This window comes from Dipteris shenzhenensis, chromosome 30, assembly GCF_047967505.1.
Source record: "Dipteris shenzhenensis isolate YYH24624 ecotype China chromosome 30, Dip_SZ_1.0, whole genome shotgun sequence".
Lineage (NCBI taxonomy): Eukaryota > Viridiplantae > Streptophyta > Polypodiopsida > Gleicheniales > Dipteridaceae > Dipteris > Dipteris shenzhenensis.
In genome coordinates this window covers 27,138,574-27,282,752 of record NC_141625.1, presented here as the reverse complement: position 1 = coordinate 27,282,752, position 144,179 = coordinate 27,138,574, and the positions used below count along the sequence as shown (strand labels likewise).

At 42.6% G+C, this 144,179-nt stretch overlaps 2 protein-coding genes across 4 annotated transcripts; one reads left to right on the top strand and one right to left on the bottom strand.

Moving 5' to 3' along the window:
• Positions 1–7,959: 7,959 nt before the first annotated feature.
• Positions 7,960–18,490, bottom strand: LOC147881911 (2-oxoglutarate-dependent dioxygenase frbJ-like). Its single transcript, XM_087401943.1, has 5 exons — positions 17,923–18,490; positions 17,714–17,829; positions 17,185–17,422; positions 9,091–9,210; positions 7,960–8,863 (listed from the first exon to the last, which is right to left on the bottom strand). The coding sequence occupies exons 1-5, from the start codon at positions 18,151–18,153 to the stop codon at positions 8,462–8,464; spliced, it is 1,107 nt and encodes a 368-aa protein (XP_087258069.1). The 5' UTR covers positions 18,154–18,490; the 3' UTR covers positions 7,960–8,461.
• A 35,796-nt stretch (positions 18,491–54,286) lies between these two features.
• Positions 54,287–129,577, top strand: LOC147881910 (uncharacterized). Of its 3 annotated transcripts, none has more exons than XM_087402101.1 (10): positions 54,287–54,922; positions 56,888–57,314; positions 66,481–66,655; positions 80,264–80,374; positions 121,512–122,022; positions 126,186–126,482; positions 128,207–128,297; positions 128,381–128,577; positions 128,684–128,759; positions 128,904–129,577. In XM_087402101.1, exons 1-10 carry the CDS (start codon positions 54,788–54,790, stop codon positions 129,095–129,097), a joined length of 2,214 nt encoding a protein of 737 aa, XP_087258227.1. In that variant the 5' UTR covers positions 54,287–54,787; the 3' UTR covers positions 129,098–129,577. The 3 variants fall into 3 exon arrangements, with proteins under 3 accessions (XP_087258227.1, XP_087258226.1, XP_087258228.1); XM_087402100.1 differs by having other exon boundaries at positions 126,186–126,500; XM_087402102.1 differs by having other exon boundaries at positions 126,186–126,500; positions 128,909–129,048.
• Positions 129,578–144,179: the final 14,602 nt, after the last annotated feature.

The window sequence follows — 144,179 nt, the reverse complement described above, 5'->3', positions numbered from 1 at the left end:
AACTGCAACTTATAAAGCAAGTGTATGAGTGTAAATTTGATTGGAGCGAACATGTGCTTAAGGAAAGAGTGTACAAGTAAGGCAAATTGTCTTGCAATTATTAAATAGGGAAAAAGTTATAATGGATGAAAATAAAAGGAAAAAAAGGGGGTGTGATGAAGTAGATATGAAAGAGTATGGAAAAAGTATGGAAAGAAGATTGACTACAAAAAAAGATGGGATAGATAAGAACCAAACTAAGTCTTCCAAGTAATATTAAAGAGGATAAATAAGGAATCCAATTGATGGTGAAGGAATATAAGATGCAAATTATAGTCCCAATATCATAGAAGGTTTTTTTTTTTTGGGGGGACGGAAGAAAAAGCTAACTTTGAGAATTAACATTTTCGGGAAAGTAATTAGAAAAGGTTTAAAAAATTTTCAAACAAAAGAGTGTGAGTAATGTAAAGGTATTAGGAAGGGGAGAGGTGTAACAATGGAAAGTATTAAAAAAAGACATCAAATAAAGGAAAAAGAAATAATGAGAGGGGGGTAATTATAATAAAACCTTTGAATCCAAGTATTTGAAGGCAAGAACCAATCTTTTGTTGGGCCTATAGGAAAAAGGGCAACAAGTCTATGAGATTCTCTCTTTCCCTCTACATTTGCCCTTATCTATTTTGTATTGTGTTCATGATGCCATCCACAATTTTACCACTAGGATCCCCTTGTGTCCCTCTTGGTTGAATGCCTCCTCTCAATTTCCCCAATGTTTTTGAAAACATAGTTGACAGTGAATTTCATATAATATAATCTAAATGAACGTACTCCTCTAAATAACACCCAATCCATAAGATTATAAATTGATTTTTTTTTTTTCAATGGAAACCACAACAAGGTGAAGATAACAACTAAAAGCACACAAAAAATCACATTAACTTAAAATGCAAGTTATTAGAACCAAAAAATACTCTTTTAGTTCACAAGAGCAACAAAATTTCCATATCTATATGAAAACTGGCAAATTTCATATAAAAACAACTCATACGTATGCATAGCAATAGTAAACAAAGTGTATTCAATAGTAAACAAAATAATACATTTTGAATAAATTTTCATGAAGACTTTATCTTTTTCATACACAACATGCTAGCATCTAATAAATAAAACTAAAAGAGTTAGATCTTCGTGGAAGGCTAAATAGAAAAAGGCCTCAAGCACTCAAAATATAGCACTAAAATAAACAATCAATCTTGAAAGAGATGTTGGAATGGGGACTATAGGGGGAAAAAACCATGATAGAAGCAAGCGTCCAAATAGAAAAAAGACTCAAGCATCCAAAATATAACATAAAAACAAATAATATTTGTTCATATCCATGAGATTGATAAGCTACTTTTACTAAAATTCTAACATCTAGTAAATGAATTGTAGCCCAAGATGGGGCCGAAATGGACCACTACTATGCTAGCATCTAGCATACCACATGGCTCTTATAAATCAAGCATGGCCTTTATACTAGATACTAGTTTCTAGCATATGGGTTGCAGATACTATGCTAGTATCTAACATATGGGTTCTTTAATAAAAAATGGATACTAGAATCCAAAATATGATTCAAATTGCCTATATATGCATGCAAAAGGGCATGCGGGAAAAAGAAAGAAGCTTACCAATTGCTCTTTTTCTTACATTAGTGGTGGCTCGTGCCATCTGGCTCTCCAGATTGGGCTTTTAGCTTGATATTACTTGAGTGATCCATGCACATAATTTGTGGTATATATGAACTTAGTACATGTTGTGTGGGAATGCCTTTGATTTTAAAAGAAATCTTGGATGATTTTTCATTGTTTTTTCTTTAGGACTGTGAATCCTTAGCTTTTGTACTACTCTCATTTACCATCTATAAACATACCACTTTGTGGGTGTTAGCACTTGGTATACATGTCGTACAATAAGTGTTCGAGATCCACCCTAGTTTGTCTTGTAAAATCCTATGAGGAAAAGGTTAGTTCATAACTCAAATTCTTGAGATATTTTAATCTTCTTTTTATGATTTCCTAGCTTGCCTTGGCATTTGCATGAATTGTTTAAGTCCAACTGAGAAACACATACCAAGTCTTGATAGCATCAATCAATACAGAAAGTCTTAATAAGAGACGTGTATTAGATCTTGATGCCATTCTCTTTTTCTTTTTTTTTTTCCCACTACATGTATAATGGGTTAGATTCTCAAAAAGCATCATGTTGTGTCTCTTTTAGAGTAGGTATACTCATATATTTGGGCATGCCAACTTCTTTTACATTGCTTTCAAAGTGTGCTTCCACATGTGTACATGTGTGCGTGCATGTGCACGTGCACGTGCACGTGTGCGTGTGTGTTGGGGGGGTGAAAACACACACATGCGTGCATGCATGCATGTTTGTGCAGACAATTATATCATTTTCGCATATGAGAATCAATTAGCTCAAACAAAAAACCTAGCTTTACTTCTTTTAGAGTAGAATCAAAAATCAAAACAACTTACTTAAAATCTTTAGGCATAGATTAGAACCAGACTCAATTGCTTCAGGTGCAAGCCATTTTGGAGCTATAATTAGTGATGTAGGATTTCTCTTTGATTAAATCCATGATAGAAGTGAAAATTAGAGTCACTATAAGAAATGACTCACAACAATAGACAAGGAAACTGTTGGAATAGGGCTGGTCACCTCCCCATCCATGAGCCCCCAAATGAGGAGTGCATCAGGAGGGTGAACCATAGAATAAAAGGATTGAAGATGAAGCTGCCACATGGGCAATAAATAGGCTGCCATGTGGGTACCACAAAGAAATAGGTACTTGGTAGATGGTGCAACTCTTGGAGGACAGATCTCGGTGGATGGTGATGCCATGAGGCTGTCCACGGTGGAGAGAACCCAATTGTGCATGGAAAACAACAAGAAAAGGCTACAAAGAGGCAATGATGATATCAACCTTCATATGGACATCTACGCATGCTGTACGAAGTAGTTTGGAAGGGCTCTAGGCCCTAAAGAAGACTTTAATAGGTGCAAAATTGAAGCAACATGGAGGCACCTAGATTGCACAAGGTTGTGAGAGCCAAATAGGTTTGAAGGGGGTCGGGTGTGGGCAGGCCTCCCTAGGGCCAATGGGAGCCTACCACGTGGCCAGGAAAGGCTAGGCAACCCTCAAAGAATTTGCCCCACCAGAGGGATTTTGCAGAGCAAGAAGTTAGTGGGGGGGGAAATAATTGGGTCAACCCAATTTCCCCTACCAGGTAGGCCAGTGTGGGGGGCATTCAACCCTATATAAAGAAGGCATTTGGGCCTCACTTGGCATACACCAGAGTAGCAACAAAGCCAACAAATTGGAGCAATAGGAGTAGGCTTCCTACAACTAGGAGGAGCAAGAGGGGCTAACGACTGCAGAAAAAGAGCTTGGAAGGGCTGCATATCTAGGCTAACATTCAAGGTAGTAATGTGCGGGGATCGACACACAGTGACAAAGTCTACAGAAGGTCTGAGAGGACCATGCGGGCTCAAGGATCTAGAGTTGCCAATGTGATATTAGTATGACTTTAGGTAAGATCAGAGGACGATGGTTTGGTGGGACTAAGCCTCTCTTTTGTATTGTGTCCATTTGAGGACAAAAATATATCTCTTGTGGTACTATATCTCTCTTGCTTCATAGTCTATTTACTGGCTTGCACACACACACATGGTTGTGAAGTATGCATAAGGAAATAATTTTTTGGACTCTATAGGATGCTCTTAATTCTTCCACTCCTACAAGATACCCTCTATATAGATTCATTTCTAACATGGTATTAGATACTTGATTGAAAGTTCATAGGAAATGGAGTTTGAAGTCAAGGACCTTGCTGAAGGATGACCTTGATTCATTGCTCGAGGGAATCTACTTCGACATCTAAAGAATTCTACCCATGTGGGAGGCTCAGGTTTAGACAGGTGTACGACACTCTTACCCTATCCCTTTCCAGTTCATTGTCATGGCCAACAGATACCAGATCCCTAATTTTGGTGACATGGGCGTGTGGGAGATTGCAACGAGGAGAGGGTTGATGCCTCAATCCACTATGAGGACTCCAGTCATAGCAATTGCAGCAGCGGTGACTACACTGACAAACCTTGAATTAGTGAGAGCATGGCATATCCGTGATGCAGAGACCTTGGCTATCATTGTGGGCATCCCAACAGATGTAGTGCTTCCACCTAGCATGGATGAGAGAGATTTAGTACATAATCACGTCACCAAGATGAAGGTGGTACAGGATCAACACAACAGGCGACAGTTGTCAAAAAACAAGATCGACTAGGATGGCTAGGCTATTGCTGGAATGCTCCTGTATGGCATGAGCATGGATGAGAGAGATTTAGTACATAATCACATCACCATGATGAAGGTGGTGCAAGATCAGCTGGTGACTCTGATGATTGGAGGGCAGAGGGCGGCACCCTTGACGTTCGAGGAGCTAGTTCCATTGCTTTTGCCCCAAAAGGATCAGGAGAACAAATATGATGGAAATTATGATGAAGCTCTAGTAGCTCAAGACAAGAGCAAAGGCGAGGATAAGGGTAAGCCTGGGAAAGGCAAGCCCAAGAAGGACAAAATTGATGATCGAGCGGACTCTTCAAATGAAGACAACAAGAAGAAGAGAAGAAAGATAAGAAATGCTTCTATTGTGATGAGCTAGGACATTTTGCTAAAAATTGTAAAAAGAAGAAGGCTAATCAAAAGAAGAAGGCAGCCAGCTCAGAGTATAAGGAGTCCAAAGGGTGTTATGGTCAGGATGTCCGACATTGAGAAAGAGGATTCAAAAACTTTTGTGAAAGTGGGACAGTGATGAGTGCCTAGAACTATCTAGGTACTTGGCTAGTGTTGTTGACACATAATTCTTCGATAGGACCTAAGGACTCAGAGTCAAATGGATGTTGTGACTTAGAGGGTAACACCGCAAGACTACACATAGATACTTATGGTCCAAGTAATTTGAAGCTATGCTTGGGTTTTGATTTACTAAGTATGTTATTTGGTTACAAACTTTGCCAGATGAAGGACAGGTTGAAATAGACCATGAAACACACTATTCGAAAAAATTGGACTTGTGCAAAGTCCAATTTTAAAAATGTATTAAAAAAAGTCCAAAAAATATGAATACCTTCTTAATGTTGTTTTTAAAGTTAGAACATCAATAGATGGCCTATTCTCTTAGAAAGGTGGTGTACATATACACCTTCTTGGTGTAAAAATACACCTTCTTAAGAGAGAGAGAGAGAGAGAGAGATGTGTGTGTGTGTGTGTGTGAGAGAGAGAGAGAGAGTATTGATCCTTTCCCCCGTCCGCAACCTATTGCGTACACAATAGGTTGGGGGCACGATTGCGGGAGGCATCTCCCTCTCCCCCCCCAAACCTATTGTGTATGCAATAGGTTGGGGGGGAAGGGGGGAAGTTAGCAATTCGCCCTCTCCCTCCCCCCAACCTATTGCGTACACAATAGGTTGGGGGATGGCAATACCCCCTCCCCCCCTCCCCTCCCCCTCCCCCTCCCCCTCCTCCATCCCTCCTCCCCTACCTCTCCCCTTCCTCTCTCCCTCCACAACCTCCCTCTCCACCTCCTAACCTCTACCTCCCACAATCGGCAACACCAAGAGAGAGAGAGAGAGAGAGAGAGAGAGAGAGAGAGAGAGAGAGAAAGAGAGAGAGAAGAGGGATGGAGAGCAATGACAAGGAGAGAGAGAGAGAGAGAGAGAGAGAGAGAGAGAGAGATCATTGGAAATCAAAAACAAATTTCAAAAAACTTATTAGTTGGATGTTGTTGCGTATGCAATAGGCTGGAAAGCAATTCACCTATTCTAACATTTTGAAAACATTTCCAATTTGTGAACTGGGTTGAGATGAGGAGAGAACCAAGACTATTGAAGAATGAAGGAGGGACAGAAGGTTATGCTACTTATACTTATCCAAACTAAAAGGCTACCCTAAAACCTAATTTTTTCTCGCCTCCCATAAAAACCCTACTCCCTCCGAATTTTCAAATCTTCCTCCTCCTCCTCCTCTCCTTTCCCTCATATCCCTCCACCTTCTCCATCTCCCTTTTGCCTGAAACCTCTCCCATTCACATTTGTTTTTACTCTCTCTCTCTCTCTCTCTCTCTCTCTCTCTCTCTCTCTCTCTCTCTCTCATGTGTGTGTATGTCGTTCCTCTCCCTCAGAGTCTCTCTCTCTCTCTCTCTCTCTCTCTCTCTCTCTCGTGCACGCGCGCACGTTGGTGTTGACGATTGCAGGGAGGTGGAGGGTCCAAGGTGGTGGAGGGAGAGGAGGGTAAGGGGAAGAGGTAAAGGTTAGGAGGTGGAGGTGGAGGCGGAGGCGATGGAGGAGGGGAGGCAGTGGAGGGGGGGATGCAGTGGAGGGGGGGATGCGGTGGAGGGGGGTAGCAGAGGAAGGGAAGGAGGTGAAGGGGAAGGCGATGGAGAGTAGAGGCGGCTAATGGAGGGGGGGGGGAGGGGAGGAGGTAGAGGTTAGGACGTTGAAGGAGAGGTCTCCCCCCCTCCCCCAACCTATTGCATACGCAATAGGTTGGGGGGGGGGATTGTCACCCCACCCACCCACCCACCCACCTACCCACACCCCTAACCTATTGCAACAAGATGAGAGAGAGAGAGAGAGAGAGAGAGAGAGAGAAAATACCTCTCATCCCCCCCCCCCCACCTGTTGCACGTGCAATAGGTTTGGGGGGGGGGAAGGGGGAGGCACAATGCAAAATAAGGAATGGAACCCATGACCTATTTGTTGCCAAAATCCTTCTTTACCGCTAGGCCATTAAATATTAATAGCAATAAAAGGGGGAAACATTAAATTTAACGCAACACAACATGTGGCAAGGGGAGGGGAGGGGAGTGGGGGTCGGGCGTGGGTTAAGAAGAGGGGGGCGAGGGGGAAAGTGGGTAAGCCAAGGGAGCACCCCCTTAGTCGCCTCCTCGAACCATGCTTTCCCATAGCCTCCACCTACCCTGGCCTCCCCTTGGCCTCGCTTGCGCCGGTCTTTGCCCTACTCTGGCCTCCTCCACCCGATGTGGCTTCGCTCACCCGCCCTGGCCTCCTCCCACCTCCCATCCTCACGTGCCTTCATGTCTACCCACCCCAACCTCGGTCTCTTCTGTCCCATCCCAAAAACCATAGAACAAAAGGATTGACAATGGGGCTACCACATGGATACCAAACAAGTTGCCTTGTGGACAGCACAAAGAAACAAGTACCTAGCAAATGGTGCAACTCCTGGAAGGCAGATTTGGCAAGGTTATGCCACAAGGCTATCCACACGTGGAGAGGACCTAATTGCGTAGGAAAAACAACAAGAAAAGGCTACGAAGAGGTAGTGATGATGTCAGCCCTAGTACTGACATCTACAACAGGCTGTACGAAACAATTTGGAAGGGCTCCAAGACTTAGAGGAGACCTGAACAGGCATGGAACGACAGCATCATGGAGAGACGTAGATTACACAAGGCTTTAGGGGCCAAACAACAAGCAAGCTTGCCTAGGGCCAGTGGTAGCCAACCACGTGGCCAAGCAAGCCAGGCAGCCCTTAAAAAATGTTCCCCCTGCACACATGAACAATAGTGTGTCTGCACACACATGTGCACATGCATATGCACAAAAACATGTACATACATGTGTTTGCATGGACATGAGCACATGTATGTGGGTGTATGTTTACATGCCCCACATACATGTGCTGTGTATGTTTACATGCCTTCAGGCATATGCTTTCTTCAGAATGTCCCTCAAGCAATCTTTATATGATAGTTATGCTGCGAGGGACTTGGATGCTACTAGCCTTGAAGTGTTTTCTCACTGTTTTTGAGTTCTTCCATTAGGCTCTCTTTTGGAGTCTAATGTCATGTACATTGATTTCATGTCAATTTTATAGCTACTGGTTTCACAAAAAAAGTATGTTTACATGCCAACTTCACATCAAGCTGTTGTGAAATGTAGATGCTTCAGGCGCTTGGGAAACTCAGTATGACTGCTGTATGTGCTGTCAAGATGCCTTATGCACTGGTAGTAGCTTTATACTCCCAAAATGGATTTCCACTTCCATTGCCCTCTTTGGTCTTCTGTGAACTGTAATGTAAGTTTCCTCTTTTCCCTTCTGTGAACTGCGATGTAAGTTTCCCTTTCTCTTGAACATTTATGAAAACACTAAAGTAAAGATTGAGACGGCTTTAGTGATGTTGAAAGGAGCTACAGGTGATTTGGAAATGAATTAGAACTGCCTTCCAGAAGCATTATTTGCATTCTATTCCTAACTAGATCAGCAACAGTTCATAGCCCACTTTTGCCTTCCATGGAATATACACAATGGTTATGTGATGTCAAAAGGAGCCTGTAGCATGAGAATAATAAGAAATTGTCAGGTCTCTTTATCAATCCAAACACCTCAATTATGCCACTTTAATCAAATGATATCTGGATGATGTCTCTGGACCACTTCCGGGTGACTTCTGGAAAAGCTCTTAAATGCATTTTGCCCATACAATTGGAGAATCTTATTTTTTCCTCCATGAGTAGAATTTCCTCCAATTACACCGGTTTCAATCAGGTTTTGCCAACCCGTTTTTGAAGCTTTATCATTTGTTGCTGCTGTGATCAGTTTCAGGGGTCTGACCTCTGCATCCAATTTTGGATTGAAAAAGAATGGTATGGAAAAACGAGGGCTCTTTGAAGGAAGATTAATGACCCGATGTACGGTCGCCACATAGTAGCCATCTGTAGCTATTTGGAGCATTTCCCCTAAATTGACAACCAAAGTACCATTACGAGGAGGTACATCTCTCCAACTACCATCCAAAGTCTTTGCCTGTACAAGATAGAAAAGTTTGCACAATATATGTTATTCAATATTCCACCCATGCCTCGCTTCTTCCCCAAGCATGCAGCCACAATACATTGATAAGTGCATGTGCATGTGCATGTGGGTTGATGTGTGGCATTTCTCCCCACCTGATCCCCGGGGCGGGGGGGGGGGGGGGGATGATCTCATGAATACTAAAGTAGAAGGTGGAAACTTCAAAAATATATGCATACCTGGAGACCCCCAATATCATCTTGCAAGAGGAGTGTAAGCATGCCACTATCTGTATGTGGACCCACTCCAAATCCACCATCACTTCTTTTCCCTTCTGGTATCATGGGATATCTCAACACCTGCGATACACATAAATGTTTTTTGAGGTTTTTCTCTACAACGTACAGATACTACCCACAACATCTTTGGGTTCTTGAATAGCATAGACTTCAAGTAATGTCTGTTCTCTATGGCTTGGGCCTAACATGAGACAAGGACAACATACGGAGAAAAAGTAATCATGCAGGGCAGTACTTCACACCAGAAAGTTAAACAGTCTGCACTACTTGTTGCAATCATAGATCTAGATGAATCCAAGAACGTGCCCAAACTCATCCTCTAAAAATGCAACACATAGTGCAGTTCTAATCTCATGTAGTCACTCATAAGGTTGAATCCCATAAACTCCATCACGCATAGCTACTATGACCACCCCATTGACGACATCAGCGCCCGACAGTGGGTGTAGACCATAGTATAAACACATGCTCTGACACATACAAATCCACACACCCACACATACTGGAGCATCCATTTATACAAAGGTCTTCGAACTGAGTTTCTCTTGGCACTTCGGAGGTGAAGGGCAGAGTCAGCCGTGACAAAGGCTAGCACTAAAGGAGAAGGCTAATCAAAAATCTCTTCATTCAAGCTACAACCGCTTGTGAAGACTAAATGATTTCATTTTAGTCTCTCCCAAACGAGCATCCAAGCTGAAAAATACTTAGACCATCTAGCTGAAAGGGCAACGCACCACTTTAGATAGAAAACTTTATCGCAATATCAGCAGGCCGCAACATGGACAATAACTTCACCAGGTGAAATTTGTATGATAGTCACTCGTAAGGTTGAAACCATAAACTCCATCACGCATAGCAGGGACTAGCTACTATTACATCCCCACTAACATCACCAACGCCCAACAATGGGTGTAGACTAGTATAAACATATGCTCTCACACATACAAATCCACACACCCACATATACTTGAGCATACATTTATACAAAGGTCTTCGTATTGAGTTTCTGTCGGCACTCCGGAGGTGAAGGGCAGAGTCAGCCGTGACAAAGGCTAGCACTAAAGGAGTAGGCTAATCAAAAAGTAGTCCATCATGTTTATCTTCTATGAAAGAAAAGGTCCTATACATTGCCACTGCATAGAATCAATCATGATAGTGCACATTGACCTTCTGTCATTCAGCTCAATTCAACTTCAGGTGAACTCAAACACTCAGCTCAAAAGTCAACTTTCATTTCAGCAAGACCAAATAAGTCAATGTTGATGAGAGAGAGGAGGTTACCTCTACCTACCACTTGCTGTTATATATCTCATGCACTTAATTGTGCCCCATTGTTAGCACGGACCCTATCTCATGCAATCCATTGTGCTCCATTGTTAGCACGGATCCTATCTCATGCACTTCATTGTGCTCTATTGTTAGCACGGACCCTATCTTATGCACTTCAGTGTGCTCTATTGTTAGCACGAACCCTCTCTTCACCATAGTTCACACTTTTTTGTAAAAAGCAGTATCCCATTAAGTAGAATGTACATTCGTAGCTGTCCCAAAGTGGGACAGCCACTACTCAAAAACTAAAAACAGCAATAGAACACTTCTAACTGAGCCACAGGAAGGTCTCCAAGAGAATACGCATCCTAGAGAGACCGATGCAAGGAGGAACGGAACAAATGATAACATCCACCAAAGAGTGCTTGTACAATCAAATGTTACGAGCATGATATAAGGACCAAAGAGTCCAATAGCAGCACCAGGTAAAGAACTAAGCATAGTCAGGTATAGAGGCATATCTGCCAAACAACCAGAACCGCCTGCCAAAAGAGATCCTGGGAAAACAAGCATGAAGACCAGTCCTCGGCCTAGGAAGAAAATCACAAGCAGCAGGACAGGTTAGGAATAAGTGCAGCACAATCTCCCTCAGATGTAAACAAGTGGGCATGCAGAAGAAGCTATACGTCTAGCAGCCATCAAAGATCCCACCGGTAATGCCCCTACCAAACAGCGCCGCAAGATACCCGCTGTGTGAGAGGGCTACCCCAAATATGGTGAAGACAAACCTTCCACCAATTGAGAGACTTACTGAGAAGCCAAAAGTGATTCCCATACTAATCTGCAGAAGTAATAGATGATAGGCTTTCTTGGCAGAAAGATCAGCAAATGAAAAGTGGAAGTGCTCGATCGAACTTCCGGTCAAATGGAGGAAGAGAAGTACACAGGCAGGGCACATGCTGAAAAGGGTGCAGCACAGTAGAGAATGCGCCAAACAAGCATGTGATGCAAACCCAAACAATATAGTTTCCTGGCCTAAGGAAAAGAAGAGTGCATCCCCAATCATCCACCACAGCATCCACTATAGAAACACCCAAGCGATGCAAAAAGTACACCTTTCAAGCTGAAGATGGGCTAAAGGGGGAGCGAACACACCGCTCCAATAACGGCTCTACAGACAGAGAGTGTTGCCAGGATCTAGAAGCCAACCTAACCAATTCAAATAAGCCAGAAGCTGCTGCCAATTACAAATCAGGAGAGCAGATAAGATACAGCCAGGAATACAACCATGGAAATGGCTAAAAATAACATCAAAGTTAGCCAGAATCCAATGGCCGAAAGCATCCATATGAAGAGAACCAACTGCATGCATCCATATGAAGAGAACCAACTGCATGCCCAAAGAGAAACGGTCCCATGCCAGTCTACATTGATGGAAGCATGCAAAACAATTCTACGAATGGCCTTGACCATAACTTGAAAGACATGGTGCTTCAGATAAGGATTATTGACCAATAAAAGCCTTTTGCAAGGCGGCAGTATATCATGCACTGGCAGACCAACATGCAAGCTGATGAAATAGGCGCAAAGTGCAATCCAAACGCATCTCACAAGTAAAATCATCAAACTGCGTCGCATGGAGAAAGTATGCCACCTCAACCCATACAAGGCATCTGTGACTAATAAGACTGAAACAGTCCTTGATAGGCATCCATGGATGGACATGCACCAACTGACTACCAATAAAGAGAGGTGATTGCAACAGTTGTTGCTTATATTGGGCATCCATGAAATGACCTCATAGAATCGTCTACCTGCCTTATGACAGCCCTCAACAAACACTCCTTAAGCAAGGATTTCAACCATTGTGCCACATCTCCTCCATCAGGCATACGTCCGGGAAAAGAATAATACCACTGCTCTTTGACCCAAACTCATGACGAGTGCATAAAAACCTGACCCAAGACGAAAACATGAAACACTAGGACACATTAATCACTCCAAGCATGACTAATTTCTGAAAAACCTTCCTGCAAAGTATCAGCAAATGGATGCAGCTCGGGATTTGGCACATGGCTCAGAATTCTCTGCAACCAAAACTTGCCGGCGCTTGAGGTCGCTCCTCTGGTAATGAACAAATTCCATTTGGAGTGAATAAAAGACGCAACTAAGAGGTAAAAAGAGCGGTATGAGGAGAGCAAAGGGGTGGGTTGGCAAAAAAGGTATTTGTTTGAACAAGAGAGCCATTATGGTAACCGGTTCATGTGGATAGCCATTCAGCAACCAGCTCATAATGGACAACAGAGACAAACTAGGTAGGTTTTAGTGTGGGCTCAAGTCGAAGAGGAAGTGGTGTGTCTAGGAGTTTCTAACCAGACATGTATGACCATGCGTCCACACTCACATAGAACTTTAAGCTCATGCACAAGGACAAGGCCCAAGAGCAGGTTCCTTTCAAAAGTCGCACCCAAAAGGTAGGACTCAGGAGGCGGCAATAGGAATAATGCCCAGAAAAAGAGTTTTGGCAAGAACAACAGCCAGAACAAAGGGGATGGCAATCGAACGATGCCACCCAAGAAGAAGAATGGATTTGGTGGCTACCACAATGTTGCGACCATCAAAAAGAGGGCAATTACTTCTATTGCCATCTCACAAGGCGTACGAAGTGAGAGTGCCCACACATAAAGGACTCTGCACCCACAGCTACAATTCCAATGAAAATCGTCATAGAGAAACTCTCAGACGGTGTAGGAGCAAGCATTGTGGACTTGTTCAAGGCCTATGGTGCCATCGGAGGAAGCACGTAGTGGTGCTCTTCCACAACGGTAGCACTGAAGACATCCTCTCAACTCAGTCACCAAACGGGCTCGATTGCAGCTCACCCTGACGACACCCATGGAGCTAGGCATTGCTTTGACTGGCCAAGTACCTACCTTTGACAAAGGAGCGGTGGACATCTAAATAAAGATCAGCTGTTTCAACGATCATAGGACTTTCCACATCACTCCGTCACAAGCAATGTATATCATCTTGGATACAGACAATCCCGGGTGACAAATAATTGCCAGCACTAGGTGACAATCTATTAGGACAACTAGGCCCTAGTTCTCGAGATTCTATGCATCAGCACCAAAGAGCTGAAATGGCTCAGAGGGGTGCCAACTCAGCTCTCCACCATTCAGCTAGAGTGGAAGTTGCACAAGGGAGGGCAGTGGTACTTTGTGTATGTCAACACCAAAGCCGACCCATACTCGCAAACTCAGACAAGCAGGCCATCTTGAAGGAGTACGAGCACTTGTATTAACGCGCAATCTCCCTCTAGCGCTTCCACCTAAAATGTCCGAGGGAGAGCAAATGAACCCAAGCCATCAACTAGTACAATTTGAGAACCTAAAGGATTTCCTTGTCACAAACGTAGTTTTTGTATCTTTGTCCATACTCCATGAAGGTGCATCCTTAGGTTAGAAGTCGAGTGTCATTTGGTTATGTAGATATTCAAAGTGCTTCTAGAATTAATAAAGTATTTCGGCACCCACTGAGGGCCTCCTCCCCCAATCAGGGGAGAATTTGCTTTATACTTGGAGAGCTGAGAAACACAAATAACACTCTTTGAGAGAGTGCGGAAACACACTTCTGAAAAGCTCACTATGCACATGTATAGCAGACCCAAAGGCCTGAGAGGCAACGCCGACCAACACCGAGACCTTGATGCTGTCCACACTGATGATGTAGGACACTTCTGCAAGGCAAGGGAGAGGCTTGTGCTGTCCACCGGAATGCAGGATTACTGCATGAGTGAGAGAGTCAAATCTAGGAGTGATAGATCCTAAAAGAGAGCTAAGAGATGACTGAGCTAAGAAGTGAGCTGTGCAAATTGTAAAAGATAGCTGTAAAGAACTGCTGAAACAGACCCCAAACCTTACTCCGTTTGCTGTCCAAACTCCCCATTTGATGCGCTGCATGAACACCTTCCAGGAGGGTTGAACTGAGGCCAAGAGCTGAGGCTGGTCAGAGGCCCACTACTGGAGAGTGTCAGGCTGTTCAGAGGGGGGGCTGGAGTGGAGCTGTAGGAAAAGAGGTCTGGCCGCTGGAAGGGGCCCTTTTAAAGGGCTGGCTGGGCCAACCAGCCTGCTGCAAATAGTCGGCTGTTTTGCAGCCTGGTTGGCTCAGTTCAGCCTATAAAACCCCCCCCTCGCGCATTTGCCCGGGGACTTTTTGGGCAGCCTTTGCAGGCTGACTTCCTGCTTGCTCTGGGTCATCTCGATCAGCGTTTGGGGCCCCTTTAGGACTCCTAGCCTAGGCTATGACCTAGACCTAACTAAACCCTAAGATGGAAACACTATCCTACTGTTCTCCAGTGGGTACCAGTGAGCAAGAATGACTTTCTGGCTTGACCTAAGGCTTGGAGACTGACTTACGTAGCTTGTGCCTGACTGTCCCTGAACAAGGCTCACAGAGGGGTCACAGCATACGACAAAACTCCTACTAGGGAACTATTACGCACTTGTTGATGTAGCCAATGTGTCACATTGCACCCTAGTGCGGGGTGCATGTGACAATTCGTGTGGTGACCTTCCAAATCATCCGTTGCCACCGTATGCCTCTAGATCTTCACATTTCAAAGCGGATAGTTTCTCCGGCCCTTCAACAAAGTTGGGCATATGCATCGGGGAGGCCATAGCAAGAGACGGGTGAAGTCTGAAATTGAAAGGAACTGACCAAGAGTACAGCAATCTGAAAACAGAACATCCTCCCATTAAGCAAAGGGGCTTCTTCAATAGTTGATGCAGATCACGAAAGTAGAGCTTTTGGGCTCTGATCCCACGTCAAAGAATAGGGCAGCAAGCTGATGCTAAGCACAATAAGGATGGTAAAGGATCCATTATTCTCTCCAATCACAAGGGTCAATGCAATGAACTCAGAACTAGAGATACAAAGCAAATGAGATAGTTAACCATTCTCTGGAAATCCCTGAGAAATAGAAAGATCACTCTTTTCTTTTGGCTTTCTATTCATGGAGGGATTGCAGTGAACCTGTGGAGATCACGATTTGAGGCTGATCCCACTTGTCCTCGATGCCATTCTGCAGAGGAGTCAGTGCGACATTGCCTTTGGGACTGCAGTCAGGCGAGGACTGTTTGGAAAGGGGTTGCTCGGATACTCAGCATCTTTCACACTTCCCCTTTCTTCATGACTTGGGGCTCAGTCGCATGGTTCTCTCTTACCGGGCCCCAGGTGTTTTATGAGGGTGAGCCTTCTTCTTGGGCACTCTCGGTCCACCGGCAGGTGATAGAGCCCTGCTCTCTACAGGATGTACCACTTACTCCCTTCAGAGCTTCTCATTTTCCAGTGGACACCTCTTGGGAGATTTTGGCTAGCATTTCCTCTTGGCACATTTGGAGAGCCAGATGTACTGAGGCCTTGGATGGCACCCAAATACACCCATTACAAGTGTTCACGGGTATTTGGTCTGACATGGTTCACACTTTGATAGCCATATGGGCTAGCATGCAGGGCCCTTCACGGGCAGCCTCTTCTAGAAGGACTATATTTCTTCAAGTTTGGAGAGGTTCTCCCTTTTTCTCGAAGGTTTCTACCGGATTGAGATGGCACTATCAGCCTCAATCCTTTCTTTTTGGCTCTTGAGCTTTTCGTGCATTGCATGATGTATCCCGTGTGAAGCTTGCTAACGGTTTTTCTTTAATACTTAATAGAAGTCTCTTTTTGCAAAAAAAAAGAGATAGTTAACCATTACAACTTCAAAAAAGAATGCAAAACCACAGCTCACATATGCAGCCAGGTGCTGCCCACTATCCTCAGCCAAGGGCTGGAAAACCACCAGGCAAGGTGCCTCTACAACTCCTCTCATCCTGTATGACTCAGAGAACTTCAGTGGGAAGTCAGAAGAGAGAGGTACGGGCTCTCCATTTATACTGAACTGGCCAACCAGGCTCCAGATAACCTACCATCACCATGGAGGGGCCAACCCAAAACAGACCAACCCCACCTACAACTGCCAACTACAGGTCGCCTAGATGCAGATCCATAGTTGCCACATTCAGCTGGTGTTTGATTGGCTATATAAATGTCGGCCTTTGCCACTCCATTCCTGCCACATGAGGGCTGGAAAAAGCCCTCGAAGGGCCCCAAGAAAGCAGTCCTGCATCGACTGCAGCCCAAGCTTGAGATATCACATCAGTCCCATGTGCACTGCATGCACAGCTCATGGTAGCGTATACACCAAATCCCGAAAATCACAATTACCACCGCCCATGATGGGCTTGTGACCCCTGATGTTGTCCTCTATAGGGGGCTCGCAGGTAGGGCATTGACCCCTTTTTCTAACAATGAATCTAGAAGTATGCCCAAACTCATCGTGTAAGGCTTCCACCTTATGATAACCACGCCCAATGCTATCAACTCCAACTTGTATTAGCTGAGCTAGCTATTAGGGCATCCCTGCCAACTTCATTTAAATACCTGCTCTTAAAGATGCATGCACGCACACACAAACATTATGTCCGCCTGTATTTCTTCTTTCCCCCCCTCAAAACACAATAAATAAAAAGAAAGCACTACACCTTTCCTCATACATAAATAAAGGTCAGCTTTCTTCCTAGATCTTCAATGCGGTCCTGGTTTTCCATGAGTCGAATACAATGCAATGCATAGTGTGGACGCTTCCACTTTCTTCTTAGCTTCAAGCACAACCAATGCGCAAACTTTTTGTTAATGCTCTAGACCTGGCCGCCCTTAAATGCTCACCTTCATTTGACAGTGAGGCGAGGACTCAAAAAGTAGTTCAAAGCAGTCTCGTTCGAGGTCCAAGGAGAGGGCAATAGCCTGTAACAAACTTGAAGACAGAGAGCCCATTCTCCTCATGTATTCTTCTGCTATGGGTCGAAACTCCGGGAGAATATCAGCCGACGGCCATTGGTTTGGTCCCCGTAATCGGCGATAAAGTGGATACACAAGTCTACTTGAATCCCCTCCTGTACAAGATCTGAGCAATTGAGAATTATTATCAAAGCTGACGTATGGTTTGGTTTATGAGCTTATGACCTGAAACATCAATAAACTTGCCAATGGATTAGGCATCAATCTGCATATTTGAGGATAATGTGCAATCTCCCTAGTCAGATAATACTTCGAACTTTGAAGTTGTGGGCTAATAGATTTTCAGATCAGCTTTTCAATTTAGGAACGTTTCGATGATATCACAAAACAAAGACCCCTTTTTCTATCAACGTATCTTTTGAAAGCTTTCAAGTGAGACAACAAATGAAACAATTACTCTTCTTCTGGCCCCAATTCTATCTGTTCTCTGAAATCGATAAAGCCATCAGTGTTCTCACATCCCAGCTTCATATAACCTCGAAACTGAGGAGAGTTTCTGTAGTCAATCTTCATCTGCAAGCAGAGAGAAGCCATCATTTCACCTAATCGTCGGATCTCCGGGCGGGGTCGCTTAAAACGGTGCGTATTAAAGTGCCAAACACATACCTTGACATCGATAGGAAGCTCAAAGAATCGACGCCCAACCTCGAACAGCGAGTCACAAAGGGGTCGGGGGATCCCATGATTCCTTATGTAGAACAAGCCAACAGAGCGGCATTGTTGGCGCAAGCTCCCTAGGAATGCGGCAACGGAAGTGGGGTGGCCTGAGGAGAAATCACCAAAATCCAACTCTGCAATATTGGGAGAGGGGGTTGCAGAAGGCCTTAGAACGTCCATGCGGCTGGCGCTCTTCGACCCTCGTCAGGCCAATTTCCTTACTCTCCTTTAGCATGAACTCTGAGAGTGGTGCTCTCTCAATGCCTCATGGCTCGCTCAGCAGAAAGCTCTGGCAGTTGAAGGTCTGCCCAGCGTCGTGAAAATGGACGACTCCAGCCCAGAATTATTCCAGCGCTTGATCGGCATCGTGAAGATGGACGATTCCAGCCGTGCATTCCAGAAATTGATCAGCAGAAAGCTTTGGGAGGCGTTAATGGACGGTTCTAGCCCAGAAAGCTTTGACAGTCGAACGCCGGCCGAGCTTCATCAAGATGCCACGGTTGGGTCAGTAGTTAACATTGTGAGAGGCCTTCAAGGAAGTATCTCTCGCCAACAGCAGAGACACACTAGGCAAGGGCCTTCCCGGGAGGCAGCTCGCCGGATTCCCAGCTCGCCGGATTCCGGCGATTTGTCAGCGTCGGCGGCCACCGCAAGCCAAAACCCGGCTCGATTTCGATTGGGAAGAGCTCGCGTGGCCTTTCTCGGGCATCAAGCGAGGTGGGGAGGATAAGAGCATGACACGTGTTGAGATATTATCTCAAAGGCAGATTCTAAGTTCTAAGGGCTCCCGACCGAATGACCCTGATTAAATTGGGCCAACCCACAACCTTGGCCTTGACTAATGCAACAAGTTGAATACATTCAAAAGGCCCGGAAGCTGAGAGGAGAAGAAGAAGAAGAAGAGAGAGAGAGAGAGAGAAAGGGGTAGACAGAGAGGGATTAAAAAATGGGGAGAGAGAAAGGGGGAGAAAAAAATGGGGACCAGAATAGCAAAAAATCCACATCATTTTCCCTTTCTTAAAGAGAAACACCTTTACTAAAGCCTTCCCTCCTCAATGTAGGCCAAAAAGGCCATTTGCTCCCATGCTTCCCCCAGCGCAAGTACCCATTCAACAAGAGAAAACGGCGTTTATTGACCCTTCTAAGGGGCTATAGGGACAATAGGGCCTTCCATGTTTTTTCTCCCCCTCCAAAGGGTCTTAGAAAAGGGGTGGATTTTTGGGAGGTGGGCGGAGACTACAATTAGTGGTTAGGTTAAGGGGATGGTTATCGATATTAGGCAATTTAGGGTTAGTGATTCTTGTACAAAAAAGTAGAGAGTGTTATGGCAGTGGCAGCGTGAAGGGGTCTTCCTTGCTACTACACCTATCGTCTTTGTGATTTGTGTAGATATGGAGGCGATTCTAGCATGGACACGCTTCGAAAGGGTTCAAGTTTCGTGGACATGGAGGTACTTTGAATGGCTTCTGAAGACTTCTTCCTTGTCACGCTTCTTCTGTGGCGATTTTTGTGGGCATGGAGGCGTCTCCAAACGAGTGTTCTCTGTTTGGGTGACTTCTTCTTTGTGAGGGTGTTGCTAACGGGGGCATGCAAGTGCTTCCAAAGGCTTCATGATAGTCTATGAGTTTGTGAGATGTTATATGCAGCGTTGTGGTTGTGATTTGATCAATTTGGTGCCTATCTTCCATATCGTTCGACTGCTTGCATGCAATATGCTTATTCGTTGCATGTTGTGGTCCACGGGTATAGCAAAGTGGGGTTTCTAAATTTGTGTCCTATTGGATGTGATATGTTTGTTCTTGGCTTCATCTACACAGCAACTCTGAAAGCGCATGTGCATCGCTTGTGTGCTAATGTGGTGCTATTTTGAGAGGCATATGTACAACAGTCTCGTGGTTTCGACAATAGGATCTGCTTATTCGAACGTATGTGCTCTCTTGCTTTGCCGTTTCCTATATAAGCATAGAGATTGTTGTCTCTCGCATCAAAAATCAGCTTCCACTCTTGTAGGATGAACGCATGGGACATAGACATGGTGGAGATGGGAGGTGCTTGCCTTATCCTACTTAGTGTGCTCGTATTCTTTGCAACCTATGTTGTTCTCCATTTATTATTGACTACATGTTTGCTATAGGTGTACGTACTTCATCCCTGTCTGTTGTGTTGCAGTGGAGATTCCCTTGCTGATGTGGTAGCTCGTATAGTTGGCGACATGGCAAATCTATTTGACAGGATTGCTTGTGTGGTTGTCTAAGTGGATGACAGTTGGCCATCCAAATGCCCTTTTCCCAAAAGGCATTTTGCTAGGAGGGCAGCCTATCTCACAAATGTTTTGAAAAAAGATGTGTTCTTATGATCAAAATAGGCTTAACTCAACTTTGAGGATCTAAAGATGCTTTGTGTGATTAAGAGAGGCCTAAGCCAATGTTGAGGATTGCCATAACAAACTTCGAAGCCTTTGGGAGCTGTCTTGAGCAAGAAAATGCAACGGGGACAACCTTTGAAAACCAAAAATTTGAAGATGGAAGGAGTACATAGATTTGATAACTGAAAGGCTTCATATTATCTACTTTTATTGGAAAGGTCCTTGGAGGGATGTTGTTAAAGACTTCATCACAAGGCTTTAAAATACATAGCATTTGTGTGATGGATGACAAACTTACTAAGTAAGCTATTGTATACACCCGAGCCCATGCTCGAGTGTTGTGTGGAGTGTCATGTTCTTTTGCCTACCTCCTACACAAGCTTATAAGAGTACACAATTGTGGAGTTACATGCTAAGTTACCTCATCTCTATTGGCGACCTACATATGTCGTACTCTTACTTTCTGTTTTGTTCGAAAGTATACTAATTTTTCATGTTGATATCGATGGCCCTGTGAGCATGCTATATACAATCAATTGTGCAGCTCATGTGTCAGGGTATTAGTTGTCCACATGAGAACTTGTGTTGGTTCGATTTAACCCAATGCAAACTCTGTGTTATTGGACCTGTGAATATACATCTACATGCTGCTATATATAGTCAATTATGCAACTCATGTGTCAGGGTTTGGCTATCCACATGACACAAGTTGTGTTGGTCCATAAGTATGATAATTTACTCATGCAACAACTATATTTTATTCACAAATTGAGTGCTCTATATCCCCCGGCCCATGCTAAGATGCCATGTCGCTTTGTAAGCATATTAATTTGATTGTTGATAGTCCCACAAGCATATCGAAGTACAAGGAAGAGTGCAAGGATCTCATCACAACAAAGGTCAAAGGAACTACCTTCCTTTGGCTATGATTGCAGTTACAGTGATCAAGCTAGGAAGTTCGATGCAGCAAATGGATGACTTGATCGTTGGTGATGATAAAGACACAAACAATTTGATAATGCTAGCATTTCATTATCAATCATCTTCTTCTCATTGAATTGCTTAAAATGGATTATGACAACTCTTTTGGGATTAGATTATGAATTTGTTACTTGTGTTGGTGCTACAACTAACATTTTGGAGCAATTGCCACTCCGACTACGTAAAAATTGTGGAAAGATTTAAGACGGTTGGCTTCCAATCAATTCGTATTGAGAAACATAGGGACAAAAAAGAATAGCTAGCTCATTGCATTCATGATGCTTCACTTAATTTTGCATACAACATGCTTTTTAAGTAGTTAACACTCACTTCATTCTACTTATAGATAAGAGGTGTCCATATTGTCATGGGAATTAACTTAACAATATACGATCCTGTATGTTCTTTTTGCAAGGAGGCTAAGATATCAAGGTAAAATACTTGTAGCTCGTTGCTTGACGTGATAGAATCACCATCTTAGATAATTTTCCTAAAGTTAAAGGCCTTACCACAACTTTGGATGGTGCAAGTATAGAGATATTCCTAAATAACATATGGGTGGACAAATTCTTAAATTTACGTCACCCATTCATAGAAATTCTTGAAGATGACACACAATTCCTCAAATCAGTAGTGTTCAACCAGAAGATCAAAGGGAGGATTTTGATTAACATGCATGGGCTAATTGCAGGCCTCATTCCTTTGAGAAATGACACTACTTAAGTAGTTCCTTGGGGAAATGTCAATAGTATATTGAGATAGTTGGTAGTGGTTCATCACTTTTCCCTTGGTTTTTCCAATGCACACATAGTTTCCCATTGTACAGTGAAAGGTCATCACTTATGTTGCTCTGGTCTCCATTGTACATTGCAAGGTGGCCAGCTTTGTTCCTTTCCAGCATAATAGCAACCTGTTCTTATATAGTTCAAGTTTGATGTTCACTAAGTGAAGGAGACCTGTTATGTAGTGTCCCCTTTTGTAAATATGTTTTCTTTACATTAAAAAATATAAAAACCTGTACATAGAAAATGCTTAAATATCTTATGTCTTTCATAAGTGATTACTCATAAATATAGATGTGATTCATTTCCCTATGAATTTAAAATTCGTAACCCTCTGACTCTTAAATTTTTTCTAGCATTACAAATTCATTAAATATACTTAAGCACATTTTGCTAAGATTAGGTTTATTTGTTGTTACATGGTACATCTTCATTACGCATTCTAAGCCCATTAACCAATGTTGCTTTATTAATTTCATATTGAAAAGCGAAACTAGTAGGCATATTAGAAAGCCACTTACAAAGGTTATTCCTTTTAAAAGCAATCACTCCGTATGTATACTACAATTTCTTACCTACAACTCCTAAATTCATAGTGCAAAGTGTTATTATAATTCTTAAATAATAGGCACGAGTTTGAAATTGTCAAATTCTTTAAGCAGGTAGCATTGTGCCATGAAAATAAATTCTTTGCTCTCATTGAGCAACGTGTAAATTCAGAATTATATTATTAAATCTAATTCATTTGGGAATGACAAGAAGATGCGTCTAACATTCAAAGGGTTTGAACAGTCAAAACGTTTCTTTTCTACCAAGTCTTGCATTTCATCGTTTGAACTGTAAAAACATCTCCTGTCTTCCATGTCTTGCATTTCATCTCGCTCTAGCTAGTCTCCATCCATCTCCATCTGGCTTTGTCTTCCATAAATCTTTGATTCACACTTGTAGAGAAATTGTAGGTGTAAAGAAAATTCCCTTCCAAACAATTATCAGTGGATGCTGAAAAACCCGGATACATCTTCTTCTCGAAAACACTATAATCCTTCGTTGACAGACATGGCATGAGAGGATGTTGCTTTGCACTGGATGGAGGTGTTGTAATTTGAAGCGTCATAATATTCATTCCTATTTCAGATTCGATGGAGGCATCATAATCTTCATTCCTATTCCAAGTTCGACGGAGGCGTCATAATCTATCGCATCGTAATGTTCATTTGTATTCCAGGTGCAAATTCTCTCTATCTTTCTTCTGTGCTTTTGCATTCATATGAATTCTTAGACAACATTTTGATTGTAAAGGCTGGCATTAGATATGCGTAGACCATCACCGACACCACCATAATGCATACAGCCGCGGTAAGGATATGCTCAAACCAAGAGTCGCAGTCAATCTCTTTTTGCGGTGTTTGGGTATGGTGCTGTAGGTGGTGCTGCTTCTTGGGGTGACAAGATTCTTCTCAAGTCTCTGCCTTCAAGATTTCTTTTGTTCACATCAAACGTCCAAACTAATCGGCATAAAAGTACACGAGTCTTTATAGGTTCCAATGGCAAAAGCACTCTTCACAACAACCCATTCTCATCACGGAGATAGAACTTTTGTCTCCAAGTGAAAGCACTCTTCACAACAGCCCATTCTCATCACGTAGAAAGAACTTTCATCTCCAAGAAAATAGCAGGCATGAATTGGTACACCCATCCAAAAGGCTTGAAAGTGTGCACTAGATCATGGAGGGAAGTCCTCGATCATCTGGATGGACCCAAAACACAGTGGGATGTCACGTATATGCTTTTCTCTTTAGGTGCTGTGGCGATGCAAAGGCTCTGGGGGATGGTAAGCGTGTACACGAACATATCATCAAGAATGGATTTGGCTAGAATATATTTTTGGAAAATTGGCTTGTGCAAATGTATGAAGATTGTGGAACCTTGGAGCACGTATGTGGCATGTTTGCCAAAAATGCACCAGCAGGATCTTTTTCTTGGAATCTGATGATGAGAGCCAATTCCCACCATGGGCAGGCAAAAGAGACCTTTCAACTCTTTGAACAAATGCAAGAGGAAGGGCTGATGGCTGACAAGTCCACTTTTTAAAGCGTTCTTTCTATATTTGCAACATGTCCATCATGAAGTCAGGCAAGCAGATGCTTGTTCACATCACAAGCAGAGCGGATTTGATACTACCCTTGTCAGTATGTATAGTAAATGTGGAAGCCTAAAAGAAGCAAGGAGGCTCTTTGAGAAAATGCCCACAGGGAAACGGTCTCATGGAATGCAAAGATTGTTGCCTATGTGCGGCATGGGCAGAGCAAGAATGCATTCCAACTATTTGAGCAAATGCAGCTAAAGGATTAACAGTAGACAAGGTACATTCCCCAGCATAATTTCTGTATGTGCCAGTCAGATGGCCCTTGCTGAAGACAAAATAATACATGGACACATAGTGGAAGCTGGATTTGAGTTGGATGTTGTTGTAGGGACAGCCCTCGTCAACATGTATAGCAAGTGCAGCAGCCTATTGGATACTTGGAATGTGTTCAAAAGAATATCTGAGCCAAACAATGTGACAGCTATGCCATTCAGGCAGCCCTGGTTATAGGAAAGCAAATCCATGCTTACATTGAAAGCTGCAGCTTCTACTTAGATGTTGTAGTTGGAAATGCTCTTGTCACATTGTATGGCAAGTGTGGGAGCCTAGAGTGTGCCAGAAGGACGTTTGATAAGATGCCTGAACGGGATGTTGTTTCATGGACTGCCATGATTGCAGTCTATGCACATCATGGGCATGGAAAATATGGCCTTCGATTTTTTCAAGAAATGCAACAGGATAAAGTAATGCCAAATGCAGTAACGTATGTCACTATTCTCACTGCTTGTTGCAGCCATGCAGGTCTAGTGGATGAGGCTTGCATTCACTTCACTTCCATGATTCGTGATCATGGCATTGCACCGAATGTGGATCATTGTAACTGTATGATAGATATACTTGGGAGGGCAGCAAGGCTAGAAGAGGCGGAGGACTTGATGAATAGCATCCAAATGTGAGGCATTGCGATCGTTGTAACTGTATGATAGATATATTGGGAGGGCAGGAAGGTTAGAAGTGGCGAAGGACTTGATGAATAGCATCCAACTTACTGCGGTGTCTTGGATTACCTTACTTTGTGCTTGTAGATATGAAATTGATGTCGAACGAGGGGAATGTGTTGCAATGCATGTGTTCAATATGGATCCAGAAACTATTGCACCATATGTAATACTATCAAACATGTACTTTGTTGTTGCTGGCAGGGAGGATAATGCATTACAGATAATGAAAAGAATGAGGGACAAGGGTTTAAAGAAGCAGTCAGGCTATAGCTTAATTGATGTGAATGGCAAGGTACTCAATTTTCTTTTGCTGATGATAAGGCACATCATCAAAAGGAATTCATTTATGCTGAGTTGCAAAGGTTGAATAAGTTGATGGAGGACCCTACCATGAATTCCATGCTTCATGTGGTCATAGTGTGTTGCTTTTGGGCTGATCAGCAATCCTACTGTGACTTTCTAGTAATCACGAAGCTCCTCATTTACTCCCATTCTTGTTCCATTATAATCGCTTCCATTGGGATTGCTGGTCACTTTGATATGTGTCGATGTTTTTGTCTGTTTTGGATCGCAATGTCTCCTTATCTTTTTGTATATAGAAACTGGACTAATGCTTCCTTTCATAGCTTGCCCTCTCCATGCAATACACTAGTGTGATGGCCAAAAATGCTGAACATGTTGTCCTAGTAGCGTGAGTCATACGAGCATCATTAATGAAAGCTTTTTGCAAGAAGTAATTCCACAATCTACAGTAACCTAGCTCGACCTGTGCTCCCAAATTTTGTCCTAAACCCTGCATCTAGGTGGGGCAGACACCTCATCCGAACAGAGAGGAGTAGAAGTCCATTGCAATGTGACTAAATAGCATTACATCTGTCTGAAGGACTTTGTGAGGATCCTTAAGATGCTTGACACCATCCCTACCATGTCTCTGTCCCGTAATGGAGAGATGGAGAAGAATTTTTTGTTGCATCTTCCTCCAATCTAGCTCCAAAAAGCCTCCCAACCCGTACTCTGCTCTTTGGTTGGTCACTTCTATTGTGCAAACTGTGAACCTCTCATATATCCATGGATCTCCAAGGTGCTTCTCCTCCTCCATCTGAAGAGCAAACAATTTGCATCTCACCCTACCTTCTCTTAAAGCAGGACTGCCTCTCTCCTCTCTATTGGTATCCAATGGTAGAGATAGTTGCTAAGCTAAAGTGCAGTAGTGAGGCCTTTGGAGATGTTTCTAGGAGGTCTTGACGGCTTCGTTTCTCTCCCGTCAAAGTCCCAGCAGTGAAGTCTGGCAGCTCTAGATATCCACAATGCTCTGTAAGGAATGGAGGTGCTTTTATGTAGGCAAGGTAGGTTACACAAGATCATGTAGATGCAACAATAAAGGGGGTCATGCAGATGCAATACTACTGGGTATCACGAATGTTCAACACTGCAGGGGATCATGCTGATGCAACAAATGGTCTTTCAGATCTTGGCCCCTCTTCTAGGGTCCTTTCTAGCTCTTTTTTGGCCCTTCCAACAATCCATTTGTGACCCTTTCTTGTACTTTTTGTTGTCCTCTAGTTGCCTTCTCATGCCCCTTTTAGTCTGAATGTAATGCCTTTTTTGGTGCCCATCCTATATGCATTCTAACCATTGCACCATACACTGCTCTGTTCTTGTATTTGAACAAAAGCTACCTAATTTGAGTCACCTAATGCCTCTACAAGACACTCCCGATAAGCATTCTGTACATAGACCCATTCACTAATGGACAGGAATGCTATTTAATTATATAATATAATAATTGGTTATCTCATTTCTAAAACTTTAAAGTCAAGATTACATTTTTTAAATTCCAATATTTGTAAAATGTTTTCGACTTTAGCAGATTGATATTTATTAAATTCTCTCTGCTGCTGGAATGTGCATTTAATTGTTTCCCACAATTGTACTCTACCACTCCTCTTCTCATTTTCTTATGTTGGTTGAAAGAATGCTCACTAGTGTGATCTCGCAGCCCACTTTAGTTGCCTCATTAGTGAATAGAGATATGGTATAATGCTGTCAGTTGAGCTTTGTGTGTATGATTGATCTTCTTGGCCAAAAAGGACTAATCAAGAGTCTAGTATTTTGCAAAATAGGACATTATTATTGCTTACAATGGATCAGTTGCATCTATTGTTGGCAATTAATATGAGTCAGATATTATTCTGGGAAATACCCTTGTGAACATGTATTTGTAAGTGTGGGAAATGCCCTTATCCAACAAGTGTTTGCAACACTTGGGATTTACATATTTTTGTGGCAAGCACCCTTGTTTACATGTATGGCAAGTGTGGGAGCCTGGATGGTTCTGTCTTGCCCAACTTTAGCTTGACTAATTGAACAGAACCATTCACCCTCATGAATGATAGATAGCCCCGCACATTCCATATGATAAGCCCGCGGACATCCATCGCACAGAACAAGATTTCCATCATCACCACAGTCAGCACAAAAATCTTCATTGTCTCTAGATTTATCATTGGATGCTTCCTCATATATCTAAGCTACAAGGGCTAGTCCCACTTCATGTAGAGACTGCCTATTTGATTGATATGTACTATTGTACAGATTTCGACGAGAACCTCGGCTAGCATGTGCTTCAAAAGATGAACACTTGACCACTTCATGGCAGCACCCATAGTAGATGCTATGACCCTTTCTTCTACCAATCAAGAATTACTATCCTTTAATATAATATGCAACCTACGTACCATTTACTAGGCCTCCAGGTAGGAATAGCATCTTGAGCACGTTCATGTCTCTTGTTTGAGATGGATGTGGAATCTGGACACTTTTAAGCAAATGAGGATTAGATCCGCGTGGATTAAGGCTACCACTTTTAAGCAAATGAGAAATAGATATGTGCGGATTAAGGCTACCAACAACAAAAGATTCTGCAATTATAGAGTGCCCTTTGCTTGAATGGGCTACAACGCTCCTAATTCCACTACTTTTGTCACTCTCATCTTCAGTGCTGCTTATGGCCTTGTGAAGAGCCTCCCTAGACTTTTCATCCCTAGCTAGCTAGCTATCTCTTAAAATATAGTGCAAAGATTTACCATTGTCTAGAAATATATTATCGCTTATATGCCTTGTATTGCCATTAGCATGCTTCTCAAAGTCATACACATTGACAATAATTCGGCCCTTGCAAGTCCTATAGTTACATAAGATTCCACCGTTTTGTGATACTCCAATAAGCATGACCCCTCTTGTCCTATCTTGATAACATACTCCACATCCTTCAAGCAACCTTGATGATAGTAGTGCCTTTGTTGTACCTGGCACATGTTTGAGAACAACTTCTTGGTGCATTTTTATTTTCAATTTAATTCCACCATGCAGTGGTGACTCCTTGGGTTAAGTCCAAAGTTCTCTAGATGTACCCATAGATGTCTTTCAACGTGCACTTACCATTGGACGCAGGCAAAGATTCTCATAAGGCAATGGAGGGCCACTACAAGATGCACTTCCATCAGACATTGGGAGTTGGCAGCCCAAAGAGAGCAGATGTATCCACATCAGTATTAGTTCAAGATCATCAGTGTGGGGCCTTTTAGACGTAAGCACTTTGGATGATAAGATTCCACTCTTTGACCATGAAGCATTTCAAAAGAAACCTCGTCTTGGCCATGGTACATGTCATTTGATTGCTGCCAATGCTATATCTTGAGTCCCATCTCTTGACTTAGATTCAAGATGGGATTGATTCGTTTCTTCTAGTCATATAGGTCTGATTGGAGACGATAATTTGCCTTAGCCTTGGGTAGTTGTCGTGATGATGTAGGTCTACTTAAAGCTCTTTGTAATGGTAAAACTACTTCTATCTTATGTTTGGTTGTGCCATTGCATTAATCTATGCTATCATTGTTGTTAAGTTGTAATTGCACTTTTCTTTTCCAATTAAATTTAATATTTTGAAAACAAAACATGTGGTTATTAAAATAATGCAAAGTGTTATTTAGTTATATCATACAATAATTAGTTATCTCATTTCTAAAATTCAAATTCAAGATTACCTTTCTTGAATTCCAATCTTTGTAAAATGTCTTCAACTTTATCATAGTGCTATTTATAAAATGTAAAATGTTATCTAATTATATAATACAATAATTGACTAAAATACAATAATTGTCTATCTCATTTCTAAAATTTAAATTGAAGATCACATTTTTAAATTTCTTCTCTTTGTAAAATGTCTTCAAATTTATTTTACAGCTCTATCCAATTGGTAATTTGCAAGTCGTTCATTGGACTATGATCTAGGACAACCAAAATAAAACAAGTGCTTCTATGCTAGCATTTATCTAATTTCACAAACAAAACATCAATTAGTAGAAAAGAAAATGCAACTTCTTATATGTTAGCATTCAAATAACAAAATTTCTCATGGTAATTGATTAATAAATTTCTTGAACAATAGAACATTTCTTAATTCATTATGAAGATGCTATTTTGTATATTAAATAATAAAATATATTTTAACATTATGACCTAAATGAAAAGTGCTATGTATGCCAAATTCAATTCCTACATGCTATATGCTAAATGCAATGCTAAATGCAAACTGATATGAACCCAAGGAAGGCCGCATTCCTAGGTCTTATAATTTTTGGAGAGGAAGCGTGCCAACTCTCCCCCCATACTATACATGTGGTTATGTGCTAAATGCAAAGTGCTATGTGCAAAATTCAAATTACTAAGTGCTAAATTGAAACTGCCTTGTACTAAGTGCAATTACCTAAGAAAGGGCACGTTTCTTGGTCTTATAATTTTAGGAGAGGAAGCATGCCAACTATCCCCCCACATATATGTGTGGTTATGAGCTAAATGCAAAGTATTATGTGCGAAATGCAAAGTACTATGTGCAGAATGCAAAGAGCTAATAACTATGTGCTATATTCAAATTGCTATCAACCTAAGGTAAAGGCGTTATAAATTCTATGTGTGAAATACAAAGTGTTTAACTACATATTGCTACGTGTTATATGGGAAATGCAAATTCAAATGAATAAGAAGATGAATTATACCGAAGTGCCCAACAAGTGCAAAGTGCTATGTGCTAAACTCAAATTGCTATGTGCTATATGCAAATTGCTATGTGCTAGATATAAATTAATATGAACCCAAGGAAGGGCACATTTCTTGGTCTTATAATTTTTGGAGAGGAAGTCACTATCATCGGTAAAAAATTGAGCAATAAAGGATGAGCCATTTGGAAGAGGCAATCCCTTTAGTAATCCACAATTGATGTGGAAGTCAATATTCCTCAGGAGTGATTCTATTACAATGGCAAAAATCGAAAGGGTGAGTGGATAGTCTTACTTGACTGACCTTTGTAGAGAGAACATTCCATGTGATAAAGTCCAGTGCCAAACCATCCATAGCCCAAATTAGGAATGCCCAATCCACATGGTATATGCCTTTTCTAGATCCAAAATGAGTAGGATGAATGTTTGTCCTCAAGTCATAGCCAGTGCCTTTCTTTAATGCTAGTAGATGCTTGTAGCCTACCTATTCCAATCAGAGGCCATCCTGCATCAAGAGTATGTCCCTCTCTAGATCATGTTCGTGTTCGAGGCCCATTTGTCAATAATCACTCCTAGGCACTTTTGAATTAATTAATTTGATCGAGTTATGAGCGTGCTCACAGTAACCCAAGCGTAAACATCCAAATTAATCAAAATAAACCATAACCTAATGTTCAAAAACAAACGATTTCAACAATTGACTTAACAATAAACCATCACGACTAAATTAATTGAAAAATACTTAGAATCTAGAGAGACTACAACCATGTTGCCGAAAATAGTTTTTGAGCTCATTGCAAGCATAAAATATTTACATCTACATTGCAAAACAGGATTCCCAACTAAGAGATTTTCAAAATGGGATTCCTAGCAGACACAAGATTTGCAAAACAGGATTTACATAGGGAAGTCCCAGCTACTGCATTTTTGCTCCAAACACATTTCATGTAATATGGATTCCATTCCTAGCTCTAGCTATTAGAGGAAGAAAGTCAGGTAAATGAGGGGACGTGCTACTCGAAGATTGGCTTGCATCAGGAGTGGGTGCCAATACCTTTCCAAGCCGATGCATTCGCACAGATGGGACACTCTCATATCCATTAGCACTGAGCAGACTTTCATTTGTTGCCAGTAGCAAATTCTCATCTGGGACATCGATAGGAACACTAGAAGGATGAGTTGCATATGTAGTCCACATACGATTAAAGTATTTGGCACATCCAAAACACCGTTAATCTATTGGTCTGCTCATGGGCATGTCTATCGTGACTCGCAGGAGAAGAAAATGGAACTAACATCACTTGGCATGAGAGGTTGATGAAATCATACTCTTCCAAAGGCTTTGAGCCCGCGTAAATGATCAATTTCGAGAATGCCGTTAATGAGTGTTCAAATTTGGATTTGAAGATTCTGTGTCTCCCTCACCTTTTTTTTCATGTTCAGTCAAAGTAATTCCTCCATCATGAACAAGTGGCTCATTCATATTCAACTCTTCTTTCCACAAATCCATCAGGATTTGGAGAGTGGCACTAGTGCCATTCTCTAATAAGGTTTTTTAAAAATTCGCCATAACCTTATGAGGGGATGATGTTATTGTTATCTATTGAAACTAACATGGTACTATTGTAATTCTCCGCCACTTCATATGAGGCTATGGAGAATAAGAGTAAGGTCATTTGTCCCATTTGTATTTTTTATATCTATTTCATCAACTGCATTTGTATTCATGTCCACTTCCTACATGTTTTAGAAGTTTTGTAATGCATTTTTTGTTGTATTTTAAGTGCTTCATTGAGAACCCTCATGACCTAGAAAATGGCACTAGTGCCATGGAGAAATCCACTCTTTCTGTGGTGATAGGGGATAATACTTTGTGTAGTTGTCTATCTTACAAGTGACATTTCATTGTGGGAATCTTCTTTTTGGGGAATGCAAGTAGATTGAGATTGTGGAATCTTTTTTGTTTTAAAAAAAAACTTGCCATTTATATATTGTGTGTGGTCAACCCTCAAAAGACTTTTAGTACAAAATTTGGCCCAACATGGACCACATTCCGGGCCTGTGCTACACGCTACCTAGCCCCAGCAACAAGTCATCCTAATTTCTAGAAGGCATCAAGTGATAATCAGTTCTATCCCTCACTGCGAGGCTCAAGTCCCTAAGGTTTATTGCCACAAGCGATCTGATCATCTGAACCCTCAAGGCTTAACATCACTTTCCATTGAAATACCTGCTTATTTCTAAATTCCCAGACTGCAAGTAGTACAGCTACCCTTACATCAGGCCAACAAGTCGCCAGGGTAGATGCTAGCTTGGAAGAATCCCCTAGCAGAGAGAGCCTCCACTTGCCGCAAGCTAGACATGAGATCATAACTTTGTACTGCCTTCTCAAGTCCATGCCACACCTCAATTGCCACTAGACAATTCCAAAATACACAGCGCATCACTTCTATTGACTTGTCACAAAGAGGGCATTGTGAGCTAAGAGGGAGCCTTTTTGACAGCTTACCTCTGAGAGGCAATGATTGGTGAATAATTTCCCATAGAAAGAAACTGACCTTCCCTTCTCTGCATCCTTTCCACACTTCCTTGATCCTAGCCTTCCACCATGCTTGCCCACGCCTCAAGGACCATTTCTTATTCAGATTTGGGGCTAGGGATTGCCTAAGCTAAGGCACGTATGTTGTTTTAGAGGAGATTCTGTTTAGCTAGGTGTGACCTAGTTTCTATTGTCAATTGGGGTCCAAGTCACTCTGCATATAGTTCGTAGGCCAACTATCTAGTATGCGCAATAGGACAACCCTTATGAGATATGTTCCTCCAGTGTTGTGTTTGAATTTGATCTGGATTTCCTTTGCTATGTACCAATCCGCCACGATCAAGTTCCAAAGGCCAGCCCATTGTCTGATTCCTTTCTTATTGGCATTGTGAGCCCATCTTAGAGGTCGTGCTTGGCAAAGGGGGTGCCTAACCTTCCTGGAGCTATACTCTATCAAATGCCTTTTGAGCCCTTTTCCACCACACCATGAGAGATGGCCGATGCTCTGTTTCTAGGCTCTCATTAGCCTTGCGATGAGGTCTAAGCCAACAATCTTTAAGGGAAATGAAGAGAAAAGTTCATCATACCATGTAAAATATAGGCACAAGCCTGTGCCTCGACTCTTACCTTTGATGATGAACTCTTTCGTGATTTCAATCCATGATGCCTCCTCAGTAAACAAATTGGGGAGCCACTTCATGATCAGTGTTGTATTTTTTATGCCCACATCCAAAATGCCCATACCTCCTTGTAGTTTTGGGAGGTCGAGGGGCTCCCACGGGATAGTCTACATTTTGCACTTGCCGATTTCTTATGCCCATAGGAATAACCTTAGCAGCTGCTCAACTTCGAGCCAACATCTTTTGCCAAACCCCTAAATGGCTGTGATATTTGTCATAGCTGCTACAAGAATGTGTTGGATTACCGTACTAGTTAGGTTCGATGCCAAGATGTCTCAGAACTCATGGTAGACCTCCGCCATCAACCCGTCAAAGCTTGGGGTCTTATCATGTTTAAGAGCATTGAGGGGGGCTTCCCTCAATCTTCGATGGTGTTCAAACAATCTGGCTAGGTGGACTCTTTGATAGTCAGAGACTCTGTACTCAATCCCCTTGTGACCTTGAGCATGCTCTCACTCCGAACTTGGCCGTGAATAGCTGGGTCCCCATGATTGGACTGAACTCCTACTTGAAAACTTTGGTGATTACTAGAACTCTGTAACCATGTTGCCATTGGATTCGTTGACTCGATCGATTGTCTCTCATCCCCACACCTCTCTCTCAAGGCCCTACTTGGGGCTGATGTCATGGGACCAGTCTTTGGGGATCGACCATGAAGTGCCAATCTCCTTGCACAATCCAATGGCACCCCGTCATTCTACATCCAATTCTTTCCAGCATTCGGTTCTCTCCTATGACTCATTAGGAGCATAAACGCTTATGACATTGCATTCAAAGCTACAAAAACTAAGAAGGCAACTCCTATAGGCCACCCTACTCTGACCCTCAATTTTTCCTTAGCTGAAAGGTGATTTTAGACCAGCATAAGCGACCCTCCTTTATCTCTAGCTGTTCAATGAGCAACTACGTTGAATCCTAGCTCATTAGATACTAACCACCAACTATCAAACGAACCAGATTTTAGCCCCTAGAGTAAGACAGCATGTGGCTTCACTATGCAAACCAGAGACAAATTTTCTTTTTGCTTTGTTCTATCACATGAACAACCACAAATGTCCAAGACAACATCAAGATTTCCTCCCCTCCCTTGAGACCACTACTTGACCTACTACTACGCCGCAATGGATTTATATGCATCCTTTAAAAATTAAACCTATTTTTCATTTCTGAATTGACCCCCTCACCACCCCTTTGATGTGCTTACTAAGGCTGTAGGTCGAGGGCTTACCTGCTCTACTGGCCTGAGCCTCCGTGGGCATTGCCTCTACTTTTCTTTCATCATGAGACCTCTTCTTGTGATTGGCGTCTAGCATTAGCTCTTCTTGAAGGGGGGTGGCATCTTGTAAAGAATCTTGCAACATGTCTTACACCTTGTCACCTTTCTTCTCAACGCAACTAATGCACATAGCAGTTGGGTGGAGTTCGCACGGAATGCGAGATGATCTCCTCCACATGCATGGGGGTGTCTTCAACCTAACTGGATTAAATGAAAGCCTTACCTTTCTTCCCTACCATTTGCCATCTCTCGGGTTGTCCCCCTAGGAATCCAAGAGCATGTGATACATCTTTTTGGATTCACAGATCGGGGCTTGCATGTCTTTGAGCCGAATGAGACTTGAGTCTCCCCTCGATGTACCTTCCTTGGGCTTTTGTTGCTCCTCTCATAAACCTCCCTTCACTAGCATAGTGTTGGACGGTTTCTTCAGGTAGTTCTAAGAATAATGCCCCAACTTCTTGCAAACAAAACATGCATCTAGAAATGGTGGACTTGCTATGCAATGGGGTCCATTCAGGAAGGCGATCTCAATGAACTCGGTGACCTCCACGCTTTGATCCAAAAGGATCCATATTCTTCTCTTACCAAGGGGGGTCTTTGATGTTACAAGCACCAGTAGCACCTTTCCTAGTGTGGCTGCCACCCTTTCCAACTACTCCACTAGCCATGTAGGAAGTCTTGGGAATTCGATCCAGACTAGTTAGACAGTCATGGAATAAAAATCCATCGACGGAGAAGGCCGGGCTCTCCATGGTAGCACCATAACCAACACTCTAGAGAACATGGACACCCTGCCCTACCCACGAGCTCATTGCGGATAGCTATAGAACCACATTGGACCAAGAAGAAGCCTTTACCCAAGAACCTAGCAGTATAACCTCTGGAAGGGAGGTCGCACTCAAAAACCATGAATTGTGCCAACTCTTCTTAGGACTGAACTCTACGAGTGAAGAAGAGATAAACTCCACCCTTCGCCAACCTTGAGAGTTTTGGTTTAACATATTCCATCTACAGTTCACAGATGACCTTACTATCTTTTGCTCACCAGCTCCTTGGCTCTTCTTTCAAGCTCTGCTTGCAGGATTCTATTCTCTTTGTCCACCAATTGTGAGATTTGCTCCGTTGTTTATCACTAGGATGTCAGCATATGACGGCACGCTTGGGGTCTCTTTCTCATCATCAGATAGCCCCACAATATTATTTTCCTCCTCTTTCAAGCCATCCCTTGACTCCCCACTCTCTGAACTCATAACCACACATGCACTTTAGGCTCCCTCTAGAGCTACCATCATGACTATGCCGCATGGAGGGCATGTTGTGGATGCACTAGGTGTTCCCTCAGTGTATGCACATTAGAGAGATCATGGAATCTTATGGGGAGGGTTCTTATGGTGAAAGGAACAACACTATTTGGGGGGAATTCTCATGAGGTAATTGAGGGTATTCAAATTTCCTAAGGGCTAACATGACCTCTTATGTGATCTTATGTGCAGCACATCCATATGCTCAAGTGTGCCTCATACACATCGCTCTAGCTCCACCAAGCTTGTACAAAATCCAACCTCCACTAAAGGCCTAAAGAACCTGTTAAAACAAAGGTCCAAAAAGCAGAGGTTCTGTGTGGTTGGGCAATCTGAAGCACCGTTGCTAGATGTAGTACAGGGAAACAAATCCGAAGGCAACATCCCATTGAGGTCATTGTGAGAGAGTTCCAAGTGTTGAAATGTTTGGAATTGTCCGATGCCAAAGGGGAGGCACTCCAAAGCACGCTGTTGGATGTAGTACAGGGAAAAAAATCTAAAGGCAACATCCCATCGAGGTCATTGTGAGAGAGGTTCAAGTGTTGCAAAGTTTGGCATTGTCTGATGCCAAAGGGGTGGCTACCAAAGAGATCTAGCCAAAGCAAGCTACCATAGTTGGGGAACATGTCGCTGATGAGGCTTCCAAAGTAATTATTATGTGAGAGGTGCATCCACCATCAGAGCCTGCCGACATTCAAGGTATTGGAGGGTAAGGATGCTGACAAGAGATTGTGTGAAAAGTTGAGGTACGATAGTGCCTTCGAGTCTGCTCATGATGCTGTTGAAGGAGAGATCTATGCAAACAATATTTGAACCAGCTGGATCGCCATTGCCAATTTGCAAGCTACCATAGAAGGCATTTACAGAGAAGTGCATTTCTTGCAATTTGTTGAGAGGAGACAAGGTAGGATTGGGTACCCGAGCGATGAGCCCATAGTTGGTGAGATTGAAGATAATGATGTGGTCATTGGCACAGGTGATGCCAAACCAGATGCAATTGCAACTCCAGTTCCAAGTTCCAACCTTCGAGCCCAACTTCGTGAGTAGCTGATGGAGTTGTTGGGTTGACATAGTTGCTTCAACCTTTGTGCGAAACTATGTCGTGGGATTGGATGCCACCAGAAGGAAAGCTTCCATGCCATAGATTATCGCACTGCATTTGAATTCCCAACATGAGGGGCTCAATAATGTACCACACCACAAAAGCCACCACCTTGACGTAGTCTTGGTGAAGGTTTTGCGAGTCTGCACTGTAAGAGAGTGACCAAACGACGATGAACTAATGCCCAACAAACACATTTTCTATACATCACCTGACAACATTGTAGGGACCCTGCAATGTTTGATTTACTACACCCTAGGGTGCAAAGTGATGATGTGGCAGTCATGAACATAGAGATGATGTGGCAAGCATGTGCATAGAGATGATATGGCAGTGCTGGGAGGCTGTTGATGTGACATTGACATGGCAGTGTAGATTGCATAGCTGATGTTGCATAAAATTGCATCTTCTAGGAATTGTCTAGCTGATAGAATTATTACTCCTGGAAGAACCCTAAACCCATCTACGTACGAGTAACAGAACTAATGCACGCATGCATGCACACACGCACACGTGCACACACATGCATCCCATGAAGAACTTAAAAGGAAACCTTTAACAACTTACCCAAAAAAACTATTTAGCTTTTGAAAACAAGCCTCTTAACATGATCCCCAGACCTAACATACTAATCCTAAAAACAATAATAAATAGTTGAAATAAAATTAGCACATAAGAAGCAATAACAAAAAGTGTAGGAAAAAGAGATATGGAAGCCTTCTATTTTCAAACAATAAAAGAAAAAGAGTGAACTAAGATCCTCGAAATACAAGAAAAAAAAGGATCAACATATTTAAAAAACAGACGACAACATTGGTCAAGACTTAAGGGGCCGAGCAAATGAAAAAGACAAGGCACTAACCAATGAACAACTTCACGTAGGCTAACTAACAAATTAATAGCCATACAAATGAGATATAGTAATGAAAATAGCATACTAGAAACAACTACTAAATGAAAAATCTAAGGTGATAACTTACTTGGGAAAAAAGGCAATCAAAAGCATAATTCTCCATTATGGTGAACAAGAAATGTTCACCATATAGCTAGAAGGCACAATCAAAGAAAAAAAATCATGCATCCAACATAGACCACTTAAACCCATGACTAAAATAATTCTCACCTAGAAAATAAAGATGTGAGCTTCTCATGGATTGAAGGAAGAAGTAGATGTCGACCTGATTCTAATTTATTTTTCATTTTATATTTTTTGTTTGTGCAATGCAATGGAGAGAGAGAGAGAGAGACACTTAATTTATATTTCCTTTAGATAAGGATGTGAGAACATGTTTTTTCAAATGCATAGTACTCTTATTTTTAATTCTTTATTGAAGAAAAAGAGTGGTCCTACTCATCATCAACATTGATTACTTTGAGGTAGGCAAAGCAAAGGAATTGTGGCTTTTGCCATATAAAATCAATATTAACTATTATGAGGAAGGCAAAACAAAGGAACTTGCATAGTATTTTTATATTTTATTTAATATTTTTGGTTCGTGCAATGCAATAAATCTCTTTTAATATAGAAGGAGAGAGAGAGAGAGAGAGAGAGAGGCAAATCATGTTTCATAAGAATAGATTGCAATCTATTCTTATGAAACAACGATTTGCCCCAAAGATCGTCCGTTGTGTCTCTATAAACCTTACTTATATAAGCCTAGCTCGCCTTGAACTTAATTAAGAGCATTAATGCACATTATCCTCCCATGGTGGATTCTTTTGCAAGGTTTGACCACACACGCACTAATGCTTGTATCTACATGATATGGACTAGCTAGACTATTGTTGCTAGATCCTTGCCATTGTAGAGTAGATCATGTGAACATAAATCTTTAACATTTAGATTTATTTATGTAGAAGGCATGGAACTCAGTTTGCTTTGAAGGTTTCAACATTAGTATTTACTTTAGATAAAACCTATATGCGGTATGAGTTCACAATTTATCATGTTGTCTAGATGAGTTTTTACCAATGACATATAGTCATAAAAAATGCCCGACAAGGTCCAATCATGAGTGTCAGTTAAAATCATGTCATAAAAAGTTTGTGTGGTATAAGAAAGTCAAGTATGGGCCACAAACCTTGTTTTAATGCATACAATGCTCACCCATTCTTTTCAAAGATATAATTCTCTACTAGATGTAGCTATATTTAAAAATTCAAATAAGAACAAGGCCCCTCATCTAAAGCCTTAAAATGAAGACCAACCTCTGAACATTTGGGTGGGACATGCGATAAGGAGAGTCCCTTAAATTGCTTACTTTATATCACGTGCGTACATCGACCCTTTGTCCTATGCTTAGTCGATTCACATCCAAGACATGGAGTTATTCACATGAAGGCAAAAGGAGTAGAGGAACGGACTGAGTCATTTGGAATCAACTAAATCACTATATAAAGATGAACAAATCGTCTGAGATAACCATCAAGTCCTAGGTATTCACGAGCAAGAAAGATCAATGACTACTTTGCCTCCTGAGCATTGCTTGATGTAGAGCATACAATGGGCATTGAGCACATAGCATCTGCAATGCTACAATACAGAGGAATACTCACGAGTAGCCCGAGTGCCATACAACCTCATGTGTTTATATTCAAACACGAAGTAGCTACTATGTTCGGTCTTACGAATTACTCTCCATCATAAAGGTATCGCATGAATACCAAAGGTGTAGTATCTTTTCAATTGATACGAGAATATTTGATGCATCAACTACTCTTCCTCCTCAATGTTGTGTGATGCTACGCATACATTGGGCATCTATAGGCTCGAGCAGTTGGCTTCTATAGTGCTCCAATGGGAAGTAGTATTCACAAGGGTAAGAAAGCTATATCAAGTGGCAATACGTACCTAGCTCTCTCCCATCTACCTTGAAAGAAAGAACGACGATCGTGAAGGAAGAGCTCCCAATTGCCACATATACGTGAAATTACTTTCACATAATTCTAAGGTTGGGGTGGATCGCAAGCATAATTACCATCTTCAAAGAAACAGAACAACACTCTAGTAATCATATGCAACAAAGCCGATTTGGTAAGTAGATTTTTATGCATGGATACTAGCTTGCAATCACTGTTGGCATGCATATGTGTAACATACTAACAATGCCTACTCTTAAGCATCTTTATGGCTATGATTATCCTGAGACTCCTCAGTTTGATTCTAGGCTATGTGCTAGATTAACAGATGCCAAACAGTGTTGTTTACACTCAGTTACTGGACTAATAGACCACGAAATCTAGTGGTAAGGCAGATCTCCTCTAAGTGAGATCATAATGGACAACGATGATCATAAACGTGACTTCATGAAGATATCGTTCCATTTGTTGATGTGGTATTCCATTACTTAACATAAGTAATCGCATGTGTAGACAATCCACATATACTATGGTGGGCAGCATACTCTTCCATTCCAGCACTTTGTGTGCCCAAAAAAGTGGCATCCTGAAATCGGCCATTGACTCTCAACTCTCGGCCCAGATATCTCTTTTGAGGATTAGTAAAGTAAGCATGTAGTGTGGTTGATCATTTGAACCAGTCTACCATAATCATTTACATTGAGAAAAGGTATGAAATAACATATGGCGAGCTATAGGAATACATCCCTCTACAATCATTTACCTTGAGAAAAGGTATGAAATAACATATCACGTATGGGCTAGGCTTTTTAGGCCTTATGATTTAAGAATATCTCATGGAAATTCTAAACTTATTTAGTGCCACCCATCATGCTTCTATCAGTTAGTATGTGTGTGAAAAAGAAGTGGTAATGACTTGGCCTTCACCCAAAATATGTATGAGTTGAAGGTTATGGTTCTCTTTATTTGACCCCCTACTTAGGGTAATTTTTAAAAGTATGTTTCAGAAAGGGTGATAATCTTACACCATGGAACATCTAGATACTTGTGACTCAAACATTGAGGTGTCACACAATGCACCGCCATCCAAGATCGACACTATTTGCTATTATAGATAACTTGTGATATTGTGACATAGATAACAAGTGGAGCTGTGCGTTGAATCCTGTAGTCCCACAATTGAGGGTTCTTGTTCTAACTTGCCATTATTGTGGATGGATGCAGGTGAGTGGAGCTCCTTCAGTAGCATTCGGTATTTCTGTAGCAAAAGTTGTTCAATTTATGTAAAATATTAAGTTATCCCTTCTTATATATATATATATATATATATATATATATATATTTGTGTGTGTGTGTGTGTGTGTTTAAAAAATAAAACCTTTTAACAACACAGCACACGATGCTCAAATAAGGATAGATAAGAAATTTCTCATTTTATGGGTGTACATAAAATATGTATACAATTGGTATAAAAGTGTTGAATCCGTCAAGTAGTCCAGGCTCTGAGGTCAAGATCAACTTACGTGCCACCATCCAAACCAACTAGTTGTTAGAACAATGAAGTTGAATTTGGGTAGACAGGTAATGCCTGTATCTCATGGCTTGTTATCATTTTACCAAAGAACATGAACAAACCTTTTAGAATTCTATGATAAAAAGGAGCCCTAAAGGAATTTAAGAACATAGCGGGGGTTTATATTCTAAAGAATTCTAATAAAGTGAAAGAAATCCAAAAGGGAGGTAATCCACGCTCGAGTGAAGAAAATCATGAATATATTAGTTGAAGAAGGGGGGTAAATGTCGTCCCTAAGTGGTAATTGAGGGTCAAACAAATTAATTGGATTAGAGAAGGGGGGTAATCCACTCCCATGAAAGCTAATTAATTGGATTAGAGAAGGGGGATAATTGGATTAATTGGATTAGAGAAGGGGGGTAATCCACTCCCATGAAAGCTAATTGAGGATAATTTTTAAAAATTTAAGATAATTGAGGGCCAAACAAATTAATTGGATTAATTGGATTAGAGAAGGGGGGTAATCCACTCCCATGAAACTTAATTAAGGAAATTTTTAAAAATTAAAGTAGAGAGATAAAAAATTGAAAGCTTTAATTACAGAGGTAATGGAGGGTAATCCACATGGAGTACTCTGCATTAAAAATGGGGGGTAATCCTCACCCATGGCAATTAACCAGCACACATAAAACCTATGTTTAAAGAGTCTAGGCAATAAGAGTGCTAATAAGTGAAAGAAAAAATAGGTGTATTTAAAGCAAATTGAGAAGAACCCATGGTTCCTACTCTACAATTCAATGTATTTCAAAAACAGAATTGAATGAAGCAATTGAAAAAAACATAAGCAATTTTTTGTAGGAATAAATTATTAAGAAATAAAGCAATTAAGCAATGGATAAACTTTAAACAAATAGAGGTGGACCAATTTTACAAAATAATTAGAAGGGTTGAAGGATAAAGAAAAAAATAAGGAAGGGACCATAAGGGTAATTAAGGGACCCTTATGATTTTTCAATAAAGAATACAAATGTTAGCTAAGGGGGGAAATCATACCCTTAGATAATAAATCATAAGGGCCATCAAAAACTCATTAAAAAGAAATATACGTTTAGGAACACAAATTAAAATAGGATGAAAAAAGAAATCATTAGAAGTTGATTAGAAGATACTTATACCATACCATGCATAGAGCAAATGTATTAAAGAAAAGCCCAAGTATGGAAGAATAGTAAATTAGAATGAGTGATCGACTTAAAAATGCAATTGAATCAAGAAAAGAAAATAAGTAAATAAGAGTATAAATAAAGAAATATAGATGTTAATATATACATATATATATATGGATAAAGAGACAAACCCATGTAAGTTTAAGGCAAATTAAAGTATATATATTTATTTATATTAAAAAAGGGGGGTTTACATTAAGTAGTCAACTTGTTCCTAGTGCCATCATAAGAGTTTTTATCTTTATATATATATATATATATATATATATAAACATACATACATACATACACATAGATAGATAGATAGAAAGATAGAAAGACACACACACACACACACAGATGTGTAGATATACATATAACTATGCTCAAAGGAGTAAAATAAAGAATACAGTATTTTTTGTTCTATAAACTAGCTTTGGTTGTCAATAGGAAGAATAGAAGCTGCCCACGAGTACATAAGCATAGAGTAGAAATACACCGAAGTGAGGACGAGGACAACAAGAGCTTGAGAGGCTGAGAAACCAAAGTGAGTTAGTCGACTGGCGACTAATTCAAGAACCGGTAGAAGTCGAAGGTATATAACACTGCAGAAGAGAAGAGGTTCACAAAGGAAATGGTAGACAGTGTAGCACGTAAAAAAGAGAGACCCGTACACATGCCAGGACAAGCAACTGGAAAAATCAAGAGGGGAGGCGCCAACATCAAGGAACCTGATATCGATTAACCAAATGCATAAAGTAAAGTATTAAAGTTCAGGCAAGGTTTTGAAGCGTAAGAAAGAGTAGCTGGAGCTAGAGGAGCAAAGCGAGAAGATCCACACGACAAGCAAAAAATGAAGTGGGATGGCAATTAACTCTGTATTTACAACACAATGAAGATGAGGGAGTCTAGTACATAGTAATCGCAAACCAAGAGAGGGTCATCGAAAGGATCCACGAAGGAGGCAACATTCGATCGAACAACGTGAGCAAATGAATAAGAGAAAATGATGAGAAGTGCAAGAGATAATAACAAAGGGAGGATCCCACCTGATGCAAGGAAGATTAATGAATGTAAGGTGGACATAGAGGAAAGTCCTTAAGGGTAGGGGAAAGCTCCACGCAAGTTGAATAGCGGAGAGAGCCAGTTGTGAGGAAGAGGGTGGCCACAAGGATGGCTTGCAAGATGAAGGTGACGAGGTGATGTAAAGGAAGGTGAGGGAGAGTGGAAGGACCGAGTCCTGAAGAGAAACATCAAGCCAAAGGCCAGAGCGTTGAGACGAGCTTGCAATCATGAGGCAAAGGCAAGATAATGCAAACAGAAAGCGAGGGAGAAGAAGGTGGCAGTGCATAACAATGCATAACGTCCACAAGGTGGTGGTACATAATGGTTAGGGGGTAAGAGAATGGACCATGAAATGCATTGTGAGGTGGTGTAAGAAAATGGACGATAGGGCAAGCAAGAGTGGGCAACACCATAACTTGAGGGTAGAGCAAAAAGAATCGCTCATATGTGAAAGTGTAGCTACAACAAAGTTGCCATGCACACCGTGAGCACCGTGGCGGATTAAAGGGAATTGCATCATAGGAAAAATGAGGGTCAAGACAAAGCCAAATAGGATAGGAAACAAGGGAGAAACTTTCATGCTAAAGGAGCAAATGATCCCGACTTGAGAGGAAGATGCCAATGAGGAGGTTTGCAATTGGTTGGTGACAATGTAGTGATGGAAAGGAGGCAAAAAGGGGGTGGTTAAGAAAGATGACAAACACAAGAGAAGGCCATTATGAAAGATCCGAGAGAGGTTTGGACATGAGGATAGCTAGAGCTACGTAGGTGAAGGAGGAGTAAGGAGTTGACAATAAAGAGGAAGGCGCTACAAACAATTAGGTGCACTGGGTTGGGTAGGGGACATTAAAAAGGGGGAGCGGATGAGGGGAAGGAAAGGGGGATTTTGTGTCAGTGGGTGAGTTAGATAACAAGGATTGAGTTTGTCTGTGTGTGAGTGAGTGTGAGTGTGCGACATAAAATAAGGAAGGTACAACAACAAGAAAAGTGTTAGTAAGTAGTTAAGAAAATATCACATCACTGCATGGTTGCTCGTGGACAATGCTTCTATCATGCTATTAGGGGGTCTAGTAATATAGGTTAGGTTTAAGTATAGGGTGTGTTTAAGTATTTGAGCCACTATTTGTGCTTATAACCTATTAGTGTGTTTGTGTGCTTATAAAATTATGATGGTCGGTGATTCAAGTATGGGCATGTGGGCATGTGTGTGTGTTTTAGCATGTTCAAAAGAAAGTGTGTGTGTGTGTGTGTGTGGGGTACACAAAGAAAAATTATTAATACAAAAGGTTGTGTGTAAAAAAACAAAAAGTATTACTAAAAGTAAACCATGTAGAAGGCATCCTTTTACAAAATTAATGATTCTTAGGTTTTCCTAATAAAAACATCCCCCTACCAACATCATGAAATTTCCAGTTACTTAGAAAAAAACGTTTGAATTAATAAGTGTATCCACACATAGGAGGGTTAGAATAAAACGCAAACAAACCAAGAGTACAAATAGGGGGTAAGGGATTAAGGAAACTTTAAATGCGGGGTTAGGGGAATTAAGGGGGGAAATTATTTAAGGAAACTTTAAATGCGGGGTTAGGGGAATTAAGGGGGGAAATTATTAGAAAAATTCAAAGGACGGTTTAGGGGAATTACAAGGGGGGTTTGGAAAAAAAGGGGAAGATAAGAGAGGCAAATGGGGGTACATAAGTGAGGGTAAGGGAAAATTGTGTGTGTATGTATGTGTGTGGGTGGGTGTGTGCATGTGTGTGTTTGTGTTGGCCAAAACCAAATCAATATCTCATAGATTTGTGTCAGTGCGTGCACGCACACACATATGTATAAAGAGAGAGAGATGTATGTAATGCTACGAAAAAATATTTTTCCCAACAAGCTCCGATTGGCTTCCTATCATTGTCAACCCATCCGCCACCCCGGTGGGCAAACAGATCTCACAAGGAGCTATGGATCCAAATGGCCACCACCGGGAGCCCAAACCATGAGTCGCACCCGTATCTCTTCATCATGCAGGAACCGAAAAGGTGGAGAAACGAGCAACCCAAATGTCGAGCATCTAAGCTCCGTGGAAACAGGCCCTTAATGTGCGTGGGGAGTTGTCATGAGTTCCGTGAGCTACTTAGATGGTCAAACATGGCAAGAGGCAGAATAAGCGTTTTTCTCTTCTAGCGAACCTCGAGCTGCCGCCATAGCCAAACCTGATTGAGTCGCCATCCCATCCCATCGCCATCGCCATCCGATCTCCTACCGATTAACCTCTCGCTTGCCCTCTTTGCCATTCTCCTGCTTCCCAATCTTCCTGTTTGATTCTCGCCGTAGCTTTGTGCCTTCATCATCGGCTACTCCGCAATCTTCCGTCCTGTACAGTATTCGATATCACTTGCTAACCCATGCACCCGGGTTCTTTAACTCAACTTCCTTCATCTCCGCAGATTACCCTCGCTTCTTGCCGAAATTGACCATCTAGTTACCAAAATTGACCAATCTTCAAGATCTAGAAACATATGTTTTGGCACTCCAGCGCCACGGTCTCACAGAAGACAACATCATCTATACAATCTGTGGAAATCTGTACCCTCTCACATCAACATCAATCCTAGATTCGGTATCTCACTAGAAGATGACTTCCCAAACTTGGAAGAAGCACGGAACACAAAGCTATCAGCCATGGATTGGTCACAACAAAAAACCTTGGCATGCAAGAAATGCCCACAGGGAGGCCCTATCTGGGTCATTATTTAGCACTGTTTTGGCTATATCTTGATCAATATTGATATGAATGCAATATCCCGTCCCTCATACAGTTCTATAGTTTTTGTAGTTTTCAAGATCTCACTTGATACTGAGCTCAAAAATCACACACGGCAACATCATTTTTTTGGACCTATACAAACAAATTGGAATATAACTCAAAAGTGAAGCTTGTCACAAATATTGTCATATGTGAAGACAAAATACCAAAAACTCCAATATAAGCTTAGCAGATACCGTGATTAATAAAGCATCATGATCTTGATCAGGGACAAGAAATCTATATCAAATGCATGGAAAGCATTGGAAAATATATTCAATGCTAAGACCACGTCTTCATGAGTAATCATGCTTAAGATTCTACTCAAAACTATAAATAAATTTCAATCAGATACATGTTTAGGTTACCTTAATAGGTTAAAAGGCATTGCTTATTAGTTAACATCAATTGATAAGAAGTTAAGAGATTGAGATCGGTGCAAATTACGGTCCATGCAAAAATATTAATAGTTTGTGACAATTAATTTTCTAAAGTTTTCAATTCAAGGTTGAGTCAATTTTAAGTTTTTGGAGTTCAGGGTTGAAAAAAAGTGTTTTAAAAATTAGGGTGATGGGTCTCATCTTCATTTCATTGTTTTAAGAGCTCTTCACTCCCATGCCCTCGCCACCTACCCTTGATTCCACACCCCCCCCCCTTGCACTTACACTATCACCCTCTCCCTTTCCATCCCCAATGGGCAGGCACAAGCAAAAGCCTAATAATCTTGGCCACCAGTTGAGTGAAAGTGACAAGGAAACCTTTCGTGATCCTGCCCCCAAACCCAGAAAGGCGTAATGAGAGGACAAGGATAATGACTAATTTGTGATAGCCATGATCAGATTGGATGTAACTCCCAATCTTTTTTTTTAAATAAAGAAAATGCCAATTGTATTAGGGGATGGGTTCAACCCAAACAGGAAAGCCCAAGAAACAAAAGGTTTACTTAGCCAACGCTGCAAGCATCTAACAAAAGACCTTGTGTTAACACAGGTTGGCTTCAACCCCTAGAAAGGCATGGCTGACGATTGGATCTTTGCATGCTAAGATCCAACTTGTACCGTGGAGGTTTGCTTTGATGCCAGTCGGCCCTTGTCATCCCCATGGTTTTGGTGTTGGAAGGCTACCCTATTCTTGGTTTCCCATACAACTACCGAGATCACTGTCCTGATATGCAACCAGCTAGCTGCCAACGTGGAGGGTTGGCCAAACATGCCTACTGGGATCCACTGGGCACCCAGTTTAAACCTAGCCATTAACCCGGACAAGCGAGCCGCCCTCCCAACCTGAAGCCAAACTCCCCACACGACTATATAGTTTCACTTTCCAAAGCAAGAATCGAGCCGCCTTCTTAGTAGCGCACCCCTTCCAGATGTTCTTCAAAGACCACCACCATGCGGGTCTTCTCCTAATTGCCCACTTTTTGTTGAGTGGTCCATGCATCAACTGTGCATTTGCGATATACTAATAGACTTTCTTTGCTATGATCTTGCGAGTTAGTGTTTTCCCTCGGGATCTTGTCCAGGACCGCTTGGAGAAGATCGGCTTCCCTCGTTGTCAAGGCAACTCATCTTTTCACATTCACATGTTGGAGAGTTTTCTAGTCTACCGAGTTGGATTCCATAACTTGGCCTAGACCTTGATCCCCTTTCTGAAGAGGCCATGTGCTCGACCGATGTTTCTTGCGAAGCGTGGCCCATCCCCTATGATGGAAATATTCCACCAAATGTTTTCCTGGAGGCTTGCATCTCCCCTTAGCCCTTGGCGGCCTTTCCATAAAGCCTGACCAGTGCATACCTTCCATGCTTGCACCAAACCTACGACTAGATTAGAGCCTACTATCTATAGAGGGGATTTCAAAAACAGGTTGTCATACCATGACATCAAGGGCCCTTCAAAATGAAGTGTTTCCCCATGGAGCATGTCCCTCAAAGAGTTTTGGGATTCATTTGCTCACCAAGGCAACGTTGTGTAGACTCACATCTAGAAGGCCCAGACCTCCCTAGCTCTTAGTGGCTTCAAGTGGCTTCCAAGGGATGTAGTGCATCAATCTCTTACCTTCCTCCTCCACCCAGAGGAATCATCTGAAAAGACATTCGATTTCTTGCCAAGGGCTTTTGTTGATCCTCCAAATGGAGGCATCGTACGTGAGAATATGTTGGATCAACAAATACCTCATGTTTCAATCAACCAGACCCTATTCCATTGAATCTTTCAAATGAAACATTCCATAAATTGCACCTCTAGGAGAAGGACTCTATGAACTTACTTGTACAACATGAATCAAATTTTTCCAATCAAACTTTTCATAACTTTCTCCTCTAGGTAGCAAATGATCTCTAAAGGGGCAACAAAATGAACTGCCCTAATTAAAAAAGCATGCATCTCTTTGCTGCAGCTCCACGTGGGAGTCATTCACGGTTGTACTCTAGAGTCTTAGAAATCCATATCACACCTATGCAAGCCAAATGAATCAAGTTAAAGAATTACAATTACCAAACCAAAAGACTTTTGCAACTCATTAGTTAGAATAATTACGTGTAGGAGAACAAATAACGTGTAAAACTTGATATATGTAATAAGCATTCCATCCTACACGTATCCCAAGAAGCACATAGAGATCCTCTGAGGTCATTGGCTCCCGCAACTCGCAAAGGAGGGATACGATAGTATCCTTGATGCATGTATCCCCCAAAGACATAAGCTTGGACTTGGACTTTCAACAAAAAACTCGAATGGGGAAAAATCTATAAGAAAATATAATATCAATCTTATACACTAATGCGTAGCTAAGATCAGTCTCACTTATTGCGAAAAAAATAAAGCCACAAAAAGGATAGTTTATTCACCCAAGATAAGATGCAAACTCTAGCAAGTCAACTAGTAACAGTGGTATCATTGGAGCTAACCAACACCTGGGACCTGTATATTTCTAAATGTCAACATATATATATTATTAAATAGATCAGGTTAGCATTTAACTATCAAACAAACATGTACATGTGATATTAGTCGCTGAGTTGGTGGTGAATGCGAATGATTCGTCCATCCTACCATATTGCAATAAAGATACACGGTGTCAAAGTATATACAGAGGAGAAAACTTCTGGAATTGCCAAACCATAATATTTAGAGAATATACTATGCACTTTATAATACGACAAAGACAATATGAAAGGAATTTGGTCACCAAAGAAAGTCTCAAGAGGTTTGAAAGACGAATAGCATACTTTAGCTTATTGTTGTTGCCAATTGCAAAACTTCATCGTATACAACATTGGTGGTAGAAACCATTTCTCCACCATCAGCATTGGCCTCACAGGCATCACCTTGAAGGAATACCTTAATCATATCAATCGGGTCCAATTACACAGTCCTTGTCAAGGATTTAGATTCCGTAACAAAATGATTGCAGCATTCATCTTCAGAACCGTAACAAAATGATTGCAGCATTCATCTTCAGAACCAATCGATAAGGTGGGTATCCACCTCCAAGATTAAGGCTATTGAGATACTCTATTGCATAATAAAAAGGATCTTCACCAGAGTTAATCATTGAATCTGCACTTAGATACTCTTTTTCATCCCCCCACATTGCCCTCATCAGTGCAATAATATTGATTGCATTGACCTCAAGGTTTCGAGGTGGTAGAATAGCGCGATCTCGGAAATATGGTGCATAATCCACAACTCTTGCAAGTCCTTGATACACCCATCGAATCAGGCCTTCCATGGATTTTGTATCCAAAAGCATTTTTTATAGAATTATGACATCACCTTCTTTTGTGCATTTATTTATCCCATTTCCAATGTCCAAAACCCACTGTATGAATTCATGCTCAGTTGAGCTATCACCATTTTAGAGAACTCGCATATTTTGTGTTAGCATTAATACCTTAATGTATCTCCATATTTTTGAGTGGCATAACGTAGCTTTAACAATCTCCTCTCGTCTAGCCTTTGGAACCACTGGCAATACCTGTCTAGAATCTCCTCCTAACAATGCCACCTTTCCACCAAAGAGCTTATCGTTTGACATGATATCTTGCAATGTTCAATCTAATGCTTCAAATGTAAATCGATGTGTCATTGGTGCCTCATCCCACATTATCAACTTAGCCAACTTCAAAACATCTGCAAGTTGACTGTTGACCCTTACATTGCAAGTGCTAGTGGCATGCAAATCCAAAGGTAGCTTGAATCATGAATGTGATGTGCGTCCATTGGTTAGGAATAATGCTGCTATCCTTGAAGATGTGCAGGCCAACGTGATGTGTCCCTCATAATGCGATCGAGATAGCAAACAATGATAGGAAGGTCTTTCGGAATCCTCCTAGACCATCAAGAAAGAAAACCTCACCAACATCTACATATATCCTTGCCAAAATTTGATAAAATATAGCCCATCGACAATGATTAAGGGCACTTTCCATCTGTTGGCCAAATTGTGTCTCTTTCTCAACATCAAACATTCTTTTTTCTTCCAATAAACCATTTGTAGCTGCCAAAGATGATCTATCGTGTATAAGCAATCCATCAAGCTCTGCTAACCTTGGTCCATGTTGTTGAAGAATGTGATCCAAGTGTACCAGTGCCTTATTTCTTTCCACTGCATGTTAGTCACTTAAATTCCCTAAACTTGCTTCCAATGCATGGAAGAAATTATTTGAAATATCAAAGGAGAATCTTTCCCACAAAAGGCTAGGAGCCATTGGCTCACAAAAAACCAAAAGTGTGACAAAGAGGTGTCTCAATTGTACACTATTTTGATAAAACATAGCCTCTTGCATACACACAAACCATTCGTCATCACTTTCCAACAAACCTCTGGCCATGCATGCTACCTTGAAAGTCATAAAAACTTGCCCATCAAAAGTGCGTAGCTCGTTAAAAGACTTGCAACCCTTGCAAATGTTAAGCAACATACACATGAAGTAGAGCTCTCGATTAGACGGAGAAATATTATGCATTCAGTCGGTGGTATTGCCTTGCTTTCTTCTAGTCTACCTTTTACCGCCTTTGTTCCAAAATAACTCGCCTGGAAAGTCACCATATAATAAATTATTTGAGTCATTGTGTGATTGATTATAAGTGAACCATTCTGTGAGAGTAGTCTTTCTGTTCTGGTCCCTATTCAACACATTCTGCAAATCATCATCATCCCAAAATATGACGTTATTTATCATCGACATATGAACCTGCAACCTTTGGACATCCGGTTTTTCATCGTGCATAGCATACTCATAAATCCGCTAGCACGCTTCTGATGTTGACACATACCGTGCCTCTAAGTAGCTACTAATCTCATCGATGCCACCATCCACCATCGATTGGGTTGTACATTTGTCCTTGTCATTCCGCATAATTTATCTGCATCCTAATGGTTGCTCTATCATGACCTTTGTATACGCATTTATACAAATACTTGACTACAGTACTTCTCAAACTCTCAATGTTCCATGAATGGATGGCATTCTTCCATGTCTTGGATGAGGACAACTCCCTTATAGTATTAATATTGTTTGATACTTGTGAATGGTTGGAACTCTCATAGACATACTTAAAAGAAACAAACTTGTAGAAGGGCTTGTGTTCGCTTGTTTTCTTTGCATAATGGTTGTAATTTCCATAGGTAGGCATGCTCTTTCATATATATGATGGAAAGGTGCCCAACTTGTAAAAGAGTTGAATTTCTATTCAATAAGCAAGTGCAATTACACAAAGAACTGCAGTTAGACACATTTTACAAGGGAAGGTAGAGAAACGGCAGTAGTGAGCTTGCCTTCTTCATCAAAGGCATCAAAATATAATTTAAAGTGTCACTATAGTGCTTCTATAGTGCTCTCACCTCAAGCTACTTGTTAATCACTTTGAGATTGTGATGCACAATGTTTAACGTAATCTAATGAAAGCTACTTGAAATTGTTACTATTCTAACTTAAAATCATTCGATAATTAAAATAAATGACCCATGACCCATTTGTGAGAGTTTAAGATGTTTCCTTGCATATATATCTACCATTATATATTCTAATTTATACTTGGTTAGCTTATCTTATAAGACAAATCAACTTATCATATGTCTAATGAGTAAGGTGCATTCTTAAACATGGGTTAAATCTAAACTAAAGCTCTTGATTCAGCGGGGTAATTTTTTTGCCTAACATACAATACCAACATCAACAAACTTTTATACATTTGTATATATTAGAAAGGAGTTGTGTCAATTGATTGGGTGGCTTTAACTTTAAGTTACGGGTTTAGCTTGCAAACTTGCGTTCGAAAAAATAATTTACATAGTTGTTTGCATTAAAAGAGGTGGCAAGATGGTATTTTCGCTTAACACGATGAAACTTGTATGCAAGAGGATTAAGCACAATGACACATAAGCATCAAAGGTATGCATGCATAAGAGCGCACACTTTTGCCTTTTGGAGGCCTTGGACAATGATTGGGGAATGTTTAGTGCGGGGAATCAAAAGTGGGACTTTGGGGGGAGTTGCTACTAGTTTATATGAAATAAGGTTGAACGTGTTTTGTACTTGCGAATGGAAGATCAACTAATGGAAGGGAAGGTAGGGGCCACTCAAAAGGAATTAAGGTAGTGGGGCGGCGGTATTTTGTGAAATGAGCTAAAAGGTTTGGAAGAAATAAGACATAAAGAAGGGTGGAAAACAAAAGGGGAAGAGCTTAATTTAAGAATTAGAGGCTAAGAAATTCGTTACGTTGTTTTATTCCATTATGAGTGATTGATCCATAAAGTGAGGCCCTTTATTCTCAAGCCCTTATAGAGGAATATTCCAAGTGATAAGTGGAAAGCTTGAAATTAATTTTCAAAGGCTTTTAGTCCTAGAGATCCTTGTGTTCTACATTGCCATCACTAGATATACTTGTTATATGTATGTGATGATGATTGTTTTTTCCATCGTTGAAGTCCTTTTTTTGGGATGTTGACTAGATTGAATTGTGAATGTGATTTGGGAATCTTATGGGGACTCTGTCTCGTCCCAAGAATCTCATCAGTAGGTCGAGCCACCGTTGATGGTGAAGCTCGAGCCTCCATTTGTAGTTTACAATCACTCTCCCCCCCCCCCCCCCTTGACGTTAATCACAGGCCTTGGTCCTAAACGGTCAACTTGTTATCATATTAACTAAGCTACATTAAGCCACTGCTAGTCTCCACAGATGATGGTTCATAACTGGAACAGTGTGCTGAGGTACATCACTTATTCCCTCCCCCTGTCATTTACAATCGCTCCCTCCGCCTTGATGTTAATCACAGGCCTCCCTCCTAGCCTGCCACTCGTTATCATATTAATCAAGCTACATTAAGCAATCAACAACAGCACCTGCCCTGGACACACTATGTTGCAACCTCGCCACCTCATCCACTCCAAGACGTGACGTGCTCAGCCATGTTAGCAAATTGTTTACCAACGCTGCATCTGAACCACTCCCAAGAGTAGGATTCGTGATCCAACGTTAGAATAAGTTATATGTTGAGCCCTCGGGTCGAAGAGGCTTATGGAGGTGTTGCAGCGCATAAAATCACCCAAAAAGAAAATCGTGATAATAAAAAGTGAAAAGAAAAAGAGGGGAAAAAAAGTTTATTTTAAATTAAAAAAAATGTGCGGTAGTTCAAAAATAGCGTTTTTTTTTTTTTTGGTTTTTTATTCATCATCGTCTTCATCGTCTCTTCGACTTCTTCATAATCTGCATCATCTGCTTCGATTTTGGAGCTTCAATCGCCATAGCCAAGCTCCAGCAACCGCCATAGCCAACAACAACCTCTGCACCTTTCTTGCCTTCCATCTCCATCGCCATCTCCATCTTCTTCCCTTCCCACCTCCTTCCTCTGCTCCCATCATTTTCGCTTCCACCGATTGATTGCTCCCCCTCCCATTCCATCCTTCCTGCTTTTCCTTCTCGCAGTACCTCTGCCTTTACCATCCCACTTCCCCACGGCTACCTTCCTTCCTGCCCCCAGCTCGTACATTATTCGATATGCTGCTCTCCGCATATCCAGCCTCCAGCGGCGTTGCGCACACGGCTCAGTTTTGCAGTGGCTAACTTATCTCCGCAGCGATTCTTCCCCGTCCCCTGCCCCCACGCAGTAACTTTTATATCTGCTTTTCTTTGCGCGCCGCTCTTCTTCGAAGTTTTTGGCATCTTTATCACGCCGCTGTAAGTGCCTTGCTTCTTGCCGCTATGGCACCTGCTTCGCAACATATTCCGATGGAGGACGCTCTCAACGCCTTGCTTGAATGCCTGGTCGATCCATGGCTTACCAAACTCACTCCCGTGGCTAGCTCAGACGTCGGTGAAGGCAATATTGCGAAGCAGGTCCGTTGAAGTTCTAAACCATTAAAAAGGATTCGGAAGAGATTTCGTCGTAAATTCTCGGAGGATGCCATACTTACTGCCTACGGGCTCCTTGTTAACACGTCGCCGAGCCACATTACAAATTTAATAGAGAAATCTCTCTCCCCGCACCACAGCTCTAGTCAACATTTTTGTTTCGCAATCTTACATGGCTGTTTTTTTTGAATCGCAAACCTCTTTTTCGATCCTTAACGAGTATTTGAGCTTTCACGATGCGACTCATCTGTTCCTGGCCTATGATGGGAAACCTTAAATTGGCTGGCGTAAATCGATTCTAAGGCTCTCGTGCGTACGCACTACATGTGATGAATTTCTAATCGAATGCGACTATTTTCAGCCGGATATTTAATTTGTAGAATAGACTGCCGAGCTTCCTACATATGAGAATGCAAATGGTCCGAAATTGGAAGGAATAGACGTGATGCTTTTCAACGGATATATTGAACCTCGGTTTGCAGGTTGCCTTATAGTGAACCTCGGTTTGCAGGTTGCCTTATATACGAGTCCCTTAAATAGTCTAACCCTCATGGGTCTTAGAACTCACCGTTGTCGGTTTCTGCATAAATGCAATGATTCTAAAGTATACATGTCATTATACATGTTACGGCTCAACATTGATGAAAGAACGTAGCGATTCCCAAACAGGCTCTCGCTAATGCTAGCTATTTAGCGTTTTATGAGTGTGTAGCTAGCGTGGAAGACATAGGAGGTTAGTTTGTGCGCAAGGTCCGCATACCAAAGTGAAACATAGTCTCATTGAATCTTGTATTGATTCATTTTAACGATTAAATCGAAAGTTGTGCAAGCTTTCTTAAGTATTGTCCTCTTTAAGTTTTTTGCCTATTGATACGAGTAAAGCGAACATGTCCCATTTAGTGTGGTTGAATAACATTCGAATGAATGCCTTTGACAACTTTGCTCTTCAGCGCTAGCCTTAGACATGAGCGGCCTAGAACGGAAGTGTGGATCCTGAGTTTTGAGCAATTCAATGGGGCAAAGCTGGCTGCGTTTGCCCTTTCCTTTGAAGTTTGGTAGCAATTCAGTGTGGATCATACCTATGTAATGAAGGATGCCTAAAGCATGTAGTCTACGCTGCGTAGGTGCTATGCATGGAGCTTCTTCACAGCTGGTACCACAGGCGTTCCCCTTATGAGGGGAGACTGCAGTCTGCAACGTGAGGACATTTTATCCTATGGCAGAAGCATCCGAGGACCGGGACATATCTCACCTAGGAAGTAGGTCCCTCTAGCATGGGGAAAAGATATCATATTTTGATATATAGTAGGTATTACCTTAAACTAGAAGTCAAAAAGTGAGAGGATCCTATGGTAGAAGCATCCGAAAACCGGGACATATCTCACCTAGGTCCCTCAAGCATGGGGAAAAATATCATATTTTGATAGATAAAAGGTATTACCTTAAACTAGACGTCAAAAAGTGAGAGGAGAGCATAATTTTTGAATATTTCTGAGGTATAAAGTGATCCGAGTAATGGGAGGGAAAATTGAAATGGTGTGTAGACGTATCACTTCTTATTTGATCCTTTCCTGTTTCAGAACCATCTCGAGCACTTCTTTTGCTTTTGCTTTTGCTTCGTTTTTTTGCGTGGGATGCTGTATGGTTTAATAATGGCTGGCTCTCGGGAAAGTAAATGGTAGTAAATGGTACATTATGAGCTGTGGAATTCTAATTTGTGATTCACACATTCTGGTATTTATTTCAAGTTGTCTTACCTGTTGATCAGATCATTACGTCCGAGATCTCTAGAAACAGGAGTTCCCATCATACATTTCTTGCATATGTTAATGCTGAGTGCTTTTTCCATTATATAGCAGATGATAGAAGTGACCCATGAACTTTTCCAGTGTTGTTTTTATATTTGTGTTCATTATTTAAATCGTATGTTAGACGTGTGTTTTTTGACAGATGGAGGCTGTCACAATGCTATACAATCAATATTTATGTCAAGAGTTGCCTAATCTTGGATCTCTTGATTGGCATACTTTCTGCAAAAAAGCCGTTGTCTTAAGAATAAGATTGGTGAAGTTTATGAGGTTGACAAAGGAGTTGACGCTCACAGAAACAAAAGTCAAGAATGCATGTGAGACAATCGAGACTCTCAGGAATTCAACGAATGATTTGGAGAGGGTGTCAGTGACAAAAGTCTGTATTTGTTTACTAAATGTCAGGCTGGACAAGTGCGTTCTTGTTTTTGGCAGTGGCACTTTGGGAGTCTGGTCATTTATTGAAAAGAGCAAGGACTTAGATCTCCTAGCAAAGCCTACTGCTGAAGGACGTCATTTTAGCAGTTCAGAAGAAGAGCTTGCATTCCTGGCGGTTGAAGAACAGACAGGCAGGTCTTTTAGTCTCTTGCTTCTGTTTTATAACTTTTCATGTTAACTCAAGCAATTCACACCTATGGTTTATATGTTTTATTTTTAAAATCAGTCAGTTGCAAAGGATTACCTTCTCAAGCTTTCTTGATGTTAAGAGGTATCCTAGCACACATGGAAGTCATTCCCTTGTTATCAAATAGCTTTTTTCATGTATAAAGAGGAGGAAAGGTTCCCAATTTTAATGATATAGTTTTCAACAAGTAGCGTGTAAATGTTGCGGATTTATGAGACTTAGTCTCACAAAGGTTGTTCTCAAAAAGTTCAAATGGTTCTCAACTCCCCTTGATTGCTCTAATAATGTTGCTGATTATAAGACTTAGTCTCACAAAGGTTGTTTTAAAAAAGTTCACATGGTTCTCGATGGAATTGAAGCTACCTAGTTTGTAAAGCAATGGTTTCACCAGTGAGCCAAAGGAAATCGAACATTAAATTGAAGCTGTCACACTTGGTCTCTCTTCCCATACACATTCAGTACCGTAAGGGTCTGCATCTTGAAATATTTGTATGATGATGAGTGCAAAGCGCTTCGGCAACGCTGACACTCTAAATTTAATCAAGAACACTGACCAGAAACAGGTAGGGAAATAATAGTATTGATGTCTGGAGTGGCGGAAGAAATGAAAGTTTCTTCTCCATCGTCAGCAATTACTCTAAAGAATTTTGGATGCAGCTGTTAGAAAGAAGATCATCATGTCCTATCAAGGACTCTAGTCTTTGGAAAGGGTATGTGGACTCTTTCTATGATGTTCCTACAGGCCCCTCGACACACATTTATCATTCTAGATCATTACATATTTGGAGAGAGTTAATCAAGAATCCAGGTATAGCTGCTTATGCTTGGGCATTGATGACGACATAAGTGTTGCTTTGCTTGCTAAGTATGTCTTCCTTTTGTTTTCCATAAAAATTTTTGTTTACCTCTTTTTTCTTCTCTTTCATTTTCTCTTTGATTTTCTGTGTAGATTTCTGGTCTTTAGAACAACAAAAAATCTAAACTTGTATGATTGGACTTATTCTAGTCTTACAAAGGTATAATCAAGAATCCAGGTGGACAGATGTAGGACGAGAGAGATTTCCATGAAGGCCCTCTCATTCTTTATGTACCTTGTAGCAAGGGATACACACTTGGTGCCCCCCTGTGCCCGACATGGCAGGAGAGTCTTCAGATCATACGGGACAATCCATGGCTATCCCTCACTTGCAACCGAGATGGCCTTCTATCGGGAGCATTTCCACCACTGGAGCAAGGATGGATTTATCAATCACCAGGCCTTACAGCTCCATCTTCCCATGTAGTATGGATCTACGTGGGCCAGCTCAAGACCTTTCTCCATAGATTTCAGATTAAGGTAAGATGCAATATTGCAGCCACAAAGATGTGAGGCTTAGCTTTCTTTGTGTCACATATGAGGTGGAGACAGAGGAGCATGTCCTTATGTGATGCCCTCAAATAGGAGACCCAGGGGGAGGTACATTGTCTCTCCACCCATAGGTAAATGGATATGAGCAGTGTCATTGACCATAAACTGACAGGAATAGACTTTAGAGTGTCGTACACCTGCCTGAACCTAAGCCTCCCACTTGGGTACAATCCTTCAAACACCTGCCTAAACCTGAGCCTCCCGCCTGCGTACAATCCTTCAGACGTCAAAGTTAATTCCTCCGAGCAATGAATCGAGGTCGTCCTTGAGCAACGTCCTTGCCTTCACACTCCACTCCCGTGAACTTTCTAATACCATTTCAGAAATGAAAATACCACCAGAGCGTATCCGGCAACCAAATACTACTAGATGAGCCCAGGAATTACACGCGGAAGTGTTTCACTACGGAATCAAACTTCTTAACTTGTGTGTATTCACAACCATAGATGCGTGTGCAAGCCAGTAAATAGACAATGCATCTCAGACAAATATAGAAGCAACAATGATATATTTCCGTCCATCCGCAAACTGGACACATGCTCTTCTAAGCTTATGTAGACTCTCTATACAGTGATCCTTCCACCTTACTGCCTAGGTGGTCAGCCTAAGTGGGCAGCCTCTCTTGAGCTAAGTCTGATTGGGCAGCCTCTCTTGAGCTAAGTCTGCAGCTTCTTCTAGGTCTCCTTCACCTCCTGAATATAGTCGTTTTGCTGCTCCTAGATTGGCTGCTCCAAGCTATACTAAATGGAGGCCCAAATGACCCCTTCTATAGGGGCTGAGACCCCTTCAAAAAAATCGACCAGCCAAGGGCTTGCAGGCTGACTCAATTCTCCCCTACCAGCCGACTAGAGGGGAAGGCCTATAAAGCCCTTTTGGGCCCTTGTTTGCAGGTTGTTGCTGGCCGGGCCACGCCAATGGCTTGTCTCATGAGTCTACAATTGAGACTCGTATCCTCTGTACAAAGAGTATGTGCATCTCTGGTCCAAGTAACCATGGCCAATAGATATCAGATCCCTAATTTTGGTGAGCTGGGCAAGCTCGATGGGACTAATTACCCATTATGAAAAATGAAGATTCAAAGCCGAGGGAGTCGTGGGAGATTGCGACGGGGATGAGCTGTTGCCTCAAGCCACCATGACAACACCAGCGGACCCTCTTTTAGTAGCAACATGGCAAATTTGGGATGCGGAAGCCTTGGCTATTGTTGCGGGTATGACGGCGGATGAGGTGGTGCCTCATGCTAAACTCTTCTTTCGAGGCTTGCACAACATTGAGGGACATGTTTGAGCTCAACAATGAGGCAAGAATCTTGGACCTTGAGACGGAGCTGTATGTCATGAGCATGGATGAAGGAGCATCAATACATGAACACATCACCAAGATGAAGCTGGTGCGGGATCAGTTGGCGGTAGTTAAAGGACGTATGATGAATCTGAATAGTAACGTAAGTTTTGGCAGAACATGGTTGGGAGGTATTTCTAATGCAAATCATTTGTGATCGTCAAAAGCCAAGTAGTTTTCGTGTAAGTTTGTGTTTCATTTGGTATCAGAGCCGAAGAAACTTGACAGTAGGACGTTGCGTTAATTAATGGCTCATTTGGTCTAAATCTTTGAGAAAAACAACTGATGGTGAAGGTGATCTCTAGCTCCTATTGGCGAGACATCTTGGGAGATCATTTACTAACAGAGGCGTCAACAACAAAATTTGGCTCAATCGTTGTCGTGGTTTGCGCCATGTGATGACCCAAAGGAAAGACCGAAGGAGGATCGGATGAGATGACGACATATTTACAAGAAGGATAGAGGCAGTGCAAGAAGAACACACGTATGTGATGCTTGAGAGCTTGTTGAACACAGAGCACACTAGTTGGATTTGCATTGAGGTTGAGAGAAAGTTCACGTCTTTTGGAGACTTGAGGCTCAAAAGACTCAGATAAGAACCACAGTTGTCGAGGAATGACATTGGGTTGAAGCGACGTGAGCAATAGTAGAAAATTAGTCTAAACTCATATTCTTATAAGGATCCATGATGCATTGAAAGAATGCAGCTACGTGATCAGATGTAATAGAATAGTATGTGGCTTTAATGGCAAAACCTTCCCTTTGCTCATAGCTGATAGCAACCTAGAAACATTTGAAAGCACGATCATTAGATATGGAAGTTTTGCTTACATCTAGCCCATTTTTGCAAGCTCGATAGAAACATTTGAAAGCGTGATCATTGCATACATTCATCATTTGTCTTTAAAGGAGCTTGTGCTCACACATCTAGCTCATTTTTGCAAGTCATGTTTATCATATATGGAACATAGGGTCGGGTCAATCCCCTCCCTCCCCCGCCCTATGTCCTTCCTGTTGGAAAGCAGAGGTGGAGGTTGCTTGCTGCCGCCAACACTCCCCATGGTGGAAGAATATAAAAAACGTAAGCTAGAAAACACATTTCGGACATCCGAAACGTGTAAAAACGTTTTTGATCGAAACATTTCTTAGAAACATGTGAAACGTGGCATTTAGGGCAAAACGCCCTGGGTACAAAATGGTGTCGCACGGCTTTTTCTTTGCCGATTCGATTCGCCTCTCACTTGCTTGCCTTGCTGCCTGCAAAACGCTCTACTCTACCCAGCCGAAGCCCTCTACTCCACTCCCTTGCCAAGCCCTCTACTCCAGCCTCTACTCCATGCTCCAGCCTGTTGCCTAAGCCCCCTACCCCCTTGCTAAACTCTGTACTCTACCCTCCCTTGCTAAACCCTCTACTCTACCCTCCCTTGCTAAAGCCTAGCTGCAATATTATCTATGAAGTATATATGATATACATAAAATACAGTATTTTTACGCGTTTCTAGGCGAAACGCTTGCCAAAATCTAGAAACGTTTCTTGTGACACCGACGTAAGCCCAATAATTACACAGTATATTCAGGTATGCTATGAGAGTAGAAACAGTAAATATATATTGATCCAAAGACGGAGAAAACCTTGTACTATGGTGTGCATAGTATGCCACCATCTTGCATTAAGGTGCTGCCTAGATGTGGACCCATCACTACAAAACTGTTCTCCTACCTCCTTGTGGCGCCTTTAAAACATTGCCAACATGCGTGCCCCCTCCTAGAACTTTAGCGGACTGCATAGTGATGCCTTGCAAACAGTGACCAGTCCTCCTTGCTGTTCCAGTGGATAGCTAATGTTGAGGCACTGTTCGCTCCTCGCTGCTCGGGTGGATAGTTAATGGTGAGGCACTAGTTTCTCCCGATCCTTGATTCCTTTGATCCTTGATTCCTTTGATCCTGCAGTGTACTATACTTCACCCTTCAGATGATCTGTAGGTTGTACGGCCTGTCATGAGCAAGGTCAAGGATTCGAAAGCAAACTACTTATGTTTCTTTTTGGAATGGATTCAGCTGCAAATCCTAGACAATTGCATGCCCAAGGTAGTGGTACAAAAGGCTTTGAAGGTACTTGTGGTGGGAGTGTGTATCTGCATCTATCCAACCCTATTTGTACACGTTCCCCATTCCATCTCGTTTGGGGGCTTACAAACGGTGAGGTGACCTTAATACTCCCAACACCCCTCTCTTTGACCCAATGTGGGTCAACACCCACCCATTGATGTAGATGCTCCATCTGCTGCCATTGAGAAATACTCAGGAACAAATTGAAGATGTCCTCTATCATCGGTCTTTGAACCGGTTGCTCTTGCTTCTCGAGGTCTGCTCTTGTGCATGCAAACCATCGTGGTACACAAGTACAATCCCGATAGTACGAGAGGTCGATGACACCACCTTCTTGATCACTTACCCACCAATGCCTATGAGCAATATTGGCACCATGACAATCCCGTTGTCCCCCATGCGATCTAAGGACAGCTTGGAACCTGCTAAGCACCATGCTTCTAAGGTTTGTTTCAACCCATCTTCATGTTGGAAACGTCCGCAACCAAGTGCTCCACCCGAATCCTGAAATCCTAGTGGCCGTTCCACATAGATTTGTAAAAACCTCATTTCTTTCCTTAATGTGTGCATAGAGAGAGAGATGTAGGCAGTTATTGAACTATGCTCGTGAGAGTAGGAACAATAAATATGTATTGATCCAAAGATGGACATAACGTTGTACAAAGGTTTGCACTGCGTGCTAGCATCTACCAACAAGGTGTTGCGTAGATGTGGACCCCTATTACTACAGAACTGTTCCACCTCCTCGTGGCACCTTCAAAACAGTCAGCCCATGTGCTCTCTGTAGGCTAGGGCAAGCAATGGAAGCTCAAGAAATGAGGGAATGAAGACAAAAACGAGCTGCTGTAATGAATTGCTCCAAAACTGAGTGAAAGTACAAGAGAGGGCCAATATAACAAAACCCTAGGGCAAAGTGCCCTAACTGGACTAAGTGTCCTAAGTGTCCTAAGTGGTACTGTACCAACCTACCAAACTGACTGTAACTAGGCCTACAAGGCACATACTAAGGAACGCGTGGCACCTATGGATAGCCCATAGAATGGCCTACAAACCCCCCTCCATGGTATGGGCTGAAGTATCCTGGACACGTCTCAGAATACCTGTATATCTAATGTCGTGGTTGCACATGTTCATCTTGTAGGGATAGAGCAACCTATGACTATAGAGTACAACAGGTCAAGTCACAAAGGGTACTAAGTTTAAAGCTTGCCGGAAAGCTTCAAACTTAGGTCGAGGAAGAGCCTTTGTAAAAAGATCTACCATGTTGTCTTTAGTGGGAACATAAGACAATTGAATATCACTTGTTGATAGTCTCTCTTTGACATAGTTGATAGTGAACCTCAATATGCTTTGTGTGAGCATGGAAAACTGGATTCCGTGCAACAGCCAAAGCACTTTGACTATCAGTGAAGATGACGGTGGAAGCTGTTTGACATGCACGAAGATCTACAAGTAACTTTCAGAGCCAAACACACTACACTGAAGCTGTAAAAGCTGCTTTGTACTCAGCCTCACAGCTAGAAGTAGCAGGTGTAGTCTGCTTCTTGCTGAACCAAGAGATGCTAAAGTACCAAGCATGAAACAGTACAGCCAGCCCAATCACTCTTAGTGAATTCATGCATAACAAGCGAAGAATCAACCTCATAAAGGAGGCCCAAATGCTGAGTGCCTTTGAGATACCTGAAGAGACACTTCACAGCCTGCCAACTGTGAGACAACATATTGAAGATCAGGTCTAGTATGGCATAAATAAATTCAACAACCAACTGCCTGCTGATAGAGAGTGGCATCACATGCACCGCTGCCATCCTCAGATGAGAAGTGAAAACCAGGTTCTAATGGTGTGGATACTGGCTTGCAATCCTAAAACTGAAAACGCTGCAAAGCTGTCCGATATACTTGGATTGTGACATTAAAATACCCCTGTCACTGCTAGCAAATTGAATGCCCAAATAGTGACATAGCAAATGTCTTCTGCATGTCACGGTTAAAAGCTGCAATTTGCTCAGCTTGTGTTTCAGTCACAAGCATGTCATCCATATAGAGTACTAAAATCAGCAAATCTGTCCCACTCTTGCAGATGTAAAGAGTAGCCTCAGTAGGACTGTTCTGAAAGCCAAGTGTAAGCAAATGAGCATGTATCCTTGAATACCAAGCTCGAGGTGCCTACTTAATTTATAGAGAGCTTTCTTTAAGTGGCATACCTTACTTTCAGAACCTTCAACCTCAAAGCTAGGAGGTTGGGTAACATATACCTCTTCTTGCAAATGCCCAAAGAAAAGCTGTCTTAATATCAAGCTGATGTACCTCCAATGAAAGTGGGGAGCAAAAACAATAACAATGCAGGTAGTAGTGATCCTGGGAGTGGGGCAAAAGTCTCTTCAAAATCAATGCCTTGCTGTTGAGCATAGCCATTAGCAACAAGACGGGCTTTGTAACGGTCCAGTGAACCATCAGCTTTTCGTTTAATCTTATAAAGCCACTTAGTTCCAATGGCATTCTTGCTAGGAGGCAAGTCACATAACTCCCAAGTGTTATTCTAATAGGTAGAATCCAATTCAGCTTGCATCGCCTTCAACCAACATTCATTTTGAAAGGCATCCTTATGGCACAATGGCTCTTCATTGCATGCTGTAGCAACCAATGCACAAGCAACCAGATTAGCATGCTCTTTCGGGCCAGTTGCTCTAACTAACAAGCTGGCGGAAGAGTATCCTAATTTGTTGTCTTTTAATGTGTCAAGGAGCCAACGGGGGACCTTTTTGGGCTCTTGTATTTCAGCTCTCTTCTGGCCAAGAGCCCTGTGCACAATATTTTGATCAAGCTGAGGCATATTGGGCTGTAAATGAGGCTGCACATGTGGCTGCAAATGACCAACAATGATGGAGGAGCAACCTCAGATGTGACATCATCATGAGAATGTGACAGAAACAAGGCATCAAGCTGTCAAAGAGATCTGGGGCATCAACAATGGGCTTCTTTTGACAGTCCAGCAAAGGCATAGAGGAAGATTCATTAAACACAGCATCCCTACTGACAAAAACCTTGGCCGTATGGGGCTGGTAGAGCTTGTAGCCCTTGCTCTCTGAGCTATACCTAATACAAATACTTCTGACAGCTTTATCATCCAATTTTGTGCGTGTCTAAGAAGGCACATTTGCATATGCCAAGCATCCAAAAGTCCTCATGTGAGAAATCCTGGGCTTATGACCTATCCAAGCCTCATAAGGTGTGATGGTCTTCAATGCCTTTGTGGGACATTTGTTCAAAATGTGATTTGCACACATAACGGCATCCAACCACAACTTTAGGCAAGTGCTTGCGTTTCAACATACACCTGGCCATCTCCATGACTGATCTATTCCTTCTCTCAGCCACAGGATTCTGCTGAGGAGTGTAAGGCACAATGCATTGATGATGTATGCCACGTGAGGCCAAAAAAATCAGCGAATGCCTTTGACAAATATTCACCCCCTTTGTTTGTATTAATGTGGGTAATTTTCAGCCTGCTTTCATTCTCTACCAAGGCAATAAAATGCTTGAGGCATGCCAAAACTTCAGATTTGGATTTCAAAGCAAAAATCCAAGTATACCTGGTAAAGTCATCAATGAATGTGGCAAAATAATAAAATCCCCCAAGAGTGGCAACCCACTTGGGTAATGAGGAATGAAGGTAAAAACGAGCTGCTGTAATGAATTGCTGCAAAACTGAGTGAAAGTACAAGAGAGAGCCCTCTTCTCTGCCCGTGTCGCATCTCTCAAACCTTGCTAGTACAGCTCCCCCATGTTCCCCTCATTTGGGGGCTCATAGTGGGGAGGTGACCCCGATAATCCCAACTCCTGGTATGTATAAACTATTATTCTTCTAAAAGAATTATTATTTGTTGAGGTTATTGATTGTTGCATGTGAAAGAAATTGCTCATTGACTTCTTGGATGCTATTGATCGTTGCATGTGGAAGAAATTGCACATTGATTTCTTGGATGCTACTAATGTTTTGTGGGATGTCACCCTTGCAATGTATGGAGTAACTAGCTGCACTTTGGATTTAGGTGGGCTGTATATGAAGATGTTAAATATTTCTCCATGGTTGGTTAGGAAAACATGCTTTGTGGATGAATTTTAAGTGGGTGCTTTACTTCCCATGGATTCGTGAGGAGCCGTGGGATAAATATTGCATTTGTATACTTGAATAATGAATTTCACAAGTTGGATAATGGTTGATGATTTTTTACACGGGACTTTCAAACAGGTATTAAGGCTAGTGTCTTGAAAGTAGAAGACTGTTTCATGGTCCATGAGTGCACCAATCAATGTGGAGGCAGCACCAAACTTTTTATTATGTCATGCTATGGGACATTTGACCTTTCTCCAACAATGAAATTGGAGAAGGTAGCTTGGGTTCCTGTTGAGATGGCTCTGTTAAGGTTTGTGAGGCTCTTTATATTATGAAGTACTTCAACTTTTCTTTCTAATATCATAATAACTGAAGTTTCACAATATTGTTTGTCATGGATATACATTTTTCATATTGTTGATGAGAACAGAGATAATAGTTTGCTTGAGTACGTGAATTGTGTTTGTTCGATCCACCACAATATCTCCTATGCGTGGGTTTGTATCTTTGCATGAAAGGCCTCATTTTTTCTTGGATTCCTCATAGCCTCTCCCTCTATTTGTGTTTGCTTTTCTATTCATTTCCATAAGTGGTTTGTGTGTATTTACCACACCCGTTCACCACAATCTCTGAGGTTTGTATCTTTGCCTCAAATTTGGGTTCTTTTTCTTAGATTCCTTCATAGCCTTTTCCTCTATTTGTGTTTGCATATCAATACATGGTTATCGATATATTCTTTAAGGGATGCACATTCACATCTGAAGAAGCTAGACTTTAGAGGATGCCCACTTTGACAATCTCGTGCTTGACCTCTTGCAATTCTAGTGCAATTCTAGTTTAAGTGTTTATTTAAGGCTTCATCGTCTTGTGTTAGTTTCAAGGTTCATTTTCTGTTTTGAGGGCATTCAGGATACTTAGCATGCCGGAGCATAATGTAAATCCATCCTTGTAGACACCAGAGCCCTTCTTCACCTTTATAGCACAATGGGAACAAGGGTGGACATGGAAGGCATGTTGTACATCGAAAAAAGATTGCTTGGACCACTTCACTATTGATGAAATTATTAGACTTGTATTTGTTCTCTCTTCCACACTTTACCCTTAGGATAGTTTGGGGCTCAAAATTATCCCCGTACGTAGCACCTTGCTAGTTTAACAATTAGTCTTGTTGTCATGGGGGCGTGAAATTCTAAGTACTTTAATGTACTACAAGACTATGACAACTTTGGTTTTAAAAGTCCAAGCGTGGGCTTAATAATGTGTAATTAAACGCGGCATGGTGCCTAGCACATAAGTGTAATTAATCGCTAGGCCCAAAGGCATTCAAAGGAATTAAAAGAGTGGTTGTTGGAAAATGATGACGTGGCATTTTTAATGGGCCCCCTAGAGGGCCATGTACCTTCAGTGGCCCCCCTAGAGTTTCAGGTGACTCTAGTACCTTCTACATGCTCCTTTCCCATTCCTGGACCTTCATGGGCCTTCTAAACTTCACATGTGTGGTTTTGTCTCTCATCTTCTCCCTTTGTTGAGATTTTGGACTGGTTTTTCATTCTCCTTTAGCTGAATTCCGTTTTTCTTCATAACTCCTCACCCGTTTGGATTCCTCGACTTCCGTTTGGATTCCTCGACTTCCCCTCTGCCTCCTCTTCACAGTGATATGCTTTTCCCTCTGTGCATTTGGTAGAACGGGCAGAGATGAGTACTTCTTTTGCTGGTTGAATTTGCAAAAGTGGCTTTTTTTGGACCTTTTTGCTTCTACAGCCTCCTGGGCCTCTCCTCTTGCAAAGCTACAGCTTTTTGTTGAATTTCAAGTGGTCCCATGTGCTGGTTGACTGGTTTTTCTCAGTTTTTGAGGACTTTCCGGCGGTGAAACTTCTCCAAAACCTTCTCAATGCATTCCTCTCTGAAGCATGCTTCTTTTGAGCCTAAGAACTCCCACTTCTTCGCGACAGAAGTGCTTCTTTTCGCATTTTTCAGTGGAATTCTTGCTGGTCGTCTCTTGTAAATGTTCTTTTTTCATGCCTTTGAACTTCTCTTTGGCTGAGAATGCAATTGGGCATTGGCTACTATGTCCTCTTGGCGATTGAGGACTTGGTTTGAATTTTCTGGGCTTGGTGAGTTGTGAATTTGCTGCTGTAATTTCTTTTTGCCATAAGCTATTGGTTGGCCTCATGTGCCGCCTCTTTCTTGGTTCGCAGGTGCCTAGGCCGTACTACATGAGTCATTCTTTGGTTGGGTACTTTGCTGATTTTATTTTGGAGCTTTGAAAAGCTTTGTGAATGCCATCTGGAAACCACTCAAAGAGAGTACATCTGGGGTGCAGTGTGATTGCATCTGGACAGCCAATGGAATTGCACTCGGAAAAGATCAGTGAATTGGGGCTGTGTGCTCAGTTGCAGGGAAGGTCTCGCAAATGCAACTTGTAATCATTTCACTATGAAATATAAAGAAATACCGAAAGGGGCGCCACGGTGTTTGGGGCCAATCGGGTGCACTTGTCTATGTTTGTTGAGCCGGAGCATTCCAGCCTCCATCCCTTTTTTTGTCACGATCTGTGACGTATTCCTTTCTCTATTTCTAGACTTATGGATGGTTTGATGAATGGACACTTGTGGAAGGGTATGCCCTTTCGACGGGTATGCCCTTTCGACGGGACACTTCCTAAGAGGCACAGATCAAAAGAAAATACAGCTTGCAGCCGGCTTCATGTCAGGAAAGGCGTTGCTATGGTGGAAGGAACTCCAACCTAAGCCGGATACATGGATAGATTTCGAAGGGGTCTTTAGGAAGGAGTTCCTGAAGAAGGAGGACGATTATGATCTCGTTGGCAAGCTTAAAGCGCTCGATATGTCAAAGCTGAACTTGTCATTTGAAGTTTATCTTCAAAGGTTTCGAGATGTGCAGACCAGGGCCACAAAGATGGATCCAGTGACCTTGTTAGGTTTCTTTGTGGATGGTTTGCCAGATTCGTACAAGTTGCAAATCAAGAACCAACAAATGTACAACGTTGCAAGAGGCCATGAATTACGCGCGTATTTATGATGATACCATGGCCGGTGCAAAAGCAACTACAGTTTCCGACACGAGTGGAAAGAACAAACGAAAGTTCTTTCAGCCTACGACTGGTACCGGGGAGACGAAGTCTACAGACAACGCCTCCAAGAAAACTTGACTCAGGCAAAGAATGGTCGAGTCCGTTTCCTTCGCACATTGAAGCTAAAGAAGAAAGGACGTTGCTTCTATTGCGAGGAGCGGGGCCACACTAAGAATGAATGTCCAAAGCGCAAGAATCAAAAGTTAGTGCTTGGACCGAAGCTCCAGGCGGGTCCAGGTACCAAAGCCAAGGGAGCGAACCAAGTTTCAATGACAGGTAGTTCTGTAAATGTCATTACCTGCCCACTTTCTTGTAATTGCACTTTCAATACTTCGTTGTTTGGTTCCCATGATCTTTTCCGCGTTTATGGAGAAGTTAGGGACCAACAGGTTCACATTCTCTTTGATCCGGCCAGCTTTCACAACTTTGTTAATTACAAATTTGTGCAGAAGATGGGGCTGTCCACAATACCTAGCAATCACACCTATGAGGTGCAGCTTCCAGCTGGGAAGCAGTTTTGGGATCGCAAGGTTGAAGTGCTTCCTATCCGGATTCAAGCTTACACAGGGGCTCTCACGTGTTATGTTATGCACCTGGAGCATGTAGACTTGTTAATCGGAATAGAGTGGTTTAAAACCCACAATATTCAGATTGGATGGACGGAGCATACACTTTCTTTTATAGATAAGGACACCCAATTTTTTATTCAGTGTGATAAAATTCCCTCTTCTTAGGGACCTATTGTATGTGCGATGCAGCTTCGAAATATATTAAATACTTCTCATTATGATGTCTATCAGTGTGTTTTGATTCTGCTTTCTTCATTTGTTGTCTCTGTAATTAACAAGAATGATTTAAGTGTGTTTGAACACCGTGAATTGAGAATGTTGTTAGATAGTTTTACGGATGTATTCCCTGCTCAACTGCCGGAAGGTTTACCTTCAGAACGGGCAGTAGATCATCGCATAGACTTAGTCCCATGGGCTCAACCTATTAGTGTATCACCTTATAGGATGATATAGCTAGAGGAGGATGAGTTAGCTACCCAGCTACAGGATTATCTGAATATAGGCTATATACGCCCAAGTAAATCACCTTGGGGTGCACCTGTCTTCTTAAGAAGAAGAAAGACTCTACATGGAGAATGTGTATAGATTATAAACGATTAAATAAAGTGACAATTAAGAATCGATACCCTGTATCTCGTTCTGATTCACCAGAGTCCCTCCTGGAAGCCCCTTCTTCTGCTTCCATTTAGTTCAGTAGGTGTTTTGTTTTGGGGCTTTAAAAAAAAAAAAAAAAAACACCCCTAGAATACTGTAATCACAAGCTGACACAATTCAGGGTACTGACACTCTGAACACAATTTTCTATACTAGGGAATTCCTGCAATCCCACATTCACACTGATCAAGCATTTAATACAGGCATATATCACAGATGGCGCTTTTCCCTATACTAGGGAAATTCCTGCAGTCTAATTCTAACTGAAGCACACATGCATCTGCTCAAGCATAATTTGTTCTTGCTATAGCATCATAAACTGCGACCTCTGCTAAAACCACAAAAGTCTAACTGCTTCCGACAAAACAGGAATAACGAAAACCAAAAGGGAAAATAGATAAAGTGCTCCCTGGAATTCGAATCCCGTAGCTTGCAGCCAGCACGTACGGCCTGCTCTCAGCTCTCACCAGTCATCCGTGCTCTGACTTCTACCAACGACCACCGAACACAACCAGCAGTCGAAGACCTTCGTCAACGAACCTCCGTTAGGCCCGATCAAGCTATGCTAAGTGCGGGAGGGCTACGCTCAGACACGTCGTCATCACGTCGTCGTAGTCCATCGCATGGAGGTCACAAATAGCAGGACCCTCCTGCGCTCTTCATCCCTCGTTTCGTCGAGTCACTTGCAACACTGAACAATGTTCGCCTCACGCCAGCTCCTCACAGTCCTCTACAACACGCCCTCAGCCTCTTCGTGGGTGACCTCATCAAGTGATGTTGATCGGAATCCAAAATCATCCATTGACGATTCCCTCCGCGCTCAGAGGTGACTCTGTTACTCTTTTCCCCTGCTTCCGATCATTTCTTTTGGGAATCGAGTCGCGCCCAAACGCTCATTTCAACATCTATTTTGCTCTCTGGCACCTCGTCGCGGCTCTATCCAAGGGAAATTGTGTGTGGAAGCTTGATCATAGTGAAGAATAGTCGCAAAACCTCACGTCAATCAGCGCCTCACGTAAATAATAAATATCAAAGTGCGCTGCTTCCCTTCTCGTCGATCTCTAGGCTCTGATACCAATTGTCAACCAACTATTCTCTATACTAGCCTCTATTGCAGATCACGGGAGTAGCACCATGATTCTCCTCCCAGCCTATTCCGCTAAGGCGCAAAGCAAGCCAGAGATCTACGTTGAAATTCACGTGAATCAGATCCTTCTCTTCTCTTTCTAGCCTTAGCAAACCCCAAATCCCTAGATAGATCTAGATGCCACATGTCATCCATATAGGGCCTTCCTAATGCAACATTTCACCCCTCTCTTGGGATGCATTTAATTCCTTGCCCCTAGGCACAATCTTAGCACTAGGCCCTTGGTCTCAGATCTATCTAGTCTGGTGCTATCAGCCCTCACCTAGGACCTTGACATTAAATCCCTCTCGATCATTTATATGAAGCGCAAACACATATATTACAGAGATAGATCCTATAAGGGAAATGTCGACTGATTCTTCCGAGGTCATGCTACCTCGGCTAGAGCGTAACATAGCTCCTAGCCTCCCCAGGCTACCTGAGCTAGTCCTGTGTACCTGGTACACGTCAGATACCAATCCCTGCACATGACATACTCCCCCTCCTCTAAGAACTCACTCCTGAGTTCGCTAAAAAACCCGGAAATGTTCTTTGGAGGTTTTGTAATATCTCCCATGTTGCATCCTCCTCAACACGATCCTTCCACTTGATCTTGTATTCTGTGATAGATCGATTGCCAATCTGTCTGTTCCGAAATTATCCCCCAGATACTGTGGTCCGCTCAAGGTCATTAAAAGAATTGGACCAGTTGAATATCGAATAGAATTGCATCCTGATGTTAAAGTCCATCCAGTCTTTCATGTCAGTAGACTGAAAGAAGTTTTGGGTGCGGATGATCAACTTGTTTCTCCTCACGAGATTATAGAAGTTACAGATTTGACTTTTATTCCACACGAACTTGAGTGTATTCTTGAATTTCGTGACAGACAGATTCGTAATCGATCTATCACGGAATACAAGATCAAGTGGAAGGATCGTGTTGAGGAGGATGCAACATGGGAGACATTACAAAACCTCCAGAGAACATTTCCGAGTTTTTTAGCGAACTCAGGAGTCAGTTCTTAGAGGAGGGGGAGTATGTCATGTGCACGGATTGGTATCTGACGTGTACTGGGTACACAAGACTAGCTCAGGTAGCCTGGGGAGGCTTAGAGCTAGGCAGGCTTGATTCTCGGGTTGAGTGGCAAGGGTACGAACCAGTTTGGGGTCTTTGCTATTTTTGGCGCTTGGGGCCCGAGTCTATAAAAGGGGCCCAGGGGGTTGAGTTCTCAGTGTGCTGATGGGAGCAATTTTCGTTCCCAGGTGCTAGGTCTGATCCTGGATTGAGTCGCGGATGCACGCCTGCATCTTAGCGTAGCCCAAGGCCCAGTGGCAGATCCCAGGCTTCACAGTGCCACCTGGTGGTATGGGACACCAAGTTGGTTTGGATCTGATTGGGAGTTCGTGCCAGTAGCTCAGCTCGTGGCTCGGAGGGGACATCTCTTGATTCGGGATCACATCCCGTAGATGTCATGGTTGGGTGGTGAGCAGCCTGCTCAGTTTCTCACGTTGTGCGTGTTTGGTTTTGCAGATCAGAGGTTTCAGGAGTGCTGGGACGTGTCAGGCATTCTCTTCACGCTGCATAGTACTCCAATTGGGGCACTAGATCGGTTAGTAGATCTCTTAGTAGATTGGCAGTGAACTGAGCCAAACCTCGGCACACCCATTACACGACAAAGGCAAGTAGTCTATACCCCAGCATGGGTATTAGTTAGATAGCCATGATGCATTCTTCGCACCATGCGGGGGTTTTATGGCAGGTACTTGATGCACAGCAGGATTTCAACCCTTTAGTCCGTTTCAGTCTCGAGCAGACTGCTCCCCAGAATGGGGATTATCGTGGCATTGATAAACATTCTCCGCACTTCCAACCCTTTCGTTGGACTTGAGGCCATCCTACTATTTACTGCTCTGTACACCTTTGTAGAAAAAGCTATTTTGTACTATGGCTTCTTGCTCTTTTACTTGCACATAAGGATCCGCTCTTTGACTTTATTGTTGCAAACTGGAATTGAGGACTGCATTTCTGGGCCTCCATAAGGTTAGGTGCCCGGGCTCAGATGGGTTGACACCTTCCTTTTTTGAACATAATTGGGGACTCAGCTCTGTAGAGCGTTTGGGACTCTAGTATTATGCTTGATTCACTCATAGAGGGTCTCATTCATCTTTTCGCTAAAGGGGGATGCATCAATTTTATTTCTCAATGGATGCGAGTCACTTTTTTGATTACATTTTGTAGGGTATTGTGGCCAAAGCCATCAATGTGTGCTTGCAGCCCATTCTTCCAAATCTCATCCATGATACGCACACGGGCTTCATCATGCATGGCTGAAACATTTTCGATAATATCTTCTCATGTTGGGAGGCTTGGCATGCCATTCTACTCTTGGATTTTGAGAAAGCTTATGACAAAGTAGATTGGGGTTTTTTGAAGGGTACCCTTTGGCAATTTGGATTTTTCAAATGCTTGGATCAGAGGTGTTTCTTCTTTGTAAAGATGATGAGTATCTTCTTGAGATCTTAGGTAGAAATTTTCGGGCTGAGAATTTCCTTGTGGCATGCTGAAGAGAACACTATTATTTTGCCACTCCTCAAAATCTCGTGTGTTTCATGACAACCTTGGATTTATTTTATTATGCAATAGGTGCGCATATTAATTGGTATAAATCCAATATTTTTGGATTAGTAACGAGGACACTCCAAATTGGGAGGCTGATTTCGGTTTCACTTGGATTTAGAGGGGTACTTCAGTTGCCAGGTTGACATGGGCATGTGTCAGCAGCAATTCACTTAGGTGTCGGAAAGTACGAGGAGAAAACTCTCGGAGTTCATTCAAGCTTGACCTCGCTTCTAGGATGGTTGTGGTCAACCAATTATCGTTGGCCACAGCTTGTTTGTTTGCTCTTGTTGGTGCCATCCTAGGGATTGCATTCACTCAGCTCAAAAGGTGGATAAGGTTTTTTCTATGGAGTCGACTAGATGGTTTGGCAAACAATAGAGCTTGGTATACCTTGATTCTTAAGAGGGTCTCAATATCATAGATCCAGACTTGCAGAGCAGGGCCTTATATGCAAGGTTGTGGTTAGGAGGCTTCTTACCTTGGGATTGAGCTGATGCAGGTGATGGACCTTCTTTTCTTGGGGGTCAGGTATCCCAATTCAAGTCATGGGACTACGACGTTGATGGGGCACCTTGATTTTTTATGCCCACTAGTAATCATCTCCTTGATCGTGGAGACAAGCACTGGTGCAGGTGATGTACAGCATTTGTGTATGACCTTTGCAATGATTTCAAGCTTTCCATTATACTCCATATCTTGCACTTTTCTCCCAAGAGCTCCAAGCTGATGCTGAGTTCTCTCCCTTATGCTGGAAGTAGTAAATTTGTTCCTATGGGTCTGAGATGATCATCCTTTTGTATGTCTTTGCACAGGGGTGGGTGTCGATGCAGCTGCAATAGGGCTTGCTTACTAGGGTCAAAGTGGCAAATATCTTCAGCGTGTGAGACTCCATGGTGGCTTGCATAAATCTGAATGCTCCTCTGGTAACTAACCCCCAAGTTGGGCTAGGGTTCAGCCCAACCAAGGGTGGTTGAAAACTGGGAGCAAGGAACAAAGAACTAGAGCTGAACTCAACATGAACTCAACTGGCAGACTGAATTGATGCCGAATTGAGAGCTGGCAGCGCTGGGAGCTTGGAGTGGTGTGACCTTACTTGGGAGCTAGAGTGGCGCGAACTGCTCGAATTGCTAATTGACTGCCTGCAACTCGACTACTGTTGGAGGCACGTCATGCGAGTTGGGAACTGCTGTTGGAGGCGTGACCTGAGGCTTTTGCTTGACGGCGCTTCTGTTGGTGGTGACTAGATGCTCCCAACAATGGTGGGACTAAGTTGCTGCTGGGGTTGGAGAGCTATTGGGTAGAGCCGTGACCTGCGAGTTGGGGATTGCTGCTGGAGAGAGAGAGAGAGAGAGAGAGAGAGAGAGAGAGAGAGATGATATGGTTGTATTAAAGCCCGTGCGATGACTATCAACTAATAGTGATCCCTTACATCCAGTGAGGAAAAACATTACAAACTGCTTATGTAGTGAGTACTTATTGGGCTAGCTTGTGTGCTAGTTTCAGAAACCTCTTTCAAGTAGCTCCCTAGTTTTTTGGCTGGTTACTCTAGCAGATTTTTAAAGTTATCTATGCTGCGCTCATATCTTTCTCTGATACATGTGTAAGTTCTGCAGCTTAGGAGTACATGCTGCTCATCTTCTACCTCCCCTGTGGGGCAGATTTTGCAGATCCATTTTCTATGGGGGTCCTGGGTCTTCCCCACCTACCCTTCTCCACCTCGAGATCATGTGAGCTAGTTCTGATTTTGCAGATCAGATGTCTATTAAATATTGATGTATCTTCCCTGTGGTATTTCTGTTGGAAAGGTCACCTCCCCATCTATAAGCCCCCAAATGAGGAGAAAGAAATTTTTTTATTATTAGAGTCCTCGGAAGACCGATGGGTCTATGAGACTGAAAGAAAACCTGATACAAATCACAGTAAGGGTGGAGCTACTGAAACGAGCATCATCACCCGTGCTGAATCCTAAGTTTGATCATACATAATCAAATACATCTGGATGTAACAATGAAAAGAAAAGGACTGGAGCGGAGCGGAATCCTCCGTATGTCATGTCCCCCTGGCTGGTGCATAGCGAGTGATGGGACGCTGGTGCCCGTCAAGGGGTGCCGTGCGTCTCGGTCTCCTGGATGAGGCTCGACGCAAGACCAGAGCCATTGTGACTCCCGTGGGACGTATCCCGGGTCTAAACAATGACGGGAGGTCCCCTAGAGTGATCTGTGTGTCCCCTCGATGTCTCGTGTGTCGTGCTGCGATCGTCAGGTCGGGGTCTCTGTCACGTCAGCGGCTAGAGACTGGACGATCAATGTCACTCGATGGGAAGAACTCTGTGATCCTGCTCTGAGAGGTGTCTGATGATGTGGCCAAGCCTAGTCGCCTGAGTAAGTAACCTCTATGTCGGACTGCCTCGTGAATGAAGGCCGCGAGGCATCTATGATCTGGGTTGGCGAGGAATCTGGAAAGGAGCCCGGAGCCGTCTCTGAAGAGGCAGTGGTAGCGACCTCGGATCTCGTAGTACACTGGGCATCTGAAAATAAAATGCTCCTCCGACTCAACCTCATGACAGTCGCACAATATGCATAAGCGATGCTCCCTAGGAATCCCCTCTGCTCTGCTGCTCTCTATGCGGAGGCGGTGTGATGATACCCGAAACTGTCCGATGGAGATCGGTAGTGAGTGAGGCATATGAAGCTCAGTGTACCTTGGTGGTGTGATGAAATCCCTCCTCCGAAATGCGAAGACAGTAATCTCTGTAGAAACTTAGCTTCACTGGAAGCTCCCTCGGCTCCAACCAGGTCCTAAAGGTGTGTAGCTGCAGGAGATCCTCTCGAATGACTTGGTTGGTATGTGGCCCAATCGGGATGGTAGGTGGGAGTACCAGAGGGGCATCTAAACTGTACTGAAAAGGAGGTATCCTATCGATGTGGAACCCTAGTCTCACAAACCATCTGTGAGTTTGTGCATACCAGCATCGCTTGTCTCCCTCTGCTGCCAACTTCATGGAGGAATCGAGAGCCAACCATGGCAACCTCTATCTCCCTGATGTGCAGTCCCCATATGATCTAACCCGGTGTAGATATGTGATGGTCTGAAAGGCTGCATCTGGCTGGAGTGGAGAAGCACCAAACTCGGCCTAAATGATGTGATATGGTACAGATGGTTTCCCCCGGATCATCCGTGAGAGCTTGAGGATCTGCAAGCGCTCCACCCGTGTCCACTCTATCTCTGACATGTCAGGTTCCCAACAAGGGATGCCATACATACCGGCTGGTCGGACCAAGGAGTCGAAGAGAAGAGCCTTGGTCCGAGGGTCGTGGAAGTGGGAGTGAAAGCACTGTCTCTCTAGCTGAGCCAATGAGGCGTATCCCCTGCTCAGTCTGGCCTGCATCGCTGGTCTCATCGTGAAGATGGGGCCGGAGAAGATGACCCCCAAGTAAGTGTATGAGGATACGATCTCAACTGGTGACCCACTCAAAGTAAAAGTAAACTGTTTCTGTTGCATGTTTGCTCGAGAAGTGTTAAAGATCATGACCTTGGTCTTGCCAAGGTTGACCTCCAAATCATGGGATAAACAAAAAGCCTGCAGTGCATCCAGGTGTCGCTGGAGCCCCTCGGATGTGGACGACAAGAGTGCCACGTCATCTGCATAAAGAAGAATCCTGATGATGATCTCGGCAAGTGAGCAACCGGTCCCTCCGAACGTCCCCATGAAAGTCTCAAGCTCATCGATGTAGAGGCCAAACAGGGTCGGTGATAAGGGACAACCCTGTTTGACCCCTATGGTACTCAGGCTCATTTGTCCAACCTGTGCCTGTACGAACTCGGCCTGAGACTCTCTCATACAGTGCCATGACTGCCCAGATGATCTCCTGGACAAATCCCCGTGTCTATAGGGGTGTGATAAGACAAGCTCGAGGTACTGTGTCAAAGGCTTTGCGAAAATCCACAAAGCAACAGTATACCCTCTCCTTCCGTGATCTGGCCTCCTCAATGACACTCCTGAGTGTGAGTATGTGATTGATAGTCCCATGGTCTCGCCTGAAACCGGCCTGACCCTCTGCTCTGAGCCCTCTCATCTCTGCGAACGGGCTGACCGATGCATCCAATACAGCTGCATAGATCTAGGGCGTGGGGGAGGGAGACCTAGGGCAGAAGATGCCCAAAGAAGAGAGAGAGAGGGGCTACCACATGGGCAGCACCTCACAAGAGAAGAAGATTGCAATAGATGGTGTGAAGTACAAGGCCTGGAAATGGTTTGGAAGGAGGCAGATCTGGAGCAGTAGGAAAGGGACAGAATCGCCTGGGATGGGCTGGCCTATGGGCAGGTAAGGAGCCTGCAGGAGGGCCTGGCAGCAGCAAAGGGAGGGACTGCAAAAGGGCAGCACCCTGCTCTTATAAAGGGCCATGGAGCTGGCTGGTCGGCCAGATCTGGTCGGCCATATGGCCCAGTCTACAGCCCCTTACATAGGGGTCAGTGGAGGGGCCAGCCACTAAGCTGGCACACAAAACAAGGGGTCTGGGACCCCAATTGAATGCAGAGGGCACACAGCCCAAGAGTAGCTGCCCACAGCCCAAAATATAGGGCTCGTGGGGGCAGGTGGTTGCAGACTGAGTCAGCTAGCAAAGGGGGCCAGTCGGCTGTTTTGCCAGGCCTTGGGGCCTATAAAAGGGAAGGCTAGGAGCCTCATAACTCATCCAGCAAGTCAGCACACAAAGGAGCAGAAGGAGCAGCCAAAGCCCCTTCCTTGGGCCTACATCCAGGAGGAAAAGGAAGAGCAAAGGTGCTGCAGACTTAGCTCTACGTAGGGCCGAACTTTAGGCTGTCTAAAAGGGCATAAAGTAGCTGAGATCTGGATAGAGAGTCTACACACGCTTGAGGTGGAGCATGTGAGCTCAAGTTCTAGAGATATCTAGCAAATAGTAAAAATTCGTGGTGGTAAGATCAAAGGACCACGCTTTGGTGGAAATTTGGATCTATCTCTCTTTGTATTGTGTTCCATAGTTTTGGACGGAAATATATATTCTTTTGGTAGCTTCTATATCTGGCTGGATTATTGTCTATTGATGAGTTTGCACATCTATTTGAAGCACATAAGTTCAAGAAGTTAGTGATTCCACACCCCACGCACACTGTGTGAGCTCTTGGGCTATTCTATCAGTCTTCCGCTGTGCATACCCTTTGTGGTCAATTTTTAACAATTTCTGCATTCCATAGCTGTCCATTGAATTGATTTTCTGTTTATAGAGCTGCATTTTCGCCCCGGGGTTTCGCCATAGTTTTTGCAGCATCTCCCGGATGTCACATGCATCTTCCGGTAGATTGGCAGCTCTTATACCCCATAAGTCCATCCACTTCCTCCCTTCTCTGTGCCTGCCCATAATTTGTGTAGCTTCCATCTCCTTGGGTGGTATCCTACTGGCGTCCATCTTCTCAACTTTGTTGTGGTAGGCCATGAATTGACATAATGCTTCCCCTTCTAGAGGTAGCATAAAAGACCGAAGGATCTATGAGAATTAAAAGAATTTGATACTATGAGTTGAATGGATAAGAGAGCATATAACATAGTTTTTAACAGAAGCAAAAACAAAGCTCTTGGCACCTCCTTTTCAAATGTTCTCAAATTCACACGAACAATAGGGAATATGGAAGGTTTTCTTGAGAAAGATTACTTCTAGAAATAAAGTATGAAAAGTCGTGCAATTCGTGCATATTTTTTTATATTAGAATAAGAGACGAGTTACTAAACTCAATATTTGTTCAAGTAATTGCATGTACAAAATAGAGATTTGAATTTTCTGTAAGAGATTGTTGCACCTGAGAATATCCAATCTAACTTTTTAATTTGTTTTTTCAGTGCTGATGGTCCTTTGTTGGAGAAAATAGGTTCAAGCATACGTACTACTTCAGCAGTGCATTATTTTCGTCTTCGTCCATTTCGTCCTTTGGTCGAGAACTGGTTTATGAGGTGTGCTTCTAGGTCAATTTCTGAAGCGTGGTGGACTTTTTGTAGTTTGCATGGGTTTCGTGTGTGGGAGTAATTCTTGATTACTATAGGTTTTGTTGAGCCTCTTAACTTCATTGGACATTGTTGAAAGAAAATGAAGAGTCATTAGTACGTTGAGAAGTGGACAAATTAGTCAATTTGAAATAGCATATATCCCCCATTGTGCCAAAGAATGGATAATGAAGCTGAGGATTTTGAGGAATGATAAGATTTGCAAGTGTTCAATGTGAAATGCCATTGTTTAGGGCCATGTTTGAGCAATGTGTTCATTTGGAGCTCATTGCTTTAAAGGTAGAAATCACCAATCGTGATGGTCGCCCATGGGATTTCCTCCCTTGTGGATTGGAACAATGGGTGTTGCCAAGTAGTCCAAGAAGTGAGCAAGCCTTTGCAGAATGCATCATTGAAAAGCTTGCTAGAATTGGAGCTAGTGTTTCCGAGCTATAGATTAGAAGTTCTCATGGTCCTTGGGTTTGGGGTTCAATAATTTCTTGGTGGCTTCCGTCTGGTCATAGTCACAACAAACGCTTCGTGTGTTTCGTTGTTTCGACAAGTTTTAGTTTTGAATTTTCGGACGAAACGGATAGGTTATGAATTGATACATAATATATACTCTTATAAGGGCGAATTTGATATGCTATATCTAAGTTAGAGAGAACAAAGAGAAATACAAGTCAAGACACTAAAAAGGAAATTCAAAACACACACACTTTCTTCAAAGGTATTTAAACTTTCTCAAATTCAGATAGGTTTCAAAATGATACTTAATATATTCAAAGATAGGGGCAAATAAATCATGTGATATTCAAGTTTAGAGTGAACTAAAAAATACAAGTCAAGATACTTAAAATGAAACTCAAAACACAAACACATTCTTCAAATGTTTTTAGATTCAAGCATTCAATTGCCTTTCTCAAGTGTCATGGAGTCAAAGCTTAAAAGCATATGGATTCTAGAAAAAACAGGGCAAAAAAAATTATTTTGATTTGGGCAAAACAAAGGTTTTGTTGAGAGCATTTCGTCCTATTTCGAAACGTTTTGTCTGTTTTGTGTTTCGAACAGGATGGATGAGATGTGGTCAAGAGCGTGAGGAACAAAGGGGAGAGAGAGAGAGAGAGAGAGAGAGAGAGAGAGAGAGAGGGTTAGGGTGTGAGGAAATGATGCTCTTCATTAGAGAGAGAGAGAGAGAGAGAGAGAGAGAGAGAGAGAGAGAGAAGGTTAGGGTGTGAGGAAATGATGCTCAAATGAAGATATGAAGAAGGCTTCATTCATGCATCAAGTATGACAAGGTAAGTGAAGTACATGCCTTGTATAGGCTACTCACTCACACACTAGCACCTAGTGCATATGGGATAAGTCTCATAATGACACGTGGCACTCACACATGACAACACATGAAATAGTACTAGATCACCTAGTACTACACACCAACACACTCTTTGGCTATGATATCTCCAACACTCCCCTTCAAAGCAAAGAGTGTGAGACCCAACATGCAAAGAGCAGACCGATCCCCCCTCCACTGCAATACTGCAAAGAGCAAGTCCAACTATCCAACACCTCCTGTGTGATAGCGACTTCTCAGTCAACTTGCGACCGGCAAGGGCAAACCATCACTCGTCAGCCCCCCTTATTCTGAATTGGGTGTTCAATACCATCAAACCAAAGTAAAAGACAATACATTCATTTTTGGGGAACAATCCAGGACAGAGTACCTCTTATTGACTCCAAATACATTCAGGTTAGAGGGACAACTCAAGGCTGAGAACCTTTATTGACTCAACATAAACACACATAGTATGGGGGGCCTAAAAAGCCCAATCCGTGTCATAAGGGTCCTCGTCCTCAAGAGAGAGCCCGTGAATCCTTGCTGTAGCTGCATGTATCTCCTCCGGGGGCTCTTCAGGTTCAGCTTGTTCTTTAGCAAGGAGATTGGCATGGTGCTTCTCTTGTTCCTATTGAAGCAGTGAGCTTCAATGTGTCTTTTCCTCTTGCAAAGCCTGCAAATAATATTCTTGTTGGTCTTCCATTTGCTTGTGCTTGATCACCAGGAGAGGCAAGAGAGGCTTCCTTATTGCGACAGTCCTTCTCAATGAGGAGTGCCACCATATCATCAAACATGGTATTGGCAAGGGAAGGACTTCAAGAGTTTGCACAAAGTGAGAAATTCTATGCATACTCTTCATAAGGACAGCCATCTTATCTTCATCATTGGGCACACTTTTCAAACTTGAGAGTTGTTGAACAAGAGATTGAAACCGGGCTACAGAGCACTCAACTCATCACTCTCTTCCATTTCAAATCATAAAACTTGAGCTTCAGAAAGACTTTAGCATTAGTAATTTTATTACCAAAGAAGATCTCGAGGCGATTCCAAATTTTTGCTTAGCTGTTGACTTGAAATCCACATGATGGATGGGAGAGTCGGCTAAGCAAAGACCAAGGAGGGCAATGTCCTTAGCATTGTGCTGCTTCCAAATACTTTGGTGTTGCTATGAAGTAACTCAACTTGGTCATCCTCAACAATATCCCAAACTCCTTCATGCGTAAGGAGCAGCTGCAATTTGGTTTGCCATGTGGGAAAACCTTCCCCCTTGAACTTCTCCACGACCAAGGAAGTAGAAGACAATGAAGTCATGATGGAAAGGACGTTCGTGAAGGCGGGCAGCAAGCAGAAAAGAAGACCCAGCAAAGGAATGGGCTAGTCTCGGTCTTCAAAACAGGACAGCATTCTCCTCCTGTGCAAAAGAGCAAATATAAATGTGTAGTGGTGCTCCAAATGTGAACCCAAATTAGAGAACAGCCAATATATGCCTCGAAATGTGGAATGGAATGCTGCAACAGGTCCAAACCTCTCAAAACCGTTCACAAAAGCACTCCGAAATGTTGTAGCCGCTTTCTGAAGTAGAAGACAGCTGATGGAGATGTGTTGAAGACCTCAAAGCAGCTCAGAAATGCCTCTATTGAAGGTAGTTAGGCAGCAGCAAGCTGAAAAAACGTCAGAAATGCCTTCCAAAGGCTTCGAAGTGCTGCACAAAATGCTCACAGGTGGTACCTTTGAAATAGTCGTGAAACTGTAAGAAAACAATACAACATCTGCGCTCAACAGATAACAGGATCTCTTACGCAAGAGAGGATAGCAGATAGTATGGAGAATCAAAAATTTGATTATTGTAAAACTGATACAATAGAAGGCGTTGCCTCCCAGCCGTGCGCTCCTGTGTGAGAAGCTTCGATGGCGTGCTGGAAACAGTAGAGGACGGAGGCTGGATGCTAAGGAATCAGGGTTGCTGTAGCCAGTGATGAAATGGGCTTCACGGGCTTGCTCTTATATAGCCACCAGTCGTAGTCGGTTAGACCCAATTGGGTGACTGACTCAGTCCGCCCAAAACGGCCGACTGGGAGTCGGTCCCGAAACAGGCCACCGACCACACGATAGAACCGTGGCATAAAATAGAGCCATCCGGGATCATCTAGGGCTTCAAACGGGCCCCGCAATCCGAGAGTGGGCTGCCCCGAAAAATGCTCCGTCTACCCTCAGTGCGGTCAGTCATGGGATGCCTTCCCGCACTTGCATGTAGCCTAGTTGGCGGTGTGCCAACTCTATCTGAAGCCGTCCAGCCATCAGGCCACACATGGCCCCCATCTGGTGTCCAAACCAGGACCTACCGGATAACCGAGCTACTCAAATGCCTTCTCCTCATATGGGGGGCTTACAAGTAGAGTTAGCTGGTTCCCGCGTAGTTACACGAGAGTGGAGCATTGATATCTAACAAAAACAACCCTGGGAGCCCTCACGTGCGGAAGTGTTTTGAAGGAAGAGCCGACCAGCCAGCTTTCAGGGTGCCAAAGCTGCGCAAACCTCCACACGTGTAGGCGCAACTTGCAGGAACTGCCGACCAGCAAGCAAGGAGAGGAAAATGGGCACCGAAAACACTCGCATGCAGGCAACAAAGGAGGCAGCAGGAGATGAAGCGGTGGCTGGGTATGGAGGAGGCAGAAAGCAGAAACTAATGGCTGTAGAAAGAGGTAGAATGAGGCAGGGCTGAGGTGGCTATAGAAATGAAGGCTAGAACTAGATTAGGGTTAGGTCTAGGATGACGTTGCAGCTAGGGTCAGGTCTAGGATGACGTGGCAACTATGGCAGGTGGCTCTGATACCATGTTAGAAAACATGGTGGAGAGAGAGAGAGAGAGAGAGAGAGAGAGAGAGAGAGAGAGAGAGAGAGAGAGAGAAGGTTAGGGTGTCCCCTTTTTTGTTTTTCTCTTTGAAAGTTTCAAATGGCTATTTAAGAGCTTATATGAAGAGTTTAAAGCTGCAAAATGTGAGTTTCTTTCATTTTCTAGCATAGTCTTATGTCATATGATGAATGGCATGTCGTGTATGACATGGTGTTCCGGTTCTTGTTCCTCCTTCCCGCAACGTCCCCGTTCTGACACTCAAATTTCCGAAACATTTCCATTCTCTGGTAACTATGAATAGATCTTTTGGCTTTTCCATGGATTTGACAGTGTATGCGAAGAAGTGTAGTGCAGCAATGTGAATTGACTTGGTGAAGAGTTTGGCTTTGGCAGCTATAATTTGTTGGTTATCAATATTATCTAAAAGTGCAACTAGATGACTACCATGCTTGTGATCTAGTGAGTGGTCGATGTTGTGGTGTTGGGATTTTAGGGGTCATGTTCTCACCTATAATAACGAAATGAGGAGGACATGGGACCGATGGTTCCTTGGGAACAGGTTCTAGTGGTATGGATGCGAGAGCTATAGACATGGGCTTGTGGGAGTCTAATCTCTAGCCCACATGCTCGGGGTGGTTAGGGAGGTGAGTGGCTTGTCAATTATCCTTGTGTTTTGTTGATTGTAGTTTTGGACTATGTTTAGGGTTATATCCTAGAGTGCATCCAATAAGCTCTGGGTTCCTTGCACTCCGCAAAACTAACTAAGCTATGTATCGAATACTAAGGCATAAGTCACATGACATGCCCAATCATGGTGGTCTTGTGGATAGGGACGATGGTATTAAGGGCCTAGGTGTGGTGAAAGTGATGGAGATTACTCTTCGCAGGATTCCCCCATCCACCCGTGAAGAGATTGAAAGGCAGCCTATCATGTGGAATGACAGGATTTTGGATGAGCTTGGCAGACCACTTGGAGCTTTTCCTTACATGTAGTGGCCAAGATGGGAGAGGGGCCCTGCATCTACAGTGGGAGCATGGAAAGCCTTCAGGAAGCTTCCTGCAGACCAACAGGCCCAAATGGTTCTTAATCTCAGAGGGAGTGCAGGGAGAGTCCAACAGATTGATGCAGCCTTGCCCTTGGATTGGGTGGACACAGATGACATGCCTATTACTTGCTCCACCTGGATGGGAGCATTTTCCAGATTGGGAGTTCCTTTATAGGTGATTGCTTTTCTTGACCCACATGAGGATGCCTTAGTATTTGATGTTTCTTCGGGGGGCAGGCTGTCCAGATCCACAGATGATATCTTGTTGGAGGTACCGTTTCAGCCAGTCAGGATAGTGGGCTTCATGGAGCATGGCTCTCTTTCACAGTGGTACTTGGATCCTGACCCGCTTCTCCTCGCCCTTGGCTCATGGAGGCTGTGGCTCTATGGAGGTGTCCCAATTAAGTTTTTGCAGTGGGACCCTGGGGAATGGGAATGGATAGATGAAGGGCACCGAGAGAAGGGCATCCCCTTCTTTCGTTACACGGTCAGTAATGCCAGGAAATTCCAGCTCAGCTCTAGGGGTTGGAAGCCTACCAGAGCTTCTCATTGGGAGAACTTTCAGATTTCTGCTGACTTGCAGAGAATTTTTTGGCAGAGGCTCTGGAAATCCCATCGGAATAGAAAAAACACTCTCTTCTTTTGGCTTTCTATTCATGGTGGGATAGCAGTGAACCATTGGAGATCCAAGTTCGGAGTTGACCCTTCTTGCCCTCGCTGCCTTTCTGCTTTGGAGACAATACAGCACTGCCTATGGGATTGCAGACAGGCGAGAATCATATGGAAGGGGATTGCAAGACTTTTCAGCACTTTTGTTCGCCTACCTTTCTATATGACATGGGGATCAGTGGCTTGGCTTACTCTTTCAGGGCCCCATGTATTTTTTGAGAGACTTGACTCCTCTTGGGCTCTTCACATTTGACGACACCTTGTGGAGTCGTGCTCTGTAGAGGATGTTCCGGCCACTCTTTTCAGGGCTGCTCGCTCCTTGGTCGACTCTCCATGGGAGATCCTAGCTAGCATTGCAACATGGCACATTTGGAGAGCCAGATGCACTGAGGCTTTGGAGGGTTCTCAGGTTCACCCTTCTCAGATCTTGGCCAGTACTTGGACATATACGATACACACTCTGATGACCATTTGGGCGACCATGCAGGGATCATCTCGAGCAGCCTTCTCCGGGAGAGTTTCTTTTCTTAGAGATTGGAGAGACTCTCCCTTCTTTGCTGAGACTTCTATAGGGTTGAGATGGCATTTTCAGCCTCAGCCTTGGTTTCTTTCTACCTCATTCCTCTGAGGTGTTTTTATTACATGCCTAGCATGGTGTATTTCCGCACAGAGCTTGCTCTAGCGGGTTTCTTTCTTACTTAATAGAAGTCTCTTTTTTGGGGGAAAAAAAAAGTGATGGAGATGGCTTCATTGAAAAGATTTGGGACTAGGATACTTAAGTTTATATGCAATGTATTCAATACATAGCCCCTCATGATCTTTGGATCGACAATTATGTAGCTTCAAAGTTGCTAGTCTGATGTCACCGGTAGTAAAGAGTGGACATTAGGTGGGGCGGGGATGGCTGATGAGGGAACGTTGTATAGCGTATGTGCATAGGAGTACTAGAGGGTGATGATGTTGAGAGGAGGAGTTCATTGCTTGAGGAACTTTTTCTTGAAGTCTTTGGAGTTGCTTTATTGTTAATAACTCCTTGTTCTCACGGATGAATGTATGCTAGGGACGATGGTATTAAGGGCCTAGGTGTGGTGAAAGTGATGGAGATGGCTTCATTAAAAAGATTTGGGACTAGGATACTTACGTTTATATGCAATGTATTCAATACATAGCCCCTCATGATCTTTGGATCGACAATTATGTAGCTTCAAAGTTGCTTGTCTGATGTCACCGGTAGTAAAGAGTGGACATTAGGTGGGGCGGGGATGGCTGATGAGAGAACGTTGTATAGCGTATGTGCATAGCGTATGTGCATAATAGGAGTACTAGAGGGTGATGATGGTGAGAGGAGGAGTTTATTGCTTGAGGAACTTTTGCTTGAAGTCTTTGGAGTTGCTTTATTGTTAATAACTCCTTGTTCTCACGGATGAATGCATGCTTCTTTGGTGGACCAGATGACAAAACTTGTATATAGTCTTTGTCATGCTTGAAATATGGTGCTTGGATGGCTGCCTCCATCAATGCGAGATCAAGCCTAAAACTAATCCTGATACCTCATCTTCTTCTAGCTAGTTGATGGCAAGGAGAGAAAGACATGCAACTATTGCAGAAAGCCTAGACATGACTTTTAAGAGTTTAAAAAGCGCATTGCTTTGGAGAAAGAAGCAGCAGCAAGGACTTGTAGTTACAGATGCTCCTGCTGCCTGCATGAGCACAGCCATGAGGAGGCAAATATGGCTCATGATGAGTGGGCATTTGTCTCATGCCACTACAACCCTTCTAAGCATGATGGAGCTTTATCTTTGGCTGATTTTATGTCCGATTGATACTTTGATAGTGGTGCTTTCAAGAACATCTCCTCCTGCAAAAAGTCCTTGGATAGGGGGCATAGTCACGTGTGCAAACAATGCTTCATATGCAGTCTGGGGCATTGGCAAAGTGCAAGCTATATCAGTTTCAATTGATGCAGTCACTTTATTGGACATTTTGTATGTTGCAGGAATCGAGAAGAACTTGATCTCTGTTTCAGCCATTGCGACAAATGGCCTTAGATTCATCTTTGATGGTTATCGTTGTGCGATCTATGACTTTCGACATGATAACAGCATCATACTTACTGGAACACTCATCCGTGGGCTGTATAATCTTGATGTCTATGACAAAGGGACTGTTATTGAGGCTAATGCAGCAGCTGATTCAGTTATTGCTGATACACATCTCTATCATGAGGTAACAGCCTCGACATGATAACAGCATCGTACTGACTGGAACACTCATCCGTGGGCTGTACTTATGACGAAGGGACTGTTATTGAGGCTAATGCAGCTGCTGATTCAGTTATTGCTAATACACATCTTTGGCATGAGAGACTTGGGCATCTCAACTTGTAAGAGGTGTCCAATATATCTAGACTGGCTCATCATAGCACCTCCTCAAAATTAGCAAATTGACTGCAATGAACATTCTTCCGGAAGGTCAAGGAGGCTATCGCAGTGCGCTCAAAATGCACTCAAAGGATATCGTACAAAAGAATGCACTTTCTGTGAGGGCTGCTTGCTGGGAAAGATGCATTGGTTCTCTTTCTCAAGGATGGGACTATTAGTGCATCCAACAGTTGCTGCTCTTGGTACATAGTGTGTATGTGGACAATCTCTCTTCATACTCTTACTTTGTCACCTTTTTGGATTACTGTACCAGTGTCACCTTTGTGGATGATTGTACCAGGTACATTGGATTTAACCTTTGTAATCCAAGTCGGATTCTTTGTTTGTCGGTATATAGTGTGTATGTGGACAATATCTCTTCAGACTCTTACTTTGTCACCTTTTTGGATGACTGTACCAGTGTCACCTTTGTGGATGATTGTACCAGGTACATTGGATTTAACCTTTGTGATCGAAGTCGGATTCTTTGTTTGTCTCAAGCATTTTTTTGCCAGGCTGGAAATGAGAGCTGATACAAGCTCTGCACACTCCGCACTGGCAGGGGGGGAGGGGTGAATACATGTCCTGCGAGTTTGCTGATTTTCTAACAGCACAGGGTATCATACATCAGTGCATGGTGCCATACACTCCACAACAAAATGGAGTTGCAGAGTGGAAGAATCAGACCTTGATGGAAATGGCGAGAAGTATTGTTAAGGGTAAGTCTTTGCCCAACAAGTTTTGGTTGGATGCTATCATGTGTGCCAGATATGTGCTAAATAGAGCATTGAGACAATTACCCCCTATGAGGGATAGACATGCCGCAAGCCTGTGATTTCATATATGTGGGTATTCGGTTGTTTGGCATATGCAAATCAGTTGCGGCAAAAATTGGAGGATATGACAGTGAATTGCATATTCATTGGCTACAGCTGACAAAGTAAAGGCTACAGGTTGTACCAGCCTAGCACGAGAAAATTTATTAATTTATTAGTAGAGATGTTTTTACTGAGCATGCAGCTTTGCCTTTGTTAGATTTAGATCGGCAATTGTATGGTTCTGATCCCGCATCAGCTACATTTTTGGCAAAAGGTTGTCATTAGACAGCATAAAACAGTCCCTAGATGGCTGTTGGATACCCTCAAGGACAGTAAGGAGAAGTTAATGTCTCGTTGGCTCTGAGCAACAAGACGGGCTTTGTAGCAGTCTACGCTTTCGCATCAAGTTGTAAACCCACCATGTGCCAATGGCACGATAAGTAATCCCTTACTTTGGAAAAAAGGGATGCATTTGGATGTACTATTATTGGCTCTTTGCCTGTGGAATAAAGCAATAGCTACCATCTAGAGGGGGCAGATTGGACTCCATGAGGTGTCGCTCTATTTTCTCCCTCTCTTGTTTCCTTTGAATCATGCTCATAATTGATGGATATGATTAGTTTCAGTTTTTTTAATTGTGGTATCAGAGCAAGGCTATACTCTAGGCCTTTTTGGGAAGTAGAGAAACAACTCTTAGTATGTATGGTATAGATTTCAAAAAGGAGAAGAAAAGACTCCTAGTCTTGTAGGTCGTTAGAGTAGCTTAGCTGTGTGTGAACAACCTCCTTATGGTAGCTTCACTTAGCAATAAGGCCTCTCAACAGCCATTAGAGAATTGAATTCTCTGGAGTCTCAAGGCTTCAGGCCTTGCTGTGGTCTTTCATGCGAGGAGGGGAGTATTAAATAGTTTGGTGCTAGAGAGAAAGCTTTGATTTCTAGAGTCTACAAGTTTGTGAGTTGCAAGACAGCCTACTACTCATCCAGGCACCTAGAAGAAGGCGATGGAGTACTATCGTGTTGGAAAGCATCCTTTCTCGGACTCCACACGAATTCATCATCTAGTTCCCTACGAATAAGTAGCAGCATTGACTTGCCATCCAACACTATTTCAGGTTTCTGCAATAGCTTTCAGAGAATTGAATGCCTTTAAAGCTCCTAGTACCTACTAAATTGCTGGTCATATCTACATATGAGCTTATGAGGTCCTCAATAATTGGCCCAACTCTGTGATCATCCTGAGTGATATAGAGAGGGTTTTTTCCTCAACAGAATTTCCAAGAGAGAGATGGACTGTAAGCTGTTTCAACTCAACCACTGGCAACGTCGATACATCCATAATCTGACGTTCCCACATCTTATTCTTTTTCTTCAAACATCAGTTGATTAGCAGCTTGGGCTCTGCATGGCTAGTATTCTGAGTCAAGTTTCAACACACAATATTCTTACAAGCAACTCATGCCTCCAACAGTTCGCGTCAAACACTTTAATAGAAGGCTGCTACAAGTCTACGATCGATTCACAGGGTAGCGTTAGACAGCAGCAAGCTGTGTCCCAAAGCTTGTAAAATCTGTTCAATAGTGCTTTTGTCACTCTGTCTCCGTAGTAGAAACTTCCAAGAAAACTCTAACCCTCCAGCTAGGTTATGCAAAGGTATGGGAATATGACTATGCAACTAGAGGAAAGCTTCCTCAATGCATTGTTGTAGCGCATCCTTGTCGTGCGGATGAAGGTTCATTTGCAAAGTTCTTCCTCTTTACTATGACTTTGTAATAGAGGACTCTCTCTTGGAGGGTAATCTCGATGCGTTTTCCTTCTTGGATCATTAGTGACCTCTCGAGAGCGCCCACGTATTCTAAATTTCTCATGCTCCCCTTGGTTTTCCTTGCAGTGAAATTTTCCTGTTAGGCCTCCCTTTGTTGGAAACTTGAAAAATCTTGTGGGTTCGTTATTGTTGGAACATTTGTTTTGAGTGTCTTTTGATGGCTTGGTACTGTCTGCAATTGTGGAAAACAATGGGCAAAAGTATTTTTTTAATGGATTACCCTTGCCAGAAGAAACAGGTCCATGAAGCTTGTAGAAACAAACAGTCTTCTAAGGGCTACACCACTATTTTTTTTTCCTAACGACTTTACGGGCATTAAAGAAAAGGAGCACAAGTAGGATTGAAAATGGAGTAGTATAGAGGAGAGACTTATTTGATAGTTTACGCAAAGTTGTGGTTGAATTTCGTAAAATTGAATCTCGTGAAGCCGTATGATCTATTCTTGGAATTGCTACAATAGCTGGCATCAAAGTTGATCAAGGAGAACACGTTTACATATTGCTCCTTTCACAATCGGCATTTAATTCACCCACAAATCTACATTTTATTTAGAACTTGAGAGAGAGACTAGCATCAAGGGTCATTTCAAGACTGGGTGCTATACAATGTCTTTGTTGTGGAAGATCTTGGCATCCATTTTGACCATTCATACCTAATTCTAATCATAAAATCATTATGTGAAATATTTGATCAAGTTTAAGAATAAACTGAGTGATGATGCTCGGTGGATGCTTGAGTGGTTCTTTCGAGCTTTTCCTATAATCAAACACGCAACTAAGGTCAGTTATATTGTATTTTTAATATTTTGTGCTATGGATATCATTTCATTTTTAAAGTCGTGCTGGTATTGTGGGAGTGTTATTGATGGTGTTAGATTATTGTACTTTGAGTGCAATTATATTGGGATCAATTGATTTGAGTGTTATTGGTGGTGTTGGATTATTGTACTTTGAGTGCAATTATATCGGGATCAATTGATTTGGTGATTCTTTCAATTGATTATTAATAACGAATGTAATCGGTAGCTTGAGTATAAGTGATGGAACTAATGACGAGGATTGAAATTAGTGTGAGGGTACTGATTGAGGGGTCACAAATTTTCACTAATTTGATTTTGCTCTTGTCAATCTTCAAAATGATCCAATTGCCAGTTTGATATTGTAGATCTCATATCTTCTTATTCATTGCTTTCTTATACCTCTCTGTTATTTCTAGATATGAATCTTAATCAGTGTGAGAACTTGTTGCACATCTTCAGCAAACTGATCAGCCACCAAAATCCTATCTATGTGTGTGACTAGTGTAGGTAGGTTCTAGACATAGATGACCTCAAATGGAGTTTTATGAGTAGTTGGCAAACACAAGGATAGGCAAATGAGAAGGGCATAGTATATGACTATGGGGCAATTTTGTATTTTATTGATGTTGTAAAACCTTGGGCAATATTTACGGTAGAAGACACTATTTCTGGATAAAGCAAGCCCAAAGTGGCTTTGTAAAAAAGTAATCCCTTCCTACGGAAAATAGGGATGCTTTTAGATGTACTATTATTGGTTCTTTGCGTTTGGAATATGCAATTCTAGATGGGAAGCAAGAGCCACTATCTAGAGGGGGCAGATTGGATCCCGTGAGGCATCACTCTATTTTCTCTCTCTTGTTTCTTTGCTATTTTGTATCATGCTTATAAATTGTTGGATATGGTTAATTTCAGTTTTTGTTATAAAGGATGCATACATCCACAACATGGTGAATGTGCTCCAAATTTTCATAGACTCGAAGTTTGATTCTCCTAAGAATTTAACCTTCGGCCAAGCATCTGTCTGCCACATGCTCCATGATGCTGAAATCTCTTGCAGTAACTAGATTGTCACCCAATGTTAGAGAATCCTTCATTTGCTTTCTAGATGAGGATCCAATGAGAGCATATATAGACCCCACAGTGATTGCGTACTCATCTTACAATTTTAAGCAATCTAGCTGCCATCTTGGCCAGGCATTGAAGCATTACTAAAATGTGAAAGTATTTCAATTATTGTGCCACCTAAAGCTTCCTCATTTCTTTTCTCGGGTCGTTCTATTGTTGTCTCATTAAGAGATTTCTCCCTAGTAACTTGTTGGATGTTCAATAGCAGTAAGCTCGATGAAGCAAGACTCCTCGCTTCAACTGGAGAACCACGTGGGTAGCATTTGGTTTATCTTTTCAATAGTAGAGCTCTCAAACTGTGTTTTCTATTCGTTGTATACTCTTGGCCTTGTTTTTTGAAAGCGAAAGGTTGTGACTTTATTTCTTTATCCACTACATTCGTCTCTTTGTCTCCTTGCGATTATTTCTATTGATTCTCTATATAGTTCGATTACTGAGGACAAACCTTCTAAACAAGCTCCTCGTGTAATGACGTTTGTTGAAACTTAAGGTTCCCATGTTTGACTAGGGAGGCGGTATGTTTAATTTGTTAGTTTTAATGTTCGTTCCTGTGCTCATCTTCAAAATAGATATGGTCCTTCAATGCTCTTATGTATGTTGCAACAGAATCTTGCTTGTCTAATCTTTTTCGTAGCTTGTATCCTCTTTGACGACCTTAGACCAAAAGTTCATACAATGAAGCTGAAAGACGCATGGCTTCACGGGTTTTTTATGTATCCAAAGTTTATTGGATTGTTTTATTCCTCTTAATCAAAGAAGAAGGGTGTACCCTCTTTAATTAGTAAAGAAGGTGTTCTTTTTTTCCTAACCTCTTTCTTCTTAATGAGTTTCTCGTGTAGTGTTCGCTCCTTTGCTCATCTTCAAAATAGATACAGTCCTTCAATGCTCTTATGTATGTGCAATGGAATCTTGCTAATCTTTTTTGTAGCTTGTATCCTCTTTGACGACCTGAGACCGAAAGGTTATACAATGAAGTTGAAAGACGCATGGCTTCACGGGTTTCTTATGTATCTAAAGTTTATTTGATTGTTTTATTCCTCTTAATCAAAGAAGAAGGGTGTACCCTCTTTAATTAGAAAAGAAGGTGCTCTTTATTTTTTCCTAACCTTGTTTGGATTGGGAGTAGAATTTTGGATTTTATACTGGAATTAACCTATGATAGTTTTGTAAGGCTTGGGAATAAGATATCCGTGACGTATAGTAGTCCTTTAGGGGTCTTTTTACTATTTTTGATGTCTTGCTTTAGAATTGACTTCCTATTTTATTACTAAATCCGAACTTGCTTCTTTTTAAGGAATAGTAATCTCGTTATTATTTTTCACAAAATTAATTGTTTAAGGCTCTCTCTCCCTTGAATCCTTTGCTTTGGAAAAAGAAAAAGAAAAAAAAAGATAAGTAAAAAAAAGGAAAGGTCTTCTGAATATTTTTGTATTTTCCTTAACCCGTGCTGTCCCGAGATGGTCTAATGTACCAACTTACATTTTGATATATTTTTCCTTATTCGTTTCAGTATTTGAACATCTTCTTGTTTTTTTTAACCGTTTCTTGTTTCTTGCTTGCTCCCAAAACTAACTTAATATGTCTTTTTCCTTGAAAAAAGAAAGTTAGAAGAAAAAGAGAAACAAAAAAATTAACAAGAAAAGATATTAGTGTCGTCTCAATTATAAGACTTTGTTTATAACTTGATTTTTCCTTGAACACATTTGGGAGATCTTAGTATTTTAAGACCAAATTATATCTCATTGTTTAGTAAAAAAAGTTTGAATAAAAAAGAAAAATAAAGAAAGAGAGAAAAACAATTGTTCTTGGGGTGTCTTGTTGATTGATTTGTTATATTATTTAATCCTCTCAGCTTTGCTAAGCATCCTTGGGCTTTATTTGCCTCGAAGCAAATAATAAGAGATTAGGATTTCTTTTATACACACACTTGTAGGATCAAAGTAAGATCTTAAAGATCTTATGGCTAATGATCATACTTGATTCTCCAGAGATTTTTTTTTTAATGAGGAGTTCACTCAACTGGGTTATGACGATATAGTTCTCGTTCTATTAGGTTGCTTTAATGATGTTTTATGTTGCTTTCTTTGCTTCTGCTTGGAGGAATTCACCAAATCTGTCAGAAAGGTCTCAGTATCACCATGAAAAGGAGTCAAAAGATTAATACAAATCCAAACTTTGTTGTCATATGCTATCAATATTGTCACTACGGTCCTGGCGGAAACAAATGATTAGTGTATGTAGAGGTTGAAACTTTTCTTAGGTATAGTTATAGAGGTGATCATGACATCAGAGAACTCTTTTTCTGTAGTAGAGGCGATCATGACATTAGAGAACTCTTTTTATATAGATGCTCTTATAATTCCTAAGAATCCAAGCTCATGATAAATTCATGGGTTTTAAAAGCAAACATTGTCAAAATGGCCTAGGAGACTAGGGACGGGGCATCAAAGGATGAATCCTCATCATAGTGTCCAAAAATAACGTTTCTGGACACCTGAAATAGTTCACCGTTTTGGCGCGGTTTTCGAAACTCAAAACTAGTTTTTGCCCCAAACCCTGTGACTCTTTCTCGCAAAGCCACGGCCGTTTCTTTGCGCAGCTCCGCTCCACCGTCTCCTTCTCGTAGCCTCTCACCCTACAACGCCGCTGTCCCTTCGCTTTGCTCTCCTTTCGAGCCTCGCCTTCTTGCTCTCCTCTCCTCTCCTCCTTGCCCTCTCGTCTCCTCCTTGCTCTCTCTTGAGCCCTTGCCCTCTCGTCTCCTCCTTGCTCTCCTCTCCAATCTCTCCTTGCTTTCCTCTCCTCTCCTTCTTGCTCTCTCCTCTCCTCCTTGTTCTCTTCAGCCCTTGCCCTCTTCTCCTTGCTCTCCTCAACCCTTGCTCTCTTCTCTCCTCCTTGTTGTCCTCTCAGTTCTTGTTGCATGACATATGTATTAATTATATATATATGTATGTATGTATGTATGTATAAAATACTTTATTAATCTTAAAATTGAAACTTGTTTCCACCATTTCTTTTGGTGGCTGAAACTCTGAAAGACGGTTTCTCGCCCATGTTTTATTTCTTCGTTTTCAAAACTCGTGGGAACTATGATGCTCATAACCCAGTTTGGTGAGATCCTCATGTTAAGAAGAAATCTTTAGAGAATTAAGTATGATCGTTAGTCATAAGATTTATGAGATATTACAATGATCCTACAAGGGGGTGTGTGACCTATCTTTTAGAGAAGCCCTAGTTCCTCATTATGTGCTTCGAGGCACATAAAGCCCAAAAAGTCTTTACTAAAGCTAAGGTGATAAAGTAATATGGTAAATCAATCAGCAAGGGACTCTAACAATCATCTTTCTTCTCTCTTTCTCTTTACTTTTCTTTTCTTCAGACTTTCTATGCTAAAGAATGAGACAAAATCTAGTCTTCGAAGTTTCAAAGTGCAAAATGTGTGTATGAAAAAATCAAGCAATAAACAAAGTCTTATAATAAGAGGCTCTATTCTCTTATCTTTTTTTTTTTCTTTTTTAAATATTCTTTTTTTAAAAAACTTTTTTGAAGAGAACGTATTAAATTGTTTCTTGAAGCAAGTAAGGACAAGAACTCTTTAAAAATGTCAAGGAGATCTTCAAATATTGAACGAACAGGAGAGATCTATCAAAGTGCAAGGAGAAATGTTAGGATATATAGGGGCCAAGCACGGTTCAAGAGAAGCATCAAAATATATCTACGAACTTTCTGATTCTTTTACTTATCCTTTTTCTTTTCGTTTCTTTTTTAAATGAAATTGCAAAGGAATGGATTTATTTTCAAGGGGGCTTTTTAAACAATTAATTTGATGAAAAATAATAGAGAGACTACTTTAGGAGCAAGTTAGGATTCAAATAATAAAATAGGAAGTCAGTTTTAGAGCAAGATGTAAAAAATGATGAAAAACGTTTTTAAAGAACGATTGCAAAATCTGACAGAGACCCTGAGATGGATGGGAGTCTTGATGGGATTCATTGGTAGATGATTAGAGTGGTGGGACGTTTGGGGAAGGAGTGGCACATTGACCCTCCGAGTATCTCAGAGCAGGATGCCTCCAGATGTCACCTCTGGCTATGGGAGGGTAGACCCTTGAGGGAGGTTCAGTGGGATCTTGGAGAGTGGTTCTGGCCCTCCTGGGGCGGCCTTGCCGAGCAGATGGACGAGGTGCCCTTCTTTTCCTACACCACACGTATTGGCAAGAGGCTTCAGATGGACTCTTCGAGGTGGAAGCGGCATTGGGTGACCTAGAGAGTGCCCCGGGATGCTTGTTCCAAGTTTTGGATGCGGTTATGGTCTAGTTTGCGGTCGAGAAAGATATCCTACTTCTTTTGGCTGGCCGCCCATGGAGGTTTGCCCATTGGACCATGGTTGTAGCAGATGCGAGTGGAGGGGCAGTGCCATTGTTGCTCTGCTAGTTTCCTAGAGACGATCCCGCATTGCCTTTGGAGTTGTCGTAGAGCAGTTAGGATTTGGATGGGATCCCTTCGGATCATGACCTGTATGCAAAGCCTTCAGAGGGACTACACCTGGGGGATGGTGGCCCGGTTGACTAAGGGAGGACACGCGTTCCAGATTGATGAGATCTCCCCAGCCTACTAGATACAGGGTCGGAGCATTCAGAGGATAGCGCTCCATGGGCAGTCCCTCCTGATAGCCTAGCTCCCCCTTCTCCTCCAAAGGACAGTGTTTGGGAGGTGGTAGCTAGTATCATTGCGTGGAACATTTGGTTGGCTCACTGTAGTCTCGTGATGGGTGAGCATCTGGTTCCACCCTCGGCTATCTGGCAAGATATCATCTTCACTCTACGCTCCACTTGGGAGTGTGGGACTCCAGGCTCTAGAGCGACTATCGAGAGGCGTGCTCGTTTCTGCAAGGCTTGGCCTGTAGGAGTTTTCTACACCTTCACTCCGCGAGGGATTCGTTGGTTGTATAGTCCCCCCACTTGGCTGTTAGCCCCTATACTAGAGATCCCCTAGGCAGTGAGCTGGGTTTCTCTGGAACAGGCCGGTTTTTTCTTTCAGCCTTTTCCCGGTCTTTTTCCATACCGCACCTTCGGGGCTGCTGTTTTGTATGAAGTCTTTCAAGCATTGATAGAAGGTTCCTTTCTTTGAAAGAAAAAAAAGAGAGATCTTTGTATATAAATTTTTTCCCTCTTTAAACTTACGTGATAGAAGCTTCGATATCTCTCTTGAAGTTTTTGTTTTACAGGATGTGCAGCATACAAGGTCACATGTATCGATATAACGTTCTAATTTAAGTATTTATATTGTCTTTTTGTCTAGGTAATAAAAAAACAATATAAATAATTAAATTAGAACCATATTACCTCATACATGTGGCTACTTGCATGTTGTATGGTCGATAAATCAAAATATTCATCACGATTCAGTGTTCACCTATGATCTCATTTGTTTTGAGGGAATGGGATACATACTTTATGTGTAACAATATGGATTGACTTATGAAACTAATGTCACCTCTTTCTCTAAATCACTAAGATGCCATCCTTCTCGAGAATTTAATAATAGGAATCATAATTTAAAGTGTTAGAGCTAATAAAATTTAGTACTTATAAGTTGCAAGTTTAAATCTTTTAAAAGTACTTACTTTGATTGAGGATAGGGCAATTCTCTGTTGAAAGGCCGATTTGTACAACCCTAATTATCGAAGAGGCGAAGCGGGAAGTACAAGGGCTCTATGGATAACTGAATTGAAAATCATTTTCTTAACATTCTTTTTAGCAGGTAATTTTGAGTCATTCTAGTCATGTCCATCTGTACTAGTCATCATGTGATAAAGACTCTCCTTGGTTTATCTACCTATGAAAATTAAGCCATTAAAAAAATAAAATGTAATTTGAAGTGTCGATGCTGCGTTTGTCTAGACTTTAGAGTCTGAACTCTATTCCAAATTCAATAGATTAAATCATAAATACTTAATAATATAAATCATAATTCATGCCTCATATCTGCCAAGCAACAAGAAGATGTAGCTGAAACACTGTCTTTGCTGATATCACAGGCTCCCATTTACACCCTTTTCTAAATATGGCCAGTGCACGTGGCTGCAATATAAGTCACTAGTTACATTACTTGCTCAACCACACGAGACGCCCATATTAACCTTCCATTGTCCTCCATCATGATTTCAAGAAAGTGTGAAGTGCAAGGATCCACACAATCTTGAGATACTTTTCTTGAAGGAGACTTTCCTTCCTCTTGCAATTAGAGCCATTATCAGTGATGACTTGCACCACATTGTCTTCACCAATCTAACTAATAGCTGATCGGAACTGGCCTCTAACAAGCTAAAGGGAAATAAACCGTAACTAACTAGACTTCCACACTATTCACAGCCATAATGCTTCACTTCCATTATTTAAATATTACTTAGAAACAACCTTTGAAAACACTAAAAGGGAGGCTAGAGTGCCCCTTCTCAGAAACAAAACACAAGAAACGCAGATTGACCCCAAATACTTTGGTGCCCCTTTCGGTATTTATTAATTCTTCTGGCAATGGAAAATGCTTTTACAACAAGGGCTCATCCTTTGCACTTTGCTTCAGTGGCAAATCCACCGTCCACGCTTATTCCTGGCTTCATAGGCATCCAATCCCCAGCACACACTGGAATCCAACGGTGAAGGTAAGACTAAGGCATTCGCCACTGTGTATGTCCAATTGAAAGCTATCAATGAATTCCACGGGGCATCTAGCTTTCCCTAGAGGAAAAGGCTGGTCATACGCGGACGCGAGAATGTTTTCATCTGCTGAAATCTTCTTCCTGGCTGGAATGAAGTGGCTTGCTTGCTGAATCTGCATATGATTATCCAGATCTTATAATGTCCAATTGGAGTACGAGTAAGATCCAGGTAGTGGATGTAGTGGATGAAGGCCTATCTGGGATAGGTAGTGGATGTAGCAATCCAGGTACCTTTTGCATGTCATATTTTACTTTCTGACAAGTGATGCATGCTTTCACATATGCCTCAACATCTTTCTTCAAAGCTGGTTAGTAAAAGAAATACTCCATTTCAATGCCTCGGTGTTTTGCATATGGTGGGGCATGACTCTCTGTTAGAACTTTCGGCCTAAGCTGCTTTGTGACACAAACTCTAATGTCTTTGGCCCTAAGCCACCTGATAAAAAATCCTTGCAAAGTCAACCTTATTTGCATAGTGATCCTTCATGGCATCAAGCTCACTATGGTATGCATTTGTGACAGCTGAAACTTGTGGTTTTATGGATATTGCTTATGGCATTGGCTTCCTTGAAAGTGCATCAGCAACAACATTTTTCTTGCTAGGCACATGTACAATTTGCAAATGAAACATGGAAAGGAAGTTTTTCCACCGTTAAGTGTTTTTCTGACAGCTTTCTCTGAGTGAGAAAATACCTTGAGAATTGGTGATCTGTCTGGACATAAAAATCAGCACCTAACAGGTAGTGTTTCCATGTAGAATGAGCATGTTTGACAGCCAACATCTCTTTCTCATAAATCTGCAAATAGATTTCAGCATCACTAAGCATTTAGCACCTTGCTCTGATATGCAACCACTCTTCCATCCTGCATAAGCACTCCTATGCTGTTCCCACATGCATCACATTGGATAGCAAAGGGCTCGCGTGGATTTGGAAAGATAATGACAGGATCAGAGCGTAGCTATGTAATGCCACATGAGATCATGCCAATCCTCAGTGAAGTCCATGAAGGCATTGCAAGAGGACACTTCCAAGGGGAAGCAACAACAGTAAGCTCTTCAAAGGCTGCAATTTCCTTGGTATTCCACCTGAAAGGCACTCCTTTCTTCTGTAGAGCATGAAGGAGTGATGCTATCTCTCCAAAATAGCGGACGGACCGCATGTAGTACAAGCATAAACCAAGAAATCTGCGTACTTCATGAATATTCTTCAATGGTGGCCAATTCCTTATGGCTTCCACTTTGGCAAGGTTCATCTTGACTCCATCTTTGGATATTATATGCCCCAGAAAGTGGATCTCGTGTATGAATAACTCACTCTTCTTGGCATTGATAAGCAACTTGTGCTTCTTGAGCTCTGCAAAGACAAGTGCCAAGTGTTATTTAATAGAGAACACTATGATGTCGTCAAAGAAGGTACTCACAAAGGCTCTGTGCTCTCTGAAGATTCTATCCATCATTCTATTGAAGGTGGCACGAGTATTTGTCAACCCAAATGGCATCACAAGAAATTCATACAAGCCAAATGTGGTTTTGAAAGCTGCCTTATGCACATCTTCAGGCCGTATCCTGATTTGGTGGTAGTCACTCTTCAAATCTATCCGGTTGAACACAGTAGACCAAGATATCATCAATCCTGGGTATAGGGAGTCTATTCTTAATTGTTATCTTATTCAAAGCTCTGTAATCAGTTACATCCTCTTCTCTCTGTCTCTCTCTTTCTCTCTCCATATATATATATAGGGAAGAGCTTGGCTGAATCAGCCCCTTTTCCAAGAGATCATCCCTATATTGGTGTACATCATGTTGGCAGTTTTAGCCTGCATACTGGGCCCCCATCATAGGTTGCTGAAAACTCTGCATTCCTGGCTGCATACTTGCCAAGTAGGTGCCAGGCATTGCCATTCACTCCGTGGGCTGTCCAACCATTTCTTGGAAGACAGAGCCTCCTCCAAAGTACCCTAGATGCATCACTAAGGGGAAAAAGTTTGCTGTCCTTGTTTGACGGACTGAAATTTGTTGGCCTGTTTGGGATTTCCCATCCCAACTGAAGGCCTCATGGGTGGCTGTCCACTAGAGGGTTTATGACGAGGAGTACACCTTTGCTTCTATTGCTTCCTTTTGGTTACCTTTTTCCTTTTGGGAGGAGCATTCAAAATCTCAGCCAATTGTGTGAGGGTGCCCATTGCATTTGCCAATTAAAAGAGCTTCTGATCTAATTCTTCGGTCTCATCTGCCTCATCTTGAGAAGCCTCAGTGGCATGCTCTGAGGGAACATGCTCTTCCTCATTATCGTGCACCTTAACATTTTGCTCTTCTTCTTCACTTTCTTCATACGATGCCTTATATTCAGTCCTCCTCCCTATCACTGGGTGTGTTCACCATTGTGGCTGAACTTTGTGGCTATAATAAAAATGCAGCGAAGGGTTCCTTGTTGCAGCACTACCAGGGCCCACCTCTGTGAGAAGATGGTGATGCGCCCACCTTTGTGAGAAGATGGTGATGATCCTGGAAATGGATCATGGAACGACTAAAACCGGCCTCTAGCAAACCAAACGGCAGTAAACCGTAACTAACTAGACTTCCACACTATTCGCAATCACAATGCATCATTTCCAGCCTCTTTTATTAAGTAAATATCACGTAGAAACAACCTTTGAAAACTCTAAAAGGGAGACTAGAGAGCTCCTTCTCAAAAACCAAACACAAGAAACACAGCAAATGCTTTGGTGCCCCTTTTGGTATTTATTTCATTCTTCTGGCAATGGAAAATGCTTTTACAACAAGGGATCACCCCTTGCACTCTGCTTCACTGGTGAATCCACTATCCAAGCCAATTCTTGGCTTTAGAAGGCATCCAATCCCTAGCACACACTAGAACCCAACTGCCAAGGCAAGGCTAAGGTATTTCCCACTTTCTGTGTCCAATGGAAAGCTATCAATGCATTCCATGAGGGGGTTTGGCAGTCCCACAATTCAATGCCCAGTCTCTCAGGGCGAAAATGCAACAACATAGATCTCAAATTGAATACGTGACCTCAAGGCAAGAAGAAGATCTCAACACTGTCCCTCTGGCACCAATCTAGGCACACCCTCTGTATTTGGGTGTCTGTCCATAGCCTGAGTGGCCAAGGGGGAACTTAGAACAACAAAAGAGCAAAGACAAACTTAAAAAATGACAAAGGGAAATCAAAGGAAGGTTAGAATGACCGTACCTAGTGTCCATGGAGGGGGCTGAGCTCTGCCCTCGCACCTATCCTCTCTCCAGGTAGTGCACAGAAGACCTTCAAGCACGAGTAGATGAGGGAACAGTAGGAAATGAGCTTGAACCCACTCCAAATTGCATCAAACCCGCTTCCGGGCACTCCATCCCAAGCTGGAACACCTTCAGGTGGCAGTAGATCCACCAGGCAAGAGGCAACAGGAGAAAAGGGGCAACTTAGAGAAAGAAAGAAAGAAAGTTTATTAAAGTTTACTAAAGACTAATGGGTCTATGAGACTGATAGAAAACCTGATATAATGAGCAAAAGGTGGAGCTACTAAGCGAGCATCCTAACCCATGCTAAAAAACAATGTAGAGATAGTAAATGATATCATCGTACATGTCACCATAGTCTGATCCAGTACAATACAATACAGTGCATGAGAAAATGTCAAGGTACACATGATGACGGGCTAGGCAGCGTAGGCAAGAAGCCCGTGATAGATTGTGTCTGATATCTTGATGAGTAGTCTATCATGCCCTCCTGGCAGCTACCCAACACCTGACGAGTGCCAGAGTAACCCTTGTTGGCGGTACCCCAAGTCTGAAAGTAGAAGAAATGTCGATGAGTGTGATCTGTGTGTCTGTACTCTATCGAGTGTGCCTCACCTCGATCTCGGGGTCTCTGTCTCTGATGCTATATGTGGTTGGGGGGGGCAACATGCTTTGCCCGAAAGAACTGTGTGATCATACATTGGGATGGGCCAGGCAAGGCTCCTTGCTCTTTTCTCCGTGATTTGATGAGACACTCTCGATGTCGGAGTGCCTTGTGGATGAAAGCTGCGAAGCATCTTTGATCTGGGTATGAGAGGAGTCTGGAGGGGCTCTCGAATCTGTCTCTGAAAAGGTAGTGGTATCGTCCACGGATCTCATAGTAGACTGGGCAACGGAAGATAAAGTGCTTCTTTGACTCCACCTTGTGACACTCACATAATGTGCAGAGACGACTCTCTCTGGATATCCCCTCTGCTTGCCCGTTCTCGATACGAAATTGGTGCGATGACACACGAAATTGTCCAAGGGCAATCTTGAGTGAGTGTGGTAGGTGGATCTGGGTGTACCCTGGTGGGATAATGAAACCCTCCTCGGAGATGGGTAGGTAGTGGTCCCGATAGAAAATGAGCTTTACAGGAAGCTCTGTCTGTGCTGAGCAGGTCGTGAATGTGTGTAACTGTAGGAGATCCTCTCGGATGATCGGGTTGAATACGTTGCCCCGAAACGAGACAACCGGAGCATCAATGCTGTACTGGAAAGTTGGCAACCTGTCTTGTACGTGGTATAGATAAGTGATAGTCTGGAATGCCACATCTAATTGTAGGAGATGCCTTGAACTCAGCTTGAATGATTTGATGAGGAACATATGGCTTGCTGCGTATCATCCTTGATAACTAGTATTCAGCCCTGCCTAATGATCGTGTAGGCATTGAACCCCATAGTATTCAGCCCCACCATGGGACCACATAGTATTCAGCCCCGCCTTATGATCATGTGGGAATGGGACCACATACGTTTGAATGCACCAAATCAAGCCTTTCAAGCTCTTCTTTCCCCTTCTTTTATGGGCTGCTTGTAGTCTCTCCACTCGAGTTCACTCTGTGTAGGAGAGGTCTAGTTTCCAACAAGTGCTGCCATACATGCCCGCAAGTCAGACCAAGGAGTTGAAAAAGAGAACCTTGGTCCACTGGTCCTGAAAATGCGAGTGGAAGCACTCTCCAGTCGGGCAAGGGAGGCGTAACATGTACTCAAGTGGGCTTGCATCGTCGGTGTTATCGTGAAGATAGGTCCAGAGAACAGAATCCCTAGATAAGTGTATGATGAGACAATCTCAATTGGTGTCCCGTCAAATGTAAATTGCTCTCTGTGTCCAATTGCTTTGGATGTGTTGAAGATCATAACCTTGGTTTTACCTAGGTTGACCTTCAAGTCATGGGATTCGCAAAAAGCCAATAGTGCATCTAGATGTGTCTTGAGCCCCTTAGCAGACGAGGATAGGAGGACCACATCATCAACGTATAAAAGAATTTGGAGCAAGTGGTCGGCAAGAGAACAACCAGCTCCTCTTAGGGTCCTCATAAAGGACTCAAGCTTGTCTAGATAATGGCCAAACAAGGTCGATGAGAGTGGACAGCCTTGTTTGATTCCAATGGTGCTCATGATCTCATCTGTCCATCCGCCCCCTGTCTGAACTCTATTGGAAATCTGTATAGCTTTGCTAGGATAGGGGGTAGGATATCAATCCTGTATGCAACAAACTTGGTGCATAAACCCTCATGATCCTTCGCGTGGCTATTGTGAAGCTTCATCACCGCGCTTTTGACGCCCCCCTTAGTGGATAGAGTGCAAGAGGTTGGTCGTGGTGTGTGTGAGAGATGACGAGTGGGCTGGTTGGGGATGCCATATAGTGAGCGGGCGTATTTGTGCCAAACTTGAGTAGCTATGAGTGGTAAGCGGGACCACCGTTTCAAGAAACCGTCGCCATAAGTCTTTGCAATTATTACTAAATAGGATGCTTAGTAATTCATCCTAGTTTCGGCGAACAAAGTTTTATTTCTTCTGGCGAACTAGACGATGACACTCACGTAATATGTTTAGTTCGTTGGTAGGCCATGTTGGGATTCGAATCGGAGTTGTCGAACGAAGATCCTTCCACTCGTCATCGTACCAACTATAACATCGCACGGACCCTAGAGGCGGTGGACGACTAGAGCGTGTGGTTTACGAAAATGTGTGAAGGGTAGCAGCGTGCAGCGATCGGCTAATCAAAGCGGCCCGCGAACCTGTAGGAGAGGTATGTGGTCAATATAAGTGAGTAGACTGTAGAGTCAAGCAGAATATCTTGATGAGAGGTTGTGATTGAAATGTATGTCGTGATAGGTAGTGTAAGTGGGTGGTGTGGTAGGTGGTATAGCAAGGTGGGGAGTGGTGATATTAAAAAAGAGAGATGTATGATCAGCCCCAGGTGGAGGTCGTGAAACAGAGAAGTCCGTGATGTGTGATGTGAAGGTAGGGGATCCCTAGATATAATCAACCTCGCTAGACCCCCCTCCATGTGGAAAGCGAGTGAGCCACTGGAGGAAGGCCATCGCTCAAGACCAATATTGAGAATGAGATCGTGCGCCCTACCTAGATCAAGTAGTGCATGTCCATAAGAAGTAACAGAGGCCCATCTATCAGCGGACACTCCTGATATGCCAGCGTCAGTAAGATCTATGTCGGGAAGTAAAACAATCTAGCAGTGGCACTCAACATGCTCCTGTCCTTGCATTGAAGTCACCCACTAGGAGAATGGGTCGAAAAATCCATGATATCCTGGTGGAGGGGTGCGTATGATGTCTCATCCTCCTCCCGTACTGCCCTGGCAAAGTGTGATGTATCTGGTGGGAAGTAGTAGATCGCTATGAAGAGATCGCGGCTAGTCGTGTGTCGTAGTTGGATCCAGAGAGAGAGAGAGAGAGAGAGAGAGAGAGAGAGAGAATTTTGCGTAGGAAGTATCACAAGGAGTAGAGTTGGGCCGCATAGCCTGCAAGGATCCTTAAAAGGCGTGAGAGAGAGAGAGAGAGAGAGAGAGAGAGAGAGAGAGAGAGAGAGAGAGAGAGAGGTGTGCATGGAAATGCGTGCCAAAACATCTGTACAGCTTGCCCACTCGTCTGTACAGCTTGTCACTCGCCCATACAACAACAATTGATCTGGAGGTGTGTGCAATTAGGTCGTACAACCAGCAATTGATCTCGAGATCTGTGCCAAAGTGATCCGTGCAACAAGTATGAACCTTGGAATTTATGCAGCCTGATCCATATAGCCCGTACTAGTCCTCAAGATACGTGCAATAGTTCGTACGACTAGAGGATTGCATCGGGATGCGTGCCAACACTCCACACAATTCGTACGCTAGGCTGCCACCAACAATGATCATGACTCAAGATGCTTGCAGTCTCGATTTTTGTGCGAATGATCACATGCAAGGACCAAACGATTCCGTACGTCACGTAATCGTTCCCAGGTCCAAGGCTAGTTAAAGTCTTCGGAAGAACGATGGGTCTATGAGATTGTGAAAAACCTGATATAATGAGTTGTGGTAGTGGGGCTAGTAAACGAGCATCCACACCAATGCAGAATGCAAAAAAAAAAAGCAAAATGGCAGTAGTAAGTCCTTAGTACAACATAGTCATATTCGGACTATATATATCAACCTCCATCATCATCGTCAGCAAAAGGACATGAGGATGGATGAGGCTGTGGAAGTGGAGGCATGAGGTCAACAATAGAAGGCTGTCGCCCCCTCAAGGGTGCAGTCCTGGTACGTCTCCTGGTCGTAGCTCTGCGTCTAACCAAGGCCACTGTGACCCCCGTCGGTCGGGCTCCAACCCTAAACAAGGAGGGGATGTCCCCTAGTATATCTGTGAGTCAACCCTTTGTTTGAGCTGTCGGGTCACAGGCTCCGGGTCACGGTCATGTCGAGGTCTTGCCTTGTGGGGGTCTATGTGATCGGCTGAAAGAACTCTGAAATAGAGCTCTGAGAGGTATCAATCGAGGGAGAAGTCTGCTCCTGTCTCCGTTGCGTTAGTATCCTATCACGGTATCTGAGCATCTCATGAATGAAATAGCCAAACATCGCTGGTCTGGGTAGGAGAGGACACGGGCCAACACCCCATAGCTATCTCTGAAGAGGCAGTAGAAACACCCTCGGATCTCATAGCAAACATGACACCTGAAGATGAAATGCTCCTCTAGCTCAACCTCCTGCATGTCACACAGTGTGCATATGCGCCTCTCCTTGGGTAACCGCTCTGCTCGACCGCTCTCGATGTGAAGTCTGTGTGAAGAGATCCGGAACTGCCCAAGGGAGATCCTTAGCGAGGGGGGTAGGTGAATCTGCGTGTATCTTGGTGGATCAATGAAACCCTCCGCTGTGATATGTAAGAAGTGATCTCTGTAGAAGCCCAGCTTCACTGGAAGATCACTTGGGCCTAACCAAGTCCGGAATGTGTGTAGCTGTAGTAGATCCTCATGGATAACCTGGTTGACCTCGTGTGATAGGAGGGGAGAAAGGAGCATCCATGCTATACTGGAAAGGAGGTAGTGTGTCCATGTGGAGCCCTAGTCTTGCAAACCATCTCTGTGTGCGTGCATATGAACACCTCTGATCACCCCCTGCTGCAAGTGCCATAGAAGAGGACAGTGCTAGCCATGGTATCTTGCTACGCACGGATGTGTAATCCCCATACTCCCTGACTCCGTACAGATATGTAATGACCTGAAATGCAGCATCTAGCTGTAATGGGGGTGACCCAAACTCCGCCCGAATGATCTGGTGAGGGACGGATGGCTTAACATGGATCATTCGTGATAACATGAGAACTTGTAGCCGCTCCACCTTGGCCCACTTTGTATTCGATAAATCTGGCCCAAGCATGGGTTGCCATACATCCTTGCTGGGCGGACCAAGGAGTCAAACAGCAACCCTTTGGTCCGTGGATCCTGAAAGTGAGAGCGGAAGCACTGTCTCTCTAGTCTAGCCAATCAAGCATATCCTCTGCTCAGGTGCGCTTGCATTGCGGGTCTCATGGTGAAGATGGGTCCGAAAAAGATGACCCCCGGATAAGTGTATGATGAAACCACCTCAATAGGGGACCCATCAAATGTGAAATGCTCATCGCGCATGACGACTCGGGGATAAGTGTATGATGAAACTACCTCAATAGGGGACCCATCAAATGTGAAATGCTCATCGTGCATGACGACTCGAGATGTATTGAAGATCATAACCTTGGTTTTACCCAAGTTGACCTTCAAATCATGAGACTCAGAAAAGGACTGTAGTGCGTCAAGGTGTCTCCGGAGCCCCTCTACTGAGGAAGACAAGAGAGCCATGTCATCTTTGCCTGTCCATCCAGATCCTGTCCAGACTCTGCCTGAAACTCGCTCATAAAGTGCCATGACAGCCCAAATGATCTCTTGGTTGTAACCCAGATCTTGTAGGCGTCGTATGAGGTGAGCTCTCGAAACGGTATCAAATGCCTTGCGGAAATCCATAAAGCAACAGTAAACCGGTTGCTTCCGTGCCCTCGCCTCCTCGATGATACATCTGAGCAGAATGTGGTCCATGGTCCCATGATCCTGCCTGAAACCGGCCTGTCCCGTTGCTCTGAGTCCTCGACACTCCCCAAATCTGCTGACCTCAGAATCAAGTACTGATGCGCATAATTCTTAGACATGACATGTCCAATCATAATGGTCATGTAGTTCTCCGGGTTCATGGGATCCCCTGCCTTGTGGATGGGTGAGATAGTGTCGATGGTCCAGGTGTGTGGAAACCCCAAGCAAACGGCTTCATTAAATAGCTTGGCTAAGATCGGGGCCAGGAGGTTAATCCCATATGCAATGAACTCAGTGCATAGTCCCTCATGATCCTTCGCTCGGCCATTATGAAGTTTCATTACGGCATCCTTTACCCCCCTCCTTGTGAAGAGGGTGCAGGATGTGATAAAGGTCACCAGTTGCAAGCACATGCACATAGGGGACTGCCACGTGGCTCATTAAGCCCCAAACCCACTTATCAATGACACACTTATGCCCTTCCTTGGGGTCAACTTTTTGACGCCTCTTTTCTTTGCCTTGGCCTAGCATTTGGGCCTAGTGGGTGTACCTAGGGATTGGACCCTACTTGTGACATTAAACCTTAGGGGTTTTCAGTATGCGCGGGTTTATTTCATAGTTAGGGGAAACGGAAACGGGGAAACAGGGAACGAAAACGGAAACGGAAACGTTTCGGGATTTTTGGGAGGGCTGAAACGGGGAAACGCCACGTCAGCAAGGGAGGGGAGTAGATGATGATGGAGGGCTGAAGTAGGTTGCAGGAGAGAAAGGAGAGGAAAGGAGTGAATGGGGCTGAAGGACGGCTGGAAAACCTTGAGAATGGAGAGAGTATGAGGCTGAAGGAGTGGAAGGAGGCCAAAATCGAAAGCAAAAAGACAAAAAACGGGGCTGGCGGCAGATTTCGCGTGATTTTGGAGACCTAGCAGCCTGTGTTGTCTGAAACAGCACGTTTCAGGGCTCTGAAACACGTTTCAGACTGGCTGAAACGTTTCAGCCAGCCGTTTCAGGGTCCTGAAACGTTTCAGACTCTGAAACGCGTTTCAGGAAGCGGGGCTTCTCTGAAACGGCGTTTCAGGCCTGGCTGGGCTCTGAAACGCGTTTCAGCGTAACTGTGGTTTATTTGCACATAGAAAATTACTTCCCCGTGACATCAAGATTGCAGCATATCTACTCTCCTATGATAGTGAAGCATCAGCCAACCTAAAGTAGATGGTTCCCACATATTAAGTCACGGAGATATTAATCATAGTGTCCTTGTTTGTGTGACTCCTTCTGTGAGAGACTATGGTAGATAGCTTCGATTTTCCACGCATCAGAATCGACAGATGAAGTGGAATCAACGTTTCCTGGAGCCAAGAATGCAGTACCTTTTCTGGTTCGTGGAGCATCCATGGGAACCCCAAGTCTCCTTGATCTGTCCAAGTCTTTCTTATCAACCCCACCTACTTCTTTAGACATGTGATGTGGAAACCATCAGAACTAGCACATGCAAGGGGCGATGCTCTTGCTTTAGAGCAGCTATAAGTGTATAGCCACATTTCTTGTAGACAATAGTTCTTGCAACACGAAAGGGACTATTGCAAGAAAAGAAGACTTGATCCTTTGCATTTTCAGCCTCTTGCTTCAGGCGTGTTGCTTAAGCAACCTGTATAGGTGTGATTCTTAGAGTAGATGTTGCTGGCCTGCGCGTCCTCTTGTTGGTAGGCCATCGAGGAACCGTGGTAGTGGAAAGCCCATGTATAGGCTTGGTAGATATACTTTCATGTACCTATCATATCTTTTATGCTATGAGTGTAACATATTCAAACCGCCCACATTCCCTGTATCTGAATGGAATGGTGTAATTGTTGTCTCTATGCCCTCTTTTTGCTGCTCCATTAATATGTTAGCTTGAACATTCTGATGCATGACTGCAGGATGGAGGAGAGTTTGAATCTCTGTATATCTGGCCAAGGTTTCTCCATGTGCCAAGAAGATCTCCTTGAAAATGGCAACGCTTCTACCCCACGGTCTCCCTTCCATAAAAAGTATGCTTGAACTTGAAGGGCTGATCCACTTAATGTGCGTACACAAACTTGAAAACTGACGTCTTTGTGTCAAGTGCGCCATATCTCTTAATGAAATGGTGTCCTGCCATACATCATGCATTGTGCTTACATCTCTTGATGCCATGGTAGACCGTAGAGCTTTTAGGATTCAAGGAACCCTGGACTTGTGAGAGAATGGGAAGTTGGTATCAAGCCTTGAGGGAGGAATAGGAGGCAAGGATATGAAGAAGGTTGAAGCAAAGGTAGGGAGGTATGGGATGAAGAAGCAAGGAGTTTGGCAGTCAGAACTCCAGGGCTTCCAAAAGCCCCAATTTGACAGGTACGGCTGCAAAGCCCACCAAATAATTGCTGTGAGGCAAGGGAAGGTGAGGTGAGATGTGAGAGGATATGTGCTAGCAAAGGTCAGCTGGCTGGAGCAAAAAAATGCGATTGATAGACGTGAAAGAAGAGGCTCTGAGGTTTTTCTAGATGCAATAGTCCCTCGTTTCGGCGAAACTCGAAACCTTTCTATGCGTTTTGCAGGTGCGAGACACATTTTTGGTCACATTGGGTGGCTTAGAGCCAATCTACTCTCTCTACTCTTCTTGCTGTACAAAAGTTAAGTTTACAGGGACAATGCTAGCATGGAGGCATCAGTGCTGCATAAAAGGAGAGATCGGTATTATACTTGCCATGAGGAAGGCAAAGGTGGCACAACTATGAGAATGGTCCTTGCCATAGCTTCAATATCATTTTTTTTTGCGTCTCTATTTGTCTGATTTCAAAACATCTTCTGGTATATCAGATGGATTTATTTTTAGTGTAACATAAAGGTTGTACATTTCACTGTGGTTTCTATGATGGCTCCCACTGGGTCATCATACTGAAAGCAAATGTGGGATTCCCTAACAGTAGTAGGTGACAATATGATTATTGCAAGACATTTCAACATGGTGGAACATGTGGGAGATAGATGGTTGAGGATTTGTCTTTGCATATACTGTTTGGGCAAATACTAAAATACTCACAACGCAAGATATATCATAGATCAGTGTAAAGCTTTCAAAGAGTACTATTTATTGGAGCATAGTATGCTGGAGTGCACTGCTTTTGCTTGAAAAACAAATCCAGAAGTCGGATTTCAGTGATTTAAAATGCTTTGGAACTAGAAAACAGTCATTCGAGCTGTTTGAGGTTGTCGTATGTACGGTATGGACATGTCAGGATGGCCTTACACAATAGGTTGTGATGCCTAGTACAATAATTAGAATGCTCGTTTTACTTCGAAAAAAAATATTTTTTTGGGGAGAAAAAAGCAACTCAGGCTACTTGTAGAGATAGGTTAAAAAGTTCAAAAAACAGCTTCTTGCACCAAAACAGCAAAAGGAGGCTGCTCAGCTGATGTGGGCAGCAAGCAGTTAGGGGTGGCTCCTATTCACGTGGTATAGAAGCTCTCCTCCACGACAAACTCGCACGGAAGTAAAGTGGAAGTGCAAGTGTGAAAAGCAAATGAGGTTCTAATACTGAAGGTGACATGTGTGCGAGTGAGAGAAAGAAAGAAACAAAGAAAGAAAGTTTATTAACAGTTACGAAAGACCGAAGGATCCACGAGAGTGGAAAATCAAATACCATGAAATTTATAATGTATATGCTAAACGACAACCACCTCACTGTGCTATGTTGAATATCATACGAATGCCTCACATTGACTCAAACATCTCTGATATGGCTGAATATATAATGAATTACTTCCCAATTCAGTAGGCCCCCACGATATTGTTTATTCCTTATTAGTATTAGTTGAGGGGGAGGGGAGGGTAGGCTTAGTGAAGGGTTATGGGCTTTAATTAAACTTTAGTGTAGTGTACGCCAAGGTGAGTGTGTTTAATTGAAATTTAACTCGAAGGGTCCAGAAGGGCCTACATGGCCACCACGTGGAGATTATTTGGTAGTGGAGGTGGTGCAATAAACCAAGAGAAATCATGGAATTGCATGCGCACGTTGTGATGTAGGTTTATAGAGCGAGGGACGAGAGGGAGATGGAGACGAGTGATGAAGCTGAAACGGCTTGCGAGAGGTGACGGAGGGGAGTCTGCATGCAAGTTTGAGATGGAAGTTGTGAAGAGGGGTAGAGGGAGGCCAGCGATGGGCAACAAGTTAGGAACAACAGGTGGAAAAGTGCTCGAAGTAAGCGTGACCATTAGCGTGGGAGGGGGGGGATGTGGATGTTGCCCTTATCGTAGATATAGAAAAGTTCCTCCACTCGTGTTGTAGCGCTGGGCTGTGTTCGGTCGAGAGGGGAGGCTCTTTGTTTCACCTACATCTTCAAATGGTGTGTAGAATCGTCGCTAATAGTGTGTAGTTTGTAAACAAGGCCATCGCGAAGTTTATTGGGTGGGATAAGAAGAGGCCGGTAGGGGGGATGATCATGTGTAGAGCTCTCATGTAGAAGAACTTGCTTACCTGGTATGTGTGGCTACTACATGAAAGATGTTGGGCAGCCACACTTTCATACAGTGTCAAAGAATGTTACTGCAGGAGACTTGCAAGCAGGCGCGGAGCTCTATGTGCGGTACGGAGGTGACGAGGTGAAAAACCGCGTGTGCGTAAACAGCTCTAACATCTTCGACAGGTCTTTTATGTTTTGGAAGTACAACTTGAGTAGGCGTTTTGGGATGCCTTTTACTAAGTGCTTGCTCAAGATGTTGCAGAGTGGAAACTATTACCTGTGTGCATCGTGGGTGCTTCCATATCACGGGCGTGGAATGGATATGGTGAGGGCGCAATGCCTCTGGAAGTGCATGGTCGCTCCCTATTCTGTGACTACGAATGATGTGGTTTCATTATTTTTCATGGTAGACAGCAGGTCGACCCAGCCACGCTCTGATCATCAAATCAAAGGGCTGCTTAGGGAGGCACTGCGGTACTTTGATTTTAAATAGGCAGGTCGACTCAGCCACGCTCTGATCATCAAATCAAAGGGCTGCTTAGGGAGGCACTGCGGTACTTTGATTTTGAATAGGAGAAGACCCCTCCAAGCGAACGAAGCGCAAGTCCAATCGATGTGCCTATGGAACGCCAAGCTAGGACAGAGCGAGGCCTGGAAAGGAGCCGATGGTGATTGACACTTCGTCAGAATCGACCAGCAAGGAGCCGATGGTGATTGACACTTCGTCAGATGCCTTAGGTTCTGGAGTTTATTCCGTTGATTTCCACAGCAAGGAATGGAATACATATCGGATGAAATCTTCGAGTTGGACAGGCTGAATTTTGTAATCTGCGCTTCAATTTTGTATAGGCTGCGCCTGAATCTTCAATCGCAGAATTTTGCGAAGTACCCCTGAATTTTGTATATGCTACCGTGAATCGTTTACGAGTAATATGATACACGAATTTTGTTTTGGAAATTCAGTGTTCTTTCCAAATGATTTGAGGTCGATTGGAGTCGTTTTTGCACAGTTATAAGTTTTTAAACCTCGTCGATCCAATAGTCGATATGGAAAACTCTCACCTTTGCACGAGTAGAGTGCATTTATCTCTCAGGTTAGTAATTTAATTCTATTACTTCTAAGAAAGGGCTACAATACAAGAAAAGTAATGAAGAAACTCTACTCTATCGTTCGTTGTAGCCTTGGAATTTCGGCATTGGGTATGTTTAGGATCCTTGAACCCAGAATCAAAATCCAAAGTGGGGAGCTTCATAGCCCCATTTTCTTTTTAGTTCTTAGGTTTATTCTATTTTTGGCGTTGATCTACTATTAGGTACTTGTTAACTTTAGTTTATTTTAGTTTTTTTTTTTTTTTCAAGAAAGAGACTTCTATTAAGTAAGAGAAAAAACCCGCGAGAGCAAGCTCAAAGCGGAATACATCATGAAATTATGAGGATAAATAAACCCTCTCAAAATGAGGTGATAAACAACCAAGCTGAGGCTGAAAGTGCCACCTCAACCCTGTAGGAGTCTCAAAGAAGAAAGGAGAATCCTTTCATTCCCTGAAGAAAGAAGCCCTCCTAGTAATAGTTACGCTGAAATGCCGAAACGGCGCAACAAAGGCCTGAAACTGCGTTTCCCCCGTGCCAGACCTCTCGAAACGCGAAACGGCCCGAAACACGAAACGCAGATTGAAACGGCGATCTGAAACGCCGAAACGGCATCTGAAATGCTGTTTCAGACCCGAAACGTGTCGTTTTTGGTGTCGTTTCGGGCCTGACCTAAAAACAGGGCAAAACATAAAAAACGCCGCGCGCCTCGTTGCGTTTTTCTGCTCTTTTGCATGCTGCTCTCCCCCACGATTTCTTGGCCCGTCTGGTTCTCTCTGGAGTCCCGAGTCCCAGCCCTACGAATGATGATGAGGAGGAGGAGGCTGAGGTTGAGTCTCAGGATGAGGATGAGCTTATTATTTGATCATATATGATATCATCCTCGATGTAGCCTTTTTTGGGTTTCAGCTTTCTTTTTGTTACTATGACATTTGGGCTTTGAAAGCTGAATTACCATTTATGAATCATGATTGGTTTCTTAAATATCATGAATCATGAATCATTTTTCCATTTTGTAACTTGTTATAGGATTTATAAATTACTCCACCTTGCGTAATTGAAATTTGCATTGTGTGATTGGTTGAACAATGAAACTTGAATCTTCAAAGTTCAAAGTTACAATCAATATTAATGGTACTAGGTAGAGCTATAGCTTATTGTGCACTTTTTTTGAAGCTAGAGCACTCTAAATGTGTGTATGCATTACTCTAAACCCCCTTTTGTAAACCCCCTTGATGATGTGGCGTTTCCCCGTTTCACCCCCTCTCAAAAATCTTGAAACGTTTCCGTTTCCGTTTCTGTTTCCCGTTTCCCGTTTCCGTTTCCTTGTTTCGTGTCACTCTGCTCCTAGTTGAGGCTGCACGGGAGTCTCCCTGCATACTCGTCCATATGGCCATCAAGGTATGTATGGTGTCTGTCCAGATAGTCTGTCCAGATACTAGCCAATGTGTGCGAGGGATGAACCTGAGTTCCCTCCAATGTCTTTGTGCATCAGGCTCTCTAGATATGCCAGGCTGCTATGCTCGCTAGAATCTCTCAAGAGGTATCCACAGAGGCATGTACTGCTGCAAAATGAAGGTGTGGTATCACATCCAAAGAACATGACTCAACCTGATGATGTCAAATCGAAATGGCCCGAGAGGAGTCAAGTCTCTCATAGAATACCTGAGGCCTTGTAAGAGAGCGAAACCACGGAGCCCTATGTCATAAAGAATGGGGAGTTGTAAACTACTCGGTGCTTTCTATCAATTCAGACAACGGATTTTGCAGAGGCCTAGGACCTAGATACAAGACTCAAGAGCATATGTACAAGGTAGACAACAAAAAAGAGGACTCCAAGCTCAGGTTTCAACTCCTGGCTTGCCCCATCCACAAGGAAGAAACTTGCAACAATCACCACTTACATCCAACATTAGAGACAAGCACTAGTTTCTAGAAAGATAGTAGAAACAACATGAAATAGTGCTGTAAAAGAGATAAACTTGACAATACAGGCTCCCTTCGTGACTTGACCCTTTTGTAGATGAAGTCCTTGATGCCTCTGAAGCTACCTTGGGTGAGAAGAGTGTGGAAATGGGGCTGGAATGAGAACAGCTTAGAAAAACAGCCTGTAGGCTAGAGAGAGAAAGCTTTTATGGAGTGATAGCTGTAGAGAGAGAGTGCCAATGCTGATCCCAAGGGAGGAGATGTAAGAGAGGAGCTGCTGCTGTTCCAGAGGTGCACAGAAAGGCAGATTTCTGCAAGGGAAATGGGCTGGAACAGTAGAGAGAGAAATTCTGCAGTAGAGAGAGAAAGACTGCAGCAGGAGAGAGAAAGGGGCTGTGGCTGGTCCAGGCTAGGTGAAGGAGAGAGGATGCTGCTGCTGTTCCAGAAGAGCTGAGAGGGGGCAGATTTTTGGAGAGGAGGGGCTGGAACTGTAGAGAGAGAATGTGCTGTTGTAGAGAGAGAAAGTGCTGCTGAGGTGAGAGAATGGCCTGGGGAGAAGCTGGCTGCACCCAAGGAGCTGGAGAGGTTCTGTTGCATCATCCAAAAGGAGGGAGAAGAAAAGTGACGAAATTTTCATGTGTGGAATGAAGGGGAGAGGCCTTCTTTTATAGGCTCAGCCCCCCCCCTAGGCCTAGAGTGGAAGGTGGACACTTGTCCCAGATTTTTGGTGGGCTGCAGTCCCAAAGAGGACAGCCCACAACCTGCGCCAAATCTACCAGATTTGGGGCCAAACACTTGGCCTGCATGCCCTGCCACTTGCCATGCATGCTGCCACATGTGTGGGACAGGTGGACTGACCTGCCAGCTCAGATTCCATGCGGCAGTCTGCCACGTGTCAGCTGCCACGTCACTCCCAAAAACCCTAAAATTTCAAAGTTGTCAGAATTTAATTCTGATCGCACCCACGGGTTCCTAACAGCTTAGACTATCTATTGACGTACTCTAAGGTCATAACTGAGCCATACTGAGCTCATTTGTTTGTCGTCTTATCTTGTATCTCCATTACTCTTGGCATGCTGCCAGGCCCACACCCAAAGCTCAGGGAACATTCTCTTGAATGGTTCCTAGGTCGGTATGCAATCTGTGCATTTGATTGGTCCCATGTTTGGGTACTCAGGTGGGGTGTGGTTTCCAGATGTTCCTCTCAAAGAGAGGCCATCACTCTTGTGGGTCACTAATGCCCATAACCCCAAGCAAGGGGGTCCACCCTCAAATGCTAGACCTAGTCCCCATTGTTCGTAACTAAACAGTAGGAAAACATTTCATTTCTTAATAAGCATACTACTGAAAAACAAAAAGAAATAGTACGAAGCAAGTGGATACATGTTGAAGCAGGATGACAGGAGTGGGCAAAGTGACTGAGAATCTTGGCTACCCCCATCCAAATCATCCTCGCCAGTGTGCAATCCCATAAGCAATGCTGAATAGTCTCCAAAGCAGAGAGGCAACGAGGGTAAGTAGGGTCCGCTCCGAACCGGGATCTCCAAAGTTTCATTGCAATCCCACCATGGATAGAAAGCCAAAAGAAAAGAGTGATCTTTCTATGCTTGTGGGATTTCCAGAGTCTCTTCCAGAAGCACCTGTGCAAATCCGTAGTGATATTAAATGTCTCCCAATGAGGAACTTTGGAAGGTCTTCAACCTCTACTACTGAGCTGGAATCTCGTGGCATTACTGACCGTGTAACGAAAGAAGGGGATGCTCTTCTCTCGATGCCCTGCGTCAATCCACTCCCACTCTCCAGGGTTCCATTGCAAATACCTAATGGGAACTCCCCCGTAGAGCCAAAGCCTCCAAGATCCGGTGGAGAGAAGCCGGGGATTTGGGGATCGAGGAACCAAGTTTATTTGAGTTTAGCTGTGCTATGTATAAAAAATAATAAACAAATAAAAATAACTAATAAATTAAATGAAAATAATTGTCCCTTGTATTTGGATGGGTGTTTCGTTTGTTTTCTTATATGTACCTTGCTTTATCTTTATTCCCTTGTGCTAACATTAGTTATTGTTTCTTTCTTCTTCTTTTACAATGTAAATTTTGTAATGAAAATTTAACCTAATCTCTCTCTCTCTCTCTCTCTCTCTCTGTGTAAATTTTCTAATGGAAATTTAACCTAATCTCTCTCTCTCTCTCTCTCTCTCTCCCCCCTCATTTTTTCTTTGATTTTTTTGCTTTATTTCTTCCCTTTTGCTTTGAAAGGCAGCTTATGCTTGGGAACTAATGAGAACATAAGCGTAGCTTTGCTTACTAAGTTATTTTTATTTTTATTTTCTCATTTACTCATAATTTTATCTTTAGCCGCTTACAAACTCCCTTCTTTCCTTTGTCTTTTGTTTATAAAAAATTCTAATTTGTAAGATTGGATATATTTGAGTTTTATGAAGGTATGTGTGTGTGCGCGCGTGTGTGTGTGGACATAACATGTCTAATCATGATGGTTCCGTAGTTTTTTGGACGCATGGAATCCGTGGCCTTATGGCTTGGGATATTGGTGTGAGGAAAAACGGTGCAAACCATGCAAGCAAATGTATTGAAAACTTAAAATGGAGCAAGAAAATGGTGGGAGAGACTTTCTCCTAAATGGTGCATGCACAACTAAAGTGAAAAGACAAGAAAAGGACATAATATGCTGAACCCTAGCAGCCCTTAGGCAATCCCAAAGAAGGGAGCAGCTTTTTGGACGCATGGAATCCGTGGCCTTATGGCTTGGGATATTGGTGTGAGGAAAAACGGTGCAAACCATGCAAGCAAATGTATTGAAAACTTAAAATGGAGCAAGACAATGGTGGGAGAGACTTTCTCCTAAATGGTGCATGCACAACTAAAGTGAAAAGACGAGAAAATGACATAATATGCCGAACCCTAGCAGCCCTTAGGCAATCCCAAAGAAGGGAGCAGCTTGTGATGTGGCATGAGGACATTGTACAACAAATATAGCTGGGTAGAGTGCCCCCATGGCGTGAGCTTGACTTAGCTAGATGCAGAGTTACTGAGCATATACATCTGCCATTCACATGGCAAACTTGCCTAGAGGGGCAAATGCTTGTTTATGTACATGATATAAGTTGTACTCATGCACATACTAATCTGATACCATATTGGAGTGTTGTATGGAACATGATGATGAATATGTACACAGCTTTATCTATTAGGGTTAGGGTTTGACCCTATGCTCTATATCTGTGGTTTTCACCATCCTTAACAATGATGTCTACAAGATCTTCCAAGAAGAAATGGAAGAGATGAGTCATGATTTTAGTGCTCCAGACAATAAGAAGGTGGTAGTTTTACACGTTGATATTTGGATGATAAACATGGGCACGGTCCAAGAACCCAAGAACTGTCAAACCAGCACTGCCCAATTCATTAATTCCTGAACACAGTGTTCTACCTGTTGTTTGTTTGTTGGAGAAAGGGAGATCCTTATGGGAAACAAGGATGTTGCTGTGGGAATGAAGCCAAACCTGATGGTCTACTTGTGGGTGCTTTATGGAATCAAACAATAATGTAAGGGGGAAAGAGCACGGAGATAGAGGAAAACGAGGGGCCATTGAAGGGCAAAACAAACAGAGGGAAGCACAGTGGAAGGAGCCCTGCTGGGCTACGCAGGAAAGAGGGAAGAAGGGGTTCCAGAGGGCAGGAGGGTCAAGGGGAGGAAGGGCCCCATTTGGCATTTGGCAGGGGCTGGTGGGTGTACGGGCCAGCTGTGGCCTAGGCGAAGCAGAGGAGGCTTGGGTAAGGTGGAAAGGGCAGAAAAGGAGCAGAAAGAAAAGCTGCTCGGGGAGTGTGGAGGTGGGAAAGGATAAAAGGGGGAGGTGGGGGGACCAGCCTGACAGGGGAGAGTTGAGAAGGGGGAGGGAAGAAGTGCAAAGTGGGCTGAGGGGAAGGAAGGGGTGAAGGGATTTGAGAAAAAGTTTTTTTTTTTTTGGGGGGGGGGGGAGCGGGGGGTCAAGAGGTTTAGTACTGAGATTCCTTTCGGGTATATGATTGCAGCTTGTTCTTCATCTTCAAAGGAATGTGCAAATAACAGCTAGCTCATTAGTTAGTTATGAATTTACTTCAGGATTTGTCGCCTATATATACCAGAATGCTAGATTTTAGCAACTGCTTTGCTTACAAATTAAAATTTTCATTTGAAGTTGTATGTCGAGCTTACTTGTTTCTAATTTCAGTCATGATTAGCAAGTTACTTTGTAAGGCCTGATTTGCTTAATGTGTTACTTTCTCTAAGACAGGACAACACATATGGCTGACTCAGTTCTGTTCTTTTCTTCTGCTAGTTTTCATTTCTTCCAGTTCAAAGGAGAGCGAAACATACAAACCAACTGCTTCTCAGTTGGCATAAGCCAATGCTTTTTGCTAATAGTACACCACTCTTTCTGAAAAATATGAAATATGTTCTAGCTCAGTATTGGGAAGCCCGTATCCTGAGATATGAAACATTGAGCGAGGTCCTTAACTTGAGAAAACAAAAACCAAAAGTGTGCATCTGGTGGAACATGATTAAAATTTGTTTGCCTTCAAGTGTAGAGTTCTGGTGCCAATTTTATTGTTCATTAAAATGGCTTCATCTTTTCTCTCATTTTGTTTCACAGGCAGTATACAAAGATAAATTCTACGAACCAAACTTTAGTCAAGGAAGATAGCAATTTAAAACCTGTTCACAGACATTGTATCACAATGGATGAAGCTGCAAATTTCATAAATTCAAAGGCTGATCAATTGATGGTGTCAGATATGTGTTTCCAGTCTGACAAACGCAATATTATTTTGCCTTTGTCACAACAAACCTCTGTTGGCTTGGAAGTTGATGGTTCATGTAATAAGGGGAATGTGGTTTTGTCAAGTCAAGAAAAACCTGTATCACCTGACTTGAGACCAAGCCTTGGCAATGATAAGAGCATCTGTGTACATACTGGCATTCAGGTTGAAATGCAGGGGAATGCGGTTTTGTCAAGTCAAGAAAATTTTGTATCTCCCGACTTGAGACCAAGCATTAGCAACGACAAGAGCATCTGTGTAGATGCTGGCACTCAGGACCCTAAGAAAGTTGTTGCAAGTGGCAATACCATTGCTTCGAACATTGCTGGAAGCAACAGCAGCGTGGTGGGCTGTCTCTCTCTTTCTCTCTCTCTCACACACACACACACACACACACACACACACACACACACACACTCTCTCTCTCTCTTGTTCTTTTGTGTAAACTGTGTGTGTGTGCACGCGCGCGCTGTGCTTGCACGCTTTCCAGTGGGTCTCTATTCAAACTTATATTTCACCAGTTAGTGCAAATGTGATTTTTATTTTAATTTTTTTCACCAGTCTACGCAAGTGGTAAGACTCTGTGAATGAGCTATAGGTCAAGGGTTCAATCCCTCCCAGCAAATGTGAGTATTAAAGATGAAGGTGTGATTTGCTATAGCTGTCATTATTACTTTTGAGTGCAAACTAAGTGCTGAACATCCTTTTAATTTCTGTATTGCCTTTTCTTCTTTGTAAGTATAGGGCCACAAAGTAGATTGTATCTTGCTATGTGCTTTTGGGTTTTCTTAGTGTCACTTAATTGAATCTCTTTCTTGTGTTTTCGTTTTGGACATTCACATTTTTGCAAGTAGCACAAAGGATGGATGGAATGTTCCCTTGTATGTACTAAGTTATAATTTCAACAGATAATTGGAAGAAGGCAATAAAGAGATGAATATTTGTGGCAGCATTCCTGTCGGACGTGTACTGATGACTTGAGCTAGTAATCGGAGGCTAAGCAGGAAAGCTAGTAGGGTTCTTGCCTTGTTGCATAGCAGTACGTTGGTTGTGTCTAGGAGGAGTTGGATATTTTTTATGTGTGGGGTCTCATTATGCCAACTTATTCTATCAATCCTATTGCTGCCAGGTCTCCTCTGCCTTATGGATTAGGTCCTTGTCATCGAGGTGAAACCATTGCCATGGCGCCTCACCACTTTGTAGAGGTCTCTGGAAGTGGAATTCTTGATATCAAATATTTTGCAGATAGATTTGTTGTTATGAGAACCTGATGTGCTCACAAGTGTGAGCACCATTGTGCCCTTAAAGGATAGCCAGGTATTGAAATTGAGACACCGCTTAGAGAACAAGAGCTTCCTGTTCTAGCCTTTGAATGGAGTTCATTGTTGTTGAGAAGAGGACAATGTAGCCACAGCCCACAAAGTTGATTTATATAACTTTTTATTTTCAAGAGCCCTCTACGAAGGCAGGGTGACACTTGAACAAGGGAGGAAGAAAAGGGGCAAGGGGGATTTGGCGAGCAACTGGGAAGGGAGGATCAAAAGAGGTGCAGCCTTTTAAGAACACAGTGGAGTGGGGGTAGCATGCTGTGACAGCAGCATAGTAGAGCATGAGTTGGAGTAAATCTTTGCTCGTTTTTATGGGTAATGATATGTTGAATTCACTCTGTGTTTAATTTCAGCCTTGTTTGTGACTTACTGGGCCTCTTACCTCTTATTTAAAACAATAACAAACACAACATAGTGGTCTTTGCAGGAAGGCAATGTGCAGTCATGCGAGTTTGGGTGTGTGTTTGTACCTTTCTGTTAGCGGCAACCTTCAGCTATGCTTATTGTAACAATTACTGCCGAATTTGACTACCCTGGCAGGCTAAATTTAAACGTATTGTCCAACTCAGTTTCTGACTTCAAATAATGTGTGCCTAGTCTATAGGTTAGAGAGTGAAACCTTGAGGATTGGATCCAGGATGCACCTGAGCAATGGTAGTTTTTGGTTGTGCTGAACCTTTTGAGGTTCTTAAATAAGATATATAATACTACTCTTCTCTATGTTTGCTTAGTCTTCAAACAAGTTCTTGGGATCCTTGGACCATACTAAGGTTGCAAATTCCCAAGATATTCTGATGTCCTTACATAAGTCAGTACTATTTCAAAGAAACGAGGACACTTCCGTTTACGATTTGTGACACTACTAAATCTAAATGTATCCTTCATACAGCTGTGTATTTGACTTCAGATAATGCGTGCTTAGTCTAGGTTAGAGACTGGTTAATGTCATGGGCTACACAATGGCAGCCTTGTGACACTTGAAGCAAAGGGATTGCTCCTCGTCCTTTGTTGAGTTACAATTTCTGTAAGATCACCTAAGGGTCCCAGCTTTTATGATTGAGAGACAACTGAGCCCAGATGCACTTGGATCCACATGATATCCTAGAGATGTCTATCTCCTTTTACTAGCAGCTCTTTTAGGCAGAGGAAGAGACCTCAGAGGTGCTGGTAGCTGGGAGAAGGGCTGGGTCCACGTCCCCTCTATGGTCACCCTAGGCAGTATGTGTCTAGTTAGAATCACTCTTCATGAAGAGGATCCTTAGAGGCCCTTAAAGGCTCTCCCAGATGCACTCGGATTCACATGATATCCTAGAGATGTCTATCTCCTTTTAGTAGCAGCTCTTTTAGGCAGAGGAGGATACCCAAGAGGTGTTGGTAGCTGGGAGAAGGGCTGGGCCCACATCCCCTCTATGGTCACCCTAGGCAGTATGGGTCTAGTTAGAATCATTCTTCACGAAGAGGAACCTTAGAGGCACTTATGACAACCTTTGTTGGAGAGAGAAAATCGCGACAATCCACAAGGAAGCAAAAGAGTCATTGTGTTCTCCACCCCCATCTCCATCATTTGGTATTAGGACAGGTTTCCTCTTGCTCTCCCAGCCCTGCCCTCACCTCCATGCTCCATTCCAAGATCAGGTGCACGATTCTATCGTGAACAAGTGGGCTGGTCAACCAGTCTCTGACCCATTGCTGCTGTTTTCTGCCTGGTCAAGTCCTTCTGGAGTGTTTGCACAGTGTTCGAGCCGTTTTTCAGCATGCTGCCACTGCAGGCCATTTTTGACCTGGTCAACTAGGTCACGAAGCTGCTACAGGCTTTTCAGACCTGCTTTTAGGGTTTTGCCATCACCTGCATGGTTTCAAGACCTTTTTAAAGGTTTTGCCATCAGCTGCCTCTAGTACAGGCCTGGGCGCCTCTTTTGGAGTAGTCCTGGAGCGCTATAGTGCTGGCCAACCATTTTTAGGGCCTGTTTGTGTGAAATTCAACTGCTGAATCTGTTTTTTATCAGGCTGCACCTGGTTTTGGTGGTTTCCGACTGGTTTCCAAGCTTTTATCCCCTGATCGCCCACTTTTTTGGAGACTTGGAGCTGCTCCCTTCAATTTCTGTCAAGTTGCCTCTATTTTTGAGCATTTACCTGATTTTGTAGGTTAAAATCAGGACTGTTTTTTTTGTTCCAGCTGGGCTAGTGTAGTTTGTGCCTCCTCTAGTGCTTATACAGTTCTGTATTCTCCTCTTTTAGTCCCAGTAGGGGTTTTAAAAACTCTGTTTTTCCTTCGGCTGTGAAGCCCTCACTGAGGGGGGTGCATTTGCCTTTATTTTCCTCTTTTAGTCCCAGTAGGGGTTTTAAAAACTCTGTTTTTCTTCGGCTGTGAAGCCCTTTCTGAGGGGGGTGCATTTGCCTTTATTTTGGTTGAGTTTAGTCACGATTCAGTCACTTTTGGGGCAGATTTCGAGGTGTTTTGCTGTCTACATTTCTGTGATAAATCCCTTGTAAGGATTTAGTCCTCTGTCGCTCACATTTAGAGTTTTCTTGTCCTGAGACTTTTGTTCTCCATTGCCCACTTTGTTGGTCACCCTGCCAAGGAGATTTTTCGTTTGCAGGTACAGTCAGAATGCAGGTGAGGTTGTGCATTGTTTAGCCAAGCATTGGCTAGTGGGGTGGTCTGGTTTTGCTGAAGCACAGAAATTTGTCAGATCACAGCAGCATATAGAACTAATAGATACTGCACAAAAGCAATTGCAACTTGTACCCAATGGGCTGTCTTTTTTGCATTCAAAAACTTCAATATCTTGCTACTTGTCTTACCAGGAGAGTTCTATTCGTCTATTTTCCCATTCTTAGTTGTTTGCCCATGAAAGCAGTACTTACATGCCATTACAAGAATCATGCTGCCTCTCTCGGTGACCGCATCTTCACATATTGTGATGGGATTGCAATTTGAAATTTAGTGCACGTCAAACACCTTTCCTATCAAGCCTTGCGTGTAGTGGAACATATATTTTGCATAAAGAATTCTTGCACTGAATATGTTCTACTGTCTCAGCATACCTACAATTCCATTATGGTGTAGATTCTGTCATGAAAGGATGCTCTACCAGGTGACTTATTTTACCCCCTTCAAATTAAGTATCAGACAGTATTGTTAACATTATACTAATACAATTTTTTTTTTGGGGGCAGAATTTGGAATCAAGAGAGACCGGAAGAATGGAAGAAACAGTGCTGAGTGCTGAAGCACTTAAAGAAGTAAATGATGAAAAGTCAGTTTGTACTCTGAAGCCAGAAGAGTTGGTTGAGGAGGAAGCCATACCGAAGGTTCATGCCGTGAGTTCAGCAGACCTGGGATTTTGTGGAGCAAATGCCAGTCCAGAGTCTTCAATGCATACGAGGGCCAGAAAGGAAGTAAACAGTTTGGATGAGGCTGGAGCTTTTTTAAGTCAACAGGCTGCCTTCAGAATTGTGAAAAAAAGACGGAAGGTTGTTTCAAAGGAACTGGTGTGCAGAACTTCTCTCTTCCCCTAAAGGAAGTCTTTTATATGGGTGGCCATCATCTTTCATTTTAGCAAGCTTTTGCATCTGTGTCTTCAACAATATAATACATCTTACAGTTTCCTTATTTTCGTTTTGTATAGAAAATGAAAGCCTTGACATTGTGGACAAGACTGGTAGAGTTCATTAGATATATCTAAGTCTTGACATTGTGGACAGCACAGATTTCTTTAGACTGGTAGAGTTCGTTAGATATATCTGCTGAACAATGTATTCTGTGTGAGATTCAACAGTCTCTGCCTAAAGTTTAACGTCTGAGGTTTAGGAACAATGTATTATGTGTGAGATATAACAGTCTATGCCTAAATTCTAATGTTTGACGTGTAGAATGAATGTGCTGTTGTGAAACTGTCCAAATGTTTTGTATGCTGTGTCCTGGCTCATCATGAATAAAAGCATTATCTAGAATAGTAAAGGGAGACTCCAAGGTTAGAATATTTAGTTGGTTTTTCTAGTAACTTGAAAATACCGACTGCTGTTAATAGGGGTCAGTTGAGTAAATGCAGCTATGGTGAACATGTGGACAGTGGTGTCAACCATTTTAGTCTGAAGCATGGTAGATGTGATCAGCTGGTCATATGCCACGGAGCCTTGGGAAAGTTTGTCAAGGTAAAGTAAAACTCAATGCATGCATAGATCTGCCCAGGCACAATGTTGCATTGCACACCCAAGCAGCACTGCCTATGGAGGGTCCCAATCCGAAGGCCTAACAGCGCACAGGGCTGGCAGGATTGAAGAATGCAGGAATAAATAACACATGGAGATCCAAGATCACAGCATTATTTGGGGTCAAGTGTGTTAGGATTTTGTTCTTCAACAGCTGCCAAGAAGCAAAGAAGTGTGTTGCCATTGTAGACAGGATGGACTCCAAAAACTTACCCCCCGGCTGCCTAGTCAAGCCCTATTGCTAGTCGCCACATGTCATTCTTGGACTCCTGTAGGACCTTAACACCATTGTCCATGAGGGTAGGCATCTATCCCCAACACCAACCATTAGGCCCACATGGGATTTTTATCTTTATGAAAGTTGGGTCAAACGATCTCCCCCACACAAGGAGCTCCACATGATATCTCACGGTCAGTCTGTGACCATGTCACATGCATTACCCCCCCAGGCATACATGACAGCCACAAATGGAAATGTGCTGTCCATCAGGCGTCAAATTTCACAATAGCTGTCACACACAGTTGCCTTAGAACAGACACCCTGGCAGGAGCACTGAGCTGCCAGCTGTGATCAAGTTCGCAGAGTCTGCTGGAACACCTGTGTCTCTGATACCACTTGAAAGAGCCATAGTGTGCCATATGGGCACGCACTTATGCTGCCTATGGAGCGTCCTAAACCTCAAAGCCTAGCCATGCACATCTTTAACAGAGCTTGCGGGACATTGAGGGTCTAACACCAAGCCAATATATTCTAAGACTACCTCCTGCACACTCCCTCTATGGGAATACCCAAGCCCAAATGCACATCATTTATGGACCTCTATAGGGTCCCAACACTATCATCCACAAGGGTGTGGGGGTCTATCGCTAGCATGTGTTTATGCGTGCTTGCTGATGTTCTTGAACTTTTCTGACGCTTTGTTGCAAACAAAAGTAATTTTAAAGTAAAGAACTCATTGTATGTCTCTATGGACATGTCTATGCAGATTGAACTTATTGCAGAATATCAACCTCGTCTGGACTTCTTGTACAAGCAGATTGCAGAATGTAATGCGGATATGATGACACTTATAGCAGGTAATGCTTTTATGATTGTATGCAAATGTGGATGGTGAATATACTGATTGTGTCTTACTCTTTTGTGGGATAACATCTTGCAGGAGGTAAACCATCATTGCAGCTTGCGCTAAAAATTTGCAAGAAGGATTGTCAGAAGCAGAGGGTTTCATCTGATGTAAGTCTAGATCAGCAGGAGAAAATCTCAACAGATTCACATGTCATAGACCAAGGAGAAACCATTGCAAAAAGGAGGCGTATTGCAAAAGAGAATTTTCAGATGCTGAAAAGCTCTATACAGGTGTACTAATGCTACAGTTGCGATGCAGATAAAAGGGTATTTGGCACATTTCAAATACGTGCATAAATCTCTTTAAACTGTTGTAATAATTGGGATTTTGTTGCAGGAATTGAGTGACGTTTGTAACAAGAATGATTGGCCTTCGCCGAGTTATGAGGTTCTTACCATCAAAAGCCAGCAAAGTAAGTGAAAAGAAAAAAAGTCCCTTGAAGTGGCAATTTTGTAATTACAATAGTTTTGTTTTCATATGGAGTCTGTCCCTGGTGGTCAACAAGGTGCCTGGGTTTAGTACCACCATTGTGATTCACTTAATCTTTGTTCCTCAGAGCAGAGCTTATATAGTGCAAAAGTGCAAATTCGAGGTACTCAATTTGATCTATCAATACCTGGAGAACTGAAGGATAGTGTCAAGGCAGCTACGGCATCTGCTGCAGCAAGTATGCTGAGTACACTTTATCTTATGAGAGCTAGAGGTGGTGTTCCATGGGATTTATCTGTGACTTCAATGTCACAAGGCTGAAGGGATATTGTGGACTCAACATATAAATGATCTCATAAAAGCAAGAAGAGGGGGTGCTGCATAGGTTTGATCCTTGATTCCACTATCGCAAGTGTGACGGGATATTGTGGACAAGATGCTTTGTGACAGTACAGAACTAGGTTTTGGGGTAATTTATTGCAATCTTGTTATAGAGAGAGTCAGAGAAAGTGGTGGCATCCTGGTAGAATGGATAGTGTGAGCCTCAGATCTGACATTTTTCTAATATTATTGCAATTTGTCATAAATAAGACTCCCATTTTGACTATGCTGTCTCAATGAGAATTTAAAGGCCTGTGAATGAAAAAAATGTACGCATCAGTGAATTCTCAAGGATCTTTTGTTGGTCGGAAAGGGGACAGCCAGAGCGGTAACACTTGTATATCAGGCCTTTGAGGATGTTTATTACAAAATGGAATATTTACGATCAATCTTCAAATATCAATTATACTCCACGTTTTATGACTAACATGAATGTGGTTGGAATTTTGGCAGAGTGCCTGTTGTTACTTTAAAGGCTTTTGGTTTCCTGGCCTGAAGTAAATTTTCTTCTGCATGAGCACACTCTGTGTTAACTTGTTCATATTCCAAGATTTTAACCAGTGTATAGTGTTGCGACAAAATAACTGTACGCAGAAATCCCCGCTAGAAGGGAAGGATTTTCTCACAATTCAAAAATAGTACAGTGCAACAATAGAGCCTCAATCGTGAATCTAAATATATGATGCAGGACAAAGTCATCCTAGACGAGAACAATAAACCCTAGATTTGTCCCTAAAGATTATGCTCATTTGTGAGGGGGCGCCGGACAAACATATAAATTTAAGTATATCAGCAAATGAGAAGTGGCCAAGTGGTTATCGTGGCAAATTCTCTACTCGTCTGCCTCCCAATTTTTTTTGGGTGGCCTTGGACTGCCGCCCAAGAAAAATCCTCTGCGGACAATTGAAATGGCATTTGAGGGCGGACAATTGAAATGGCAGCATGCTATTTGCGGATATCATTTTTGCTAGGATGTCCTCATTTGTGAACATGGTTGTAAGACACGTTAAGACACGACACGTTAGACACGCTTCAGACACGAGTGTCTAGTGTCTTAAAGATAAGACACGTAAGACACGCCCTTGTGATTATAATAATAAATATTTAATTAATATATGTATAAGTATACAAATGTACAACTTGCTAGCATAGCTCGCTGCTAGATTCTAGAAGTACAATAAGCTACACTTAAACAATGCAAGAAGGCACTTGTACAATGTAGTTAAGAGTCAAGACTCGTCACTCAAGACTTAAAACTTAAAGTTAAGACTTGCGCCTCGAGCTCGCAAGTATTGAGTACTTAAAGGTTTAAATGGACAATTGAATCTTGTCACATGTGATATGAATGAAATCGGCATTTGGATACATATAATTGAAATGAAACTTTCGACTCTCAAGACTCACATCTCTGAAGATTCATCCTAATCCGAATCTATGAGGTCACTCCCACTGCTAGATCCAAAGTCACCATTGATGATAGCATGGCTAAGTCAAACTCAATGTTGTTGTTACTCCCCACCCACTTTAAAAAAAAAAAAAAAGAGTGTCTAAAGGTGTCTCAAGGTAAGACACGTGTCTTAAGTGTCTTACGATAAGACACGAGTGTCTTAACAACCATGTTTGTGAATCCTACCTTAGTTATGACCAACTTCAAAATAGGATAAGAAGGAAGCTTGGGTTAGATAGAACACATTGAAATTACAAGAGAGCATGTAGAAGAGTGAGTGAGCAAGCAAGAGAGCTCTAAGAGCAAATTACAAATAGTAGACAGGGCTGCCTAAACCTACCTTTCTAAAAAAGCTTTTTGCCTCTTTTAAATTAGGGTTGTAAATCAAGGTGTCAATAGATTATTCTCATTGTATCCTTGTCTATTGTCACTTGGTATCTTACAAGTACATTAGATTCTTGATAGACAAGGGACGTAAGGAGTGTAGAGGAGGCGAGCTTCCTTGCATTGTGTACTCTTCTATATGCATTTGCGGCATGATTTGTGATAAATTTTGCAATCGTGTAACTTATGGTTTAAAAGTGATTAATACATTTTTATATTAATATTGGAGCCTAGGCTAGGTCCTCCAGTCATTGTTTTACTTGCATGATGGGTATGCTCTAGAATTAGTCTTTATTCATTGACGCTAAGTTTGAACATTGTTCAACGAGAAAAGGGAGGGTGAAAGAGAATTAGAAAGAATAGAGTAGTGTTGCACTTTCAAAAAATTCTTTCAGATTAAAGTAAAAACTATTGAGTACAAGTGCAAGTTACTTGGTGATTGAATTTGAAAGAGAGAGATTGCACAGGCTAACAAAAAGCAACAATAGTCTTGTCTTGTCATGTAAAAGAGGAGCTGCTTCTTATAACTTCTTTTTCCAGAGAATAAGTTGCGTCATTGCCTTTTGGAATATAACTTTGCCACCCTTTATGCATCTTTGTTCACCTTATGCTTGTCATCCTAAAGATATTTATTACTTTCCAAGATGGACGCATCAGCATGAAAGAAACTCAATGACATCCTAGTTGCAAAAATTCATGAAATACAATGGAGAAGATAAGCTAGAAGGCTTGGTTGCATGTTTGACAAACCTTCATTTCTTGAAGTTAAGGCTCTCCAACTAGACATGTATTTGTTTTGTAGCATTTCATCTTGAGGATTTGTAGCATTTCTTCTTGAGGATCAAGTTGCTTCATGCTTAGACTAGTCAAGGTTAAAGAAATTGACTTGGGAACATTTTTTCCAAGGCAATTAGCAATGGGATATTCTCTCTTGGTGCATGGTTGAAAAATTGTGATTAAATGTACCATTTTTTTGAAACTTTGTTGTAGGTTTAAAAGCCTTTTGTTGTTGAAAGTTAAAGTCTTTAGTAAGAAATGCAAGTTTGAAAATATGAAGCACTTTCATATTTTTAAAGTTGAGGATTTGTAGCATTTCTTCTTGAGGATCAAGTTGCTTCATGCTTAGACTAGTCAAGGTTAAAGAAATTGACTTAGAACATTTTCTCCCACGCAATTAGCAATGGGATATTCTCTCTTGGTGCATGGTTGAAAAATTGTGTGATTAAATGTACCATTTTTTTGAAACTTTGTTGTAGGTTTAAAAGCCTTTTGTTGTTGAAAGTTAAAGCCTTTGTAAGAAATGAAAGTTTAAAAATATAAAGCACTTTCAACATATTAGTTCAAGTTGTAAACTCAAGAAGTAGTTTGAAATATTTCAACCAAGAGAAGTTGGATCTCATAGCTCCAATGGAGTTGCAAAACACCATCGACAACTTTTAACAAGTTAAATATCCATTTTCATTATGTAATTATAGGTGGAACTTCATTAATTGGGGTTTATCAAGGGAAGAGTTTATGTAATCCATAAGTAGTCCTAAAAACTAGGGTTTTAATCATCTAGATGACTTCTTATCAAACCTAGGCCTACTATTTTGATGACCTTGTATGTATAGATAAACTCTATGATTGATGTAAAGGCCTTGATTAGTGCCTGGTACTCCTCTCCCAAACATATCTTATGAATCGCTTTAGTTTGTCATATTATCCATTGTAATTTTCAAATCTAAGTATGTCGATTCATAATCCTAAGGCATATCAAGATTATAGGTAATGTTGATATGTAGTCTTTGTGCATGGTTGGTAAAAATCCAGAATCAAGAGAGAGGAAACTCTTTAGGTACCCTTATTAGGTTACTACTAGATAGCGTGCTGAATGGAGATCCACCCTTGTACACTAGGCACTATATAGACTTATACCTATCTTACATAATAAGGAAAATACCAACAACATCATCAAGCAACCATAGACATCAAAAACATGAAATAGAGGAAACATACTATAGGCATGTTGTCAAGATCTAAGAGAAAGAAATGACATTAATACATTTTCGAGTCCTACATTATGAAGCAGAGCACACTTCAAAAGCAAGCATTATGGGGATGTAGTCACTCATAGTAGTAGTCTTTGTGAGATGTTTGAATTTATTGTCAAACTAATGCTAGGCAAAAGGTACTACAAACACAATAAGGCCAAGGAGTTTGCAAAGGTGAAAATAGTGTGTACGTTTGCTTTCAAGCTCTCCTTCTACTGCACCAAAGCATGATAAATCATGGGTAACAAAAAGAGATGTTGGATTAAATCTCCTTCCACTATGCAAAAGCATGATAGATCATGGATATCAAGAAGAGTTGGTTGTGGCAAGTGTTCGATTTGTTGCTTTCTATAATTTCCTTATCCAATTAGGATTGAGATATACTATTTATAAGTTAAGCAATCTAATGAATTAGCTAGGACTTGCTACTTTTTTGCTAATGTTGTTCTTGAGAAAAATGCTCTGTTGAACTTGTTTCTTTAATATCATGGAGCTAAAATGACCTCATTAAGGTACCAAGTTCACCTTTGTAGTAGGGTGTCCTTGATTGAAGATTCGCTCCTCAAAATCTTGGGAAGTGATTAGACGTCCCCTCAGACAGTTTGATCACGTGGGACATTGCTGGTGTTGAGTAGCAAGAGTGAACCTAGGGTCCTAGAGGAGAGGTGTCTTATGCCGAGTAGTTCTGATATCCTTGAAGGATCTAGTGAGAGAACTAGGAGGTACTTAAGGAGAGTGGAGAAGACTTCTTGCAAATGAAACTTGATACAAGAAGCATTGCATCCTATGGAAATTCCCAAAGTCCTTTGGGCGAGCACAAAGTGAACCCATTGGAGTTGTAGCCAAAGCCAAGAACTTCATTGATGTTGTCATCGACTTGGACCATAAAGATCCATGGTGGTCAGATGAGTGTGCGACATTTGTAGCTAGGGAAGCAGATGCAAACCCACTAGGCATCCTCGTAAACGACGATGCAATGGAGTATGTGGTAATGTATATGTGACTGTGGTATTGGTGATGGTGCACGTGGGCAACGAGTAGTGATAGTGGTATTGATCATTATGCAAGTGTAGAGCGAGTATGGAGAAGTGCAAGAATCCCCTTAGTCGGTGATGTGACCAAGCAAGGACACCAAAAGCAGAGTACACTCACAAAAGACAACCCTCAACATGAATGAATAGGAACTTAAGCCACATGACACAAGGTTTGTTGTACCAGATGGAAGATGAATGGAGAGAGAGTGGAGGAAGTACTGCCATAGCAAACAGAGGTGAAAGGGAGCATAATGTATATGGGCAAACTTGAAAGAATACACTGATGGAAGATACACCTAATGGGAGATACACCTAGTGGGAGATACACCAGGTGAGCTCGTGACTCTAGCCCCTCTATCTTTACTCCCCCTTAATGATTGAATGCTCAATGCTTGAATCCCTCTTCCTTCCTCTTCTTCTCCTCTCTTCACCTCTTGTCCCTCACCTATGGCAATCCCTTCAATGGTTGCTATGATATACCTCCCTCCCCATTGGTCGATGGTCCTCCCTCTCCAAGATATGGCTCACCCATGATATCTTTGATGATACTTTGGATTCTGCATCAGCACTAACTCCTTGACGGCACCATAACTCCTACGCAGTGTTACCTTCGCATTACATGGCCGGTACCATGACTCCTACACGGTGTTACCTTCTCTATTACACGGCCGGTGCCATGACTCTTGTGCGGTGCCATAACTCTTGCATGTGGAGGAGTGTATATTATCTCTGTGTGTATAATGTATCCCCGACCATACAAACCATATCTGATGGGCATGATACTCTACGTGTGCCTATAAGGTTACTATTTAAAGGTTGGTATCACTCTCATCTTAAGTAATCACTACACCCACCCCTCTTGCATCCCCTACTTAAGACATGGCAAGGAAGGATCCTAAAGTCCCCATGACATTCAAACCAAGATAATGCATACCTTAGAATCATGGAATAGTTGAAGAGCTACATAAATAGTTTGCAAAGAATGCACGAGAGGGAAACATAAGTGATTCCTTTGATGAGAGCTCTGAGTATGAATTTTGACAAGATGAAGATGAAAATTGAGACAAAGAGCTCAAAGCATGATTAGTAGAGCTGCCAATACGGGCCATAGGGTTGAACAAGAAGAGCCTCCATGTAAGAAACAAAACTACTTACATTTGCATAGAGTATGTTGGGGGGGAGTGAATAGAGTATTCGAAATGGTTTCAATAGTAGATGAGAAGGGAGGGAATAAAGGAGACTTGAACAATGAAACTCAATAGCATGAAAAATAGTTGGTCAACATTTGATCTACTTCTCTTCCATCAATATTTTGCACACCATGTATAAAGCAACCACTGTTGGCATGTCACATCCCTTAATTTTATCCCTCCTATTACCTATTGGCCATTATGTCCTTCACTTAAAGCAAATAAGGAAGCTACATGAGTTCAAGTAAAGGACAAAGGCTTACTATGTAGTGCTGTATGTTGTGTGTCATATGAGAGTCAATCTACATAAATACTGAAACTATTATAATTGTAATGTAGTGGAGAATGTAGTCTTTCAAATTTTGTATGGCATAGAGGTTAAAAAATAATGGGTTTAAAAGGAAAGTGCTACCGAATTCTTGGTCGGATTTTTGCAAGGAGTCAACTCAATTCGGTAAGTGTTGATGTATGGTAGGCATCTCACACTATGGCGTGTTAATGTGTGGTAGACTTTCAAAATTTGTTATATATCTTGTCATAGAGGAGAATCTAAGCAATTTTGTTTAAAATTTAAAAAAAATGAGGGAAATAGTTAAAAAAACACCACACTTATTGAATGATAGCAAGTTGCAAAAGGAAATATATGATGTAAGTTGACCTTGTCATAAAGTATCTAGTAAAAATTTCACCCTAGTAAAGAATTCCATGGTATTAAGTAGCAATAACCCTAAAATAGGATCAAACAAGGAACTATAACATAATATAAGGTCACTCTATACTACATGTAAGATAGTAGGTTCATTAATGGAAGGGAAAATTTTAACTTGGGAAACTTACGTGCCATCTCCCCCCCCCGCCATGCAATAGGTTGGGGGGGGAGGGGGAAGAGGTATTCTCCCTCCCTCCCTCTCTCTCTCTCTGTCTCTCTCTCTGTCTCTCTCTCTCTCTCTGTCTCTCTCTCTCTCTCTCTCTCTCAACCTATTGCAATAGGTTAGGGGTGTGGGTAGGTGAGTGGGGGGACAATCCCCCCCCCAAACCTATTGTGTATGCAATAGGTCAGGGGATGGGGGTGTGAAGATAGTGGGAGAGAGGGAAGGAGTCTCACTTGCGGCTTTCTCACATGCACAATGGGGGAATACACACAAAGGTGGAGGCTGAAAACAATTTTCCTCTTCTTAGTTGTGAAAGCCAAAAGAACTCTAGTACAAAGAAATAGAAGAACCCTATATGTGGGTCTCAAACCAAACTCAACTAACTAAGGTGGCATACTAACTGAGCCACAAACTAGAGTAGATAAGGATAGCTGTCATCCAGCTATTATTCGTGGGCCATGTACCAACTGCATCTGCAACTAACAAGTCGGTGACATAAATACACAATGGTCACCTTGGCATATCACGAGTGGAGCTCGATATCTCAACACTCCCCCTTGAGCTCAATCCCAATTCTTGCACACCAAGCAAGTCTCTGAACTTGCGCAGCTTCTCTGTGCCCAATGCCTTCGTGAATATGTCAGCTACTTGATCCTCTGTGCTGACATAAACTAGATCAATAAGACCTAGTAAAACCTTCTCCCGCACATAGTGATAATGCACCTCAATGTGCTTTGTTCTAGCATGATAGACTGGGTTATTTGCCAAGTGTATACTGCTCATGTTGTCACAATAAATGACAACTGGCCCATCTGTAGACTGATGCATATCATAGAGTAGCTTATGCAACCAAGCTACCTCACATGCAGCCATTGCTGCACCCCTGTACTCAGCCTCTGTGCTCGACAAGAGGCAACTGTAGGCTGTTTCTTGCTACTCCAAGTGATTGCAGCACTCCCAAAAGAGAACACATATGCACTGGTAGATCGTCTATCAGAAATACTACCAGCCCAATCAGCATCAGTGTATCCATGCAACTGTATCTGAACCCTAGCCTCATAAAATAGTCCATACTGCAATGTGGACTTCACATACCTGAGTATGCATCTAGCTGCATCCAAATGCGGTTTCCTTGGAGCCTGCATAAATTGACTTACCAATCCAACAGCATAGCTTAAATCTGGCCTGGTAATAGTCATATAAATCAAACTTCCTACTATGCGTTTGTACATAGTAGGCTCTTCCAGAAGCTCACCTGCATCTGAGATTAGCTTCACATTCTGCTCCAAAGGAACTGAAATAGGCTTACAGCCTGTCATCCCATATTTGGACAGCATGTCCAATCCATACTGCCTTTGCAAGAGCTGTATCCCACTTGGTGATCTAATCACCTCAATGCCCAAGAAATAACGCAGCTCTCCCAAATCCTTCATCTCAGACTTCTGTTTCAATAGCATTTTCACATGAAGGATATCTTCATCACTATCACCTGTGATGATCAAATCATCAACATAAATGACAAGCAGCATAATGCCTTTCTCTGTTTTTCTCACACAGAGTGAGAAATCTGCCTTGGAAATCTGAAAGCCAATAGTAACAAGATACTGTCCTATCTTGTCAGACCATGCTCTAGGTGCTTGCTTCAAGCCATACAAGGCTTTCTTCAACCTGCAAACACAAACTCAGGATGAGCAGCATGCACATAACCTGGTGGCTGCTCCATATAGACCTCTTCTTGCAAATCACCATGCAAGAAGGCATTCTTTACATCCATCTGATGCAAAGACCATCCCTTTGATGCAGCCATAGCAATGACTGCTCTTACAGTTGCCATCCTTGCAACCGGACTGAATGTTTCTTCATAATCAATGCCATATGTCTGTGCATACCCCTTGACAACTAATCTTGCCTTGTATCTATTCACAGAATCATCTGCATTGTGCTTGATCTTATAAACCCACTTACAGCCAATTGCATTCTTGTCTTTAGGCAAAGGCACCAATTCCCATGTAGCATTTGCTTCCAAGGCATCCATTTCTTCATCCATGGCTTTCTCCCATTTTTCATTTCCCATGGCTTGCTCAAAAGAAGTGGATTCTGGTTCCTGTATCACTTTGACCATATAGGCATAGTGAATGGCTGTAAATCCATCATATTTCAGCCTATCCAGGATACCTAACCCTGGTAGACCTGTGCAAAATAGGCTCACTTCTAGGTGCTCTCAAAACATCCCTGGTCTTCCTTACTACAGGTGTAACAACAAAAGGAATACCCAACTCATCATCAATGCTCTGTTCTGAGCCACTGGATTCACCATCCACATAAGAGTGACCTGCATTCACATCAAACATGGGCTGATCTACCTTCTCTTTTCCTTTTCATGATACCTGTGTACCACTATCTGCATTGCTTTGAGTAGATTCTCCTGATCTCAATTTGCCTGTCCATGGTGAAGTATGTGAACCACTGCTAGAAAACACTGTAGGTCTACTAATATTTTGTGATTGCTGCTATGAATTCTGTGTAGCATTACCATTTTGTGCATCTACATCAATCATCACATTTATTGGTTTATACCAGCTGCTCATCTCATAAAAAACAACATCTCTGCTCACTGTAAACTTACGAGAAGAAGGGTTATAGCATCTATACCCTTTCTGCTGTAGAGAATAACCAATAAAGATGCACTTCTTACCTTTTGGATCCAACTTGGACCTCAACTCGTCTGGCACATGAACATAGGCAATGCAACCAAAAATTTTCAAATGAGAAATGTCTGGTTTCCTACCAGTATACATCTCCTCTGGCATCATGCCATGTATTGCTGCAGTGGGAGTCCTGTTCATTATGTAAACTGCTGTAGCAACTGCTTCAGCCCAATAATAATCTGGTAGATCTTTTTCATTTAGCATAGCCCGAGATACCTCTCCAATATGCGTGTTTTTCCTTTCTGCAAGTCCATTTTGCTGTGAGGTATGACTGCATGAATATTGCTGCTTTATGCCATGCTCCTGCAGGAACCTTGCAAACTCATTTGAGAGGTACTCTCCCCCTCCATCTAACCTTAGGCATTTTATTTGTAGGCTTGTTTCTTTTTCAACCATAGCTTTAAAAGCTTTGAAGTGCCCAAACACTTCACTTTTCCTTTTCATAAAATACATCCAAACTTTTCTGCTGAAGTCATCAATAAAAGTGACAAAATAGTGACAGCCTCCAATAGATGCAACTTTAGTAGTCCACACATCAGAGTGGATTAATTCCAATGGCTTTTTACTCTCTTGAACATGCCTAGGAAATGGTTTCCTTGCCTGTTTTCCAAATTCACAGGCTTCACAAACCTTATGCATTTCTGCAACCTTGAATTTAGGCAATCCTGCAATAATATTTTGGGCTTGCATTGATTTAAGTCACTGTATATTAACATGACCAATGCGTTTATGCCAGGTATCAATATCTGCAACTACACCGGTCCCATGTGCAAACATTGCTGCACTCAATTCAGGCATGTCCCTGCACCATAAATAGATGCTCATTTCTATCATCACCCTGTCTACTGGAAGATGCATAATTGCCTTGCTACAATTTTCCATTCATAATGTCATTCTGCTTTTTGTAGTAGTCCTTAGCCATATGACCCATTTTACCATAGTAGTAGCATTCAACATTGCTGTTTGCATTTTGGCCTCTCTGCCATCCACCACGGCCTCTTTGGCTCCCCCTGCCTCTAGAGTTACCACGTCCTCCTCCATAGGACTGGTTTTCTTGAGTTTGCTACATATTCTGATTTCTACCACGGCCTCCAGATCAGCCTCCTCTACCTCTGCCTCTACCTCTTCCAGCATTTGAGTAGAAGACAGTTTCTTTTGAAGTTCCTCCTGAAGAAGATGCACCCCCATTTCTGTGCTCTTCAGAAATTAGAAGAGCAAACAACTCTTCAAAATCAAGAAATTTTTCACGGACGGCAATGGATGTCCGGAACTGTGCATAATCCTTTCCTAGACCATTCAAGGTCACAGAAACTAGATCATCATCTTCCACTGGCGACCCAATGGAAGCAAGTGCATCTGCAATTTTCTTCACCTTCATGTGATAGTCATTGATGCTCAAATTTTCTCTCTGCACATTGTGCAAGTCCTGTTTGAGCTGCATTTTCCTGGCTTGTGTATTTGTGCTATACATTTTTGCCAAAGTATCCCATGCCTCCTTTGGCATACTTGCATCCTGAATATGCACAATCATAGAATCCGAAATGTTAATAGACAGCCAGTACATAACTTTTCTAGCTCACTCATGCCATCCTTTAAATGCCTGCATTTCCTGTTGATTGGGAACATTAGGAAGAACTGGTTCTTCTTCATTTCCTGTAATGTGAACTCCCAATAGCCTTTTCCTATAAGGAAATTTGTCATTCTAAACTTCCATGCCTGGAAGTTGTTCTTGTCAAGCTTTTCAGTGACAATCTGTGAAAGAGAATCAGATGCCATTACAGAACACTGCAAAATATTCTGTCACTGCAAAAAACACAGCTTTTGCCTCACACGGGCAGATCTGCACAACTGACGAAAATGGTATTTGACCACATAGTCACTTCCTAGTGACAATTTTGCATCAATAGGCAACAAGCATGATTCTGCAACTCCTAATATCTCTGCACACAGGCATACGATGCAATTTCTGCGACAACTTTTCACCGACCAACCGAGCAGTGGTCGCACAGCAAGAACAGGACCTTTTTTTGAGGCCTGCGAAGAACTTCCGCCTTTAAATTGAGCCCCGAAATGGCCTCGAATCAGAAAAATAAAGTCACCGAAAGGCAAAGCACCTTCCCGGTAGCATATACTGTGCTCTCGCCACACCGCGAAGGGCGTCTCAATCTGAGACAATGCACTCTTGCACTTCTGGCTGTGCTACCTACAGAGATTTGCTCCCAAACTCAAAATAGGAAAGCAACACTAGTCCTCTTACCAGGACACCGTGAACTTGGTTTGCTTTCTTGAGCTCCTTACCATGAACAAGGCTCTGATACCATGTGAAGATAGTGGGAGAGAGGGAAGGAGTCTCACTTGCGGCTTTCTCACATGCACAATGGGGGAATACACACAAAAGTGGAGGCTGAAAACAATTTTCCTCTTCTTAGTTGTGAAAGCCAAAAGAACTCTAGTACAAAGAAATAGAAGAACCCTATATGTGGGTCTCAAACCAAACTCAACTAAGGGGGCATACTAACTGAGCCACAAACTAGAGTAGATAAGGATAGCTATCATCCAGCTATTATTCGTGGGCAATGTACCAACTGCATCTGCAGCTAACAAGTCAATGACATAAATACACAACGGTCACCCTGGCATATCACGAGTGGAGCTCGATATCTCAACAGGGGGGAGACCTCCTCTCCTCCCTCCATCCACTGCCTCTACCCTCCATCGCCTTCCCCTCCACCTCCTTCCCTTCCCCTACCGCCCCCCTCCACCGCATCCCCCGCTCCTCCTCCCCTTCCCCTCCCCCCCCTCTACTACCTGCCCCCCTCCATCGCCTCTGCCTCCACCTCCTAATCTCTACCTCCCTGCAACCGTCAACACCAATGCAAGCACATGTGCACGTGCACACAGAGAGAGAGAGAGAGAGAGAGAGAGAGAGAGAGAGAGAGAGAGAGAGAGAGAGAGAGGGAGGGTGGGAGGGAGGGAGGGTGAGAGGAGTGGAGAGAAGGGAGAGAGGGAGAGAGGAGGGGAGAGGAGAGAGAGGTTATTGAGTTAGAGAGAGAGAGAGAGAGAGAGAGAGAGAGAGAGAGAGAGAGAGAGAGGAGGGGAGAGGAGATGAGGGATCCGAGGGAGAGGAACGAAATACACATGTGTGTGTGTGTGTGTGTGAGAGAGAGAGAGAGAGAGAGAGAGAGAGAGAGAGAGAGAGAGAAGAGAGAGAGAGAGAGAGAGAGAGAGAGAGAGAGAGAGAGAGAGAGGAAAGACAAATGTGAGCAAGAGAGGACTTAGAGGCAAAAGGGAGGTGGAGAAGGTGGAGGGATATGAGGGAAAGGACAGGAGGAGGAGGAGGTCAAGAGTGATGGAGGAGGAGGAAGATTTGAAAATGAGGAGGGAGTAGGGATTTTATGGGAGGTGGGAAAAAATTAGGTTTAGGGTAGCCTTTTAGTTTGGACAAGTATAAGTAGCATAACCTTTGGTCCCTCCTTCATTATTCACTAGTCTTAGTTCTCTCCTCATCTCAATCCACTTCACAAATTGGATATTTGTTCAAAATGTTACAATAGGCGAATTGCTTTTTAGGCTATTGCGTACACAACAACATCCAACTATTAAGTTTTTTGAAATTTGTTTTTGATTTCCAATGAAGTCATTCTCTCTCTCTCTCTCTCTCTCTCTCTCTCTCTCTCTCTCTTTGGTGTTTCCGATTGTGGGAGGTAGAGGTTAGGAGGTGGAAGGGGAGGCCATGGAGGGAGAGAGGAAGGGGGAAGGTAGGGGAGGAGGGATGGAGGAGGGGGTATTGCCACCCCCCCTCTCCCCAACCTATTGCATACACAATAGATTGGGGGGAGGGAGAGGGGGAATTGTTGACTCCCCCCCCCCCAACCTATTGCATACACAATAGGTTTGGGGGGGGAAGGGGAGATTCCTCCCACCCCCGTGTCCAACCTATTGCATATGCAGCAGGTTGGGGGGGAGGCAATCCCCCCCCCACCTATTGCATACGTAATAAGTTGCGAGGGGAGGGAGGATCTACACACACACACTCTCTCTCTCTCTCTCTCACACACACCTCTCTCTCTCTCTCCCCTAAGAAGGTATATTTTACACCAAGAAGGTGTGTATGGAGACCACCTTTTTAAGAGAATTGGCCATCTATTGATGTTCTAATTCAAAACAACATTACGATGGTATTCATGTTTTTGGGACTTTTTTTAGTCCATTTTGAAAATTTGACTTTACAAAAGTCCAAAATTTTTGAAGAATGTTTTTCATGGTCTATTTCAACCCGTCCTTCATTTGGCAAAGTTTGTAACCAAATAAGATACTTAGTAAATCAAATCCCAAGCATAACTCCAAATTATTTGACCATAAATATCTATGTGTAGTGCTTCGGTGTCACCGTCTAAGTCACAACATCCATTTGACTTTGAGTCCTTAGTTCTTGTCGAAGAATTTTGTGTCAACACTAGCCAAGCACCTAGATAATTCTAGGCACTCATCACTGTCCATCACTTTCACAAAAGTTTTTGAATCCTCTTTTGACCATCTCTCAATGTCGGACATCCTGACCATAACACCCTTTGGACTCCTTACACTCTGAACTAGCATGGATCTCGAATACTTATTCTACGACATGTAGATCAAGTGCTAACACCCACAAAGTGGTATGTTTATGGATGGTAAATGAGAGTAGTACAAAAGCTAACGTTTCATAGTCCTAAACAAAAAACAATGAAAAATCATTCAAGATTTTCTTTAAAAATCAAAGGTATTCCCACACAACATGTACTATGTTCATATATACCACAAATTATGTGCATGGACCACTCAAGTAATATCAAGCTAAAGGCCAAATTTAGAGAGCCAGATGGCATGAGCTACCACTAATGCAAGAAAAAGAGCAATTGGTAAGCTTCTTTCTTTTTTCCACGTGCCCTTTTGCATGCTTATATAGGCAATTTGAATCATATTTTGGATTCTAGTATCCATTTTTTATAGAAGAACCCATATATTGGATGCTAGCATAGTATCTGCAACCCATATGCCAGAAACTAGTATCTAGTATAAAGGCCATGCCTGATCATTTGATATAAGAGCCATGTGGCCCAAGATGGGCACATATGCTAGATGCTAGCATAGTATTGATCCATTTTGGTCCCATCTTAGATCATAATTTGGGCTACAATTCATTTACTAGATGTTAGAATTTTAGTAAAAGTAGCTTATCAATTTCATGGATATGAACAAATCTGTGAACAAAGATTGTTTGTTTTAATGTTATGTTTTGGATGCTTGAGTCTTTTTTCTATTTGGATGCTTGCTTCTATCATGGGTTTTTTTTCCCCATAGTCCCCATTCCAACA

What these genes read in the sequence shown, in the direction of transcription:
- LOC147881910 (XM_087402100.1), top strand. Translation starts at nt 54,788, where the DNA reads ATGGCACCTGCTTCGCAACATATTCCGATGGAGGACGCTCTCAACGCC. An exon ending in CTGGAAGCAACAGCAGCGTG is followed by an intron (nt 122,023 to 126,185) that starts GTGGGCTGTCTC and finishes TTTTGGGGGCAG; the next exon opens with AATTTGGAATCAAGAGAGAC. An exon ending in AGGTTGTTTCAAAGGAACTG is followed by an intron (nt 126,501 to 128,206) that starts GTGTGCAGAACT and finishes ATGTCTATGCAG; the next exon opens with ATTGAACTTATTGCAGAATA.
- LOC147881911 (XM_087401943.1), bottom strand. Translation starts at nt 18,153, where the DNA reads ATGGACGTTCTAAGGCCTTCTGCAACCCCCTCTCCCAATATTGCAGAG. An exon ending in AGCTTCCTATCGATGTCAAG is followed by an intron (nt 17,830 to 17,922) that starts GTATGTGTTTGG and finishes CTCTGCTTGCAG; the next exon opens with ATGAAGATTGACTACAGAAA. An exon ending in ATGATATTGGGGGTCTCCAG is followed by an intron (nt 8,864 to 9,090) that starts GTATGCATATAT and finishes TATCTTGTACAG; the next exon opens with GCAAAGACTTTGGATGGTAG.